This window comes from Chiloscyllium punctatum, chromosome 7 (genome assembly GCF_047496795.1).
Source record: "Chiloscyllium punctatum isolate Juve2018m chromosome 7, sChiPun1.3, whole genome shotgun sequence".
Taxonomy (NCBI): Eukaryota; Metazoa; Chordata; class Chondrichthyes; order Orectolobiformes; family Hemiscylliidae; genus Chiloscyllium; species Chiloscyllium punctatum.
The window spans coordinates 90185233-90292377 of record NC_092745.1 but is presented as its reverse complement, the minus strand read 5'-3'; the positions used below and the strand labels follow the sequence as shown (position 1 = coordinate 90292377).

The following is a 107145-nucleotide window of genomic DNA, read 5'->3' as shown; positions in this document are numbered from 1 at the left end:
TGTAAGGCCACTGAAGGGGAAAGAGTACCAGAAAGAAGTGTTCAGTTGGAGGAAAGTGACTCTGTGTAGTTCGATATTGTATGGCTCAGTGTCAGTCTTAACTTGAGCACGTTTGGGATAGTGACTGTGGAGGGGAAAGTGAGGACTGCAGATGTTGGAGATCAGAGCTGAAAATGTGTTGCTGGAAAGGCGCAGGATACTTTGGAGTAGTTTCGTAAATCTGTTAAAATTCAAATACTATTTAGCTTTTCATTTTAAAGTGTTGGCCAATAGGATTTCCTTCCTTTCCAAAGGTTCACTGCCTATTAGAAACGCTAGGAAATTTTGATAAAACAGATTAACTATATTTTGAAATCAGATTTGAGGTTTAAATCTTCAAAAACAAAAACAACACACTAATTGCCAGAGCCATAATAAAAACTTCAAAACGGTTTTGCAATCTAACCACTCCCCAAAGCAAAACAGTTGTAAAGCACTCTAGAAGGGTGATGATAATCTGTAACTAAACTGTTCTAGTTCTGACATTGTACTTGCAGTTTATTTAAAAAAAACATTTCTTCAGGGGTGAAATGGTTCTATTTTCTCAGAATTGGCGTGCTAAGAGACTCAATACCCAGGGTAAAGAATTGACAAATATCGATGTAATGGCTTCTGTATTCTGACTGGTGTCTTGTTACCGGCCATTTCCAAATAGTGCCGAGAGGGTGGTGCTGGAAAAGCACAGCAGGTCAGGCGGCATCCGAGGAGCAGAAGAGTCGACGTTTCGGGCTTAAGCCCTTCATCAGGAAGGGAGGATTCAGCCTCTCCCTAGTGTATAACTGAAACCTTAAGTCCCAGCAACATCCTTGTAAGTCTTTTCAGTACCATCTCAAGTTTTAAAATATCCTTCCTATAGGATGACCAGAACTGTACACAGTATTGGAAAAGCGGCCTCACCAATGTCCTGTACAACAGTAACATAACATCCTCTCGAATCTGATCTCCAGCATTTGCAGTCCTCACTTTCTTCCATTTCCAAACAGTGCCTGGATACAAGGCCGTTCTGCAATCTCCTTTTCCGCCCGTAGTACCATTGGTTCTCTGGTTCACTTCATTCAACAACCTTATTAAAATGAAGGCTGAACCGTCACAGTTTACCGAAATTAGAGCACTGTCCGTCACTCCTGCACTCCAACGGCTCTGCCAAAAACCACCAACCATCCGCTCAACAAAATCTAGCTCTTTAGGTGTCATCCTGTGTCACTAAATTTCCCCCCCCCCACCAAAAAATTTTTTAGAGAAATCGGGCCATTGTCCTTTGAAGGGAAGTCTGCTGTCAAAGTATTTAACAGGACGCGGAACATTTAAATGCATCAACATTAAGAGGACACGGAAGGAAACAACCGGTTGAGTACTTTTGTTTCAATAAACCAGCGCCTTCAACTTCCAGATCATTAAGTACACGACAGCTAAACTATAATCTGTAAAAATAAACCTGCTCTCATGGATATGTGACTCCTGGATTAGTGGTGCTGGAAGAGCACAGCAGTTCAGACAGGATGCTGTCTGAACTGCTGTGCTCTTCCAGCACCACTAATCCAGAATTTGGTTTCCAGCATCTGCAGTTATTGTTTTTACCTCGATATGTGACTCCTGTCCAACAGTGAGTTTGTGAACAAATAGAAATTGCTGGAAAAGCTCAGCAGGTCTGCCAGAATCTGAGCAGAGAAATCAGAGATAATATTTCGGGTCCAGTGATCCTTCCTCAGAAAGTTAGTGAACATATTTTTAAATCGAACCTGCTCTGGTATGTTACGACACATCTCTGGTGAAAATAGGATATAAACCCGGGCTTTCTAGCTCAAAAGGTAATACTTCCATTACACCACGAAAGCTCTCCACAGGTTGCTGGGTTCTTTGTTGCTCAATTACCGACAGATGACAAAATAACAGTCCATGTTTCTAACAGTCCAGTCAGCCAGACCCAGTCCCTTGTTACATTTATAATACAGCTCAGTGCTGCGTGCTTTCAAAAATTAACACTATCCATTTGTCAGATGCACCTAACCGAACTGTCGCACATGGAGAGTGCGGAACATGTTGGGCAATGTTGCTTTATAACAATTTTAAAACATCTCCCAATTATGAAGCATAAAACAGTTACAATGTCGCACTTTGATTTGACGGTTAGGAGTTATGTAACGTTTTTGTTTCTGCTGTTTGGAGTTTATATTGTCAAGAAAGCTGTGAAAAATCCAAACAGAATGTTTCGTGAAATACTTCCTGTTGAACGCTGAAATGACTATTGATGGTTTTGCAGATCAGCCGCGGCTTCCTCGGGGTCGGAGCCAATCTCTTGCCCTCAGTTTCGATCCGTCTTATATTGAATCATGACATGAGAAATACACGCAGGAACGTGCTGCGGTGTCCCGCCGAGCTTATAAAGTCCGCTAAAGTTTATCTAAGCGACTCCAAGAGTCCTCTCCGCGATTACTTTGGGGTGTGAGTGTTGTCTGCAGTACTCAAAGCGTGAACACCAGTCGATTTTAGTTCGATTGGCACACGAGGGTAGGACATTTGGATATCACGGAAACAGTAAAACCCAGTCACTTTCAGCCAAAATCTGCCTTCAGTTTTAAGCAAGTGAAGTATCAAAGTGGCCAGCAAGCAGGAGGAAATTCTGTGGTTGGAGAGGATACTGCTGCTCGCCACGAATTGGAACAGCCCCAATCCCCCCCAGCATTACCGAAGTTCCGGAATCTGAGCTGAACTCATCGAGAGGGATTCCTGTGCAGAGGTTGAACATCTTTTCCCCTCCTGACCCATTACATTTCGCATACATATCGAATATTTTGTGTTAACGTGACATTATCTGAGCACCCGTGACTCCTAATACAATCTATTTGGCTGTCGGAGTTTGTCTTCTGACTCATTTATCGTATTCATGACATTCAGTGAGCAGTAACTTTGCAAATTAGGCATTGCCCATCCATAGCTGACTTCAGTGTTAGTGAAAATCAATAAGCAATGGGTGAGAGGAATTAGATTTCAGAACTTAAGTTAATTTGGAGAATATTAATTTACCCACACTAGAGGCAATGCTGGTGGTGGGGGTCGGGGACAGCATGGTTAAAATGAACCCCACTCAATCACTGAATCACTCAATCTACCCTGTGTGAGAACCTCTCCAGCTATGTTGAAGGGCTCTTGAAACCTATTATACAGGGGACCTCCCAGCTTCTGTCACAACACTAAAGATTTCTTACAGAAACTTAGCACCCACAGACCAGTCAACCCAGGAACATTCCTTGTCACAATGGACGTCAGCACTCTACACCAGCATCCCCCACAATGATGGCACCACGGCAACAGCCTCAGTACTCAACACCAACAACTGCCAATCTCCGAGTACCATCCTACAACTCATCCATTTTATCCTCGGCTGATTACAAAGGCCCAATAACATCACTTCTTCCTCAGGCAGCTGAGGAAATTTGGCATGATGGTGAGCCATCAAGAGCATTCTGTCTGTATGGCAACTGCACCATTCAAGATCAGAGATGGTTACAAAGAGTGGTGAATTCGGCCCGAACAATCACAGAGGCCAACTTCCCAACTATAGAATCCATCTACGAGGCTCACTATCAAGGAAAGGCCGCCAGCATTCTTAAAGATCCATCCCAATCTGGCAATGTTTTTCTACAACCTCTACCTTCGGGGAGAAGGTACAGCAGCCTGAACACACACAGCAGCAGGTTTTGTAACAGTTTCAAACCTACTGTTGTTAGAATACTGAATGGACTCACAAACTCTTAATATTCACCTGTTTTTGTTTTTGTCGCTGTTTACCTATTATTTACAACCTATGCTACTTAACTGTGATCTGCCTGTATTGCTTGCAAGACAAAGCCTTTTACTGTGCCTTGGTACACGTGACAATAAATTCAATTATTTCATTCATTCATTCACAACATTTTCCCCTTTGCTAACCAGTTTTTCATCCAGACACACAGAACAGCTATGGGGACCAAATTTGCACCCCAATGTGCCAACATTTTTATGCACAGGTTTGAGCAAGACCTCTTTTCTGCACATCACCTCCAACCAATACTATACACCAGATATAGTGACAACATTTTCTTCCTCTGGACCCATAGTGAGGAGTCACTGAAAAGGACAACCACCTGATGAAGGAGCAGTGCTCCAAAAGCTAGTGCTTCCAAATAAACCTTTTGGACTATAACCTGGTGTTGTGCGATTTTTAACTTTGTACATCCTAGCCCAACAGGGTACCTCCAAATCTTGACTGAATTGTTAAGGTGTGAAATGAAGCCATTCAGCCCACACCAGCTCTCTTTGAATTGGTATTATGACTTAATGTCATTCTCCTACCTTTGCCCCATAACCCTGAACACTGTTTCCATTTAAGTAATTGTCTAATGCCAGTTTGAGAACCTTAATTGAACTCACCTCTACCACACTTTCAGGCATTGTGTTCTCGGCCCCATCTATTTGCTGTGTGAAAAAAAATTGCCTCACATTTGCTTCTTTTGCAAATAATCTTTTGTCTATGCCCACTCATTTTTGATCCTTTTATAAGCAGGAACAGTTTCTCCCTATTTACTCCCTCTAGCCTTCAAGTTATTTAAAAAAATTCTGTCAAGTATTTTCTTCGTCTGCTTTCCAAGAAAATACTTCCAACTGATAGTCATGGAGTTTTCAGCATGGTGTGTTGTCTATGTCAGTCATTAAGCACCTGTCTGCTCTCCAGCCCCATTTTCCAGCACTTGTGTGCTATGATGCTTCTAATGGTCATTTAAATACTTAAATATTGTAATGGGATCCCATCTCTACACCCTTTCAGGAAGTGAGTTCCAGAAACGAACCACCCTCTGGGTGAAAATAAGTTTTCGTTGAATCCCCTCTAAAGCTTCTGCCCTTTACCTTTAATCTATGGTAATGAGTCGTCTACTAAGGGGAAAATATTTCTTCATATCTATGCCCCTCATTAAACCAGAGTGTTATGCTTAAACAAGGGAGATCTTAATAGGATGAGGAAGGAGTTGATTAAATTAGACTGGGAACGCAACTTATATGGTGGTACAGTTGAGGAACAGTGGAGAACTTTCAAAGAGATTTTCACAGTAATCAAGGTGAGTATATTCTGGTCAAAAACAAGGATAGCAAAGTTAGGAAGAGCCAGCCTTGGATAATCAATGAAATAAAGGAAGGCATCCAATTAAAAGCTCAGGCTTACAAAGTAGCCAAGAATAGTGGGAAACAGGAAGTTTGTGAAAATGTTAAAAAGCAACAAAGAACCACAAAGCAAGCAATAAAGAAAGGAAAGATAAATTATGAATGCAAACTAGCACAGAATATAAAAATACAGCTAGGAGAAGTTTTTATAAATATATAAAATGGAAAAGGGTGGCTTAAGTGGATGTGGGTCCCTTGCAGGATGAGAAATGGGAATTAATATTGCGTAATGCTGAAACGGCCAAGGCCTTGGATAACTATTTTGTGTCAGTATTCACAGTGGAAGATGTGTCAAAGAATGATGTTAAGGATATAATGGGAGGTGAGGACCTCAGTTCAACTGTTATCACTAAAGGGTATTTAGATTAGATTAGATTACTTACAGTGCGGAAACAGGCCCTTTGGCCCAACAAGTCCACACCGCCCCACCGAAGCGTAACCCACCCATACCCCTACATCTACATCTACCCCTTACCTAACACTACGGGCAATTTAGCATGGCCAATTCACCTGACCTGCACATCTTTGGAGTGTGGGAGGAAACCGGAGCACCCGGAGGAAACCCACGCAGACACGGGGAGAACGTGCAAACTCCACACAGTCAGTCGCCTGAGGCGGGAATTGAACCCAGGTCTCTGGCGCTGTGAGGCAGCAGTGCTAACCACTGTGCCACCGTGCACTTGTGGATCTAAAGGAGATAAGTCCCCGGGTCCTGATGGAATGCATCACAGAGTGCTGAAAGAAATGGCAGAAGTTATAATAGATGCATTAGTGTTTATTTACAAAAATTCACTGGACTCTGGGCAGGTCCTGGCGAACTGAAAGACAGCGAATGTCACACCGCTGTTTAAAAAGGGGTGTAGACAAAAGACAGATAACTATAGGCCAGTTAGCTTAACATCTGTAGTTGGGAAAATACTGGAGGCTATCATTAAAGAAGAAATAGTGAGACATCTGGATGGAAAGGGTTCCATCAGGCAGACACAGCATGGATTCAGGAAGGGAAGATCGTGTTTGACAAACTTACTGGAATTCTTTGAGGATGTAACAAATGCAGCAGATGGAGGGGAACAGGTGGATGTTGTATACTTGGATTTCCAGAAGTCATGCAATAAGGTTCCGCATAAAAGACTCATCTATAAAATAAGAATGTTGAAACTATAAACTGTTATGCTTCAATTGGGAGTCCCCTCTGTTCAAAGCAAAACAACTCCAGTGGATCTAATATCTCTTCATTGTTTAAATGCTCTAACCCAGACAAAATCCTGCTGAATCTATTCTTCACTCTCTCTATATACAATCACATCTTTCCTATGGCATGCACAAAATATTCCAACTGTAGACTAACATCTTACACAGCTACATCATTACATCCCTCATCACCTCTACTAATCAAGGCAAATATTCTACATGCCTTTTTAACCACCTTACCTACCTGTCCTGTTGTCTTCAAGGATATGTGCACATACATACCAAGATCCCTCTGATCCTCTGCACTTCCTATGATTCATCATGTACTCCCTTATCCTGTTAGTTCCTCAAAATGCATCACCTCACACTTTTCAGAATTTGTCATTGTTCTGCCTATCTGATCAGCCTACCTTTATTAGCCTGTGGTCTAAGCTTTCTGCTTCACTCTTTTATACATCACCAGGTTTCATGTTGACTGAACTTTCTGATCAAACCTCTTATATTCACACCAACATCAATAGTGTACATTACAAATAGCAAGAGAGCCAACACTGAACCCTGTAGTATGCCACTGAACACAGCTTCCTTTCATAAAAACAATCTGCAACCATCACCTTTTGTCTCCTATGATTAAGCCAATTTTGGATCCAATTTACAAAATTGTCCTAGCTCTTACCTTGTCAACCAGTCACCCATAAAAGAAATCATCAAAAGTGTGGCAGAAGTATATGTACAACATATCCACTGCACTATTCTCATCCACACATCTGGTCACCTCTTCAAAATATTCAGTCAGACCTGCAGACATGCTCTCTCCTGACAGTCATGCTAATTATCCTTGATTAATCCTTGTCTCTCCAAATTGAGATTAATTCTGTCCCTTAATTCTTTTTCTAATAATTTCAACGGTGCAATTGGACCTGAATGTCATTGTATATGAGTCACTAAAAGTAAGGTGCAGCAGGCAGTGAAAAAGGCAAATGGTATGATTTGAGTACAGGAGCAGGGATGCCTTGCTGCAATTTTAGAGACTACATCCTGAAGTATTGTGTGCAGTTCTGGTCTCCTTATCTAGGAAGGATGTTCTGGCTATGGAGGGTGTGCAACAAAAGTTTACCAGCCTTATTTCTTTGAAATACAGATTCATGATTGAAATGAATAGTTCATTAATTCTTCTGCTTAGGCGTTATTGCAAACTCTCCTAAAGATGCCTTCAGTGACCTAGCATATGTGGGCCTTGATGGCTCCTCAGCTGTTGTATAAATGGTTATATGCAGCTTGAAAGTATCTGTAATATAAATTGAGAACTTTGTACTTTTACAGAGACATGCAGTTTGGTAGTATTTGTGGATTGGCTTCATTGTTAAATTTTTTTTCTATTTGTTTCCTCCTTCTCCACTAATGCACAAAACCAGGAAGTCCCTATAAGGAAATATACATTACTGTCTGATAATGCATGATGCAAAGTGGTGTGTGATGCTTATGGGAATCTAAAATGTGCCAGTGAAGGAGTTTCCAAAGAAAAAATAGAAAATCTGAATCATGTCAATAAAACTGGGAAACAGACAAAATTTTCCATGCTGCAAGAAACTTTAAATGTATAATTCCCACTGAATAGGGGACCCCACAAGAAGCTTATTGAAATAACTTCCCAGAGGCCAGTATCCCATTACCAAGTCACCCTTAACTGACAGGTGTATAGTACTTACCATTGATCCGGTTTCCTCAGAGCCAGCTGTCAGAGTTAGCAGGCTGTCTGGCCTCCCATATATATCTGTCAGCTAGGACTCCCTGATTGGACCAATCCTCCAATCAGAGAACTCATATGCTATGAAGTCCACTTGGCTCACCTTATTCTAATCACTACATCCCAACCTCCCACCCCCCCTCCAAGATTAGGGATGTAGGCCTGATCTTTTCCTCAATGCCTCTCCTGGGGTTTTTTCACACTGGGTCTGGTTCCTCCGACAGCCTCAGAAACAGGTGGCGTGTACTGGTCTTAGCCTGCCTCTTGTACCTGGAGGATCTTGGAAGAAATTATTCAGGCTGAAAAGACATTGAAACTGCAATATCCACCGTGTTCATCTCAGATCCCGAGGTTTCTTTGATGCTGTCAGAGGAGGTGAATTCATGGGTTCCAAAAGCCTTTTGGCTGTTCTGAAGTATTGGATATGTTTTGCTCCTGCCCTGTTTGCAAATTTGCAGCTTTCATGTGGTCCAATTGCGTGCAGTTCTGGTCTCCTTCCTATCGGAAAGATGTTGTGAAACTTGAAAGGGTTCAGAAAAGATTTACAAGGATGTTGCCAGGCTTGGAGGATTTGAGCTATAGGGAGAGGCTGAACAGGATAGGGCTGTTTTCCCTGGAGCGTCGGAGGCTGAGGAATCATCTTATAGAGGTTTACAAAATTATGAGGGGCATGGATAGGATAAATAGAAAAAGTCTTTTCCCTGGGGTCGGGGAGTCCAGAACTAGAAGGCATAGGTTTAGGTTGAGATGGGAAAGATATAAAAGAGACCTAAGGAGCAACCTTTTCATGCAGAGGGTGGTACATGTATGGAATGAGCTGCCAGAGGATGTGGTGGAGGCTGGTACAATTGCAACATTTCAGAGGCATTTGGATGGGTATATGAATAGGAAGGGTTTGGAAGGATATGGGCTGGGTGCTGGCAGGTGGGACTAGATTGGGTATCTGGTTGGCATGGACAGGTTGGACCGAAGGGTCTGTGTCCATGCTGTACATCTCTATGACTCTATGGCTCTATGCGCTTGTTCAGTTCTGCCTCTCCTACCTGAACTTTGTACATCAAAACTGACCTCACATCAACATGCCTCTTACCCATGTAGGGCTACTTCCATGGTGTTGACACCAAACTTCATCCCCTGAAGTAAACAGTCTCTATCGCTTAGAGGAGTCTTGTGTCAGGCATTAGTAATCCTGATGTCATTGCAACCACCACCATCACCACCCCTCCCAGGTCCAGCAAGATCAGATTTAACCTGGTACGGAGTCTTCTCCCTATTGGCAACTCTGCTGGAGTTATCCCTGTAGTTACATGAGGGCTGATCCAATAATCAAATGGTAATCGGGACAGTTTGGTTTCATGTGAAGCTGTAGGCTGTTTCTTTAAGCCTGTCTTCAAAAGTTTGGACTATTCCTCCACCAGACCATTGGCTGATGGATGATATGGAGCTGTCCTCATATGTCAAATACCATTTGACTTTGGGAAGCACTTGAATTCCCTGCTGGGAAATGATGACCCTTTGTCTGTGACCAACATTTCCAAGATCCCGTATATTGCAAACGATGCTTGCAGCTTTTCTACCATCATTCCCATGTTTGATGAATAAATCCTAAACACATCTAACCACTTTGAATGGGCATCACAATGACTAAGAACATTGAGCCCATGAAATGACTTGCATAGTCAAGGTGTAACCAAGGCCGGGTCATTCCCATGAATGTGGTGGATTTGCTAGTGGTTACGTTTGTTCTTGTTAGCACTCGGGGCACAGTCCCACCCATGTGGTTATGTCTGTCTACTCTCTGATATTGTCAGTGGTGACTAGAAGGGTGTCCAGAAAGTTTAAAACCAAAATGGATACTTCCAGTGGCGGCATCACCAGTGGTATATCTGCCAGTGGGAAACAGCTCAAGGCATCTGCATTTGTTACTTGACCACCCGGATGGTGTTTTGATTTGTGACTGAATGCACTTAGAATGAGAGCCACCATCCAATTACATCTGAAGATGTGAGCAGCATGGTCTTGTCCTTTGAGTCGCCCTAGAATACCAAACCGTCTCTCTGTATTGCATTCAGCATTAAACCAAAGTCACATGCCTCTGCCAATCATCTTAACCTTGTCAAAAATCCCAACATGGATTCCCCTGGTTCTCGAACTATCGAGTAAAACTGAGAGTGTCTCAGAATTAGAGCTGGCTTGGTGTCGTAATATTCCTTAACTAAAAACATAAACTTTTGAAAGGTTTTAGTATCTGGTGACTCAGGGAATGTTAGGCTCTAATAACTGAAAAAGCTGTAGGGTTCACAAGCCATCAAGAGCTGTACTCATTGCTTTTCATCTGCCCTAATGTAATTTGTCTGGAAAAGGTAAGACATTTTTTCCACATACTGGGCCCAGTCTTCAATGGTAGAATCAAATGAATTAAGCTTCCTAAATATCAGTATGATACTGGGAATGCTTACTCCAACTCAAAGATGACTGTTACATGCAAATTTCTTCAGGAGCACTTTTTTTCTCTTGCCACCACTGAAATAACTCCACAAAGGCTGGTATCCCATTGCCAAGTTATCCTTTGTTTAAATGTGCAAAGTAATTGACACTGATCCAGCTTCCTCAGAGTCAGCTCGCAGAGTGGACAGAACCTCTGACACTCCTGCTTATATCTGTCAGCCAGGGCTCACTGATTGGACTAGATTAACTGCCCCTATCAGGGAACTCATAGTCTATTAGGTCTACCTGGCTGACCTCATTACAATCACTTACGTTATGACTTATTTATGTAACTTACATCGATGGAAATTATGACTACCGAGAGTGAGAAATTCTGAAGCTTTAAATGATGCACCACAACAACAACTAACAACGGCACTGCGGCCACAATAGAGATAAATGGTCAAAATTCTCAGTGGAATTATCAGATAAGATGATTCCAAATCAAAGAAGCAATGACAAAACATTTAGTTCAGAAACTGGATTCTAAAAGCAGGAGAACTAGAGGTGTCGAGAAAAGAAATTCTAAGCTGTGTACTGGAAAGCAAGAGGCATAACTAATGATACGGAAAAGCAGTAGGGGTGCAATAGAGAAATGGAAATTTCAAAGCGTGAGGGAAGGGTGAAAGACTGGAGGACTTGCAGAAATTTGGAGGGAGAAATCTGTAAAATACGATACTGATTATTTAAAATAAAAACAAAAGATGCTGAACTAACCTTTAGATCTGGTAGCATCTGTGGAAAAGAGAAGCAGAGTTAATGGTTCAAGTCAAATATTGGGTTGAATTATCTGCCACTTCCTCTTTCCCTCTAAACCCACTTTAACTACTCTCTCTTTCTGTACACCCATGTAGCTCTTGCTGTTTTAATTTTTTTTGTCAATTTACATTCATAATCAATTTTCTCTTTCTTTATTAGATTTTTAGTCATCCACTGCTGGATTCTAAAAAAATCAATTCCCATCCTCTGCCCTGCCACAAATTTTCACTACTTTGTATGACTTAGTATTTAATTGAATATTCTCCTTGACAACCTTTGTTAACCATAGGTGGCTTGCTATTTTTAGATTAGATTAGATTCGGCCCAACCAGTCCACACCGACCCTCCGTAGATGAACCCACCCAGACCCATTTCCCTCTGACTTATGCACCTAACACTATGGGCAATTTAGCATTGCCAATTCACCTGGCCTTTGGGAGGAAACTGGAGCACCCGGAGGAAACCCACGCAGACACGGGAGAATATGCAAACTCCATACAGACAGTTGCTCGAGGCTGGAATCGAGCCTGGGACCCTGGCGCTGTGACGCAGCAGTGCTAACCACGGAACCACTGTGCCACCCATCGAGTCCTTCTTTTTGACCAGAATAAATTTTTGCTGATCATTTTGAAATATCAGTTTGAATGTCTGCCATTGCTCATCCACTGTTATGTTCCATTTTCACAGCTCACTTTCGACAACACATTCTCTAAATCTCTGTAATTGCTCTTATTTAAGTTGGAGTCACTGGCTTGAAATTGGAGTTTCTTGCCCTCAGGCTCAATTTCAAATTCGACTATATTGTGATTGTTACTTTAGAGGATACTTTATGAGATAATATATTAATCCTACTTCATGATATAAACAGCCTGTTCTTGGATAGGTCTGCACTCCTTGATGCAGTCTATAAATTCATCTTTTAAGTCACCTTTACCCATCTGATTTGTTCAGTCAATATGCAGATTACAATCATCCATGAGACTTGTACTGTCGTGCCTTTCTTACAAACCTTCATTGTCTCCCAATTTTGTCCTAAAGTGAGGCAACTCTTTGGGGCCGATGGATGACTCCCACCTGTGACCTTTTTCTCTTACCTACATCACTACTCACCACTGCACCAATATTTTCCTTTATTCATAAAGTTACACCACCTTCTTTTCCTTCTTGTCTATTTTTCTGAATGTCAATCTTGGTCCTATTGTAATCATGTGTCTGTAATAGCTATTGAGTCCTATTCATTTTATTTATATTTGTACTGTCAACTCATCGATCTTGTTACAAATGCTATGTGGATTCAGCTTTGACCTTTTACCATTATTATTCTCTCTGGTTCCAATTTCTGCTGCACTTCTTTGCGTATATATTCTTTTCCTTCCATCAGACTTTGATTATTGTTTTCACTTCACTAAGTTGTATCTCTGCTCTCTTGTTCCTTTTTCAATTTTAAAAATTTCCTTCTGTTGATATCCTCATACTATTCCCACCCCCCCATTAATTCATTTGAAGTCCTACCTACAACCCTAGTTATATGATTTGCCAGGACTCTAGTCTCAGCATGGTTCAAATGAAGCCTGTCCCAATGGAACATCTTTCTCTTACCTCAGTATTGGTGCCACTTCCCCATGAATCAGAACCTATTTCACCCATAACAATCTATAATCCTCTCCAACCTTACTTATCTTGGCAAATTTGCACATGGTTCTCAGATAGTAATTGGAGATTGTTACCTTTGTGATACTGCCTCGTTATTTCATTTTGAGCTACTCATACTATCTCAACAGACCTTCCTTTCCTAGAACTAACAATGTCACTGGTACCTATGTGGACCATGAAGACTGGATCTTTCCCCTGCCATTCTGATTTCCTCTTCAGCCAGAAGATGTCTGACTCTGTGTCTTCACTGCAGAGACTAGTATTTATTCCCCCAGAAATGCTATCCCCTTTTATGGTTACATTTCCCTTTACACCCCCACTTGAACGGTGTTCTGGACTATGGTGCTCTGGTGAGATTATTCATTGTTTTTGCAGACTATGCCCTCAGTCCACACTGGCAACAAGAATGTCGTACCTATTGGACAAGGATGCTGGCTGAAGTACCTCCAAGTCTAAATTCTGGATCCCCACACCTGCTTCACTCTCAGTCACACACTCCTGACTTTGATCTTGACCACATGCTGAGTTTGGCATAACAGCCTCCTGAAACAAAGTGTCCAGGTACCTCTCCCTGATAAATTACAGAGTCCACAGCGCAGATTCCAGATTGTCAACTCCGAAGCTGAAATGCTTTAAACAGCTAATGCTGCTGTGGGCGTACCTACCATGGACTGCACCAGCATCTGCCAATGCCCAAATAGTACAGCTGCAAAATATGACCTCCATCACTAATCTATTCAATCAACTTGGATATTAAATAACTTAAAGGTAAATTTGGGTGGCAAGTGGCTCAGTGGTTAGCCCTGCTACCTCACAGTGCCTGGGACCCAAGTATGATTCTAGCCTTGGACAATTATCTGTGTAGAGTTTGCATATTCTGCCTGTGTCTGTGTTGGTTTCATCTGGGTGCTCCGGTTTCCTCCCACAATCCAAAGATATGCAGGTTAGGTGAATTGACCATGTGAAATTGCCCATAGTGTTCAGGGATGTGTAGGTTATGTGCGTTAGTCAGGGGTAAATATAGGGTAATAGGGTAGGGGAATGGGGTCTGGGTGAGTTACTTTTCAGAAGGCCAGTTTGGACATATTGGGCCGAAGGGCCTGTTTCCACACTGTAGGGATTCTATGATTCTCAATTGTACTCTTCAGTTGTAATAACATCTCATGATTTAAGCCAATTGATCAACTGAAAGATATGGAATAAATATCCACCAATCACCTACTAGTTTTCCTGTGATGTCACACTCTAGCATTTTCTAAAAGAAATAAGTTGAAGGAGCTCTCTGCCATCAGTTTTTATCTTCCACCATCACTGCCCTTCTCACATAGGTGTACTTTTTATGAAGCTGATGCCCTGCTCTCTCATGTTGTTTGAGAATCTACTAACTCCACACTTTTTTGTTCTTTATGAAGCTGCTGCCTCTGTTTTCACACCCTTTTTCAAGCTGCTGTCCCTGCACACACTCACATTGCTTCAAGAGCACAGAATCTTCTTTTGTTTTGCTTAGTCCACATCACAATGATACTAACTCATGGCACATATCTCAGAGGCCACCTCATAATGATGCTGACTTACTGCATGTACCTAGCAGTCGACTTCAGTGATGCTGACTCACAGTGATGCTGATTCACTACACATGCCTCCAGTGTCCAAAGAATCCTATTGGCCCATCATATCTAGATGGATAACAACCATTGCTGAAAACTAGAATTGAATTAGGGACTTTAGAACTTCATATTCATGCTCTCCCAACTGGGCTGTTTTGGTTGATGACTTGCTAATATAATGTTATTGAATTCAAAGTCATTATACCAAGGCATCTAAAACTCCCTTACGAGGTGAAGATTAGGAGGGAAGAATTATTAACTTGGAGTGCAAAGTATATGTGACATCCTTGGCCATTGAAAACAGTAGACAAACATGTTAACAGATTAACAATTTTAAATACATTCTGAATAAATCCAAACAATATGCACCGAAATGATATTGCAATTATTCTAATTTGCGATATTTGTGTTTTTGACAAAGTACAATCCTTGACCCTTGACACAACATATATTATGTCATTTCTGCTTTCAAGTTGTTTCAGCTGGAGTTAGAACATCTCAATGAGATATTTTCGACAATTCTTTGAAATGAACTTTCTTCTAACTGATGGGGTGTTTGGCAGGTTTACTTTCTAGCACAAGGAAGTAAGGAAGAGCATGAAAGATTAATCCTGTTCCAACCCTGTGAATGGTTGGATTTATAGTCCCCACCACACCAGCTAAAAGCCAGTGAGGAGCTCCCCAAGTGAAGAATGGTTGCCCTGGTCAATGTGCAATTAATAGATTGAGCACAGAATTTTTAGCCCTAAGGACCAGGATGATCAAATAAATGATTGGCAACTCTGACGTCCCAGTAGCAACAGGCAAGATTGATCATAGCTGGTACCGAAGGCAACACCCAGTGGAGATCATTGTTGGAGGGACAGACCAAGGTAAATTGGAGTTTTTCATCAGGTTCAGATTGGCAGGCTCTTTGTGACAGGGTTCTTGGGCTGGGTTTTAAAGATTTTGAGAAAAGTAAATGGGGAAGTATAATGCGGGAGAGCTGCCATAAATGGGTACAGGGTACCTTCGACCCTTGTTCAATACAGACTCCTGTTGTCATGAGTAAAATAGCACCAGGATGGGATGAAGTCTTTAAGTGGCCATTTTAGGGCCTCAATAGACCCAGGGCAGGTCAAACACCTTACACATCAATTTTCCCCTGTAAATCTTTCAAGAGGCATGGGTAAACAGTGATGGGCCACAGGGCGATATTTACAAACCCTTGCTTGCATTTTGAAGCCCAGTATGAGGAGTGTAAAATATAGCTGTGTGTGTGTATGTGCTAGAAGGAGGAAATTTAATGGTTCCCAGGAGGAATCACGGCACGGCAACTGGTAAAATTAAGGACATTATAGTGGAACCAGCTCTCTTATGCAGTTTCACTACTGTGGGCATTTTACTAAAATTAATTCTGGTTTCTTAACATAAGGAGGCAGGAAGCAAATGTAAACATTAGTGGCCACTTTAAAACAGGCTGTCAACTGCATTGATAATTTGCTTGATGGGAAAGCAATCACATGAATGCAGGGAGCCTCAAGTGGTGGCTTGTGGGGAGGAAAAAAACAATAAACTTGTAAAAACCTGAACTCATCTTTTATTATTTAATATGGAGCTCCAGTTCAGATCAATAGCATCATTTGAGAGTTTGTTGGGTTTTTACACATTTTTCCATTTTTACTCATTACTCATGGAGTGGGGGTAGATTATTTCTTCATTCAAAGAGGAGACTGCAGAAGGAGAACATGCCCACCCCCAGCCCCACCCACCCACCCGTGTCCACAGTGGTTTGGTCAGAGGGGTTTCCATTCAGTAATATCATTTTCAAGTTCTAAAAAAGTCAGTCTACCTTCTCTAGGGTCCAGGGCTCTGGTTAGCATTCCCGATGGCACTGTTGAGCTCCTGGTCCCCTGCAACACCAGTTTCAGGGAGTGGGCAGTCATTCTGCATAGAACAGCGAACACGATGGGGTGTTCATTCAAGAGCTGCTGCTAGTGAAATTGAGAAAGTTCAAAACTGCTGGGCATGTTTGAGACCCCACTTTACACGTAACATGAGATCGCTGACTTGAAAGGTAAAATTCAGCCACAAATTCAGAGTTAAATTCACACATTAGTGCTTTCATATACTGAATCACCACAATACCTTGTACAGTAATATTTTTGATGTCTATATATAAAAATATCCCATGATAGTCACACTAAAAATAAATATTTTCACAAACACAATTATAGCCATCATTTCCTGTTCATTAATTGAAATTTATTGCAGTGAAAAACTTAATTGCAGCACCATCACATATACATTAATGACCATAATGAACAATTGCTCAGTTTTGACTGAAACTAATACAGAAGTGCAACCTTTCATGCAGATGAAATAACAACAATATCTCAACTCTTTATTGTAATAGCCTGTTTAATTACATGGCCTTTGCCAAAATAGTAACTCAAAGTAAGAATTGCTGCTTTCTAAATGAAAAAAAATCCTTTGTTCGTAAACCAAAGTTCAGTTTATGTCAAAATAAATGGTTTGCTCTATTGTGCTAATTTGTGATGGGAAGATCCCGTATATTCAAAGGATAGTGGAGGCTGCCACTTCATTGTGGATCTGGTTGAGATCCCACAAAGGGAATTTTTAACATAACCTCAAGGACCTCTTCTGTTTTTGGACCAGTTGCAAAACTACAATTGATTTGTGGCAAACAATAAACAAATGTCCAGTTTCTATCAGGTAGATCCTGGGTTTCCATGCCAGTTGAGAATAAATCATAGGTTTATAATAAAGTAAGAAAGAGAAACTGTGGGTAAAATATTGTCCAATAATTTTTGTTACAATGAGGCATTTTGTGAAGGATGTTGTGAATTGAATTTTCAATTACCCTTCAGTTGCAATCAATTTTGGGCTGCAAATTGCTGAAAATGCAAATTGATAATAATGCAGGAAAATCAATGAAGCAGAAGAGATCTTGGACAGTTTCTCTTCTTAACTAATAAAATGTAAGGATTGACATGATTATCAAAGTTCTAACATATCAATTTAAGTAACTGGCTCATTGAAACAGGGTTTATCCCAGAGATCCGGGTTCAATTCTAGCGTTCGGCGACTGTCTGTGGGGAATTTGCATATTCTGTCTACGTGGGTTTCCTCCAGGTGCTCCTGTTTCTTCCCACAATCCAAAGATGAGCAAGTTAAGTGAATTGGCCACGCTAAACTGCCCATAGTACTCAGGAATGTGTAACTAGATGCATTAGTCAGGGTAAATGTAGAGGAATAGGATAGGGGAATGGGTCTGTGTGGGTTACTCTTTGGAGGGTTGTTGTGGATTTGTTTGGCCAAATGGCCTGTTTCCACATTGCAGGGATTCTTCTATGAGAATACAGTGAAATTGACAATAATCAAATTCTGTTAACATAAGAATGTAGCTGTGGCAAAGTTGTCAAATGTTCTTACAGGAGAAGGTTGCCCTGGATGAGCCGATGTTCCAGAGTGATAACTCTGGATAGCTGATCCCCTAAGACCATAACACATAGGAGCATAAATTAGGCTCAACTCGAGTTTGCTCCTCCATTCATCATGGCAGATACGTTTTCCAACCCCATTTTCCCGCTTTCTCCCTGTAACCTTTGAAAGAGAGAGAGAAATGTGAAGGCTTGTGCAGGCCAACCAATTGCTGATGAGGTAGACCACACCACAGCACAAATCTACAAGTCACAAAATCTGCACATATTTACGTACAAGTTAAAAGACTATGTATGCTGCAAATACTACCACTAGGTGGCGTACAGATTGCACACATATGAAACACCCCAAGCTATTCTTAAACCACTGAAGTTAAAAATCACACAACACCAAGTTATAGTCCAACAGGTTTATTTGGAAGCACTAGCTTTTGGAGCACTTCACCTGATGAAGGAGCAGCACTCCGAATGCTAGTCTTCCAAATAAACCTGGACTATAACCTGGTGTTGTGGGATTTTTAACCTGGTCCATCTCAGCCTAACACCTTCACATCTAAGCCACTGAAAGCAGCAGCCAGCTTCAAAGAAGTTCGAGAAGTACTTTTAGTTGGAGTGTTATCTTGGTCTGAGGAGGACAGAGATGATCACTCCATTGTTGCTGCCACTTTACACTGGATGCTAAAATCCCTATTGTTCTCTAGACACCTGATGAAGGAGCATCGCTCCGAAAGCTAGTGTGCTTCCAATTAAACCTGTTGGACTATAACCTGGTGTTGTGTGATTTTTAACTTTGTACACCCCAGTCCAACACCGGCATCTCCAAAATCGTTCTCTAGACAGTTTGAATCCTGAGCTGAAAAATGTGTTGCTGGAAAAGCGCAGCAGGTCAGGCAGCATCCAAGGAGCAGGAGAATCGACATTTCGGGCCCGAAACATCGATTCTCCTGCTCCTTGGATGCTGCCTGACCTGCTGCGCTTTTCCAGCAACACATTTTTCAGCTTTGATCTCCAGCACCTGCAGTCCTCACTTTCTCTCAGTTTGAATCCTGAAACTTCAAAGTGGTCACATTTCAATTACATTTTAATTTTGCAGTATTGCCGGAATAAACAATGAACAAAAGAGCCTCCTATACTACCAGGAAAAAAAAGTATTATTTTAATGTTTTATGTGGATTGTGTTATGCAGACATTCAAAGGAAACACAATTTGCAGTTATCAGAGTGGAGTTTCCCATAATCAGCAGTATCTTGTTGCTGTTGCTGTTTTGAATGCTGACTCCTCTTCGCCATCTGGGGAGAGATCCTTTCCTTAGCTGTGGGGCTGTGCCTGGGGAGCTGCTGCTGCATCTAATTCAACCCCACCTCCCAGAAACTGCTGTTTCTCCCTTACCACCACTGTGTCAAAGTTTAAGGCAGGCAGCAGCAGCCTTGGTCCCTGGGTATAAGCAGCCTTGGTCCCTGGTTTGACAAAAGTACTCTCCCTGTGTAGAGATACATATTCCACTTCCACCTGGCCCTAGTCTCGGAGGTGAAATCAGCAGTCCATGCACACATGCGAAGACATCAGTAGGGACATGTGCACATGCACTGGTACTGACGCCAGAATGTAGAGATCTCAGCAGCGCATGGTCAAATATATCCGAACAAGGTGACATCATTGGTCTATGTGCAGGTGACTGCTGTGGCTTCTTGCAGCCAGGTGACATCACAGACTGTGTCTGTGAGTGTGTGGGGTCATTCTGACTTTTGGCGCATGCTTATGTGCCATATTGATATTATGGATAATCATTCTAAAGTGAAGGTGAAGACAATCATAGATGCACTATGTTCCTCAACCAAGGAGCACAATGACCAACCTTTGCTCAGCCGCAAAGAGACTCTGTGAGTACCACTTGGCATGGCAATTCACTGGCTACTGCTTGCAGAAGCTGCTGCTGCACAAAGAGCTTAGAGGTCAATCATTCCTCCTCATCATATGTCTGTTTCCCTCGCTGAACTCAAAAAGGTTGTTGAGATGTTCCAATACTTCACCACTACAGCACAAAAATATGGAAAACAATTTTGACTGTATTGACAATTTGCCAGAGTGCATCACACTTGTCTGAAGACAGGATCTTAAATAGAAAAAGATTATTGAGTACTTTTAGTGTTAATGTCCAATGTTTATCAATGCCTTTTGCTAAAGTCTGTCCACTGAGAGGTGTGAAGAAATTGAAGAGAGAAAATTTTCATGTAATTCCTGTATCAGTTTTTTAACATGATATGTGTTTATAGACAAATCCAGTTACATAGGTACATGACACACTGGAGCAGAAGGAGGCCATTCTGTCCATTGAGTCTATTTGCCAGCATTTGGCCCACATCCCTCTAAATCCTTCCTATTCATATGCCTTTTAAATGTTGTAATTGTACCAGCCTCCATCACTTCCTCTGGCACCTTGTTCCATAGATGCACCATCCTCAGTGTGAAAAAATTGCCCCTTTGATCTCTTTCAAATCTTTCATCTCTCACCTTAAAACTATGCCCTCTAGTTTTGGACACCCCTATGCTGGGGAAAAGACCTTTGCTATTCACCCTATCCATGCCCCTCATGATTTTGTAAACCTCTGTAAGGTCACCTCTCAGCCTCAGCTGAGGGGAAATAGCCCTAGCCTATTAAGCGTCTCCCTGTAGCTCAAATCCCCCAAATCCTGTCCACATCCTGTCCACATCCTTGTAAGTATTTTCTGAACCCTTTCAAATTTCACAACATCTTTCCTACAGCAGAGATCCCTGAATTGTACACAGTATTCCAAAAGTAGCCTAACCAATTTTCTGTGTACCTATAACATAACCTCCCAACTCCGATACTCAATGCACCGACCAATAAAGGCAAGCAAACCAAATGCCTTCTTTACTAGCCTAACTATCTATGACTTCACTTTCAAGGAACTATGAACCTGCACTCAAAGGTCTCTTTGTTCAGCAACACTCTCCAGGACCTTACCATTAAGTGTATACGTCCTGCCCTGATTAGCCTTACCAAAATGGAGCACGTTACATTTATCTAAATTTAACTCCGTCTGCTACTCCTCGGTTCAGTGACTCATTTGATCAAAATCCCATTGTAGTCTGAGGCAACCTTCTTTGCTGTCCATTACACTGCCAATTTTGGTGTCATCTGCAAACTTTCTAATTACAAGTCCTATGTTCATATCCAAACTATTTACATAAATGACAAAAAGCAATAGACCCAGCACTGATTCTTGAGGCACACTGCTAGTCAGGCAGCTAGTCTGAAAAACAAACCTCCACCACCATCCTCTTTTACCTTCAAACCAGCTCTGTATCCAAATGGCTAGTTCACCCTGTATTCCAAGTGATCTAGCCTTGCTAACCAAGGTTAGTGGCAAGTATTCCTAAATTGTGTTCAGGAGAGTTTCCTACAGCAGTATCTGTCCAGTTCAGGAAAAGATGTTTTGTTGGACCTGTTTCTTGTAAATGAAGTGGGCCAACTGGACCAAGTGTTAGTGGGAGAACATATAATAGGAGATATCTTCTCTTCCATCCCTATTTAGTTTAAAGCCCGATCAACGTACCTGGTTCTGTGATTCACCAAGACTCTGGCCCAGCATCATTCAAGTGGAGCCTGTTCAAAAGGAAAAATTCTTTCTTGCCCAGTACTGCTGCCAATTTTACAAGAATTCAAAAACAAAATCAGATCTTGCTGGAAAAACTCAGCAAATCAGGCAGCATCTTGGAGAGATAGCAGAGTTAATGTTTTGGATACAGTGGCCTTTCTTCAGAACTCTGCTTTCTCTCCATAGATGCTGCCTGATTTGCTGAGATTTTCCAGCCATTTTGGGGATCTTGTTTCTATTCTTCAGTTTTTTTTTATTTAGTGTTTTACAAGAATTCAAACCCATTTCACCCACACCAATCTTTGAGCCATTTATCAATCTAATTGATCCTTTATCAATTAGCCCTTGGCTCAGGTAGTAATCCCGAGATGATTACGTTTGTGATTCTGCCTTTTAATTTAGCACCTTGCTACTCATGTTCCGACCATCGAACCTCTTACTTAATTTTACTTATATTATTGGTACTTTCATGGGTCATGTCAACTGGACCTTTCCCCTCTCACACCAAGTTCCTCTGCAGTCCAGGTGAGATGTCCTTAGCCTTGTCACTAGGTTCACAATACAGCCTTTGGGACTCCCAATCTTGGATATCGAGTACAGGGTCTATTCCCCTAACAGAACTGTTCCTGATTATGGCCATATTTCTCTTTTCTCCCCAATTCAATCGGCTCCCTATAACATGGGGCTATGGACAGTTTGCTCATCCTCCCTAAAGATCTCACTCTTGTGCATACAAGGAACAAGAATCTTGAACCTTTTGGACAAGGACAGGGGCTCAGGTTCTTGAATTGCTACCTCCTGCAACTCTCTATCTGCCTTATTCATCTCCTTGACTACTGACCAAAGCAGAGATAGTAGGTCTCAGGCATGTAGAGTGGTAGAATGGCAATTAGAACTGTACACAAGATTGCAAATGTAAATTTACTAAAGTTCAATACAGCTTCAACAGGACTTGCCAATTTTTATACTCGATGCTCCCCCTGATTAAGGCATGCATGCTATATGCCTTTACCAACTTATCCATTTATGTTGCTATTTTCAGAACTGTGGACCTGTATGATGAAATCTCTCTCTATATCAATGCTAAGGTCATTTATTATATACTTCTCTCCTGCATTAGACTTTCCTAAATGCATCACCTCACATTTGTGGATTAAATTTCATCTGCTATTTCTTTGACCAAGTCTCCAGTCTATCTATATCCTGCTTTATGGTCTGGCAATCCTCCTCACGATCCATAGATTCCCCAAACTTGTACCAACCTCAAATATATTAGGCAGCCCACCTACATTCTCCTTCAACTAATTTACATATGTTACAAACAACAAGGATTCCAGTGCTGATCCCTTTGGAACATGACTGGCCATAAATCTCCAGTCAGAAAATCATCCTTCTGCTGATACTGTGTCTTCTCTGACCAAGCCAGGTCTGTATCCATCTTACCAGCTGACCACAGATCCCATATCACATCACCTTCCATATCAGCTTTCTATGTCAACCTTGTTAAGGAAGTCCATGTAGACAATATTCACCGCCCTGTCACCTTCTCAGAAAACTCAAATCAAGTTTGTGAGACACAACCTTACCTACACAAAGCCATGATACCTGTCATTACCAATATGGATAAAACCTTGCCCCTAAGAATCTTCTCCAATAATTTCCCCACCACTGACGTTAGGCTTGTTGGTCTATAATTTCCCAGATTATTTCTGTTGCTCTTCTTAAACAAAGGAACAGCACTGGCTATTCTCCAGTCTTTTGGGACCTCGCCTAAAGGGGATATGAAGATTTTGTATGAGGCCCCACCCTCACCTCCTTTGATATTCTGGGATAGATTCCATCAGGTCCTAGGGGCTTGTCTATCTTAATGCTGTTCAAAACACCCACCCTTTTTTATATTGACATGCCCTATAATATCAGCATATCTCTCTCTAGACTCACCATTCACTATGTCCTTCTACTTTGTGAATACTAAGAACCCCAATCACATCCTCCAGCTTCATGCATTTCCTCCCTTATCATTATATATAATAAATATATAAAAATAAATAACCTGGGATTTTCCTTAATCCTATTTGTCAAGGCTACTTCTTATCTCCTTTTAGCCTTCCTAACATCTGTTTAAATTCTTAGTCATTAGTCTGCCTCAATTTAGTACTTTCACCCGAGGATTACTCTTATCTTCCCTAATCAGTAGCACGACTCCTCTACTTCTTTTATATCCCTCTCTATAATCGCCTGAAACATCGAAATCCTGGAACATTAAGCTGCCAGTCTCGTTCCTCTTGCAACTAAGTCTCTGTAATAGCTACAATGTCATAGTGTCTAGGTAACGCTTCCCATCCCTGGTGCATCACTGTGTCTGAAGCTAGGACTCCAGCTCATTGCTCAAGGAACTTGGGCTCAGAGTCAATCAACACTTAATCCCGAAATGGTCATGATGAACCATAATAGGGTCCACCAGCTTTCACATACTACAGCAACACATTATCCAGCTTTGCACCTTATTTTTATATAATTAGATTTTCAATTGAAAAGAAAATTCACTACAGATATTTAGCTTCTAATCAGTAAACGTTCCTTCTAATTAGATTCTAACCTGAAAACAAGTCCTTTAACAGAGAATACTCACATGCCAATCACTTAATGTGATCACGCTGTCTCCCAGCTCTCAGGCTGTGGTCTGCTCTTGCACCCACTGATCTGTGGAAGTAGTTTAGAAAACAACACACAGCAATACCCCTTTCCCCCTCTTCACCAAACTCCCAACTTTACCAAACCCTGAAGTCTTCACAGCTTGCACTCCATGCTGATTACACCCAAAACCTTGTTTTTATGAGGTTAATGGTGCAGCAGTTATTGGTGATTCACAATTCTAGAAACACAGAAAATAGTAGAAAGAGTTTTTTCTTAATCTCAGTCCTGAATGCCCTATATCCATTGATTGTGATCCCTGGTTCTGGACTTTCATCGGAAACATCCATTTACCCTGTTGAGTCCTGCTAGACTTTCATATGATTCTATGAGATTCCCTCCTCCTCATTCTTCTAAATGCCCTAACCAATCTAGACTCTCTTCGTACATCAGCCTTGACATCCCAGGAATCAATCTGGTAAACCTCTGTTGACATAGTTATAATATTCTTTGGAGGGTAAGAATGAACTGCACACAATACTTTAGTTGTGTATATAAAGACACACCTGTTCCTGTACTTGAATTCTTTTGCTATGAAGACCAACATATCACTTACCTTGTTTACTGCTTGCTGCACCTCCATGCTGATTTTCAGTGACAGATGTACAAGGACACCCAGTCCCTGTTGCACCTCCCACTTTCCAATTTATTGTCATTTAGATTTGGCTTTGTGTTTTTGCTATCAAAGTAGAGAACCTCACATTTAGCCACATTATATTTCATCTGCCATGCATTTGCCCACTCAGTCAACTTATCCAAATCTCTACATTCTGCTCACAGTTGAACCTCTCACCCAACTTTGTGTTGTCTTCAAACTCAGAGATATTATATTTAGCTCCCTCATCAAAGATCATTAATATTGCTTGGGACCCAAGCACTCATCCCTGCAGTATCCCAATAGTCCCTCTTTGTGACATGGAAAAAGACCTGTTTATTCTTACTCTTTGTGTCCTGACTGTCAACCAGTTCTCCATCCATATCCATTTACTAGTCCTAATCTGATGTACTTTAATTTTACATGCTAATCTCTTATGTGGGACCTTTTTAAAAGCCTTCTGAAAATCCAAGTAAACCATACACACAGGCTCCTCTTTATCAACTTTACCAGTCACATTGTCAAAATAAAAATCTGGTTGATTTATCAAGCATGATTTCCCTTTCTTAAATTAATGCTGAATCCATTCATTCCTCATCATTTTCCAAGTGCTCTGTAATTCAATATGGTTTCTTGCATTTTCCCTACTTACGATGTCAAGCCAACTGGTCTATAATTGGCTGTTTTTTCTCTGCCTCCCTTAAGTAGTAGGATTACATTAGCTATCTTCAATTCATAGGAATTGTTCTAGAGTCTATAAAATTATGAATGATGACCACCAATGCATCCAGTATTTCTGGTGCCACTCCCTTAAGTGCACTCTTAGATTATCAAATCCTAGGGATTTATTAGCCTTTAATTCCATCAATTTATCCTAACACTGATTCCCTTCAACTTCTCCCTAATTACCCTTGTAAGCCATTGTCAGGCCACTGTCCCATTTTACTTTTGTGTTCAACAGAAATAAACAATTTGTTGCAGTTGCTATATGTACTCTTTAAATGTTTGCCACCATCATCTATTTAAGTAATGTCCCCCAATTTATCATATAATAATGCAAGCCATATCATTTTTCTCTGCCACAAATTGTGGGAAAAGATTTACTAACCCACGATAGGCCCACAAAAGCAAATTGGCCAAATTGTACCAGGACACCCAGAATTCCCCAGCAGCTCACAAGCGGAGTCAGACAGCATGTAGACAATGGAATACGCTTTAAGCTCCCATCGACATAACAGAGATCTCAAAGCCCTAAGGGCAAATTCATAACCCAGCAATACCAAAGCCACACAAAGAGCAGGTCAGAAAGAGAGGCACCACAGGGACAATGGAAGCACCTCACCACTTCAGAAAAGACTTTACTTCAGAAAAGACTAACATCTCCTGTGAAGATGAATGGAACCATGATACTGTCAGGATGTTGCATTGTGTGAAGGAACAGGGCATTCATCCAATAAACTGTTTTCCAATTAGCATCCTTGCAACTAAATTTTTCCATTTCCAGAAACATTGTAGTTTCCTATTTCTTAATCAGTGTCATTGTGCAGCATTACTATAAAACTGGTCTCATCCTCAGCTCTAGGAGGAGAAATCTGTTCTACCTGTGCAGACTGTCAGTTCTATTTCAGCCTAGTCAATTTCTCCTCCAGCCATATGTTTGCAATAAACTGTCTGTCAATTTCACTTCGAGCTGTGTTTTGTGATCTCTAACCTATTGGGCAAATTTCTCCAACACAAATTGTGGTTTCCTTCTTCATTAATAAATAGTTGTATGGTGAACCCAGTTATATTTGCAACAAATTCAGTGTAACACATTAAAAAAAAGCAGAAAAAAATCAATTTATTTGGAATAAACAGAAAATTGGAAACCAAAGGTAGTGTGAGAGAAAGAACCTACATTGATTCAATGTCTTTGTTGGAGTATTTAGATTCAAGATCCATATCAGAATTAACTACATCACTTTCCATCTTAATAAATGTTCTTATCATATTATGGCCACTCCTTTCCAAGGGGCCTTGTATAGCTAGATTGCCAATTATTTCTTTCTGATTCCACAATACCCTGTCTAGCATAACTTGTTTTCTGATCTGATGGAAATCTTTCAAATTCTAACAGTACTAGACAAGATAAGTGCAGGAAGGATGTTCCTGATGACCAGGGAGTCCAGAGCCAGGGATATGCCTTTTAGAACAGAGATGAGGAGAAATTTCTTCACCCAAAGAGCTAGTAGAATTTTCTGCCACAGAAAGTGGTTGAGGCCAAAACATTGATTTTTTTTCATGAAGGTATTAGATATAGTTCTAAAGGCTAAAGGGAAGAAGTGGAAAAACAGGGTACTGAACTGGATGATCAGTCATGCTCATATAGAATGTGGAGCAGGTTAAAATGGCCAAATTGCCTACCCTTGCTGCTATTTTCTATGCCTCTATGTCATTGGGACATTTCAAAGCATTTCATGGCAAATAAACTTACTTTTGATTCGCAGTTACAATGAAATCCAGCAGTCAATTTGCAAAGAATAGCGACCCATTAACAAAAATGAGAATAATAGTAATTTATTCTGTTATTGGTGGCATTGATTGAACAATAATACGAGTCTGGATATCAGGGGAACAATGAATTGGAAAAAATGGCTTTCCGTTGCGACAATCCCTGTGTATTTCATTAGCTTATCAGCCAGACTATGCCACTTAATGGAATAAAATATTATTACTTACCTTGGATTAAGAAGTGTATATCCTCTCACTGAGCCATGTTGACATTTTGGGGTAAGATAATTAAATACTCCAAAAGAGGAAAGAGCAAGATTGTTGGTGACAAAAAAAGAAATGCAGATTATTTCAGGGGTCAGAATTCTGCCTGCCACCTCAACTCGGCAGTTAGCCTGAATTCTTTTCCTGCCACAGCTAATTCAAATGCAGCTATGGCTACAAAAGAGGTTCCCGTTATAAAAGAGCCTGCAACTGCTGGATATTAAAATCCAGTGATGCTACTAGTAGGACACTCCCTAAAAACATAATTAGAAAGAGGAACCATTGCTAAAATGGGAAGAAGCACTCTGGGGAAAAAACTGAAGCATGCTGTTGCTCCTTCAGGACATAGTAGTAATCCTCTCAGGCCTTACTCTGATCATTGTTTCATTTGGTGAGATGGCCAAAAGTACAGATAGCTGGATTCCCTGCAGGGAGGGGTGGTTCTGCAGTGCATTGAGAGAATAATGGTTTAATGACAAGTATTTGATCTCTTTTCCACCATGATACTACGCCAATTCAGGTGGTATAGCTGAGGAAAAGCTCAGCGATGACAACTCAAATATGTAAGGAATACAAACAGAGAACAAAAGAACATTGTAGAAGACAAATCCACTGGGAAACCAAACAAATGAGAAATGGAAGGGTCAGCCACACGTGAGAAACATTCCTTCCAATGTTTCAACTGTTTGCAATATATTATGTATTACATGGTATAATGTTACCATTATGAACGCATACTATAACATACTGCCAATACTATCAAAGAAATGTACCAATTTGTTATAAATGTGTTAAATACAGAAATTATAAGAGGACAAATGAAAGATAGAGTAAAAGGAAAATGGGAAGCCATGGCAAGCAGTAATAGATTTTATTATTTTCTTTAATATTGTTTTAAATGTTTACTCATGGAGGCAAGGATTAATAATATTGTAATAAAATTAATTCTGGGATTTGAACAGCCATTGTTTTTGTGTTGCACAGCATGAACTTAAAACTTAAAAACAATGCTCAATCGAGAAAACCTAAAATTCCAAGGAGCTGCCAGCAGTTTAAGGGTTAAACCCACTTAGAATGTAAATTGGGGTGTGGACATAATTAACAATCACAAATAAAATTGTGAGAATACAAAATTGTTTTGAAATACATGATTTTTGAGAATTTGAGTTCAATGAAAGTAAGACTTGCATTTTTGGAGCACATTTCTCACCAATGGGACATCCCAAAGTGTTTTAATTCTAATGAAGTACGATTGAAAAGTAGTTGATGCTGTAATATACAAAACATGGCATTCAATTTTCACACAGTAAGATTTCATAAATAGCAGTGTTGATTGTAATTTGATCTGCTTTAGCGATTTTAATTTAAGCATGAACATTGGTCAGGACATCAGAGAGAACTAACTTGTTTTCTTCAAAACAGTAGCATGGAATCTTTTATATCCATTTGAGAAGGCAGATAAGATTTCAGTTTAAAATCTGATCAGAAAGACAGCACTGGTGACAGTGCACACTTTCTGGATTCTGCACAGGAGTACCAGCTCAGATTTTGTGCTCCAGTCTCTGGAAATATTAATATAATTGAACACCTCTAACTCAAAGGGAAGATTAGGACCACTATGCCATGGCCAATTGATGGCATGTCACTAATTATGGAGAAAAAGACATTTTCTCTTTTTTTTAAAAGAGGAATTTCACTGTCCAGCTAAATCTCTGTACTGGGCACTAGCATCATCAATAATGTGCACATACAATCTCAGCTTGTCCATGTTTTGACAAAATAGAAACATTAGTAAGCACTTTTTTTTATATCTTAGAGAAATCTGAAAGTAATAAATTAATTTATATTTTGTCTTCACTGTTATTGATAAAGGCTACGAGTAATACAACCACTCCCTCAATACGACTTAGCTTCAGTGATTCATATTTTGTGACCTACCACTTGTACACTTAGTCCTTGGGTTCATTTTCAGGCTCAGAAAGTCGATAAATAACTGCACCACTTTTGCTATGCCGTGGGAAGACAAGCTTTTGCTTCTTCCCATTAGACTTTTCTCTGTAGTCATCCTCCACAGCATGAACAGGATCACTATCAATTGGCCTCTTTGGAATGAAAACAAAAGTATCACAGTTGTCTTGTAAAGAAATATTATTTAGAGCACAATATGTTGATTCTTCAGCACATGAACAAGAGCTGTCTGATGACTGACTACTTGTGTCATATGCACATTTGAACATTTCACACTGCGGTATGTCTTGGGAAGATGTTTCAGAGCAGCATTCATTTATGAAGTCACTCCGAGTTTGTAAGTCACCTATGTGGATTTTTTCTCCATGGGCTGTGGATTTCAGTTTGTCAATGCTCACTAGGTAATAGTGATTTTTGTCTAGTAAGTCTTCATTTGCCATGGGGCGAGGAGTCTCCCATCCTTTGGTAGCTAAATTGCATTCAGTGGCATTTTCAAAATCATCTCCTTTTAAACTTGAAGGTTTTGTTGCATCAGACTGAGAATATGGTGGTAAATCTTTATTTAGCATGTTATGGCTGTCAGTTGATGGCAAACTGTCATCAAAATTTTTACATTGACAAACACAGTGAACATCAGCTTGACTGTTCTCCAAACTACAGGTTTCAAATACAGATGGAATCTTGTCTTTACTTGGTTCTTCACTTGTACAATCACATCTGGGGGCCTTGGAGGGTTTAGTTTCATCAGCTAAACAAAAAAAAAATCAATTTAGTCGGAAGAAAATGAGGGGTTGCATTGTTTTACTGGAATCAAATGCTTGCAATTTTTGCCAGGAAGAGTCCTATTTTAACTGAGTACATGAATGTTTTTGACTAAAGTAAAGTCATGCTCCTTTTGGGGGTTGGGGGTGGTTTGGCAGACAACCCTCTCGGGAGGGTGCCCATTGCAATAGTGGACTGTTTTAAAGGGCTGGCTTGGTTCTCTGGCACTTCATTCCAGAGATTTTGTTCAACACTATTACCAACTTTGTGCTCATTCATGAACTCATACCTATTCCGGTGAACCCATTTGCCAATTATCTCAACTTAGTGCAAAATCGTCTCAAATCAAGAACCCCCACCAACATCTATCCCTATATCATCTCACCCAATACTGTATTAACCACAGGACAATCTCAGGAACCATACTGATATGAAATAAAGTTCTAATTATGTATTATAGATGTAAACACAAAAGCATACTTCAATACATTTAAATCCTGTTAAGGACATACTTGCTTATAAAAACAATCACTTGTATTCATGACTTCACAGTAAAGGCAGCTAATTCCTTAATAATCTCCTTACATTGTCAATCAATCCGTATATGTACACTTCCTAACCCCATATATTCATAAAGTTCTAAGACCAAGGTTTTGAAACTGCAAGAACAGTTTCTTTCCAACTCTCAACCATAGTAGGTAGATTTCTCAAATTTTAAACGGCCAGAACTGCAGTAACTTGCAGTAACCAAGAGCAGCTACATCTGTTCGAAAAATTCATAACTTGCACACTGGTCATTGTTTCAGAAAAATTGGTCCATTTGAAGTCAGTAGTGATTTCAAATGAACCTGCTAAATTCTAGTTTCCCTCATTTGTGAATAATGTCCCACACCTGAATCACCCCTTCCAACTAGCAAAACTTATGTCTACCAGATATGGAGATGACACTTCTGGAGTTGGGATCTCTCTGATAACTCAATGACTTACTGACATCAGCATGAAACTGGTACACTGAGAACGTGGGTGCAATAATGCAGAATTCTAAGGCAAAGCGTATGCAGTGAAATTGCTTACTGACAGTCATGTTCATTTCTTCTTGAGTTCAGTTAAAATCGGAGGACCATAAACCTACAGGAGGCCCATGGTGCAGGTGATAACTTTATAATGTAGCATCCCATTCTCCTCTCTTGGCTCAATTATTCCTTAATGCACTATGTCCTTCCATGCTTCAAAGAGTTTAATGATTGCTTAAGTTTAGCAATGGTATCTGACTGTGGCAAAGCATTCTAATTATCCACTGTATAAAGGATTTTCTTATAAGCACTTTTCTGACCCTCAGTGATACTTGTAATTGATGATTTCCTCATTTCTCACCCGAACCAAAGGACATTTTCTTTATCTGGTCAGTCTACTCAAACCCTTGGTAATTTTAGAAAAAGCAATTGAATGTCTTCTTAACATTGTTTCCTTTCAAGAAATCAGTACCTGTACATCAAGTCTCTCCTCTTAAGTCTAAGTTAGAAATTCTTAATTTAAGTACAATAAAATTTCAAATCAAAGACTGAGTCCTTACAGAGAGGACTTTACTGGAGTCAGAGAAATTAAAGGGGTGGCATTTATTGAGTATGGAGTAAAATGTAAATTAAATTAAATACGACACTACTCTGAGCACATTTCTTAATTTAGCCTGTCTCATTCAACTTCGGATCCATGCAAGGTCAGGGGCATGACAGATGATCCCAAACGTGTGAGCAACAGGGGTTCTGGAACAGAATTTAATATTATGTACATTTCAATGAGTTTAAGCAGGAGTGAAATATTTGTTTTTATACCAGATTAGTTGAAGGAATTTCAACTTATTGAAATCTTTTAAAATTAATGACAGGACTATTTTTAAAGAGTGTCATTATGCATCGATAATTTTATGTCAAAATGGCTCCTGCGGTTTGCCTATTGTAGATACTAGCCGGGGTGTAGGAAGGAAAAGGAGGTTCGTGTGGTTATAAGTTGGCATATTGGTAATTAGATGAATTGGGTTATAAAAAGAGCTGCTGGTATAAGTGGGAGCAAAAGTCATCATGGACAGTACTGGGGATTATTGGGGTCAACAAAATAACATAGAACAGTACAGTATAGTACAGGCCCTTCCGCACTGGATGTTGTGCCAACCGTTTATCCTATTTTAAGATCAAACATACCCTTCATTGTAGTATCATCTGTGTGCCTACTCAAGAGTCGCTTAAATGTCCCTAACGTATCTGACTCTACTACCACCACTGGCTGTGCATTCCAGGCACCCACCACTCTCTGCATCAAGAACCTACCTCTGACATCTCACCTAAACCTTCCACCTAAGCCTTAAAATTATGCCCCCTTGTGACAGCCATTTCTGCCCTCAGAAAAAGTCTCTGACTATTCACTCCATCTTCACTCTCATCATCTTGTACACCTCTATCAAGTCGCCTCTCACCCTTCCTTGCTCCAATGAGAAAAGCACGAGTTCTCCCAACCTTTCTTGAGAAGATATGCCCTCCAGTCCAGGCAGGTTCCTGGTAAATCTCCTCTGCACCCTCTCTAATGCTTCCACATCCTTCCTAGAGTGAGGTGACCAGAACTGAACACAATATTCTAAGTGAGGTTTAACTAGGGTTCCAGAGAGCTGTAGCATAACCTCACGGCTCTGAAACTCAACTCCCCCTAATGAAAACCAACACATTTACATGCCTTCTGAACAACACTATGAACTTGGGTGGCAACTTTGAGGGATAATATGCACCTGGACCCCAAGATCCCTCTGTTCCTCCACACTGCCAAGAATCCTGCCTTTAACCCTGTATTCTGTATTCAAATTCGACCTTCCAAAATGAATCACTTCACACTTTTCCAGGTTGAACTCCATCTGCCACTTATCAGCCCAGCTCTGTTTTTGGTCAATGTCCTGTTGAAACCTATAACAGCCCACACTATCCATCACTCCACCAACCTTCATGTCATCAGCAAACTTACTATCCCACCCTTCCACTCCCTCATCAAAGTCATTTATAAAAATTACAAAGAGCAGAGGTCCCAGACTGATTGCTACAGAACATCACTGGTCACTGAACTCCAGGCTGAATAGTTTCTATCTACCATCACCCTCTGTCTTCTACGGGCCAGCCAATTCTGCATCCAGACAGCCAAATTTCCTTGTATCTCACAATTCCTAATGTTCTGAATGAGCCCACCATGGGGAACCTTATCAAACACCTTCTTAAAATCCACTTACACCACATCCACTGCTCTACCGTCAATGTGTTTTGTCACATTCTCAAAGAATTCAGAAAGGCTTGCAAGGGCATGACCTGCCCCTCACAAAGCCATGCTCACTATCTCTCAAACTATGGTTTTCCAAGTCATAATAAATCCTGTATCTCAGAATCCTCTCCAATAATTTGCCCACAACAGATGTAAGACTGACTGATCTGTAATTCCCAGAATTATCCCTATGCCCTTTCTTGAACTGGGGAGTAATATTTGCCACCCTCCAATCATCTGGCACTAATCCAGTGGACAGTAAGGATGCAAAGAGCATTGTCAAAGGTGTAGCAATCTCTTCTCTCATTTCCCATAGTAACCTTGAGTATATCCCATCTGGCCCATGGGACTTATCTATCCTTAAAAATTTTCAGCACATCCACCTACTTGACATTGATCTGTTTGAGCATATCAGCCTGTTTCACGCCATACTCATAAATGTCAAGGTCCATCTCAGTAGCGAATACTGAAGCAAAGTATTCATTAAGGACCTCCCCTACCCCCTCCAACTCCAGGCACAAGTTCCCTCCATTATCCCAAATCAGTCCTACACTCACGTGTAGAATGCCTTAGGATTTTCCTTAATCTTACCTGCTAAAGTTTTAAAAGTTTTTTCATGCCTCCTTTTAAATCTCCTTCAGTTTCTTCCTGGCTATGTTGTAATCCTCTAGAGCTCTGTCTGATCCCTGCCTCCTCAACCTTAACCAAACTTCCTTTTAATCTCTTGACTAGATGTTCCACATCCTTTGTCACCCAAAGTTCCTTCACCCTACCATCCCCTTCTTGTCTCAGTGGGACAAACCTATCCAGCAACTGCAGCAAGTGCTCCCTAAACAACCTTCACATTTCTATTGTGCATTTCCCTGAGAACATCTGTTCCCATTTAGGCACTCCAGATCCTGCCTAATAGCATTTTAATTCCTCCTCCAATTAAATACTTTCGCATACTATCTGCTCCTACTGCTTTCCATGATTATAGTTAAGGTCAGGGAGTTGTGATCACTATCACTGAAATGCTCTCCCACCGAGAGATTGAACAGTTGGCCTGGTTCGTTGCCAAGCACCAAATCCAACTTGGCCTCCCTCTAGTCAGCCAGTCTCCATATTGAGTCAGGAATCATTCCTGGACACACTTTACAGAAATTCCTCCATTCAAACTATTTGAACTAAGGAAGTTCCAATCAATATTAGGAAAGTTGAAGTCACCCATGACAACAACCCTGTTGCTTCTGCAACCTTTCCAGCTTCTGCAACCTTTCCAAAATCTGCCTCCCAATCCGCTCCTCTGTGTCTCTGTTGCTATTGGGGTATGTGCAGAAAATTCCCAAGAAACTGACAGCTACTTTCTGGTTTCTGACTTCCACCTATACTGATTCTGTAGACAAATGCTCCTTGATGACCTCCTTTTCTGCAGGTGTGATACTACCCCTGATTAGCAATGGCACTCCCACAGCTCTTATACCTCTCCCCCTTCATTTCTCTTGAAATATCAAAACCCCGGAACATACAACAACCATTCCTGCCCCTGTGATATCCAAGTCTTTGTAATGGCCACAACATCATAGCTTCAAGTACTGCTCCATGCTCTAAGTTCATCGCCCTTATTCCTGACACTTCTTGCGTTAAAATAGACACATTTCAACCCATCAAACTGACTACAAATTTGTCCTATCAACTGTCTACCCCTCCTCACAAACTCTCTGCATGCTGTATCTGGCTGTACACAAGCTACTCCACCCTCTGATCCATAGCGCTGGTTTCCATCCTTCTGCTAAACTAGTTTAAACCTGAAGAGCTCAAGAAAACCTTCCACCCAGGATATTGGTAACCCTCCAATTCAGGTGCAACCTGTCCTTTTCTGTGTAGGTACCATCTTCCCCAGAAGGTATCTCAGTGATCCACATATCTGAAGCCTTCCCTCCTACACCAGCCCTGCAGCCACTTGTTCATCTTGCTCTGTATTCCTAGCCTCATTAGTCCATGGCACCGGTAGCAATCCTGAGATTACTATGCAGCTTGTCCTGTCTTGTAGCTCCCAACCTAACTCCCTATATCCTCTTTTCAGGTCCTCATCCCTTTCCCAAGCTATGTCATTGGTAATGATGGGTACCATGACTTCTGGCTGCTCCCCCTCCCCCTTAAGAATCCTGTAGACTCGATCTAAAACATCCCTGACATACACTGGCATAGATTGGGCATATGGACAGTATTAGGCATACAGTGGAGTGAGGGGTAAGGGTTGGACGAATGTTTCCTGTAATAATCTTCATTTTTAAACATCTAGCACGGTGTCCAAACTTCAAGGCAGCTCTCTACTCATTCCACCACCACATTGGGCATTCACCTTTAGGTTTTCCCAGGTTGCCCACCCTGACCCCCAATCTAGCCCTTGCACTGAAAATGAAAAGTCCAAGCAGTCATATTTTTGCAAAGATCAGTCAACAGAGCTAGGAATTCTACCTGTCTCTGTACACCCAACCAAGAATGAAACCTGGGGCCTGTGTCTTAACGATCAGAAATAGATTACTATACTATAATAAATATTTTGCTTCAGCCACAATCTCGGTGATGGATTGCTGTACCACATACAAATACATCTGTGTTATACATATGAAACATAACATTCCAACTTAAACTTTTTTATTTTCATTTGTTACCAGTCGATAAGGTTGAACATTTAAGGTTATAATCTTGCTTACTAAAAGGGTTCTTTTCTGACAGTCCAATTCCTCTGCCAGATGGGTCTCTAACATGACTGAGATCTGGATCCTCAATATCATATCGTACTGGTTCAACTTGAAACCTAACATTTTTGTCTATTGTTTCCTTCATAGCAGCAGTGTCTTGCTGATCATCCTGCCAAGAAAATTTGATAACTTAAACATTTAAGTGCTAACACATGCATGATTACTTGTCAATTATAAAACATTCATTCCCTAGAGGACTTTCTTCTCTGCTGCTCAGTTACATTTGATTCTACCAGTGCATTAATTTTGAGAAATTCAGTTATTTTCCAGCTAGCTAGAAAAATCAAGAACAATTTAGTGAATCTTGTGGGACCTGTTTTCCAAAATCTTCCATTATATTATTCATGCTGAGCTCATATACAAATCCTCATTAGTATTGCTGCACCTTAGACACTTTCTTGGAGAGCAAAATTGTGCCAGAATGAACAAACTGCAGAATGTGATGCCATTCTTTATGGCAAGAATAATGGCAAGGTCGCATTGAATTAGATAGGAAGGTGTGTGTGCACTGTATTGAAGGTGGGGGCTGTATTGAAGGTCAAGTACATAACAGGATGCTTAATAGATGTTTTCTAAAATTATCAAGAGCTTTGATAAATTGAATGGAGAAAAACAATTTACTTTGCTGGGGGATCTCGGGCCCAATTTTAATTCTGAGCAAATAGAAAGGCTTTGAAGTAGTTAAAGTTAAGCCCTTAGTTAAAACAGCGCAACAATTGAAATTTATTACCATAGATTTGATTAGATTTACTTTTGTGACATGTACCTACGTACAATAAAAGGTTTGTTTTGCATTCCCTACAGGCAGCTCATACCACAAAAAGTGCATTAGAGTAATAGAACAAAGCAAAGAATGCAATGTGACGCTGCAGAGAAGGTGCACAAACAGCAAGATCAACATTAAATTTCAAATTTGAGGTCCACTCAGAAGTCTAACAACAGCAGGGAAAATGATGTTTTTGAATCTGATGATATGTATGTTTATGCTTTTAGATCTTCTTCCCAATGGAAGAGGTTTGAAGAGAATATAACCAGGTGAGAGGGGTTCCTTCCTGAGCCAACAAGGAGAATAGATGGAGTCAACAGATGTAAAGTTGGCTCGTGTGATGGATAAGGCTGTGTTCATGATCTTAGTAGTTTCTTACGGTGCTGGGCAGAGCAATTGCCATACCAAACCTTGATGCATCTGAATAGAATGCTTGCTGTGTTATATCTATAAAATTTGGTGAGTCTCTTTATGGTCATGCCAAATTTCCTTTGCCTCCTGAGGAAGTAGAGGCATTGTTGTGCTTGCTTGACTATCACATCAACATGGATCAGCTCAGGTTGTTTGTATCATCACGCCTGGGAATTTGACTATCTCCAACTTAGCAACATTGCTTCCTGAAGTTAGTGATCAGCTCTTTCATTTTCCTGATGTTGAGGGAGAGATTGTTATCTTTACACCATGCTGCCAAGTACTCTCTCTTATTCTGGTAATCTGTCTCATTATTGTTTGAGATCTGGCCTACATGGAGTAGTTGTAGATGGACTATGACAAAATTTGTCCATATAGTCATGAGTATATAGGGATTGTAGTAAGGGGCTGAGTGTGCAGAGAGAAATTTGGAATGTTTTAGAAAGAGGGTCACTGAAGAATGAAATGTCTTGCTACAGTAAATATTCATGGCAGACATTATTGTTTAATACTGAATAAAAATTTGCAGAGTCACTGAACTATGAGAGACAGTGGGATTACTTTGGTTGGCTTCTGTGTTGTATAAAGTGTCCCAAATAACTACTGTAGACTTGGACTTTTTTTAGTTGTGTGAAATCTGTGGGAAGAAGATCAATTACTTTCAAAGAACACCAATCAAAAGGATTGGTTAGGATTAATTGCTGGGAGTATTTTTTTCCCCTACATCAACTGTTATGTTTTCCCTAACATCCAGGTCACTGCATAATATGAAGGTAATAACTAAGGAAATTCTGTTGAAAGAAATCATACTACCAGGCCAATCTAAATAAACATATAGCAAAAAACAAATTTGACTTCACATTCTGGGAGGAACATTGCTTGTTAGAAGTAATAATATTGTCATAAACTTTTAGCTCACTCTACCTCTTTTAATGGAAGTACATAAATGCTTCTAAAGTACTTGGTCATAAGTCTTAACTTCAAATTAACTATGCAAATAGAAAGAAAAGCAGAATTTAGGAATTGCAATAGCACTTGTAGATCCATTTAATTTCAGCTTTGTTTCACAGAAATTACAACAATTACTGTGCAAAGCAAACATCAAGATAGTGATTACTGTGTAAAGTTACGTACTTACTTCTCTTTGCTTGGAATTAAATCTGTTGCATTAAGTTAAAACTTTACTTTTTTTTTAGAATGGAAAGATGTGCAGGCTTAAGTATGCTGGAGTGGATGCCCATGATTGAAGCACAAGGGTCATGGTGAGGTCACCTTATTTAAATTTCAAGAGCAGTCACAAATGTCACTTAGTGACTGCCAGTGGAGGAAGGAAGCATTTTGATGACCAGCTGCATTGTTATCTGATGAAAATAGATGAAAACTTTGCTGCTACCAACATATTTGGTGTAACCACAACCTGTCCACGGATCATTGAATGTAGAAGGACAAGTGGACAAAGGTAAAAACCACACACCAGGTAAAAGTTCAACAGGTTTATTTGGAAGCACTAACTTTTGGAGTGCTGCTGCACAACCACCTGAAGAAGCCGTGCTCCGAGAGCTAGTGCTTCCTAATAAATTTGTTGGACTATAACCTGGTGTTGTGCGATTTGTAACTTTGTACACCCCAATCCAACACCTGCATTTCCAAATCAGGACAAGTGGAGAGAGCTTAAAAAAGCATATCCAGTGTCTCCTGCTTTATTAACAGGGGCATAGAGTACAACAGCAGGGAGGTGATGTTGAACTTGTATAAGACACTTGTTAGACCTCAGTTGGAGTACTGTCTACAATATAGGAAGGATGTGAATGCATTTGAAAGAGTGCAGAAATTATTTACAAAAATGGTTCGAGGAATGAGAAATTTCAATACTGAGGATAGATTGCAGATGTTGGGACTGTTCTACTTGGAGTAAAATAAACAGAATTGACAGAGGTTTTTTAAAAATCAAGACTGGGCTGGATGGAGTAGATAGGGAGAAACTGCTAACACTCATAAAAGGGGTAAGAATAAGAAGCCATAGATTTAAAGTGATGTGCAAAAGAAGAAAGGATGATGTGGCATATGTTTTTCACTCAGTGTAATTAGAGCATGGAATGCAATACCTGGAAATGTGGTGGAGGCAGGTTAAATTGAGGCAATTAAGAGGGCCTTGGATGATTATTTGGACAGAAGAATTGTGCAAGGTATGGGGAAAAAGCAGGAGATCAGTACTGAATAATAATGCTTTTTCAAAGAGCTGGTGCAAGTATGATGCACCAATTGGCCTTCAACTGAGCTTTAATCTTGTGATTCGTGATAGCTCTGATCTTCTAGATGGCTCAAACTTCATTTCAGGTGTGAGTTCATCCCAATATACAGATTGCTTTGTGTTGGAGTGATCATATGCCGGTTTTATCACTTTTGAAATGACAGGCCAAATTTGGGGGGGGGGTTTCAAGCAAATGTGGGGTTATGGATTGATTTTCCACCACTGCAGCTGTACCTCTGATTGAAACATTGCTACGAATTGCTACAGCTAGACATATTCAGGAGTGTCATTATTTTAGAGCTACACAATTTGAAAAAGATAAGCAGTAGAATCTTGTAGGGGTTGAATAATATGGGCAATAGTGAGATTTGAGGTAGAAACAAGCACAAAATCCAGTGAGGCCTTTTCCTACTTTGGGAGTAACTTATGGCAACTTCTAGACATCGAACAGGTGGGTGTGGTGAGGCTGAGCAGAGCCAATTAAAGGAGATTATTACTTTTTCAACATATTATTAATGGCACAACTTGTCTCATTATCCAGTGTCCTATCTTGACATTGAAAGTCAGAATGGGTACCTGGCAACTTCAATGCAATTCTTGCTACAAAGAACATCTAGTTTAACACTAGGCATCAACGTCTTAGGGAACACTCCACAACATGGCCAGATGCAGTCCACATCCACATACGCTGGGCAATGTTAGCCTCTAATAATACACATGGCACATAACAAATCCTTACAGGCTGCTTCTGCACTTCAATGCTGCACCATGGGACGCACCAGCAACTATTATTGTAATGCTACCACAAGGACTGTGCATGCTCAGGGACATCATACAGCTCACTGACTGGCCCAGGCTGCATTTTTGGGCTGTTTACTTGCTGCCGTAGCACTCACTCACCCTGAGCTTACCAGGATACTCACAAAACCTCTGTCATAATAAGAACATAACAACTAGGAGCAGGAGTAGGCCTTCCGGCCCTTCGAGCCAGTTTCGCCATTCAATAAGATCATGGCTAATCTTTTTGTGGACTCAGATCCACTTACCCATGCTCTCATTGTATCCCTTAATTCCTTTATTGTTAAAAAAAATCTAACTTAGCTTTTAAAACGTTGACTGAACAAGCATCAACTACTTCACTGGGCTAGGAATTCCATAGACTAACAACCTCTGGGTGAAGAAGTTCCTTCTCAATTCAGTCCTAAAGCTGCTCCCTCTAACCTTGAGGCTATGCCCTCTTGTCCTAGCTTCACCTGCCAATGGAAACATCATCTCTACTTCTATCTTATCTATTCCCTTCATAATTTTATATGTTTCTATAAGATTCCCCCTTCATTCTCCTGAATTCCAATGAATATAATCCCAATCTACTCAGTCTCTCCTCAACTCCAGAATCAACCCAGTGAACCTCCTCTGCACCCCTCCAGTGCCAGTACATCCTCAAGTAAGGAGGCCAAAACTGCACACAGTACTCCAGGTGTGGCCTCACCAGCACCTTGTATAGCTGCAACATAACCTCCCTGCTTTTAAACTCAAACCCTTTAGCAATGAAGGACAAAATTCTATTTGCCTTCCAAATTACCTGTTGCACCTGCAGACCAACCTTCTGTCTTGATGGCTTGTCTTTTTGTTCCAGAGATTCCAGGCTTGCCATACCACAGTAGTGTTTAAGCACAGACACAAAAGTAGGTAGTTTGTCATAGTTGTCAGTTCTCGTCAGTCAAGTGAAAGGAGCCTTTGCTCAGAGTTGTCCAGGCTCTGTACTTCAAGAACAACCTCCAATTCCAGCCCACTTGAGGCAGAGACAGTTAAGATGCTCTCCATATAATTTATGAGGAGCTGAATGTTCAGCAGCCCACCACCTGCCTTGACTCTAGCTGTCATAATGTGGGCTGCTTTTGTCCTAGAATGAAAGGAAGAGGCAGGGACTAATATATGAGAGGCCCATTCAAAAGTCTGATAACAGGAAGGATGAAGCTGTTCTTGAATCTGTTTGTAATTGCTATTGGTTTCTTCAATCTGCTAGTCTTGGGGGAAGAGGAGGACCCACCTGTGCATCATACTGTCCACCTGACCATACAGGTTCCTACCCACAAAGCAGCATGCTAAATTTCCCTTGTCTGTCATGTTCAGAGCAGGAACCTTGCAGGAACACTTGGGACTCAGTGCTTGTTTGGTTGCACAACAGCTTTTCAAAAGATGGCACCAGCACCAGCTATGTCAGTCAATTCAGAGATACCCTGCCAATGGCAAGTTATTCCCGGAATAGCATATGACAACAATAATGCAAGAGGGGTGTTATGGGGTGGGATAGGTGCTCAAGTAGGTAAGTGATACGAAGCAAGAAAACTAGCTAGGCCTCCTCATGAAACCTCTTCAAAAATCTTAAATGAAACTGATATTAGCCAAAAATACCATCAGATTCAATGTGAGGTTTGGCATGGAATAAAATGTAACAATATTGGATAGAATGAAAAGCATTTTGCTTTCAGAGTTAACAGCCTTTAAATAATTGTAAAAAATAGACCACTCTAGTTTGAATTACAGAGATGATTCTTTCCCACTAATATTCAAAGGTTAGTGCTTTAAGTAGGGTTAAAACTGTATAGAAACAGGAGGTTATTTAAATTATTAATAAATGGAGATAGAAATTAAAATCTTGCTTGAACAAATTGTGTTCATACAGTAGATTATCAATAATATTTTGGAAACTATGGTTTCAGTGTTGATACTCACTGTTAGTACAGTTCACACACAAGCTAGGATTTTTCACAGGAGTTACACCACTGCTTCAGTGAAGTATGAGCAGGTAAGGACAAAAAAAAAGAACATGGAGTCTAATGCAGCTCTCAATCACTTCCAGAGTTTTCCATTGGAAAGGACAAAAGATCAAAACAATAAGAATAGATCACACAAAATTCTCCTGTCATTTGCATCAATGTGCCAAGATTCTTGGTGTAAAAGTTGGCATTGGGAAAAAAAAGGTTTAAAATTTAAAGAATCATATTATCTAGTGCAATCCCCTGCAGAGTAATTGATAGTTTTGGTCAAGTTGAAATAGTTTAAAATATGCTATTTTTGGCCAGTTCCAACAACGGCCACTGTCCCAAACTATGCTTCAGTGAATTTCTAAGATTTGAAATACCTTGTCCTGAACTGGTCAGCTCTCTGATGGAGAAATTAAGATTGCTGCAAGTTTGAAAATAAAATCAAATACACCTGGAATTGTTGAGGAGACAATTGCAGCAATTGGATAGGTACAAAGCTCATCCGATGAAGTTTATTCTGGGATCACTTTTGATCATAAAATTCCTGATTTAGAAGCTCAAGTGAGGACTTTATCTTTACTGCTACTCCTTCTATATTGCTGCAGATTTCACTTAAGTTCTCAAAACAAATAAAGAACAAAAGAACCAACCTTTTGATAGTGCACATGGTACTAATTTAAAGCCAAGGACAATTTCCTGATGGCATGCTCATGGAGGACCCATGGAACATTTAAGAACAGATTCTGTGAGGTGGAATGTGAAAATCAGGATCATTTTTGGGTCCCAACCATAATTCCTTGGGAAACAGAAATGGGAGAAGTTCAGCAAAGTAAGCAAAATGGACAGAAAGTTGAAGCAGATGATGTCCATTAAAATTACACTCGAGATGGTGTCTGGAATACAGAGAATGGTACTTGCATCTAAAGTGAGTGTACAGGTGCTGGTGCAGGGAATTTCAGGAAGGTGGAAGGAAGTATCAATGTAGAGAGGTGATGACCCAGTAATATTGTCACAAGTCTACTACTCCAGAGACCAGGTAATGCTCTGGGTTCAAATCACACAGTGGCAACTAGTGCTGACATGTGACACCAGATACAGCAATATGATTCACTCTTAAGTGCCCAAGCAAGCCACCCAGTTCAATTAAAGGCAATTTGGGATAGACAATAAATGTTGGTCCAGCCAACAATGCCCACATCCTATCATTAAAAAATGTCCTGGATCAAATGAGGCTCAAGGATTCTTTATTGGATCCAGAGGATGACTTCTGCTCCTACTTGCCATCAAGGAAATAAAGAAGTAAAATAAAACATGTATCTTCCTTTTCCAGTCTTGACTCTTATGTTTCTATTAGTTATAGATGAAAGTTAATAAATAAAGCAATGTAAGCAATGTGTTGAAACTGTGACAACTTTGCCAATAGCATGAATGGACCACATTGCTACATCTTCAGTAAATATTCTGAGACACTTTCAGAGTGTTCCATCAGTAGGAACACTGATTTTGAGCATTCTGACACACAAAAGAAATCCATCTTAGGTAGATGTCACTATAGTGCTATCATAATTTGGAGGGAAGTTTAGGTATAGGAACATGTCATGAGTAGCAAAGCAAGGTAAACAAAAGGTGATATAGAAAAAGGTGCTATGTATATTGGTCCTTTCAAACAGGTACCGTGCACTTGCTGTCTGCGAGGATAAAGAAGCAGGGTATGGTATAGTTAGTTGGAATGCTAAGTACGGCACTGTGAGCAGGAAACCAGCAAAGAGACAGGGAGTGGGGGGCAACAGGAGCAGGGACAGAACAGAAATGTTAGCAAAGGGAATTCGACACTTTGGGAAATAAATAGCATCATTTGCAGTTGTGGATTACTGTTATCAGTACTGGAGAAAGGAAGAGCAGGTGCCTGGTAGAGGGGAGGTTAGGGCATAGTTGTCTGGGAAGACAGAGGTTGGCAGCCATCCAGACTTGGGAATGGCTGTTCATGGGAAGAAGGTAAAATTTTAGTGGCCCCAGGAAAGGTCATGCAAGATAGAATGAGGAAACTGGATGACAGAAAACAGGTTAATCACTACCTGGTGACACAGTCAGGTGCAGGGTGTAAGTGGGGCAGGGATGGGGATAGTTTCTTATGGATAGCAAGCTGATGACAGGGCAGCCCAAGACATAGCTGCAACAGATCAATGAGGCACTGGAGAGGGGGGATCTGGGCATGTGAAGCCAGGGTATGGTCAACACACAACATTCAGCCACACTGATTCACAGAGTTCACAAATGCCATATTCAGAAGAGCTGATGATTTTGAATGCTCCAGCACGTACAGCTACGCAGCCAGAACTGTTGCATTCAGCTCCACAGCTGGATTTGCAGAAGTGCAAAGGCAATTGATTGCTTAATTGATATGGGATGAGAATGCCCTGAGAAGAACCAACAGCTTTCATAGAAGAGATTTAATTCTATTAATCTGCAACTATCTTTTAAGCAAAATCAAATCCAAAAAAAATGTGCTCACTCCACAGGGAGCCCTTCAAGGAGGCACACACCACTACCTTTTTAGTGGGCAACACATACTGGCCCAGCCACATCACTCATGTCCCATGAGTGAATAAAACAAAAATCACTCAAGTGTCACAGCTGTTTACTTCTTTTACACAACTCTAGAGTTGGTTCCTGGGTGACAGATACATCCTCAGTTCATAGTATCTGTGTGGAATCCACATTCAGTACAAATGACAGCATGACAACAATACAACAGACCATGGGATTGCTGAAGATGAGGTTTTGCTGCCTAGACCTCTCCAGCAGAGTGCTGTATAATATGCCCCACTTTCTCAGATCATTGTGGTCTTGTGTCCTCCACAGCTTACTACAGTAAAATGTTAAGGAGTTGTTTCTTGGGAAGATAGAGGTGATGCCTCATACTGACACAGCTTGAAATGCCAGGGTGATGATGCAATTGATCAGACAGGCCTGCAAAACTCTCATTACATTCTGATTTCAGCCTGCACATGTCTCACTCAAGCCATCGCCATCATCACTTTAAGAAATGTCAATGTGGACATGCTACCACATCCAGCACATTCCTTCTACAGCAGGGTCTCCAACCTATGGCTCATGGGCCACACAGCCCAATGAAATGACCTGCCAAGTAAGGATGGCTGGACTTTGAATTCTGCCTCCTGAAACAGCTCGGAGGCATAACCGGACTGGAAGGGGTGAGAGACTGGGCTGTGCCATTCCTGTACTGATGAAAGGCTCAGCTCCAGTGCCACCATGTTGCTACATAAAGTATTTGGAGGTCATTACAAATGTTGCGGCTGTTGGTTGAACTTTGATCTCAGAGTACTCAGTGTCATTGCTCGCTGATACATTACTTTGCTATGAACATTAGCCCAAATTGAAAACACCCTTAATAAGTTCCCAACACATTAGATATTTTCCTAATCAACCTGTGTTATTATACACCTTTGGAACAGGTGGGTCTTGAACCTCAGTCTCCTGGCCAGAATTGGGACACTATCACTGCACTACAGTACCTTGAAAAATGCTTTCAAACCATCTGTTTGAACACATTATGAAACATGCCCATGGCAGGTGAGATGTGAACCTGGACTGTCTGGTCCAAACACTAGAACACTACCATTATATTGTTTATCCATTCCTCAGACATCAGATGCTTCACTAACTTAGTAAGTGTAATACTTTTAAGCAAGGAGAATTTTTTTTTAAAGCCGACATCAAAATACATTGTGAGACACTTTAAGCCCTGAAACAATCAAATTATTTTAAAAAGATGATTGTGACAGGGAAAAACAGAAAATTAATAATACATTAAACAAACAAAACAGACTTCAAAACTGAATAACTTGAAAAAGACTAATGAATATCTTTACAGCTTTTACAACTATATGAACAGTTCCAAATGATCATTGAGACCCTTGCATGCATTTTGAATCAAACTACTCAAATACATAATTACACCACCAGGGTAAGATAAACTTGAACCCAGACTACCTGGTCTAAAGGCCAGACAGTTACCACTATGCCACAGAAGTCCTGCTGTGACCCTTAAGGTTTTGCTTTGGCTTGTGGCCCATCAGTGGCCTCCAAATGAGCACTATAATGTATAGCCATTCTCTATTTTCTCTATAACAATACTTTTACTATTCCAATAATATCCCAACATCCTTCTGAATGCTCCAAATGAACTCATTTCCACTACATTTCTAGGCAGTTCTTTCCAGACCCCAGAAAGGTTTATTTTCATGTTTCACTTGCTTCTTTTGCAAATGACTTTGAACCTGTGCCCTCTCATTCTCAATGCTTTTGTGCTAGAGAACATTTTGTCTCTTATGTATGCTCTACAGATCTCTCAGAGCCCTCCTAGCCTTCTCCACACTAAGGAAAACAATCCCAACTTCAATTTATTTTCATAACTGAAGTTTCTCATCTTGAGAAACAATCTCCTAAGTGTCTTCTGCACGCTTTACAATGAATTCACATCTTCCTGAAGTGTGGCACTCAGAACTGCCCTTAAACTCCAGCTGAGGCCCAACTGTAAGTTCAGCATAACCCTCTGTCTCTTTTACTCTGTGTACCTATTAATAAAGCCTGGGATACTGTATATTTTATTAACTGTTCTCTCCACCTTGGCTGCCACATTTATGACTTAAATACCGACAGACCTGGGTGTCTCCATTCCTGAACACTGTTTAGAGCAGTCTACTGTCTCTCCATGTTCATTCTTTCAAATATACCACCTGTCACTTCTCCACACCGAACTTCATCTGCCACCTATCTTCCCACTTCCACGACCTGTCCTCCTTACAGTTTACAATGCTTCTAAGTTTTGTATGGTCTATAAACTTTGAAACTGTTCTCATGCATGGAGATCAAGATCATTAATATGTATCTAGAAAAGTAAGGATCCCATTTCAATTCCTGGACATCAAACCTTCCTCAAGCTCAAAAAACAATCTACTAACTATTACACTGTGTTAAGCCCTTAATAGTCTCCAGCTTGTTTTAGAGGTCTTATCAATATAACCATACAACATGAATAAAGTGCTCATAGCCATATATCTACATGTAAACTTACAATGTCATAGATTGTACACCCCGCCACACTTGTGTCATTATAAGGCTTTAAGCATAAGTTTTCTATTAATATGCCTTGGGTGTTTAGGTGGAGGCTGCCTCTGTGTGCTCTGTCACATTGCCTGAGATGAACTTGGTAGATGTCCTCTGATTGTCTTAGGCGCCAACATCTTTGATCTCAAGACATCTGCACTGGGGCAGATGTATCCTTCCTGGCCTCACCTACTGGAGCCACTGGGGCCAGTGCAGGGAAAAGGGCCTTGGAGTTTCCAGGGAGGACACTCTGGAGCAAGATTACTGACAGTCCCTCTCACCAAAGGTCCATAACTTCAGAGGAGAAGTGGAATCAGGAGTGAGGTTGAGGTGCCTCTTCCCCACCTCAGTTGGCCAAGTATTGGGCTGGCACAGTTGAGACATGTCTCCCTATGGCAGTTGTCAACTTCTCCATAAAAGTGCATTCATACGCTGGACCTGACAGAATACAAGACTTGATTGGACTCAATCACAATTTACTCAAGATTATGTATAGCCTTTGACATCCCTGTCAGACTTTCTCTTGCCTGCATTTCTTGTGGCTATTCTCAGAGGCTTGTCATCAGCATGAGTCTTGAAATGGGTCTGGTGTCTAGTAGTCCTCAGAATGTCAGGGACCCCTGGCTGGTACATTCTTCATCAATTGCATGAATATATTTGTGATCACCAAATTATGGTCCCGAGCTTAATCATGGATGCATGACCATAAAGGCAACTATGATGTTGGATAGTGCAGGGGAATGATGTAATGATGCTTCCTCTGAGTGTTCCATGCTATCATCCTCAGAGGTTCAATTCTGACTCAAAACAGACTATGGAAGAAATGTTTCCTGACTGCAAGTTCCTGGAATACAGAAGACTGGGAATTAGCTTGACATAATTCCCAATCCCAAATCCTAATGCAGTTTTAAAAATTTGTTCATATCATGTGGTTGTCACTGGCTTAGACAACATGACTCTATCCTTATGTTCCATCTGGGTGCTGAGGCTCAGAATCTAAAATCCTGCCTGGCAGACCTCACACATTTATACTTTTTTAGCCCACTATGAGTGCCACTTTCCTGTGAGTTTATCGTGCCACTTATGCCTGCAACATGCAGGTAGTCATTGACCCTTTTGAGGCATTGCACCCAATTTCACTGGACTGAATGACTGCTCACCTCTGCTCCAATCTAGGTAAAGTGGTCTTCTGCCACTATTGCTGGGAAACAGGGATTCTTGATGGCCTGGAGTAGAACCTGCAGGGAGGTATCACTGAAATGTAGGGTCATTTATTCTATGGACTGAGATACTCCTCAAAAGACAAATGATTTCAGACTAGCATAGGGGTTAGATCAACATTTTACAGCAACAGTTACATTTTCAAAATGTTCACTCATACAACTGGACTGAAGATGCAAGCTAGTTGGGGGCATAGCATGACTTACCCGATCCCTGGACTTTGAATACACAACTGATGTGGCCAGGCAGCCACCTCTGAATGGAAGGCCCACACACTGCCAATTCTGCTAAAAGGATCATTAACACAATTATAAGATTCTGTCTAGTAAGGGCTAAACGGAAACAAGATTTTAAAAAAAGGCACATAATAAGTTCACAGGGAGAGGGTGACAAAAGATTTTGTTCTTTGCCCTAGAGGTTGGTCTCACATACAGTGGTATGACTTTCACCAGGGGTGGAGTATGAAGGCAGGTCTTAATCCATTATAGCTGGATTGGGGATCAAACCCTGTGCAATAATCTGATGATTTAACACAAAAGGATTTGATACTAAAAGAATAAAACAAGAAAAATGGAAAAACATATAAAGGCAGAAAAAAGATCATCACTACACTAATCAAATTTAAGATAAAATGCCTAGATCAGAAGAATTTCAATCACATTATCCAAAAGAAAGTGGAGAGATACTACAAGGACAGCTATATAATATGTAATTAGCAAAAGAAACAATGGCAGACGATGAGTGGACGATGGCAATAGCATTTGTAAAGAGATAAAACAGAAACAGAGAACAGAGAACATCGAACAGTACAGGCCCTTCGCCCCTTGATGTTGTGCTGACCTTTTGTCCTCCTCGAAGATCAGACTAACGTACCTTTCATGCACATATCCAAAAGTCACTTAAATATCCCTAATGTATCTGACTCTACTACCATGGCTGGCAGTGCATTCCACACATTCACCACTCTCTGTGTAAAGAACCTACTTCTGACATCTTCCCTAAACTTTCCACCAACCACCTTAACATTACGCCCCCTTGTGATAGCCATTTCTGCCCTGGGAAAAAAAAAGTCTCTGGCAATCCATTGTATCTATGCCTCTCATCATCTTGAATACCTGTATCAAGTCACCTCTCATCCTTCTTCACTCCTTTAAAAAAAGTCTGAGCTCTCTCAACCTTCCTTTGTAAGAGATGGCCTCCAATCCAGGTAGCATCCTAGTAAATCTCCTCTGCACCCTCTCAAAAGCTTCCACATCCTTCCTAGAATGAGGCAACCAGAACTGAACACAATTTTCCAAGTGTGGTCTAACCAGGGCCCCACAGATGTATAGCATAATCTCGCAGTTTTTAAACTCAATCCCCCTGCTAATGAAAGCTAACACACCATAGGTCTTCTTAACAACCCTATCAACTTGGGTGGCAACTTTGAGGGATCTATGGACATGGACCCCAGATCCTTCTGTTCCTCCACACTGCCAAGAATCCTGCCTTTAACCTGGTCTAGTGCATTCAAAGTCGACCCTCCAAAGTGAATCACTTCACACTTTTCCAGGTTGAACTCCATCTACCTATCAGCCTAGTTTGCATCCTGTCAAAGTCCTGTTGCAACCTACAACAGTCCTCCATACTATCGACAACTCCATCAACCTTCATGTCATCAGCAAACTTACGAACCCGCCCTTCCATTTCCTCACCCAAGTCTTTGATAAAAATGACAAAGAGCAGAGGTGCCAGAGGTGCTACTGAACACCACTGGTCACTGAGCTCTAGGCTGAATACTTTCCAAATACCACCACCTTCTGTCTTCTCTGGGCCAACCAATTCTATATCCAGACAGTCAAATTTCACTTTATCCCATGCCTTCTTACTTTTTGAACGGGGAACCTTCTCAAACGCCTTGCTAAAATCCATTTACACTACATGCACTGCTCTACCTTCAATGTGTTGTGTCACATCCTCAAAAGAATTCAATAAGGTTTGTGAGACATGACATGCTGGCTGTCTCTCATCAAACAATTGTTTTCCAAGTAGTCATATACCCTGTCTCTCAGAATCTTCTCCAATACTTTACCCACCACAGATGTGAGACTGACTGGTCTGCGATTCCCAGGATTATCCCTATTCCCTTAAAATTATGCCCTCTCGTGGTAGTCATTTCCGTCCTGGGAAAAAGTCTCTGGCTATCCACTTTGTCTATGCCTCTCATCATCTTGCAAAGCTCTATCAAGTCACTCTCATCCTTCTTTGCTCCAGTGAGAAAAGCCCTAGCTCCCTCAAATGTTCTTCATCAGACCTGCCCTCCAGTCTAGGCAGCATCCTGGTAAATGTCCTCTGCACCCTCTAAGGCTTCCACATCCTTCTTATAATGATCTGACAAGAACTGAGCACAATATTCCAAGTGTGGTCTAACCAGGGCTTTAGAGAGCTGCAGCATAACCTCATGGGAAATAACAGATCAGTTAGCTTATCATCAACAGGAGGAACAATAATGGAATTGTAAATAAATCTTTTTTAGTTTTTTTTATTTTTCTTTATTCTGGATTATGGATCAAGAAGAAGAGATATTGCATTTTTGAAAACATTACTGAAACTCCATGTGAGTTGTGTTTACACTGTTGTTTCATGCAAGCACTGAGGAAGATGTTTGAGACTCAATAGTACTGTGAGTGAGCACTCAGGACAAGTTTTGGTCAAATACAATTGATTGGTCTTAATTAAAAAAAAAGTTGTGTGGGACGGAGTCATCTGCACGGTAATTGCTCTAATTGGGTCCTGGACAGATGGACAACCTGTGTGCAAACAGTAAGAGGGATAGGAAGCATTCCATAAGAGACAGGATTTCTCTTTCTTTCTGCAATGATATAACCAGGAACTGGAAGACAGCTATGTATTCCATCCTATCACTTGCTTTAAGCTGTTACCTTGAACCATTGAGTACTTAGTGTTCCAACCACTTTGTCTTTAGCAAAGAATTGAAAGGAACTGGAAATAAGAAGATCAGAGATCAAGAGAACTTGGAAGGAGGAAAAGGGATATCTCATCAAATACTGCAGACTGTTGCTATTAAATTGCATTTCCCTAATTTTTTTTCTCCACCCATAACATTCACGTTTATTTGCTTTTTCTGAGCCTGTGTCATTAAGTGGTTAGAATTTCAGTTAGTAGAGTTATACATCGATAGTAATTTTTTTTTGCTTGCCTGTGATTAGAATGGACTTGTAATGAAGAATAGTAATTTATTTTTATGTAGAGAAAGAGGTTTTCTGTTAAACTGAGTTCACCAGGCAGAAAAATTAGGTCCCTGAGCAACTTGATTAAATTTTTAACTTTTATGATGACCCTGGGAGTAGTATGCTCCAGTATCAATGAACTTAAGTGGATTTTGACAGAATTTGTATTCAAATAAAGGAATATAAAAATACCTAAAAGTTGAAAATTTAATAATAACTAGCATGATATTCCAAAATGAAATTCGCCTTGACAAAATTTATTGAACACTTTGAAGAACAGAAATGATAGATAAAGGTAATGTTGCCAGACTACATTTAGATTTTTGAAAGACCTTTGATCAAGTACAAAGAAGACTCACAACTAAAGTCAGAACTCGGAGTCAGGCAACAAGAATCAAAATTGCTTGCAAACTGGCTTAAAAGCAGCAAATGGATAGGAGAGGTTAAATGTTCTTGCTCAGGTGGGCAAAGGTGGGAACTTTAAAGAGTGGTTAGATAAAGTATTTGTTATCATAAAGAGTGGGTGAGACTAGTGCAGGTGCTTTTAAGCAAATATTAAATAGATGAGGGAAAAAAGATCAAAAGGATATGTTGATGGGATGAGATAAAGGCTCAAAGGAGGCTTGGGTGAAGCACAACCATAAACTTGGTAGGCTGAATGTCTTGTTCCTTTGCTGGAAATATTATGTAACTATGTCCTCAGAACTCAACCAGCAAATTCCAAGAGAAGCCCCTGCTTTTTTAATTTCATTTTCTTTGTTCATAACATAAGTACTGTTCATGCCGAAATCATGTGATGAGTTGTTTTCTTTAACCAATGCAGTGCATAGAATCAGAGAAACATCAGCACAGGATGAGGCCATTCAGACCATTATGTCTGTACTGTCTGATTAAACTAACCGTGCATTTTAATCCCACTTATTAGTACCTGGCCATTGCTGTGCAGTTTACAACACCAAGTACAGACCCAGTTTCCTTTCAGTTTAACTGAGGGGTTCCACCTGAGCCATCAAACTGGGTAATAAATTTCAGACATCCACCATGCTTTGGGTGATAAAGGTTTTCCTCATACCACTTCTAATCTATCAATCACATTAGTTACTTTGTCCTTTGATAACTGACCTCTCTTAAGGGAAAATCTGAGCTGGCAACTCGATCCAAGCCCCTCATCATTATTTTGTATACCTAGATCAATTCACCCTTCAGCCTCCTCTTTTCAAAGGAAAACAATCCTGGTTTATCAAATATTTGTCATACCTGTAATTTAAAAGTTCTGACAACAATCTTGTAAATTCCTCTGCATTCTTTAGAGAACAATTCCTATAATCAGCTGAACAGAGCTTTACACAAAACTCTGGATGTGGTCTAACTAGTGTATTATATCGTTGCAGCATTATATCCCTGATCTTTTATGCAAAGGCTCACCCAATGAAATAAAACATTCTATTTACCTCCTAGTTTATCTGTCCTGCCAACATCAGGAAGCTGCGAGCATGCATTCCAATGTTTTGTATCCTCGACCCCTCTCAATACCCTCCTGTTCATTATATTATTCCTTGCTTGGTTTGTCCTCTCCAAATGCATAGTTGTGCATTTCTCTGGATCAAATTCCATTTGCTGCTTTGCTATCACTCAATGAAAACCAACTGATATATTCTGGCAGTTGATTACCAGCTTCACATCAATTACCCAGCCTGTCTGCAAATTTTCCAATTGTATATCTTACATTTGTCCAAACCATTAACACATACCTTAAAGCAGAAGTCCCAAACCAGGTCCTGTGGAACACCACTGTAAAGTACTTTCCATTCACAAAAACATCCATTAACCATTACCCTTTATTTCCTATCAGTGATCCAATTTTGAATCCAAATCACCATTTTCCCCTCTATCCCACTGATATTAATTTTTCTTAACAGTATGTGGGACTTTGTCAAATGTGTTACTAAAATTTATATTGATAACATCTTCTGTGGTAACCACATCAATCCTCCTTGTTACTGCTTCAAAAAAATTCCATTGCATTAGTAAGAGAAGACCTTACACTCACAAAACCATGCCATCCCTGATTAAACTATGTCTCAAAGTAACAGTGGAAAGCTTTCTCTCTCTCTCACAAAATTTGACATTGCCATAAGTTTTATTTTTCTGCTATATCTTACCTTGTATGCAGTTGGATAATCAGGGGACTCTACATTTAACAGTACAATCTTTTTTCATTATGGGGACATGTCTACATCTTGCCTGCAAAATCTTGCTTTTGAATGCCTCCCACCTATTTGCCACTGCTTTTTAAGTAACTATGTGCAGTTTACTTTTTCCAGATCAGATCATCTCTCAGCTATGAAAATTTTACCCTTGCCCAATCAAGAATTTTTACTCCTGTTCTTAAAACAATTATGATCACTATCTTCAAAAGAGTCACTCCCTTGCTTCTTCATCCACCTGCCCTATTTCATTTCTTAAACTTACACCTAGAACTGTTCTCTCTCATGTTGGGCTAGCTACAACCTGGCTAAAAATATTCTCCTGAAGGCAGTTAAGATTTTATGTCTTGTGTGCTATTCACACTGCTGGAAACCTAGTTGATACTTAGGCAATTGCAGTTCCCAAATAGAATGGCTGTAGCATTTTTGGCAGTCAAATTTGCCACATATTGATTCCCCTTACTCTATCTATTTCAGAACCTACAGTACCCATCTTGCAGAGTGGCTGCTCTTTTTTTCTTTCTGAATTCAACAAGTAGGCCTCATTTGACTCTTGATCTAGGATATCTAGGATGTTCGCATTTATGATTGATATTTTAACCAACAATGCTCTTGCTCATCTTATTTTCATTCTCTTCTCTACCTGACCTAAGAACTTTATATCGAGGAATAGTGAGCTGCCATCCTTGCTCCTCTTTAAACCAACTTTCTATTAAACAATGATATCATTCTGCTGGGAGTCTATGCTCTCAACTCATTTTTATTCCTTGATACATGGGGTATAGACACATTCGTATTGCTGTAGAAGTTGCAGGATTTTTACCCAGCCAGAAGAATGGCAATATATTTCCAAGCCCGGATAGAATATGGCTTGGAGGGGAACATGCATCGGACAGATGGTTAGACTCTCTGTTGTTGGACATAGTAATTGTCTGGCACGTATGAGACATAAACATTGCTTGCTCCTTGCTAGTCCAAGCCTGGATGTTGTCTGTTAAAGCTGCCCTTTGCTGAAGCAACATAAAATACCTGAAAGTGATTCTCAGTTGACATAAAATAGCTGAGGAAGCATATGAGCTGAAACAGCAGCTTCCATAGTCTGATGTTTGAAGTTATAGAGTCACAGAGATGTCCAGCATGGAAACAGACCCTTCGGTCCAATCCGTCCATGCCGACCAGTTATGCCAACCCAATCTAGTCCCACCTGCCAGTACCTGGCCCATATCGCTCCAAATCCTTCCTATTCATATAGCCATCCAAATGCCTCTTAAATGTTGCAATTGTACCAGCCTCCACCACATCCTCTGGCAGCTCATTCCATACACATACCACCCTCTGTGTGAAAAAGTTGCCCCTTAGGTCTCTCTTATATCTTTCCCCTCTCACCCTAAACCTATTCCCTCTAGTTCTGGACTCCCCGACCCCAGGGAAAAGACTTTGTCTATTTATCCTATCCATGCCCCTCATAATTTTGTAAACCTCTATAAGGTCACCCCTCAGCCTCCGATGCTCCAGGAAAAACACCCCCAGCCTGTTCAGCCTCTCCCTGTAGCTCAGATCCTCCAACCCTGGCAACATCCTTGTAAATCTTTTCTGAACCCTTTCAAGTTTCACAACATCTTTCCGATAGGAAGGAGACCAGAATTGCACGCAATATTCCAACAGTGGCCTAATCAATGTCCTGTACTGCAGCAACATGACCTCCCAACTCCTGTACTCAATACTCTGACCAATAAAAGAGAGCATACCAAACACCTTCTTCACTATCCTATCTACCTGTGACTCCACTTTCAAGGAGCTATGAACCTGCACTCCAAGGTCTCTTTGATCAGCAACACTCCCTAGGATCTTACCATTAAGTGTATAAGTCCTGCTAAGATTTGCTTTCACAAAATGCAGCACCTCGCATTTATCGGAATTAAACTCCATCTGCCACTTCTCAGCCCATTGGCCCATCTGGTCCAGATCCTGTTGTAATCACAGGTAACCCTCTTTGCTGTCCACTACACCTCCAATTTTGGTGTCATCTGCAAACTTACTAACTGTACCTCTTATGCTCACATCCAAATCATTTATGTAATAACAAGAAGTAGAGGACCAACACCAATCCTTGTGGCACTCCACGAGTCACAGGCGTCCAGTCTGAAAAACAACCCTCCACCACCACCCTCTGTCTTCTACCTTTGAGCCAGTTCTGTATCCAAATGACTAGTTCTCCCTGTATTCCATGAGATCCAACCTTGCTAATCAGTCTTCCATGGGTAACCTTATCGATTGCTAAATTGTAAGCTTGCATGTAGCCTTCATAAAAAGGAGTACATCTAAGCAACAAGACTAAAATAACACACAAAAGGGCCTTTTGAAATATATACACAATAGTCCACTTGAATTATCAGCAGGGGTATACTGAAAAACTGCCACAGGAGCGAAAGCCTGCAATGTGAATGAATAAGCTTTATTGTGAAGGCCAAAAGATAAGTGATAAGAAGGTCTGGTAACATCATGAGATCAGGGATGACCTGAAGCTGTTGTAGACAAATCACACACGACTTAAATGAACCTGACTGGATGTGTAACCAACTAATAATACAAATGGTTTGTAACAGCCAAAAGCATAAAATGTGTTTGTTTCCATTTGTTCAGTGGAGAAGCCCTTGGACTGCCCAGAGGCATTCTCCCCACCGCTGTAAAACAAATTCAGTGGACACCCTCCTTCAACTGACTGAACTGGTCCTCACTCTGAACAACTCCTCTTTCCAATCCTCCTACTTCCTCCAAACCAAAGGAATAGCCATGGGCACCCGCATGGGCCCAGCTATGCCTGCCTCTTCGTCAGATATGTGGAACAGTCCATCTTCCTCCGCTACACTGGCACCACCCCCCACCTTTTCCTCCGCTACACCGATGACTGTATCAGCGCTACCTTGTGCTCCCACGAGGAGGTTGAACAGTTCAACCACTTTACTAACCTGGACTTCCACCCTGACCTCAAATTTACCTGGACCGTCTCAGACTCCTCCCTCCCCTTCCGAGACCTCTCCATTTCTATCTTGGGCGACCGACTCAACACGGACATTTACTATAAACCGACCGACTCCCACAGCCACCTAGATTACACTTCCGCCCACCCTGTCTCCTGTAAAAACGCCATCCCATATTCCCAATTCCTTCGCCTCCGCCGCATCTAATCCCAATACCAAACAACCCAGGTGGCCTCCTTCTTCAAAGACCGCAATTTCCCCTCAGACGTGGTTGACGCTGCTCTCCACTGCATCTCCTCCACTTCCCGCTCCTCCACCCTTGAACCCTGCCCCTCCAATCGCCACTAGGACAGAACCCCACTGGTCCCCACCTACCACCCCACCAACCTCCAGATACATTGTATCATCCTTTGTCATTTCCACCACCACCAAACAGACCCCACCACCAAGGATATATTTCCCTCCCCTCCCCTATCAGCGTTCTGGAAAGACCACTCCCTCGTCAGGTCCACAACCCCCACCCACCCCCCAACCTCCACTCTCAGCACCTTCCTGTGCAATGCAAGAAATGCAAAACTTGCGCCCACACCTCCCCCCTCACATCCCTCCAAGGCCCCAAGGGATCCTTCCATATCCATCACAAATTTACCTGCACCTCCACACACATCATTTACTGCATCCGCTGCACCCAATGTGGCCCCCTCTACATTGGGCAGACAGGCTACCTACTTGTGGAACGTCTCAGAGAACACCTCTGGGACACCCAGACCAATCAAACCAACCACCCCGTGGCTGAACACTTTAACTCCCCCTCCCACTCCGCCATTGCCAGACCATGGCAATACGATGCCTGGAGGAAGAGCGCCTCATCTTCCGCCTAGGAACCCTCCAACCACAGGGGATGAATGCAGATTTCTCCAGCTTTCTCATTTCCCCTCCCCCCACCTTATCTCAGTCCCAACCCTCGGACTCAGCACCGCCTTCTTGACCTGCAATCTTCTTCCCGACCTCTCTGCCCCCACCTCCTCTCAGGCCTATCACTGTCACCTTAACCTCCTTCCACCGATCACATTCTCAATGCCCCTCCCCCAAGTCCCTCCTCCCTACCTTTTATCTTAGCCTGCTTGGCACACCCTCCTCATTCCTGAAGAAGGGCTTATGCCTGAAATGTCGATTCTCCTGCTCCTTGGATGCTGCCTGACGTGCTGGGCTTTTCCAGCAACACATTTTTCTGCATATGAACATGGCATGTTTCAGCATGAGCGTTTGCAAATGGTGCTGAATATTGCTCAATGAATTCTGCACTTATGATCTTAAGAAGAGAGGTAGGATCATTTTGAAACAATTGATGATGGTTGGGCCTCGGATTAACCAACGAAACTGCTGCAGTCATGTCCTTGGACTGATAATGATCAGCCTCCAAAGAAAAAATGACAATCCTCTTCCTTTGATCTCAGTGGAGCTTTATCCCCTATTCCCAATGACCTCACTCTGTCAATTGCTGTCTTGATATCAAAGTCAATCAATCTCACTTCATCTCTGGAGTTCAGCTCTATTGGGCTTGAGGCAGGTATTCCTGTTGGCTATAATTTTAAATTTCACGTTGCAGTCTGACTGCAGTTGAAAAAGGAGTGGTAAGTCTTCTTCAAAAGTATAATTGCCTGGTTATGTAGATAGCATCGCTTTTGATGTTACTTCTCTTCTGAAGCAATTGAGTCAAGTATCTGCAGACAGGCTGATGGCTCCAAACAACTGACAACAATCAAACACTGATAGTTACAAATAAATCTTTCTTCCTTCAAAAAAAAACTGAGAGCAACATCCATGCTTTGTTTTTTTTTTAAACAGTATCATTAAAATCTTGCAAAAATCTCAGAAGGGGAATATGAAAACAGTGTACAACATCGCATGCGAACTAAAGATACCAATTTCAAAATTTTATTTTGGATGCAACTAAACACTACCCTGTTTACATGCCAATTTCCTGCACGTCTGGAACTTCAGTTCTCCTTCATAAGGGATTTAGGAGCAAGAATCAACTCCGAGCAGCTGAGATTTCCACTCAAAACTCTATATTCAGTGTGTTAAAGTAATAATGATCCTCGAAATTGGAGCTTCGAATTGAAATGCTCGGCGAGTTGAATTTAGCTCAAAACACCATCTTGGTAAAGAGTTTTCATGCTGCTCTGAGAACAACCACACTGAAGTTCACTATAGGCTGACTGGCACTTAACATGCCTGTCATTAAACGCATGGATATCTATTAGCCTGTACTTGCCATAATGCTCTGCAAAAAAAAGTTCAGCTGCTCAAGATTAAACAAGTCATTGACATAAGTTTCATGTTCTACTTACAGAGATAATCACCCACTTCCTGCTTACTGATTGCTGGAGCTGTAAAGGTCCCTCTGAAAACACATTGGGAAATCTTCTGGGCCATTTCACCAAGATTTCATTAAAATTCAAGCAATATTGACTCCACAAATTAAGGACTTCACCACGAGTTATGCCACAGTATTGTATTCACCAGGGAAAACAAATGCTTGGTATTGGCATCTTGTTAGAGACCCCACTGGTTTTGATGAGGAATAATAGATTAGAAGAGGACATCAGATTCAGTAGAACAGCATCAATTGATGCAGGAGAGGGGGCCAAGGTGGTGTCCATCACTATCCAATATCTCTTTGATCTTCCCCTCACCAAGTACAGTGCACCCCTTTACTTTTCAACCTCCTTCACTTGGCTCTGCAGTGACAAGACCTAAAATCTGAGCCATTCTTGCCACAGAATACATTCAACTCTACAATACAGCATCTAATTAGTACTCAACTATGCCTGGTTTAGCATCTCCAGCTAAGTTGAAATGTGGTAATAAAGAAATTAGAATCAGAGTGTGAGACTAAACCTAGACTTTCAAAACAGATGTTTCTTATTAACTTTGCAAGTATTTAGCACCTGACATCATCCTTTGTTCAAAAATAACACTCTATAAATCTCACCCTGTTACTGGTGAGTGTCCTTTTTTAGTGTGTAAATTAAAATTACTTGCATCCCGAATCCCATTAAGAGGGCCATTTATTACTTCACACTAAGCAAAACAGGGCCATCTTTATTCCCATAAGATCTTGTTGAAAAATGGCAGTGTAACATATGCTTGTTTCAGCCATGGACAGATTGATGTACTTGCAACAGAGTGCACTTGTATGACAGATACTGTCGATCCCAGTTACAGTGCCTAGTTTGTACCTGCCCTATATTTTCCAATCATTAAGTATGGGGCCATAGGTTGCCTATGCTACTTTATGATACAAGCCACATTGTAACATTTCTTTCAGGGGATTTTAGGGAAGTTCTGGGTATTCCAATAAGGTACACGCTTGGCACTAGGCCAATACCATTTGCTGTTAAAAGTTGGAAGAAAGCAAGCTTCAGCAAATATACAGAGATAAGTAGTAATTTTCAAAAATCTTATTGATGAGATTCACTGCTTTCCTTTTGCCAATGTGGATTTCTAACACATTAAACCATTGCTTCTTTCTTTGGATTGGATACACAGTTGTTCAGAGTAGTTTTAATTTTTCATTTACTCCAAGATACCTCTTCTCAAGATACTTTTTCATTTGGATGTGAGATAATTTCTGCCTTCCATCAATAAAAAAAACCAGATAAAAGGCCTATTTGCAAATGTTATCGTCAACGGGAAATCCAGGTGTCTATGTAAGTACTACCAGCAGAATTATGTCCTTTTCCATGAATTCTAAGCTTTATGCTCCAAATGCATGATGTAAATCATGCTTGGAAAATACATATTACACTTAAATGAAAGGCAGGCTGAAACCCTGAAAAGCATCCTGAGGGTCACTAGTGCAGAATCAACCTAATCAATACATGTGTTTTATAGGATCATCATGAGTGTGGTATTCAGCAGATGAAGTAGCACCTCTGAGTGTGGACACAGTAATTCTATTAGATGGATGCCCAGTTTTCAGCTATAGCTCCAAGCTGAGATACAGAAACTAGGAGCATTAGTAGGCCATTTGGCCCTTCAATTCTGCTCTGCCATTCAATAGGTTGATCCTTTATCTCAGTGCGATGTTCCTGGTTTCCCCGCATTCCACTGATGCTCTTAAAATCTAGAAATTTTCCATCTCTTTCTTGACTAGAATCAGTGGGTTGACCTCAACAGCCTTCTATGGTAGTGACTTCCACAAGTTCACTATTCTTTGAATGAAGAAAAATAGTTCCTCATCTTCGTCCTAAATAGTCTATTCTGTTTCTCGGCATTGTGTCACATTATTCTAGACACCCTAAACCAGCAAAATATCCTCCCTGCGTCTAATCTGTCTAGCCTGGTAAAATTTTATATGTTTCAGTAAGATCCCCTTTTGCATATTCTAAACTGTCAAATACATGCCCAGTCAAACCAATCTCTCCTCACAGCTCATTCTGCCATTCCCAATATCAGCCTAGTGAACCTCTGCTGCACTCCCTCCATGATAGATAGGGAGCCAAAACTGAGTGCAATACTCTGGGTGTGGTCTCACCAAGACCCCGTATAACTCCATCCTTATTTTTGAACTCAAATTCTCTTGCATTGAACACCAATAAATTATTTACCTTCCTAATTGTTTGCTGCACCTGCCTTCTATTTTCATTAACTGTTGTACAAAAGACACCCAGATATTTTTGTATACTTACACTTCCAATATATTGCCATTTAAATAACACTCTTCTTTTCTGCCTTTCACAACTAAGTATACAACTTCACATTTAACCATATTGTTCTGCATATACCATGTGTTTGCCTGCTCAAACTGTCTAAATCACCTAGAAGGCTTTCTTGCCTCCTCCTCAGCAAACTTGGTCACTTTCGCATGATGGTGGACATACTCTGCTGCACTGGCTTGTAGGTTAAACCAGGTGAGGGAAACCTATGAATGTGAATGCAGATGACAGACATACCCATTTCATGGATACATCGTAACATTCGTGGTGCATTAGTCAGATATGTTTTTATGTCAATGGAGAAAACAAAACAAGACTTTTTTGATAAGGTCAAGTGTTTGGTGTGAATACGTCAGAACTTTTAACCCTCCCATCTCCAGATATCTCGAATAGACTGCCATCAGTCTGAGAAATAAAATAGCAGTAAGAGAGGACATCCAGTCCTTTGCATTTACTCCACAGCTCAATATGATCATGGCTGATCATCCAGCTCAATATGCTCCCTATAACCTTTGATCTCATTTGCCCTAAAGAACTATAATTAACTCCTTCTTGAAAATATTCAATGTTTTGATCTCAAATATTTTCTGCTGCAGAGAATTCCACAGGCTCACTACTCTGGGTGGAGATTGCTGCATCTTCTTCCAAAATTGCCTACCCTGTACCCTTAGATTGTAATGCCTGGTTGTGGTCTCCCCAGTCATCGGGGAAATGTTTCTCAAGTTTACCCAGTCTAGTCCAGTAAGGAAATCAACACTCCATTCAAATAATTGGCCTTCCTGATCTTGCTACCAAAGGGGATAACCTCACATTTATCCACATCACACTTCATCTGCCATGCATTTATCCACTCACTCAATTTGTCCAAATCATAATGAAGCATCTCTACATCCTGCTCATAGTTCACCCTGCCTCTCAGCTTTACGTTGTCTGCTAATCTGTCGATATTTCATTTACTTCTTTCAGCCAAATCATTCTTATATATGTGAAATGTTGGGGACCAAGCACCGAGCCCTGCATATTCCCACTAGTCACTGGCTAAAATTCAGTAAATGAGCTGTTAATTCTGACCATTTCTTGTCTGCCAACCATTTTGCTATCTATGTCAGAGCACTGTCCCTAATTTTGTGTGCTTTAACCTAATTAGCGTACAAAGTAGAGTTTACAAGCTAAGTATAATAGGGTTAACATAAACCCTAACTCTATGCTCATCTATTTCTTCACTAGCTGCTCAACTACAGTAACCTTTCTAGAGGTCAAAAACAGTAAACCTCACCTTGCAGAAGTTGGCCAACTAAGGTAACAAAACACATTTTGCCCTCTTCTGGAAAAGCCACTATTTGCATGTTACTGAATTAAATGTCCTGGTCTCAGAACTTATTCAATTTATCTATATAAATTAACAAAAAGTTTCCAAGATTTTAACATACTCCTACAAATTGCACCTGAGCATGATGTAGGACTTGAAAAGAGTTTTGTATAAAGAATTTTCTAAGGTTTATGCAGGTCACGAAGCCTTGTACATAGTGACTTCACAATCAGGTCCACAGGTGCATAAGTGCACTTTACAACTGATAAATTCTGGCAAAGAAAACGACAACTGTATGGCATTTGTAGACCTCATTTTCATTGCGTAATGGTAAAAACTAGGTCCTTAACCAAATTCTGTTTAAAAAAAAAGTCACCTAGGGAGTACTGTCTGTCGATTTTAAAAGAGGCTGTTTGGAACTAAGATATCTGGCATGTTTAGAGATATATTGTTCTCTCGAAAGTTCTCCAGGCATTTTCTGGTACATGTAATTGCAATACGCAAAGTAGTAAGAATAGGTATTCCTTGCCCATTTCCAAACCTTCTGGATACTTTAGATGAATAATTGGTGATAATCTACTAGGTCCAGGCACAGCTGAACTTTGCAGTATAAATCTATCCAAAATGTGTTTAAACATGCTACAGCACAGATCACATCTATTGCAAGAGTTGTGCAGATCATATCTCGGATAGGGTTAGCATTTCCTGAACAAGTGAACTGCATCGCGCACAAAACTTGTGTGTTATTAGTTCATTCTGAGATATCCCAGAATATGTGCCATGATACAATATATTCCACAATATATATTGTATTAATGAATGAGAGATACAGTGGTTGTTTTCAGTCCATTGGCTAATGATTCTCCGAATAGTGTCCTCAATTATCTTGCAGATTAACTTTTGCAAATGATTTTACTGACTAACTTTGATGAGTTGTTTATAAACAGAATGGTCAGTATATGCCTGATTTCCAAATGGAAACCCTCATGCATTGTCTAAATACAAGTCTTAAATTAATGAATGGCTGATCAGAGAATAATCTTTAATTTTCTATGAAATAGGTTTTAGAAAATTACATTTTCGTGAATCCCAATACTTCATAAAAATTTTTGATGTTAAAAAAAATTGCCAAACTTTACTGACTGAAATATAAAACATTATTTTTGTTCTTTCCTGCCAATGTTCATTTGAGAGAAAATGTGTGCATGTGATGGAGTGAGACTTTATCTGAAAGGAAGTAAATGTTCACTTATCTCCAAATCTAAGAGTGACTAAGTGCATAACAATTATACATTAAAGTATGTTGTACTTATAGAGAAATTGCCAAGCTTAGGCCTGTTTACTCAGACTGAGATGCATTTGACATTTACTGTAGCTCCAATTCCTTAAATACTGGAATATTTTGCAGCTTTCACAATGCATTACCTTTCGTATTCCACGTGCAGAGCTGCTTCCTTCCTGGAAACATTTAAAAGCTATAGTTATTGCAATATTCAGCAATTTGAGATTTAAAAAATATGTTTTCTACTCCTGATGCTTACTTAAAAAAATTATCCAGGTTTCTCCTAACTGTGCTTATTCTGACCCATGATTTTACATTGTCCACCCTTGAAACATCTCTGTACCTAACTACAGTTCACACTGTTGGCTCTCAGATTAGCGCCTCATTTTCTTATATATGTCTAAATTAGAAGGTTCCCTGGTTCCATAAAAGTGGAATGTATCCAAGTAACTAAAGGCATTTTACTTGACTTTGCAGCGAAAACTGCAAGATAAAGGATGTTTTTTGAATAGGATTAGATTAGATTAGATTAGGTTCCCTACAGTGTGGAAGCAGGACCCTTTGGCCCAACAAGTCCACACCCTCCTGCTGAAGAGCAACCCACCCAGACCCATTCCCCTACATTTACCCCTGCACCTAACACTACGGGCAATTTAGCATGGCCAATTCACCTAACCTGCACATCTTTGGATTGTGGGAGGAAACCAGAGCCCCTATCGAAAATTAGGAAAACGACAGAATATTTGAAGCGATGTAAAGAACTTGCAGAGATTTTGGAGCAGAATGTAATTCTTGAAATGAAATATAGTTTGATTGCATGCTTTTCTAACAATTCGTAACTAATGCATCTTAAAGTACTCTATCAGTATCATACTTCAGGTAGATTAGTAAAAAGAAAGAGAGAGTCTGACCGAAGATGAATATTGAAATGTATGATGTGAATAAAGCAGAATTGATTAATGTAGTCAGGTATTCTGTTAATATTGGTGATTACATTCATGGCTCATTGAACAGATCTCTATGACCATATTTATTGATAACGTTTGTGCTCAGTGCTTAGCTGTACTTTTCTTACTCACTAATATACTCAAATGAAACCTATTGCAAAGGTCTTGGCATTTCACATTATATTCACCTGAAGAAAGTTCTTGCAAGATTATGAAAAAAACAAGTGCCCTTACATTTTGTTAATTTTACCAATGTACTTAACAGGTAGTTAATGTAATTGTTTCTGTACATTTTCTGTAGGAAATTCAGTATCATCGTAACTGGAATCTGAAGGCTGTGAAGATTTGGACTTAGGACTTTTGGGCAATGCCTTTGAACGTGGCTTTTGATTCCTTGTTGGCTTTTCTGTGGTATCACGCTTCCTAAAATGTTGAAGAAAAAGTTTAAAGTAATAATTTCACAGTTCATGCTTTCTGAGAAATGGCTTTAAAAGATTAAAAGAATTTTTTTTTACCTTCCCCTGAAAAAATGCAAGTAGATAAGGAAACCTATAACAATGAGGAGAAACAGTACTACAATACATCCAGAAGTTAGAAATGAAGATGGAGGAGAATTGGTGTCTGCAGAGAGAAACAAAAATGCTAATTTAGAAATTACTTTCCTTCACCAAAATGCAAAGAATAAGTAATATCAAGAACTCAATATGAACAAAGTAAGCTAAGCTTTTTTTTCCATTACTTGCATCGAAAAAGAAATTACATTGAAAATTTCTAGTGAAATACTTACGAATGAAATGTTGACAGTTCTCTCCAGAATATCCTGAGAAGCAAATACAAACGTATCCTAGAGTACTCTCCGGTTCCATAACACACTTTCCATTGTTCATGCATAGATGATTATTGCAGCCATGTTGGTCGTTGATTGCTAAAAAGATGAATTTCAAAATAAGAATGGAAATCAATTTTACTACAGAGTGATTTTGATTTTCTTCCTTGTTTACTATAGCCCCAAAATAGGATGAGTAAATGAAACTCGAAACTCCAGACTTTGAGTGGCAAATACAGTGCCACTTGAGCAGAGAAGCAAAGATTATGAAAGGACCTATTTCAATTAGATTTCTGTCCTTTTCATGTCCCATTGATAAATTAAGATAAAATGTACACTTGATCCATTGTGACACTGTTTCAAGATATCAAGTATTCCAAGAAAGCTTACGTAACACAGCCATATGTATGTACAATACGTATGTAGTAAAACAGAGAAAAAAAAATCTTTGTTGTGTATTCATAATTGTCCTCATCTAATCAAAAGAGAGAGAGAATAAAAAGTCTAGCCTCATCTTCATCTTCCTTGAATCAAACTTTAAGTAATGTGTGCTTAAAACATCTATTTGGTGGCAAATCTGCAGTAAGCCTGAACTCCAAAGGGGAGGAAAGAGCGACAGCCCTTGACATCAAGGCTACATTTAATGGCATGGAATCAAGAACCCTAGTAAGATTAGAGTCAATGGGAATCAGGAGAAAAAAAAGCTACACTGGTTAGTCATATCTAGTAAAAACAAAAGGAAGTCAGTTGTGGTTGCTGATGATCATTCATCTCCAGAACATTTTCAGTTTCAAGGTAGTTTCAGGGTAGAGTCCTAGGTCCAACCATCATCGGCTGCCTACATGACCATCCAATCAAAGGGAAGTTTCGATGTTTGCTGATGATTGCACAATTTTCAGCACCATTTGCAATTCCTCAGGTACTGAAGCAGTCATGTCCCAATGCAAGAAGACCTAGACGACATCCAGGCTTGGGTTGACAAGTATGACATGAAGGTTACTTGCTACAAGTGCTAAGCAATTACCATCTTCAACAAGAGAAAATCTAACCATTGTCCCTTGACATTCAATGGCATTACTGTAACTGAATTGCCCACTATCAACATCTTAAGTGTTACTGTTAGGCAGAAGTGGGTACTGCAGATGCTGGAGATTAGAGTCAAGATAAGAGTGATGCTGGAAAAGCACAGCAGGTCAGGCAGCATCCGAGGAGCAGGAAAATCAACGTTTTGGGCAAAAGCTCTCCTGATGAAGGGCTTTTGCCTGAAACATCGATTTCCTGCTCCTCAGATGCTGCCTGACCTGCTGTACCTTTCCAGCGCCACTCTAACCTAGATGTTACTACTGAAAAGCAACTCAAGTAAACTAGCCATATAAATACTACGGGTACTAGATGCTGGGAATCCTGCAGCAGTAATTCTATAACTCTCGACTCCCCAAGGGCTGTCCACCACCTCGAAGCCACAAGTCAGAAGTGCGTTGGGATATTCTCTACTTGACTGGATTAATGCGGCTCCAACCATAATCAAGAAGCTTGACACCACCTAGGACAAGGCAGCCAGCTTGATTGTTGCCATACGCTTAAACATGCACTGTCTCCATAACCATCACAAAGTTGTAACAGTACATACCATCTTCAAAATGCACTACCGAAATTCACCAAGACTCCATTGATAGCACCTTCAAAACCCAAAACCATATAGAATGGCAAGGACAGCACAGACGTGTTAATAAAACCTCCTGCAAGTTCCAAACCACTTACCATCTGTACTTGGAAATATATCACTGTTTCCTGTGACTGCACTTCAGAGATTCAAGAAGAGAGCTCACCAGCACCTTCTCAAGGGTGACTAAGAAAGGGCAACAGATGCTGGCCAAGCCAGCAAAGCCTACATCCCCCACATTAGAAAAACAAATCCCTGTATCTGTGCTCAAAATCTGTTCTTGAGTTAATGAAGGCAACTGTGAATTCTCAGTGCTATTCTCTTCCCATAAAAGACTGCATTTCTTGTATATTGTGCTTGACTATCCCTTGAAGAATATGTACCCAGAAAAGCAGCCATCTAGTATCAGTAGAGCAATAGTGCTACAACTTCGCAAATTATTCCCTGCTTGAATTTTGAAACAACTTAAAAGAATTAATGTTAAATAATGATTTGTCTATTTTGTGCAAATGCCTATTCTTTTATATCATTTTTATGTTAATGGATGAAAATATTTCTACACTGCTGTCAAATATTTAGCACTGATGCATTAAAACACAAAATACATCTGGGGCAGGAACTTCCCTGCATATTTTAAAAATATCACTCAATGAGATTTTCCCTTGAACAGTGAACCTATGGATAGATGACAAAGAAACTGCAATTAAGGATGACACGAGGGCTCTCAAAATTCTTGTTCTATTCAGAGGGCTTTCAGCTTGACTATACACACCTGAAGAACATTCGCTTACAAGTCGTCTTTGAGTTGGGTAAGCATTTCTGGCATCATGCTTTTATTTGGGAAGCTTGACTTGATCGATCCAGCCGATGAAGACTGGACCCAGTGTATGGAAAGAATGTGATTTTATTTACAGGCAAATGACATTGGAGTAGATGAAAAGCATTGAGAAATGGTTTTGACTGCTTTCATACCTGCAACATTTTATTAGGGTCTAACTTTGCCAGAGGCACCAGACATTAAAGTCTTCCAAGAGTTGACTGATTTGGTTAAGGAATATTACGACTCCAAACCTAGTCTACTTCTGAGAAGCTATTGGTTTTATTTGTTATTCAAGAACTAGGGAAATCAGTATAAGGATTTTTGAAAAGGTAAGGACAACTGGTAGAGTCAGATGATTTTGGGTTAATCCTGAATAAATGCTAAGACATCGTTTGGTATGTGGGATTAATGACATTACCATGCACCTACTAGCTGAAGCCCAATTGGACTTTGAATAGGCACTACAATTGGCTTTGTCATTAGAAAATGTGGCAAGTGGAACATGGGAGCCACAGGGCATCCCAATGGAAGTGGACACCCTCATCTGTCTGACTGAGCTTGGGGAATACCACTTGAGGGTAGGCAATCACAGAGCCTCATGCAGGGCATATCCTGAGCAGAGGGACCCTAGGTCAGCCCACATCAAAACCCCACACCAAAGCCGAGCCTCAGCCAAATTGCTTAAAAATTCTTCAGGATCTGGGCCAACTAGTCATTACAGTTGCTGTCAGTCTGTGGACTTGAGACAGCAAAGGAGTCCTATAAGGCCTGACTTGAGTAAGAGAACTCATAGGCCGGTATCTAGGGGAGTGCATGCTCTGGGAAGTCCACCAGAGCTAAAATTGCTTGGAAACCTCCAAATCAGAAGCAATTAAAATTAATGACTGGTTAAATGGTCACCCAGTTTTCATGGGAGGTCAATACTGGTGCAGCTGTATCAGTGGATGCAGAATCAGTTTTTAACAAGATTCACTCTGGATTCTAACCCTTATGTTTGCACAAGGCCTTGGTCAGATTGAGAATGTACACCGTATGATGTTGGTTTTGGGGTCTTATAAGAAATAGTTGATGTTTGTCATTGATTGTAGTAAGAGGTTCAAGCTCACGAATTAGTGGAGAAAGATTCACCTTGATTGGTTCAACGTTTTTGATTAGAAAACAGCTGTCTGAGTGAATCCCTAATTAAATACCCACATACTTTTCAGGATTGGATACAGTTGCATTGGTGAGACAGTGCCCAGAATGCCAACAAGGACAAAAATTGCTGTGAGCAGTGCCTCCACATTTGTGGGAATGGATGGGTAAACCCTGGACTCCATTACATGACCAATGCTAAAAATGGTCTCTCAGCATCTCATTCAGGGTTGTGCAAATCAATGTGTGTGTATGATAGCCAGAATGGCTATGCCAGCCACATGCTTTCTCCAAGTGAGAGAGACAGTTTACTTCAGGGGAAGAAGTTTGGTGCAGGAACCAAGGAAATGGCCCTGCATAGGTATGAGGCGAGGTCAGGGCCATGACATACAAAGTTTGCATAGATGAGGCAGTCCTGAACAAGCAAGTGGATCACCTGAAAGCCGCTACCTTGCAAAAGGAGCAGGCGCAAAAGAGCTGGCCCCTCAGAAAAGCCTGTCAGAAACAGTGAGTTCTTCCTATCCGTATTGAGTTGAGGAAACCTCAGAGTCAGATGGATGCAGCCTCGATACCATTACCACGAGAAGAGGAGGAAACTCCCAAGATGCTCTGAACACAAGAGATGGGCAATAGTCCAATCAAGAAACCATATCTGGATTAAAACAGCCTAGAAGAAGCTACCAGAGCAAGACAGGCCTACATCCCTGGATTGGGGAGAGGTGTGTATGTAGTCATTGGATCAGGTGGATCTTATTGAGTATGAGATCCTTTATGAGAACCTGGGCCAATTGGGGAGCCCTGGCTGACAGACATAAACAGGAGATTCTGACTCTGAGCTGGCTGGTCACAGTCAGTGTATTATGCACATGTAAATAAAGGGTGACTTGATGATAGAATACTGACCTTTGTGCAGTTATTTCAGGTCCCCTCCTCAAAGGGCAGCCTGTCTACTGCTAGATTCAGCAAGGCAAATAGGGCTTCTAAACACTGTCCAGATCTGTGTATGTGTCAGTTGCTGGCTAGTAAACTTTACTGTTGCATGGTCACTCAGAAATCCCAGGGCTTAAGAGACCATTAATTGGGACACTTGGCTACCCACTGAATGTAGGCTGGTAGCCACGCTATACCTTCACCCTTAAATCCATCTCATGGAAAATGACTTAGAGACAGAATGGAGTTGAGGAAACAGCAGGCAGACTGATGTGAAATTGTGCATTTGTTGAATTCCATTCCTAACACTAAACACCCAGCCCTTGGATTCTGGACATATGGGAAAATAGGAACTTGGGACTCAAGCTAAGTGCAAAGGAAATCATAACATAGATCATCCAAAGCATGTGTGTAATTTTATCTCAAAAAAGTGACTTCTTGTTTTGGGTGGGATGTTAAATTTTACTTTCCTCCAACATGCCCATTTTCTTTTAATAAAGTTGAAATGAGGGATGGGATGAGGAGAGATAGTCTGGTTGATGATCAGTTCACTCAAGAGTAATGATGGCCATTTAAAGATGGTAATGAGACTCTACCTTATATTAAATCTAGATTTCAAAGTAATTCTGATTCACTGGTTTCTTAAGCCATGGCAGCTAACGGGAAAGCACAGCTTTGTGAAAAACGTGTTTTTATTGCTTGTGGAAAAGATAGTATGAATGCTTCCTCAAAGTCCATGACTCCCCCTTACGTAGGGATTAGTGACCACCCTTCACAATCAAGGTGCATGTTCCCTCCCTTCTCCTTATATCTTCAATGCAACAATAATCAAGTTTCTTTTATGGCAGGCTAGCTTTTGGTTAGGAAATATGCTTGGAAGCAAAATGGCAAAACAGCAGAAAGAAAAAAAACTGGACTTTCTGTTTTGTTCACCAAATATCCTCTCCACTGCTGTCAAAAGCAGCTTTAATGTATCAGGGCTTTTAAGTCATTGATTGTACATCACTGACCACTCACCATCCTAACTTCAAAATAGTGGCACTAAAGAAGAAGGAATAAAAGTCAAAATTCTGGAATTCCTTCTTGAATGGCATTGTAGGTATATCTATGGCAGGTGGATTGTATCAGTTCAAGGCAGCAGCTCACCAAAACCTTCTCAAGGGCAACTAGGGATGGGCCACAAATGCTGGCCATGCACTGAAGTACACATCCCATGAGTGATTTTAAGTGTTGTGCCTCTGAAGAAGCAAGGAATTAACTTTCCCCCGGAATTAAAGTCCTCAAGGTTGCACCTACCAAGAGTTTCCAGCCTATCCAGATGCTGTGGCTGTTGCTAGTACCATAGCCACTTGAAATTTCAGATCGAGGAGGGACATAATGATGGGTGGGTGATGGTAGGAGGGGTGTTGTAAGGAGCTCAGAGAACGGGGTGGTGGGTGTCAGGATTGAGATATGGGGATGGTTTTTCAGCACCCACCAATCAATTATCTGTACTGAGATCAGAAACTAAGTATTGCTCAATAATTGAATTACCCTACAGCTAAAGTAGAGGTTAGGCAGCTTGGACAAAAAGAACAAGATAAAGAACATTGTCACCCTTGCCATCGACAGGAAGAATTTCATAGTAATCAGTGGTGAGAGTTCAGAATTGGGACTTCAGAATTTGTTTACATGCCATTCTTGTAAATTACATTGCTCAGGCACTCACAGCTTGCTTTACATAACCATACCTTAAACATGAACCTTTTATATTTTATTTGTTCCTTTGTATGAAGACTCATGGTTTAAAATTTAGCTCAGTTGGTAGTGAAAGGTAAGGAATATGGGCTCAGGTCACACAATAGGTAACTATTTTCTCTTTAAATATTTTCAAATTACTGTTTTGCTTATAAATAGTACTTTACCAGACAATGTGTCCTAAAATGAATATTACATAATCAACTCACATCTGTGTCCATTGGATGTTGGGAATTTCACTTACTGAACCGTGCTAATTATTCATAATCACAGTTTATTGAATTTTCAGAAGCCTGTTCTCCAGAGAAGGCAGTTGATAAGTAGACTAGATACAAGAATTAGTATTTGAGCAATAACAGGCTGAAGAATGGCTAACTTGAACCATCTTATTACAAGCAACTGGCACTGACAAAGTGTACATAAACATTTGAAAAGTGCTCCCTTTGGTATTGTGGCTTAATAAACACAACCAAAGATAATTGTGCAAATAGAGATCTTCCTTACAGCAGGCCATTATATTACATTGCTAGGAGAATCCCTTAATTTACCTTAATGGGTAAATAACTACTTTCTTAAAAGTTCTTGAAACCAATATAAAGCAAGCAAAATGTCCACTTTTAATGTTGCTTTATAATCGTCATTATACAACACTGACTTATGCAGCTGGATAGTAAAGGGTACGTGCATACAGCTTTGAGACTGGGTGGCTCATTAAAACTGCATTCAAGTAGCTTCGAAATCGATGTTTCGGGCAAACGCCCTTCATCAGGAATAAAGCCTGATGAAGGGCTTTTGCCCGAAACATCGATTTCGAAGCTACTTGGATGCTGCCTGAACTGCTGTGCTCTGCCAGCACCACTAATCCAGAATCTGGTTTCCAGCATCTGCAGTCATTGTTTTTACCTGGCTCATTAAAACTGGCAGCTTATCATTTACTACATGATGAAGTATCGGGAGATATGGACAATCTGCTTAAAACATTGGATCAGGAATTGGGACTAGAAATCTCTATAGAAACGTGGAATGACATTTGGGAAAACGCTAGAAGAATCACCATCTGTAACAGAACTCAGGCTATCCAGCTGAAGATACTTCATAGGGCCCATATAGCACCGGATCGATTGGCAAAATTTAAAGGTAGGGGCATCTCCAATGTGTCCCAAATGTAAAATAGAGGTGGGTACTCTTGTACATTGTCTATGGACCTGTCATAAGATCCATAGATACTGGACTAAAGTAGCAAGTGCCCTGACAGAAATTTTAGGAACGGAAATTAAAGTGGACCCTGTATCTCTCCTTTTGGGCTTTTTGAACCTTCCCTCCCTGGATATGCATGGGAAGAGACTATTTTCTATTCTCTCTTTCTGTGCAAGGAAAAATATTTTGGTAAACTGGGTGGCTGAGGGCCCCCCTGGACTTTCAAATTGGCACAGATTAATTATGGAATGTATTCCCTTTGACTTCCTTACAAATAAGGTGCACCGAAAGACCGAATTATTTTATAAAACATGGCAGCCCTTCTTGAATTATATGAATACAGATATTTCAGCTATCCTAACAAGGGCTTTTATTTAATTGAGATTACGAACCTGGCTGGTCCGGGGCCCCTTGGGAGAAGAATCCCGCACGAATACGGGTTTTGTTACATTTGATGTACATTTGATGTAAACTTGTACAAATGTTAAATTTCTAATAAAAATATCACAAAAAAACTGGTAGTTTATCAGGAAAGCAGCTTTACCCTGCTGTCTTCCACACTGTTATGTGTTAGTCTGTGAGCAAGCAACCACTTAGAAAAGTTAGATTGAGCCATTATGACATAATGAGCAATTAGAATGACATGAATTTTCAACTTGAACTTCAGATCCAAGGGTTTCTTGCACTCTCTGAAAATAACCAGTGAAACAAGGCAAGGATGCAGTAGCAATTGAGAATGCTGAAACCATAAGCGAAAAAAAATCACAAATGTTTAATATGCTCAGCTCATTTCTTGTGGGAAAGTGTTTGTTTGGAATGACTTAAGGAGCTAAACCATATAGATTCCTTCAACATTTTGAAGATGTCACCCACACCTCAGTAGCTTGGAGGTCTGACTATCAGATTAGCGGTCAAAAAGTGTAGTGCTGGAATAGCACAGCCTGTCAGGCAGCATGCGAAGAGCAGGAGGAATGGACATTTTGAGCATAAGCTCTTCAGGAATGTTCAAATTCCTGATGAAGAAATTATCCTTGTAACGTTGACTCTCCTGCTCCTCAGATGCTGTCTGACCTGCTGTGCTTTTCCAGCACTATACTTTTTGACTCTGATCTCCAGCATCTGCAGTCCTCACTTTCTCCTATCAGATTAGCATGTGTACTAATGAAATGTTTTTAAAGTGTCTTTGGAAGGCCTGTATTTATTGCCCATTCCTAATCACTTTAAAAGCTTTTAAAAGGTACTGTTGCTTTGATAGTCTTAAGTGACTGCAAGCAGCTTCAGCTGAGAATACCAATAACCTGTTATACATAGACTTGTAGCTGCACAGGGGAGAGAAAGAGAGAGAGAGAGAGAGAAGGGATTAGAAGATAGATACAATGCACAGGCAGCCATCTGGCATTTGGTTTACATGGCAGTGGATAAAGTTTCTCCAATGTTGAAACACTCATCTCTTAGCAGGCTCAGAGTTGTTTCAAGTGCTAGCCTGCTGAAACAAGTCCCACTATCAGCTGGACCCAGGCAGCTACTTTGATGCTTTCAATCTGCAGCAGTTTACCTTCTGAAACATTTTAAGATCTGAAACTAGTTTAACTGGCTGAAATCTTGGACACCAGGGATACCCTTTTAAAATGTGATTGACAACATTACTCAGAAATCCAAGAGATGTGTCCCTTTCTCAAGCATGTCATTGACGTGTCAGATGTGCTGCAGATGCCTGGACATGTCTAGAGGTGCTCTTCAGAACGTAGCAGTCTCCAGAAATGGTCATAACAGTACTGAATAATGAGATCTGCAGGAGAACCAAGCTGCAAAATGTAGAGCTTCAGGCAATTCAAAGGAGAATGATGTAGAAGATGACAAGGAGGCGATGGAAGAAAATGAAATAAATGAGGAGGGGGAGGAAATCCAGGCAATGCGCCACCAACAATACACATGGCTTTCCAGGATGGCCAAATTATTGCAAGGTTCACGAAGTTCCAATACTGGATCCACCTAAGAACCATATACAAAGGCTACTTTACCTCCCAAACAACATAGTATGTCTTTCATATGCTCCCATTTTCTTTAGAATCAATTCATACCTCTCCATTTATCAACAAGCAACCAAAAATATCTTTCCAACCAAAGTGAAAATTCATTCTTTGTGGCAAAACGCAAATCACATCAACTTTGCTAGAATGATCCTCACCGTGAGGCCAAGTGAGTTTTCTTGCAATGCTTACCAAACTTGTCACATTAACTGACTGATATTCCTGCCACTGGCACCATATTTTAAAAGGCCATCGTGCACCTGAACAAGTGCTGTCAGTCTGAAGCAGCCCTGCACGGTCCCTGATATTTGCTTCAGACATGGTAGGCAGAGGCAACTCAGCATCCTGCCTTGCAAACATCTGCTGGATGGAGCCGTATACATGGTAGAATTTCTTCTTCCACAGGGCAAATGGTGGAGAGCAGACCACTCCAACCTGGTCTGAGATTGCCACCCATACTGAAACAATCTTTGCCATCTGGAAGAGTGTCCAACTCTGTTGGAAGAAGGTCAACACATTTTTCCACTCACTAGTGCAAATGACACAATTTTTCTGACATCTCATTTTCTCTCTCTCTCTACACTACTACTACTACTACTATGTACATTTCTCACCATGGTAGTTATGGACTAGTATGGCACGAATGTCCATTTCATGCCTCTAAATGTGACATCACAATGGATGAGTGAAGGGAAAGAAATTTCTTAGAACCAAATTCAGATCGAAATATCTTTCCCTACTCAAGTCAGATTATTCTACAATAAAATTGGCATTCATGTGTTTGCGGCAGACATAAGTGATGGTTTTGAAATAGTTGCTTGCACTTTTAGGTGTTAACATCACACCTTGCAAACTCTCAGTATCCTACCTGCAGGATCAAATCCTCGATACTCAAGTGGTTCAATATTAACAGTCTTAATAAATTTTCTTGTGCCATCAAGTTTTTGTAGAATGACTTCAATATAGTTATAAGGAGTTCCAGGCATATTGCACCATAGTTTATCCCTATGAATTAGGAAAAATAATGCTAATTATAGTTACATTCTTTCCTTTGTGTTCCAACTTTATTACACTCCCCTTGAAGGCTTAACGTCCACCCTCCTTATCTCTAAGCAGTATGAAAGAAATTAGAGCAATTAAAACTAAATCCCATAATACACAAAGTCCCATATAACTATCAATTATACAAAATATATACAATTTTTCAACAGACTTGCAAACATGAGGAAATTTGTTCTCTCTTCATTATCAAATGTGAAATTGCATAGAGTACAGATTATTCACCCCATTGTATGATGGTTATATTTCTCAAGTTGTCTCCTATTCCAAAGACCTTACCTCAGCCTTGCAGCATCTCTTTGCTCGGTGTACATCTAACTTCATTCTTGAAAGCCTCTAAACAACTTAGTTCAACAACTTCCTATTTGCAACCAGTTCTACATTCTCACCACACTCTGGTTAATTTTGTACTAGGTTTATTTATAACTTTAGTATACTTACATCCTGCAATTTTGGTTTCAGCACACAACTGGAGGCATTTGCACATGCATTATATCTAATACATTCAGAATTGTAAGCAACTCCAACACATCTCTGCTAATTCTCTCTTTTTTAATAGAATCAGTCCCAACTTGCTCAATTTCTCCCAATAGCTGTTTTTTCTCAGTTTTTGTACCATTCTTGAAAATAGATTTTGCACTTGATCCTGTGTTTTGATATTATTTTAATAGTATGAGCCAGACCTGTGTGAGGTATGCAAGTGCAATGTAAATAGTGCCTGACTTAAATTTAAAGATATCTTCAGTACTTTTGAATAACCCTGGTGATCTGTTGCTTTCTAAGGCCGTGATGCTGCTTTTAATGATCTGTTCACCTACATTTCCAGAACCATATACTAGTTAGTTTGCTAATGTATGCAGTTTCCAGCCTTTCCTACATCATCTCACATTTATCAAGGTTAAAGTTCATTTTGCTACTTCATTGCTTAAGTCACCAAGTTTTATAATGCTTTCTTCGGAGAATGCAGCATCCTCCCTCGGGGTTTGCAATACCCTCAGTATTATCTGCCATCTTTATCGCTTATTTCACTATCCAAATCATGTAATTTAAATTACAACCAGTAGTGATCTCAACATTGATCTGCTTGGAACATTGCATTCTACTTTCATCAAATGTACCCTTTGCCCCAGTCTCAATTTTCTTTACTGTCTGCATTTGGCTAACACCAAAGAGCATGTGCATTAGCAGTGATATCTCTCAAATAAAGTTGAACAAAGAGTGACAAATACCAATTAATGACAAAATTTTAATGAAACAGCATATTGGTTAAGAGAAATAATGTGTTAAACATGTAGAACTTCTCTTAATTTTTCAAAAATTTGCTTGATATTGCATGCACCAATGAATTGAGAGTGAACATGCATAGTCACCAATCGTCAGAAAACATTCTTCTTCATTTTAAACAACATACCATTTACTTCGCTTTTTATCTTCCGATTCCATATGCCCTAACTATTGTCATAAACCTACAATGATACCTTTATAATGCCTTTTTCAAAAGCCAAGCACATGATGATATCTACTGCATAGGTCTTATCCATCTTCTGTTTCCCTTTCAAAAAGTCCTCTGTTTGGTGAAGCATGACTGAACCTTTTAAAGTTCACTAAATTACATTTTCAATCTCAAAATACTTTTATCACTTTTAGTAAGATTCCAGTACCTTTCCAATCAACAAAATTAAAACAAATTTGATCTATAGCTCCAGGGTTTTCAGAGAATCCCTGCAGTGTAGAAACAGGCCCTTCGGCCCAACAAGTCCACACCGACCCTCTGAAGAGTAACCCAACTAGACCCATTCCCCTACTACTCCACATTTACCTCAGACTAATGCGAAAACCTACACATGCTTGAAAACAATGGGCAACCTAGCATGGCCAATTCGTCTCACCTGCTTGATTGTGGGAGGAAACCAGAGCACCCAGAGGAAACTCATACAAACACGGAGAGAACGTATAAACTCCACACAGATAGTCGCCAAGACCAGAATCGAACCCAGGTCCCTGGTGCCTTGAGGCAACAGTGATAACAATTGAGCCACCGTGCCATCCCTATTTTATTCTCTTTTTATAGATATGAACAACATTAGCTGTTTATCCCCCTTCTGTGCAACTTTTGTACATATAAACTGGTGCACCTATAATTTCTGTAGTATCCTGGAGCATGCATTCGGTTTTGGTTTCACTAGTTTTTCCAATAATTTTCTTCCATTATGCTCTAGCTCTATAAATATAGTTTCTAAATTTACTATCTAGAAAAGGGTCTAATTTGTTAGATTACTTAATAAAAGCTAAAGAAAGCAGTTATTCAATATACATACCATTCCGTTGACATTACCTGCAAGTTAATCTTTCTTATCCTTTAGTGGCCATATACCAACTTTAAAGTTTCTTTTAAAATTATGTATTAATCTGAATTGCTGAACAAAACCATGATGTGACACAGCCTATTTTCTGCTTTTATGTTGTGAGATTTGCATAACTGTCAGTCGATTAAATTTCTTGTATATTTTGGGCATCCAGTTATCATGCATGATGTAATGCATTATCTTTTGCAAGTTATACCATTTTGCTAGGAGATGGCAAAGCTGAATCATTGGAACCCAGTTTGATGGCCTTCAACACTTTGAAGAGTGCGAACTGTATTTGAAGGAAAACTGCTCATAAAAGTTACATTAAATTAACTTTTAATAGGAAAGGATAGAAGAAGAATCAATTAAATATTTTCTAAAACGGAAAAATGTGATCCATCAGTAGCAAGGCCAGACATATTGCTTCCAAAACTTGGGATTTTCTCCAGAGATCTCTTTGGCTTGCTACACCTCTCCTTACCTGGTGTGGCCTTTTTACAACTATAGCAATGCAGATGACCTAGCTGTCCCCTGAAATGGCCTGCAACCACTTGCTTGGATCAATGCATGACAAAGTGGAAGAGGAATGAAACTAAGCTAACCACCTAGCATCGAATGCAAATCCTCCTTACAATATCTGGGGACTTGTAATAAAATTGGGCAGGCTGTCCCACAGATTAATCATACAAAAGCCTGACATTGTCTCTAAGGTATGATTTTGAGTATATGACTATATCCCAGGCACCACTATCATCATCCATGGGTATGTCTTAACTCACCAGGAAGAAGCAATTACCAGAAGTGACAGCACAGTGTATTCAGTTGGGAAGGGGATGTGAACTTCGAACTCCAAGAAATATCATTGCATGAGGACAAACACGGGCAAGGAAACACAAGCTGGCTGAGTCCTGAAAGACACACCTACCAGAATGGGTCTGCATGCTGAGGGAACCAAAAAACAAAACCTATTTGACCATACCCTCACCAATCTACCCTATATGCATGCATTATCGATAACAGCATAGGTAGGAGTGATTACCAAATAGTCCTTGTGGAGACCAAATCCCAACTTCCTGTTGAGGATATGCTCCATCGTGTTATGTGGCAACAAGCATGTCTCGAACAGATCTAGTGACTCAAACTGGAGTATTAATGAAGTTCTGTGAGATTCATCAAGTCAGGGGATCAACATTATTTGAATGCAGTATGCACAATAGCAAGCCAGGAGCAGCACCAGGCAAACCAACCTGGTGAAGCTGCAAAAGATTATTTGCATGCCAAACAGTAGAAAGGCAGGTAGGGGTAAGGGATCCTACAACCAGAGGATCAAATCTAATCTCTGCAGTCATGTATTAAACAGTCATAGATTCTAGGAGACAATCAAGTGTTTTGAGTATATTCTTGATAGAAAGCAAGTGGCTGAGCAAATATCATGGGTGCTGGAGGAGATGACTGGAGTGATTTTATTTAACTGAATTTCTCCATGTTTTCTGACTGTTCTGTCAATTTACCTACCCTGAGTTAAAAGTGCTTTCAGCTCTGATTTCTATTTTTATGCTTTCCAAGCTCTCTCTCGACTCTTCTATTTCAGTTATTCAGAAAGCCAATAACTCACAGTCAGTGGGGATAAGACCACAGAATTTCAAACAATGAATTGTCTCCTCATCTGATATTCAAAAGACTTCAAAGACTGGGTCAGAAGAAGGGTTTGTAGGTGATATCTATTGGGCACGAATGCTTATAAGTTGGGGCAGAAGAACAGCTTGCTCACTCAGATGTAAAGGATACATACTAGCTTTGTCAGAAAATTCATGAGGTAATCTTTGATGCACTGGGCAGCTTGTCAGAAATACTGCAGTATTGTGAGCAATTTTGGGCCCCATACCTCAGGAAGGGTGTACTGGCTCTGAAGTGGGTCCAGAAGAGGTTCACTAGAATGATCCCAGGAATGAAAGGCTTAACATAGGAGGAACATTTGAGGACTTGGGCCTATACTTGATGAAATTTAAAGGATGAAGGGGGATCGAATTGAAACTTACAGAATACTGAATGGCCTGGACAGACTGGACATCAGGAAGATGTTTCTATTGATAGGAGAGACTAGGACAGCCTGAGAATAAAGGAGAGACCTTTCAGAATGGAGATAAGGAGAAACTTCAGCCAGAGAGTGGTAAATCTACGGAATTCATTGACAAAGAAAGCTGTGGAAGCCAAGTCATTGAGGATATTTAAGACAGAGATGGATAGGCTTTTGATTGTCAAGGGGATCAAGAGTTACAGGGTGAGAGCAGGAGAATGGGGTTGAGAAACTTATCAGTCATGACTGATGGTGGAGCAGACTCAATGGGCCACATGGCCTCATATCTGCTGTATGTCTTATAATGCTGCAAAACAAAACATGTTCTAAGCAAATCCTTGAAACAACCTGGCAAACATTGTCACGTGGTTAGCTCCATAAGCACCATGCTTTCACAGAATCAAGAGAGGGGATAGATTAAATTATTTACAGTACGGAAACAGGCCCTTCAGCCCAACAAGTCCACACCGACCCTCTGAAGAGTAACCCACCCAGACCCATTCCCCCTGACTAATGCACCTTACACTATGGGCAATTTAGCATGGGCAATTCACCTGACCTTCACATCTTTGGACTGTGGGAGGAAACCCAAGCAGACACGGGGAGAATGTGCAAACTCCACACAGACAGTCGCCCGAGCTGGGAGTTGAACCTGGGTCCCTGGCACTGTGAGGCAGCAGTGCCAAACACTGAACCACCGTGCCACTCACCAAACCAAAAATAAATGAGAATTGGAGGGAGCTTGTCCACTGATTAGAAAGTCATACCTAGCACAAAGCAAGATGCTTATGGTTATTAAATCTCAACCAGCTCAGCTCCAGGACACATTGCAAACATTTTTCCAGAATAATGTCTTCATGCTAACTATCTTAGCTGCTTCATCAGAGACCTTCCTTCCAAAATTGGATGAGAAGTCATAAGGTTTGCCTTTCATTGCATAATGTTCAGTACAATTTGTAATCGTTCAGATACTGAAGCAGTCCATGCCCAAATACAGCAAGATATGGACAATATCCAAGCTTGTGTTGACAAATGCCAAGTAACATTTGTGTCACAAGTGCCAGCCAATGATCATTTCCAACAACAGATCATCTAAACATCTTCACTTGTCATTCAATGGTATCACCATCACTAAATCTCCCCAGAATCAAGATCCCACGGGTGACCATTAATCGGAAACTAAACTGGACCAACTATATAAATACCATGCATACAAGAGCAGGTCAGAGGCACAGAATACTGCAGTGAGTAACAGAACTCCTTGGTTTGGGGGATGAGAAGGGAAGGATATCAATTGAAAGAGCTCACTGGATTGCAGTATGAAAGCCAGGTGCAGATCAGTGCCCTGTCCTGGTGAGGTTCCATCATTATAAAGACAAACAGAGGGTCATGGAAGCCTCCAGAGCCCAGGGGAGGGACCCGAGGGCTTTGATATGTGACACCTTCAGGATCATGTTTTTTCAAGACTTCTCTGTGGCAGTGGTCTGGAAAAGGCAGTCCTACAATGGCGTCAAGAGGAGATTGAGAGCGCTTGGGATCCAGTATTCTCTAGGATATCCAGCGGTGCCCCGGATCAATCATAATGGATCCAAACATTTGCTCGACTCACCAGATAAAGCAAAGAACTTTGTGGACACGTTGACTCAAGTGAAATGGCCGAACAGGCGTAGAGGACAGAGCTGTTCTGGTTTGTTCTTGAAAAGGGACTTGGTTGAGTCTCCTTTCTGGGAATATATTGTGTGAAATGATGTCTAGGATGGATAGAGTGGTTATCTTTAATCTCTAAGTTATGTTAAGGAAGGGGTGGCATTTATTTTTGGTTGACTTGTCTATAGTACTAACCTTGCTCTTGGTGTTTTTCTGTCCTCCACTGGGTGGTTGATGTATGTGGTGTGACCCTAGCTGGTAGGATTTGAAAGGGCAGTTGGAATGATTATAAGTAAAAACAATGACTGCAGATGCTGGAAACCAGAGTCTAGATTAGAGTGGTGCTGGAAAAGCACAGCAGTTCAGGCAGCATCCAAGGAGCAGTAAAATCGACGTTTCGGGCAAAAGCCCTTCATCAGGAATACAGCTGTAGGTTTTGGGTTTTGTGGATTCTTTTGCGTTAAAGCTCGGCAATCTGTAGTTCAGGTTCTTCCTCCCTGGAGTCTAAATGGTGCTATAGAGGCTTATGGCGAAGGTTGTGTTTAAGTGGTGCACCTGGAATATTAAGGGGAGTCTTAGCGAGTTTTGAGAAGATTGGTAGCTCAGGTTGAGATTCTGGATGTAGGTTTGCTCACTGAGCTGGAAGGTTCATTTCTAGATGGTTTTGTCACCCTACTCGGTAACATCTTCAGTAGGCCTCAGGCAAAACACTGTACATGATTCCTGATTTCTATTTATATGTTTGGGTTAGAACAAAACTATACCTGCAGAAGAAACTAGACAAACTTACACAAAGTAACAACACTGACAACACAGAAGCTTGGATAAAAAAAATTATCTGACCCACCCTTAACATACACTTAAAAAGCTATCTTAGTAAAAGGATTAAATTACAACTGCCAGGATGTGGACAAGAAAGATTTCTTAGAAGTATTAGAAACAACACTAAAAGACAACCAACGCACAGAAGAAACCCAGCAAGCCATCAGACAGGTAGTCGCACCAACATTAAGCAGAAAAAAGGAAGGAAACACACTCAATACACAAGAAAGGAAAGCAGTGGAAAGATTAAAAGAAGATAAAAACATTGTTATCCTACCTGCAGACAAAGGACACTTGACAGTCATTCCAAATCAAAGAGACTACATTGAAAAAGCAAATGCACTACTTGTAGATACCAACACTTACCAACAAGTGGCGATAGACCCAACCCCACTACTAGAGAACCGAATCACAGCCTTACTCATTCAAAGAAACCCAAACATATAAATTGAAAGCAGGAATCATGTACAGTGCTTCGCCTGAGGCCCACTGTAGATTTACCCAGTAGGGTGACAAAACATCTGGAAATGAACCTTCCAGCTCAACAAGCAAACCTACATCCATTAACCTGTCAAGAGGAAGGTACTTTCCAGCCTTAAAAAGGGAGAGGGTGGATGTTGCCTTATTACAAGAAACACATGTGGATGATGCAGAGCATTTGAAGCTGCAACAGAATGGGCATGACCGGGTTTATTTTTCATCTTTCAATACGAGGTGTAGAGGGGTGGCTATTTTAGTTAGAAAGAATCTCCTATTTAAGTTATTAGAGTGTAGTAAAGACACACACAGGAGATTTGCAATCCTTAAAGCTTTGATACATGGGGAGGAATATGGGATTTTAAATGTTTACTTCCCCCGGCCCATCAACTTAAATTCTTGACAGACGCACTTTATTGAGGTGAAAATGTGTTGCTGGAAAAGCACAGTAGGCCAGGCAGCATCCAAGGAGCAGGAGAATCGACGTTTCAGGCATGAGCCCTTCTTCAGACGCACTTTATTCACCTTACACCTTAACATATTGTCGTAGGAGGTGATTTCAGTTGTCAAGTCAACCCTACGGTAGACAGATTGTCCAAAGGCCCGCCAATATCTTCTTTGCAAACTAAACAATTAAGGATTTGTGCGCTGAATTGGGGTTGGTAGATGTTTGGAGGCACCTTTACCCTACAGGCAGGGACTTCACGTTCTTTCCGAACTCACATAAATGCCATACCAGGATTGAACTTTTTCTGATACCCATACCACATCTGCGCTTGGTGGCGTCATGTACAATTGGCAATATCACTATTTCTGATCCCACCCCAGTATATTTAATCGGTAAGATTAAGGATACTGTGGTATGCTCAAGTGCATTGGTGACTGGACCCCTTCATCCTCAAGGAGAGCAAGTTTATTGAATTCTTTTCGACTGAGTTCAGGCCCATCCTGAAGTCCACCCATTCTTTGGGAAACAGCTAATGCCCATGCTTGGGAATTCGTTGCTCCTATTCAGCCAGTAATAAGCAGCAGATGGGTGAGCAGCAATACTTGCTTGAGACATGTCTGAAAGTAACTGAAAAGGCATACTTTGGCAAGCCCTTGCTGGTTAAACTGCGCTTCGGTCCACGCTGAACTCCATGCTCACACCTACAGCCAAGAGGGAGCTTACATTTGTAAGTCAGAAGTTGTTTGAGCATGGGGGTAAGCCAGGCAAGTACCTAGGGTACCTTGCTAGGAAAAGGACTCTCCTGCCACAAGCCATTAATTTAATCAGAGAACACTGGAAATTTAACCTAAAAGGAATAATGCAGCATTTAGGAAATTTTACTCTAAAAACTATACCAATCTGAAAGCTGAGAGCGTGGGCAGGTTAGGGCGGAGTCTTTTTTAAAAAGAATTTGGACCTTCCAGGAGTGACCCCTGAACAAGAGTCTCCTCAAGACCTGTTGTCAGTGCAAGAGGTGCAGGAGGCAGTGAGGCAGCCCCAGAATGAAAAGGCACTGGGTGCTGACGGGCTCCCCAGTGAATTCTATAAGGAATTTATAAATATGTTGTCAGGGCCAAAGCTTAGTATGTTTAATGACTCACATAGACGTGGCCTCCTCCCACCATCTCTAAGAGGTGGGCATCTTTCTCACTCATTCTTAAAAGAGGGAAGGTCCCAGAGGACTGTGCTTCCTATTGGCCTATTTCACTCCTGAATATCGACTTTACAATCCAGTCTAGCATTAGGGCTAGAAACTATACTGCCCTCCATTATTAAGGAGGACAGATGGGCTTCATAAAAGGTCGCAGATCAACGGATAACGTCAGGAGATTACTTAGTATGATCCAAGTATGTCAACATTGATTGGTACAGGGATTGGTGATCTCCTTAGATACAGAAAAGGCATTTGACAGGTTCGAGTGGCCATATCTTTTTCATACTTTAAAGCGGTTTGGCCTGGATGAGACCTTCATCAGGCAGGTGGAGATTTTGTGTAGTGATCCTCTTGCCACGGTCCTCACCAACTGTGTACGGTCAAGTCATTTTAATATTTGTAGGGACAGTCAACAGGGCTGTCCCTTGTCACCACTGCTTTTCGCATTGGTGATCAAATCGCTGGTGGAGGCAATATGTAGGGATCCCAATATAACTGCTCCAGAAGTGGGGATGAAGTCAAATAAGATTGCATTGTATGCAGATAATGCTCTTGTCTTCTGATCAAACCCAACAGTCTCACTACCAATTTTACTCTAAAAACTATACCAATCTGAAAGCTGAGAGCGTGGGCAGGTTAGGGCGGAGTCTTTTTTAAAAAGAATTTGGACCTTCCAGGAGTGACCCCTGAACAAGAGTCTCCTCAAGACCTGTTGTCAGTGCAAGAGGTGCAGGAGGCAGTGAGGCAGCCCCAGAATGAAAAGGCACTGGGTGCTGACGGGCTCCCCAGTGAATTCTATAAGGAATTTATAAATATGTTGTCAGGGCCAAAGCTTAGTATGTTTAATGACTCACATAGACGTGGCCTCCTCCCACCATCTCTAAGACACAATGCATCAATTTATTTGGTGACTTCGAGTTATAACATCAATTTTGCAAAATCAGAGGCGATGCCCATGTGTGGTCTCCTGAAAGTGCATGGTCCTGAGGGCGGATCTCGATTCCCCTTTAGATCGTCGCAGGAGGGCTCTCTCTACTTTGGTATATTTATTACTCCTGTTTTTGATCGGCTATTTAAAGCCAACTTTGCCCATTTATTCGACAGAATCAATCAGGACCTTCATAGATGGGAGTTGCTTCTGATCTTTAGGTTAGGTTGAATTTCCCTCATTAAAATTAACATTCTACCCTGCCTGTTGTATCCTATGCAAATACTTCCTCTATTTCTTACTAAGTAAATATTTAGAAGAGTGAATGGCTGGTTCAAATTCTTTTATCTGGTTTGCAATCAACCCCAATTAAATTGACTGAATTGCATTTACCTTCCAGACTGGGAGGATGGGCCTCCCAGATATCAAAAATGATCAATTAAGCTTGTTGGTGTCTTACGTAATTGATTGGGCCCATGGTGGCCGCCATGCTGTGGTACCGGTTGGTCTCTTTGGTCCTTCCTCCTGGTTTTGTCGCCAACATCCAGAGAACGCTGGTTCACTTCTTCTGGGACAAAAACACACTGTCGCTGCACAGGTCCTGAGTCTTCCTATTGAGGAGGGCAGTCAGTCGCTGATGTGCGTTTGCACCCAGATAGCGACTTTCTGCCTTCAAACCTTGCAGCGATACCTTTACGTTGAGCCTCCTCCTAGGTGGTTCGCCCTCGCGACATATTCTTTTCTGCCTGGTGCGTAACCTCACTACGACACGCAGTTACTGTTCGTTGACCGTGATGGTTTGGAGATCACCCTCAGGACACTGCTTGTCTTTTACCAGGAACTGATCACTGTTTGTAACATGGTCGAATCGCGTCGCGCCTACCCTCCGGCTGGAGTAGCAGCTGTCGTCATGGAGCTATTGCTCAGGAATCCGCACCTCCGTACTCGCAGGTTTGAGTGGCTGTCGGAGGGGAGGGCTGTGGCGGCGAGCGTGACCAGGGTCGGGGACGTGCTGGGTGCCGGGGGCCTGGGCTGGACGCTGCCGCAGGACATAGCGAGCAGGGCAGCGGGAGACGTCCGGTACGTGGCCACCACCATCCGATGCCTTAAAACGGTGATGCTCGGATCAGACGTAGTGCACCAGCTGGAGGATGCTCAGGTGTGCGGTGGGATCCCATCCGCGTTCACCCCTGCCCGGATGGAATTTCACATTGGCCCCAAGGTCCTGTACTTCCCGCGGGAACCTGTGCCCCACAACCTGAGCCGCCTCCGGAATTTTAATTTTGTCCCTTTTCAGGACATAAAAAGGTGGGCCCTGTATCAACTGCTGCTGCACACCGTCCACCTCTTCTCCCTCATCCACCATCTGGACACGCCTTGGCGTGCCCATTTGCCACCGGGAAGTGGGGATCCTCAGTGGAGGGCTCTCTACGCGGGAGTCCTCCCCCTTTCTCTCAGGGATCTGGGGTGGAGGGTGCTGCACGCAGCGGTGCCCTGCAACCGCAGATTGCGGTGGTTCATGGACTCCCAGCCCAACTGCTTGTTCTGTGGCGCTGTGGAGTCCGTGGACCATGTATATATTGGGTGTGGGCGTTTGCACTCCCTTTTTAATTTTCTCAAAAACCACCTCCTCTGCTTTTGGTTGCACTTCAGTCCCACACTCTTGATCTTTGGGCACCCGGTACGGAGGAGGGAGGGCAGGTCTGAAGACCTCCTCGTGGGTCTGCTCCTGGGCCTGGCCAAACTGGCCATAAACAGGTCCAGGCAGCAGGCCGTGGAGGGGTCGTTAGGGCCGACTGCCTGCCCCTCTTCCGCCCAGGTGTCTCTGGAGAAGGAGCACACAGTGTCCACCGACACCCTGGAGTTCTTCAGGGAGAGGTGGGCACCGCAGGGAGTAGAGTGCATTATTTCACCTTCCGACTATTTTAATTTAATCCCAGCCCTCCCCTTCACTGTTTTATCACACAGCATTGCCCTTTGATGTGAAGGGCACTGCTTGTCACAGGCCACTCGGGTGTTTCCTTTCTTCCTGGTGGTGGAAACTGAATAAAGGTTCGTGCACCTTGTGTCTTTCACTGTGTCTCACGCCTGCACACACACAACATGGGAGCGGGGGAATAAATAAGCACTACCGCAGTTAGGCGGTAGTGTGGGGGTTAAAAAGAAAAGAATATTAAAAAAAAAATTTTTAAATAAAAAGGAGTGTCAGAGGTTCTGTCCACTCAGAGCTGGCTCTGAGAAAATAAAATTGATGTCTTACGTAATTGATTGGGCCCGTGGTGGCCGCCATGCTGTGACACCGGTTGGTCTCTTTGGCCCCTCCTCTTGGTTTTGTTGCTGACATCCAGAGAACGCTGGTTCACTTCTTCTGGGACAAAAAGACACACTGTCGCTGCGCAGGTCCTGAGTCTTCCTATTGAGGAGGGCAGTCAGTCGCTGATGTGAGTTTGCACCCAGGTGGCGACTTTCCGCCTTCAGACCTTGCAGCGATACCTTTACATTGAGCATCCTCCTCGGTGCTGCGCCCTCGCGACATCTTTTTTTCTGCTTGGTGCATAACCTCATTACGACACGCAGTTACTGTTCATCGACCGTGATGGTTTGGATGTCACCTTCAGGACACTGCCCGTCTTTTACCAGGAACTGATCACTGTCTGGAACATGGTTGAATCACGTGATGCCTATCCTCTGGCAGGAGTAGCGGCTGTCGTCAAGGAGCCGTTGCTCAAGAATCTGCACCACTCTACTCGTGGGTTCAATGACTGTTGGAGCAGTGGGCTGTGGTGGCGAGGGTGACCAGGGTCGGAGACGTGCTGGGCGCCAGCGGCCTGGGCTGGGCGCTGCCGCAGGATATAGGCGAGCAGGGCAGTGGGTAACTTCCGGTTTGTGGCCACTACCATTCGACGCCTCAAAATGGCGGTGTTTGGACCCAACATAGTGCACTGTTGGCGGATGCTCAGGAATCCAGTCTGTGCTTACCCCTGCCCGGACTGAATTTCATATTGGCCCCAAGGTCCCGTACTTCCCGTGGAAGCCTGTGGCTCACAACCTGAGCCACCTCCAGAGTTTTAGTTTTGCCCCTTTTCGGGACATAAAAAGGTGGGCCCTGTATCAACTGCTGCTGCACACTGTCCACCTCCTTTCCCTCATCCACCGCCTGGACATGCCTTGGCATGCCCATTTGCCACCGGGTGGTGGAGATTCCCAGTGGAGGGCTCTCTATGCAGGGGTCCTCCCCCTTTCTCTCAGGGATCTGGGGTGGAGGGTGTTGCATGCGGCGGTCCCCTGCAACTGCAGATTGCGGTGGTTCACGGACTCCCAGCTCAACTGCTTGTTCTGTGGAGTCTGTGGACCATGTATATATTGGGTGTGGGCGCTTGAACTCCCTTTTTGATTTTCTAAAAAAAAACCTTCTCCTCTGTTTTTGGTTGCACTGCAGTACCACACTCCTGATCTTTGGGCACCCAGTACGGAAGGGGGAGTGCAGGTTTGAACACCCCCTCGTGGGTCTGCTCCTGGGCCTGGCCAAGCTGGTCATAAATAGGTGCAGGCAGTGGACCGTGGAGGGGGTCATTAGGGCTGACAGCCTGCCCCTCTTCTGCGATTATGTTAGAGCCCAGTTTCTCTGGAGCAAGAGCACACTGTGTCCACCAATTCCCTTGAGCTGTTCAGGGAGAGGTGGGCACCGCAGGGAGTGGAGTGTATTATTTCCCCGTCCAACTCTATGTTGATTTAAGCCATACCCTCCCCTTCACTGTTTGACCATGCAGCATTGCCCTTGATGTGAAGGGCACTGCTTGTCACTGGCCACTTGGGTGTTTCTTATATTCTTGGTGGTGGAAAGTGAATAAAGATTTGTACACTATGTCCCACACCTGCAAACACACAACATGGGTGCTGGGGAAAAATAAGCACTACCACAGCTAGGCAGTAGTGGGGAAAAAAGTTAACAGAAAAAAAATAAACTGGGGATTAAAAAAAAAATTGATCAGGCTGGGGGAGGGGGGTGGTTACTTCACTGACTTTGATTGTACATAGAAGCATCTCATGCAAGATGCCCCCTAATTAGTCTGATGTTCTTAGGCAAAATGAGGGCATTTAATGAATATTGCCATAGTCCAATAGTCATTAATATTGTCAAGGCGTGAAGGGCATGCATCAGGGTGATTTATTTGAAGGGGACTTATTGATGTCTTTTGACCAGTTAGCTAAGAAATATGAATTGCCCAGTAGGGACCTCTTTCATTTCTTTCAAATTTGAAATTTCAGACAAAAACAGATCACACCTGATTCTTATAGCTCCAACAAGGAGAAGAGGGTGTTGAATGCTCAGGGTACAGTATCTGTCAGTAACGCTGATCATCTATTGTGAGAAGGTCCTTTGGACGAGACCGAACTGCTCTGTAAGGCATGGGAGAGGGAGCTGAATGTTGAGATCTCTTCTGAAGTATGGGAGGATATCTGGGAAAATTCAAGAAGGATCTTGATTTGCAATAGGACCCACACCTTGCAATTGAAAATTCTCCAGAGTGTCCATATGGCCCCATTTTGCCTCGCTAAATTTAAAGTGGGAGCATCAATGTGTCCTAAATGTAAAGTGAGTGTGGGCACGCTTACATCATTGTTTTTGGTCCTGCCACAGACTGCGGGCATGCTGGAGCACTGTGGTAGGCGAAATAGAGAAGGCCGTGGTGACGGAAGTGGAGATGGACCTGGTAGCTCATCTTCTGGGCTTTGTTAATTCACTTTCATTAGATGCATACAAAAAAGAAGGCTTTTCAGTATCCTCACTTCTTGTGCAAGAAAGAACATTCTGTTAGGGTGGGTGTCGGAAAATCCCCCAAGGCTGGGGGCTAGTGTAAGCTACTCATGGAGCACATCCCCTTGGACTTTCTTCAGAGTTTGGTGCACCACAAAACTGAGAATTTCTGTAAGATGGGGCGGCCCTTTTTGGACTACCTGGGTACAGATCTGTCTGCCATACTAGTAAGGGCCTTAATCTTGCCATGGCAATTCTATGTCATGAATCTGGTATCCAGAGAGGAGGAACTATGAACATATGAATATGTATAAACATATGAATATGTATAAACATATGTGCTCAGTGATCGAAAGCTATTGCTTTGTTTCGCTGAGCTGTGTTATAGTTATGTTTATGGTTATTATTTTAAATATTTTCCTTTTCTTGCTTAGTTTTGAGTTATGATTGATTTATTATGTAATTAGTGGGCTTGTTTTTTTCACATTTGTTTGAATTATTTGGCTTTGTTGTAATGTTTAAAAGAAAAAAAAGATTATTTTTAATAAAAATATATTTTAAATAAACATGGCCACAGCTACCAAGCCTTCACTATGGAGGGTAAAGCTACAATTAGGTTAGTTATATAAAGTTGTTTCCACAGGATAGAAATAGGGGAGAGGGATGGCTGATGCACTTTCAATGCACTGGATGAAATTTATACTGCTACAAATGCACTACAGACAAAATTCCCCAAGGCTTTCTTCATCATGGAAGGCGACTTCAATCAGCCCAAGCTGAAGAAGATGCTACTGAAACACCACCAATATGACTCCTGCTCCACCAAGGGGCCAAACATCCTTGACCATTAATACACAACCATCAAAAGATGCTTACTGCTCCATACCCCATCATCACTTTGGAAAAATCACATCACAATGTTGTGTTCCTCCCCCCAGTTTACATGTAGAAATTGAATCATAGAATCCCTACAGTGTGGAAACAGGCCCTTCAGTCCAACAAGTCCACACCGAGCCTCCAAAGAGTAACCCATCTTCTAAACCCATTCCCTACTACTCTACATTTCTCCCTGACTAATGCACCTAACCTATACATCCCTGAACACTATAGATCCATTCCCCTACCCTATATTTACCCCTGACTAATGCACCTAACACTATGGGCAATTTAGCATGGCCAATTCACTCAACCCGCACACCTTTCAATTGTGGGAGGAAACCGGAGCACCCAGAGGAAACCCACACAGACACAGGGAGAATGTACATAGTCCACACAGACAGTCGCTGGAATCGAACCCAGGTCCCTGGCGCTGTGGCAGCAGTGCTAACCACTGAGTCATTGAGCCGCCCCAGGTGGACCCAGCACAGAAAGTAGTACAATGCTGGTCTGAGGCAGCTGAAGAGTTTCTCTGGGACTGCTTGGAATTAGTGGACTGCACCATATTCAATACTTCAGCAGACAACATAGGGAGTACGTCACTTCCATCACAGACTTCATTCACAAATGCATGAAGGTCTGAGTGACAAAGAAGTCAATCCAAATGTTTTCCAACCAGAAACCCTGAATGGACTGGGAAATCCATTGCCCACTAAAGACTGGTGTGTGGCATTCAAGTCGGATGACCCATACCTGTACAGGAAATCCAGATATGACCTCTGCAAAGGCATTAAAAGGTGCAAAGAGGCAGTACCAGACCAAGTTAGAGACCCAAACTAATCACATGGACACTTACAGCCTGTGGTAAGGCCTACATTACATAACAGAATACAAAATGAAGGATGGAAAAATAGCAGGAAAAAATACATCCCTCCCTGATGTGCTCACTGCTTTTTAAGCTTGGTTCGAGCAGAATACCAGTGGAATAGTGTCACTTGTTCCGACTGTCCCAGATGCTTAACATGAGGAATGTTTGAGGACTCTGGGACTATACTCTATGAAGTTTAGAAGGTTAAGGGGGGATCTAATTGAAACATACAGAATACTGAACAACCTGGACAAAGCGGACATTGGGAAGATGTTTTTATTGGTGGGAGAGACTAGGATCTGAGAGTATAGCCTTAGAATAAAAGGAAGATTATTTAGAACTGAGAGAAGGAGTAACTTGGCCAGTCAGAGAGTGGTGAATCTATGGAATTCATTGCCACAGAAGGCTGTGGAGGCCAGGTCATACATTTAAAACACATAGATAGATTCTTGATTGTCAAGGGGTTCAAGGGTCAAGTAGAGAAAGCAGGAGAATGGGGTTGAGAAACCTATCAGCCATGATTGAATGGCGGAGCAGACTCGATGGGTTGAATGGCCTAATTTCTGCTCCCATGTCTGATGGCCACCGCTGCAGACATCAGATTGGCCTTCTTGAGAGTGAATCTGAGGAAAGTGACCGGTCCAGATGGAGTTCCTAGCTGTGCACCCAGATCCTGTGTGGACCAGCTGGTGGGGGTATTTGCTGACATCTTTAACCTCTTGTTGCTAAAATCTGAAGTCCCCACCTGCTTCAAGAAGATCACTGTCATCCCAATACCAAAGAAAACACATGCAATGTGCCTCAATGAGGCTCTGACCTCCATAATTAGGAAGTGTTTCCAGAGATTAGACATGATTCACATCAACTCTAGCCACCCAGCCTACCTCAGTCTCTTGCAATTTGCATACCAGCACAACAGGTCCACATTAGGCACTATTTCCCTAGTTCTACTTACTATCCAGATGCTCCAGGGATGAATGGATACCTACATCAGGCTTCTACTTCTTGACTATAGCTCCGCCTTCAACGTTGTAATCCCAATAAAACAAATCTCCAAACTCCAAGACCTAGGTCTCAGATCTGCCTTCTGCAACTGGATCCTCAGCTCCCTGGCTCACCAACCGCAATCAGTGAAGACAGAAAACAGCACCTCCTCCAGGATTATCCTCAATACTGGCGCCCCGCAAGGATACGTACTAAACCCTTTACTGTACACCATGTATATTCACAACTGTGGCCAAATTGCATCCATACGCCATCTACAGATTCACTGACATCACCATCGTTGTAGGAAGAATACCAAATAATGATGAGTCAGAAACAGGAAGGCAATAGGTGCTTGGTGTTGTGGTGCAAACGTCTCCCTCAATGTCAGCAAAATTGAAGAACTGATCATTGACTTAAGGAACGAAAGAGGAGGACATGCCCCTATCTACATCAATGAAGCTGAGGTGGAAAGGGTTGAAAGCATTAAATTCCTAGCAGTGATGATAACCAACAATCTGTCCTGGTCCTCTCACGTAGATATGATGGTCAAGAAGGCACAATAATGCCTCTTCTTCCTCAGGAGGCTTAGGAAATTCAGCACGTCACTAAGCACCTTTCCTAACTTTTACAGATGCACCGTTGAAAGCATTCTATCTGGGTGCATAACCACTTGGAATGGCAACTGCTCTGTCCAGGAAGAAACTACAAAAATGTTAGGAACACAGCCCAGACCATCACGCAAGCCAACCTCCCATCCGTGGACTCGATCTACACTTCTCTTTGCCACAGAAAGGCAGCCAACTGCATCAAAGACTCCTCCTACCTACAGTCTTCTAACCTCTTCCATCAGGCAGAAGATACAGAAGCTTCAACACGTACGAACAGGTTCAAGAACAGTTTCTTTCACATTGTTAACAGACTGCTGAATGCTCCTCTCCTTGTATGCCGAGTCCTGATCCATATGTTCTTGTAGGTTTTGATCAACCTGTATTGCATGCAAAACAAAACATTTCACTGTACTTGGGTACGTATGACAAAGACGAATGTCAGATGACATTCAAATATAGGTACCCACTTTTGTTCCATATTCCTCACCATTTTTGTTTCAAGCATCTATTAAATCTCAGATTTAAACATAAAAATTGACCCAGTAGCACGATCATTCTATCTCAGCACAAGTTTTTCCTCACTTAAAATTTGTTAGCTCTGGCTCCAGTTTTAAGTAATGTCACCAGCTAGGCCCTCACAAAAAATATCTCTACATAGGTAAAGACATTTGCAGCACAGAAGACAACTCAGTCAATCATGCCTCTGTCAAGCATCTATTAGAGCGCAACTCATCATAAAGTTCTGCTTTCTTGCCATGGCACTGCACACAGCTAGTGTCTTAGGAAAATGCACAGGTATCTTCAACTATGGCTGTAAATGATGTCTGATCTCACAGACATCATGCATGGATGGGTTTCCATGTGTGAATTACTCATGTCCTCAGAATGCTTTAAGATAAATGATCATGGCAATTTCCAAGACAGTAAACACTTATTTGAGAGACTTAATGCTGTTGCTTGCAAAGTTGATGGTCATTGAAATCCTTTGTTGATGAAGGAGATGGCATTGATGCAAAGCGTATATGACCATTTTGAAATCAACAAATGATTGTATTTTGTTAATCCTGACATTCTGTAAAATTATAATGGCCTGGCATCTTACTATCAGTTGTCCATGAAGATGTTAATTACAAATTTGGCCTGGCAAACGATGCACCTGTTGCTTGTTTGCTCAGCAGACTGGCAGTTCTTTTCTCGAATCCCATGATAATTTTTCCTCCATTGTAAATGATAGAAATAAATTGGAAATATGTGTTGCATTTGAATTGTTGGGGACTAGCCATAAAGTGAACCAAACTATTTTTACATCAATGGATTGGACTAATGAGTGGTGCAAATAATATACGAAGTAATTTTAACTTGCATCCAATGCAACCTCAGCAGATTACAGGGCTGCTTCTACAAAGTCAAATCTTGCTGGGAAGTGCAACACTACAATGGAACAAAAGTATGTTAACAAACATGTACTACTTGGCTTATTGCGTAGTTTCCAGGATAACTTCACTTCAATACTTTTCTTCTTTTCAAGGTTGACTAGTACAGCAATAAGTCATACACAGTCAAACAAGGTAGCTAACCATGGTACAAATGCCATCAACTCTCAGACTCATGCCTTCAAATCTCCTTCAAGTGATATAAAGGATTGCAGACTCACGATGTCTAAAGCACCAGGAGGGGGAAAGCACCGGAATTCAATATCAAATCTGTTACCCTCACAGCTATAGACCAATGGCATAGGAATTCGAATGACCTCACCAAGCACATACTAAACTAGTCTTTTGCTTTCTTGTCCAGCCTAAATACTAGCATAACTTAAAAAAAAAGAAGTTTTGGATAAAGTGGCTTAAAAATGATTGCAACAGTACACCTCATTGTTAATGTAAGGAACATTACTGGAGGATTGGCTGACAGGCAGAAGACAAAGCGGGGATCAATTTTTTTTCAGGATGGCAGCCAGTAACTCATGATGTTCCACAGGGGTCTGTGTTGGGACCTGATGAAGGAGCAGTGCTTCGAAAGCTAGTGCTTCCAAATAAGCGTGTTGGACTATAACCTGTTGTATTATGATTTTTAACTGGGACCACAACTGTTCCTGTTATACATAAACAATCTAGACAAAGGAACGGAGGGCATTGTTGCTAAGATTGTAGATGACACAATGATAGGTGGAGGGAAAGGTCATGTTGAGGACACAGAGAGGCTGTAGAGGGACTTGCACAGACTAAGATAGTAAGCAAGGAAGTGGGAGATTGAATACAACGTGGCAAAGTGAGAGGTTATTCATCTTGTTAAGAAGAATAGAGGCACAGACTATTTTCCAAATGGGAAAAGCTTCAGAAATCTAAAGCATAAAAGGACTTGGGAGTCTTAGTTCAGGATTCTCTTAAGGTTCACATGCAGGTTCAGCTGGCAGTTAGGAAGGTAAACGCAGTGTTAGCATTCATTTCAGCACAGCTAGAATGAAAGAACAGAGATGTATTAAGGATCTGGAGATTAAAGTCAAGAGTGTGGTGCTGGAAAAGCACAGCAGGTTAGGCAGCTTCCTATAAGGGTCTGGTCAGACTGTATTTGGAATATTGTGAGCAGTTTTGGAAGGATGTGCTGGCATTGTAAAGGAGTCCAGAGGTGGTTTAGAAGAATGATCCCAGGAATAAAGGGTTTGTCACATGAATAGCATTCAGGGTTTGTACTCGATGGAGTCTAGAAGCATGATGGGGAGTCCAGTTGAAACTTACAGAATAAGGAGAGACCTGGACAGAGTGAACATGGAGAAGATTTGTAAGAGACACTAGGACCCAACAGCACAAGCTAAAAGTGAAGGGATGATCCTTTAGAACCAAGATGGAGGAGGAATGTCTTCAGTCAGAGTATGGTGAATCTGTGGAACTCCTTGCTACAGAGAACTGTGGAGGCCAAGCCATTGAGTGAATTTAAGACAGATAGATCGGTTCTTATTGGTAAGAGGATCAAGGGTGACAGGGAGAAGGCAGAAGAATGGGTTAAGAAACATATTAGCCGTGATCGAGTGGCAGAACAAAATGATGGACTGAATGGCCTAATTCTGCTTTTTTGTCTTATGGTCTTATCTGAATGCAGATAATTGCAGTACTCTTTTTCATAAAGTGCGAGTTCCAAAAGAATAAAGTCCTCCTTGGTAGCAATATAAAATATTATCACACATCATAAAATTTCAAAAAGGAAATTACAGGTTATAACTATGCTTAAAATATAGCTTGAAACACAATGAAGAGCTTTTCCTGATCTATCTAGGCAGAAAATCAAACCTTTAATAATCCAAAAGTCATCTTGATCACCAATCATACGGTGGCATGTATCTCGTTGTAGTATTCTTCAGCTACAGTTGAAGATCATTCTGAATGGAATAATTACGTATTGGTACCTAGAAGCAGTTAATTTATATGATTTTCATCCTGGAAGCTCGGGAAGTGTGATTACATTGTGAAAGCTTTGAGCACCTAATTATGATAGATTCATATTGCAAAGCAACAGGTCATTCATGCATCATTTAAATGTCAGTTTTTGAAAGAGTTATCCAATCCATTACACACCAGCTCCTCTTCCATAGCCTTGTAAATACATCCCTTTGAAAAAGTGATCCAATTTCTTTTTGAAGATTACAACTAAAATTTCTTCTAACCCTCTCAAACAGTGAATGTTGCACAAAAACAATTTTTAGTACACAGTGCTTCTTCTTATCCTCCTTCTGATGTTTTGACAATTATCTGAATTCTGTGTCCTCAGGTTATTGACTCACCTATCAACAGAAACAATTTCTCCTTATTTACTTTCTCAAAACCTTTGCATTTTCAGCAACTCAATTAAATCCTTCCTCAACTTCTCGAAGAAGCTGGAGTGCATAATAAAAGATTAAATAGCAGAGCACTTGGAAGTCAGTGTCAGGATTGGATATAGTCAGCAAGAATTTTCAAAAGGGATATCATATTTGACAAATCTATTGGAAGTTTTAAGAGGATGTAACTAGTTCAATTGATAAAGGAAAGCCAGGTACTAATTGTATAATAAAGTGGTTTACTTGGACTTTCAGATTTTTGATAACGTCCCACGCAAGAGATTTAACTGGGGCTGCATACAGCAGGGTGCTGATAACCCTGTCTGCTATTTCCAGGGCTAACGGTCAGCGACTATGTAAGGCAATTTTGGGCTATCCGCTGTGGCAGTGGCGAACAGCATATGACAAGTTGGGGTGGAAACCAGATGTGAGAGATACCAAAGGGGCATGGTAGGTAATTAACAGAGTGAATTTGGTTAGATATGGTAAGAATCTACTGAATCCTGTGGGGTTAAACCCTCCAACAACTTAGAATTAGCCCAAAAAAATGTGCAACCCTAAATTTCCATTAACGTTTTCCTTCCACAGATCAAAAGAAACATGCTCTCCATTAATGAATGCAAGTATTTGGCAGTTCCAAAATATCAAGAAAAACTTCATAAAATTCATGCATATCATGATAAGTATTGTGCAAATGAACTATCAATATTAAACTTTCATAATTGACTTTAATTGATTAACAAAGCAGGTTGTCAAAAGGATATTACTGACCTAAAATGATCACCTAACAAGCCTGGAAAACCTATATGGAATATATGAAACTGATTTCCTTGGAATTATCATTTTAATCATGAAACACTGAAACTTTGAGGTGTAAAGAAATTTGTATCGCTTGCTTTACTCACGTATGCATGATCATTGAACAAACCGAGAGATGAAAACTTGCCTACAACAATGCAGCTTGGAATGAAACAAAGAGACAGACACCAGAATTTGAGAAGCAATGGTTATCCACACTGCAGCCTTTGAACAAAGTGGACAGAAGGAAGCAACACAACAATCTCACTTGCACAAACCAGCATCACAAAAAATGAATTGGAAAAATTCTTGGACACCGAATTCAAGAACTGCAAACTCTGCAAATGTAAAAGAATAGGACCAATGGTTAAGCCGATTCTTGCTATCTAAAGGACCTTTACATCTGCAATTGTTTTTGCTGACTGTACTACACACCATTCCCCTATTTCTTTCTAAGCTTATTACTGATACAATGTGTATATTTGTTGAAGTGCCTTATTTCCGATGGGTAGTAAGAAAGAAAGCTACTGTTTCTTTCACTTAAGAAAACTTTGGAATTGGCTCATTCATTTTTGAACTGGTTAATCAAGTTTAATTGAAGTGTGCTAGCAATGTGCCAAAAGAGAAAAAGAAAAAAAGACTATTGTAACTGAACAAAAAAGGTTTAAAAAAACTGGAGATGTGATCTCATCCTGCCTGGTTGTAACAGTCTTAGATTAGATTAGATTAGATTACTTACAGTGTGGAAACAGGCCCTTCGGCCCAACAAGTCCACACCGCCCCGCCGAAGCGTAACCCATCCATACCCCTACATCTATATCTACCCCTTACCTAACACTATGGGCAATTTAGCATGGCCAATTCACCTAACCTGCACATCTTTGGAGTGTGGGAGGAAACCGGAGCACCCGGAGTAAACCCACGCAGACACGGGGAGAACGTGCAAACTCCACACAGTCAGTCGCCTGAGGCGGGAAATGAACCCGGGTCTCTGGCGCTGTGAGGCAGCAGTGCTAACCACTGTGCCACCGTGCCGCCCACTAGAACGTTCCAACGAGAATGTTTTCAATCACCCTGACAGGTGTTGGACAATTTAATGCAAATTAATACCCAATTCAGGCTTCTGTACTATTAAGAATATAAAAAAGTTAGAAAAACGGAACAGGTCAGGTAGCCTTTGTGGAGAGAAACAGTTAACCTTGCAGGATGGGATGAATGCCAGGGGAGATTAAAGAACAACTGGTGACGCAATAGTCAAATTGCAGGGTAGTAGGTATAGTGAAGAGACAGAGGCCTGCTGAGTTCTTGCTCTTATTTCACATTTCCAACATCTGCAGTACTCTGCTTTTGTTTCTTCAGTATCAGTTTCATGTTTACAAATTCATTTTGTTTCTTTCAAGTTGACAATTAAATATGATTTCCATTCTATGACATCAACATAACTTCAAAGATGAAAATGCATGGCTCTCATTCAATGTGGCACTCTGTATTATTATTTTACTTTGGAAAATCTCTTCTTCCCCTCCTGTGAACTTACTTGCATTGTTCAATGTCTTCTATATGTGCCTTTTCCTTATGTTCATGCTGCACAGCCTTCCAGTCAATTTTGTAGTTACTCTTCACTTTGCTAGCAAACGTAACTGCAAGCACTACTCCAGTGGGTGTGTCAAAAGACACGACTTTGAACATGGCTGCACCTCCATTTTCAAACAAATCTGGAAAACAACAGCATAATGAAACAAAAATGCATTTTACCATTCCAATAGTAAACATAAGGATTTTTATGTTTCAGGTCCGTTTAGACAAATTACAGATTTTAAACAAATCTTTCTATCTATTCTCAAATCTGAACAAAAGTAGATTGATTCAATTTTTCTTTTAATAAAAAATGACTGGGGTGTATCTCCACCACTTTCTTAGTTTGTAGACTCTGACTTTGTAAGCACAACAATAGCACTCGGCTCAAGCTAAACTAAGAATGGGGTCTTTTTCACAGTTTATTAGTTGGGGGGGGGGTACTTTGCAACACAGATTCACTCACAAACATGGAAAATTAGAATTGAAAAGTCAACAATTACTACTTATGTACATAACTATTTGTATCACCCAAAGCCAGGTGAGATGCCGGAAGACTGGAGGTTGGCTAACGTGGTACTATTATTTAAGAAAGGTGGTAAGGAAAAGCCAGGGAATTATAGACTGGTAAACCTGACAACAGTGGTGGGCAAATTGTTGGAGGAAATCCTGAGGGACAGGATTCACATGTATTTGGAAAGGCAAGGATTGATTAGGGATAGTCAACATGGCTTTGCGCTTGGGAAATAGTGTCTCATTAACTTGATTGAGTTTTTTGAAGAAGTAACAAAGAGGATTGATGAGGGAAGACTGGTGCACGTGATCTATATGGACCTGAGTAAGGCTTTCGACAAGGTTCCACATGGTAGACTGTTAGCAAGGTTAAATCACATGGAATACAGGGATAACTAGTCATTTGGACACAGAACTGGCTTGAAGGTAGAAGACAGAGCGCGGTGCTGGGGGGTTGCTTTTCAGACTGGAGGCCTGTGACCAGTGGTATGCCACAGGAATTGTTGCTAGGTCCATTGCTTTTTGTCCTTTATATAAATGATTTGGATGTCAAAATAGGAGGTACGGTTATTAGGTTTGCAGATGACACCAAAATTGGAGGTGTAGTGGACAGCAAAGAACGTTACCCCGATTACAATGGGATCTTGATCAGATGGGCCAATGGGCTGAGGAGTGGCAGAGGGAGTATAATTTAGATAAATGTGAGGTGCTGTATTTTGGAAAGGCAAATCAGGGAAGGACTTATACACTTAGTGGTAAGGTCTTGGGCAGTGTTGCTGAACGAAGAGTCCTTGGAGTGCACGTTCATAGTTTCTTGAAAGTAGAGTTTCAGTTCAACAGAATAGTGAAGACGGCATTTGGTATGCTTGTCTTTATTGGCCAGTGTATTGAGTATAGGAGCTGCGAGGTCATGTTGTGGCAGTACAGGACATTGGTTAGACAACTTTTAGAATACTGCATTCAATGCAGTCTCCCTGCTACAGAAAGGATGTTGTGAACTTGAAAGCATTCAGAAAAGAATGACAAGTATGTTGCCAGGGTTGGAGGGTTTGAGCTACAGGGGAGGCTGGAAAGGCAGAGGCTATTTTCCCTGGAGTGTCAGAGGCTGAGGGGTGACCTTATTGAGGTTTATAAAATCATGATGACATGGATAGGTTGAATAGCCAAGATCTTTTCCCTGGGTTGGGGGAATCCAAAACCAAAGAGTACAGGTTTAAGGTGAAAGGGGAAAGATTTAAAAGGGACCTCAGTGGCAACGTTTTCATGCAGAGGGTAGTACATGTATGGAATGTGCTGCCAGAGGAAGTGGTGGAGACTGGTATAATTACAGCATTTAAAAGGCATCTGGATACCTATGTGAATAGGAAGTTTTTAGTAGGTTATGGGACAAATGCTGGAAAATGGGACTAGATTAATTTAAGATATCTGGTTGGCATGGATCAGTCAGACCGAAGGGTCTGTTTCTATGCTGTACAGCTCTATGACTCTATAGCTAAGGAATAACAGTTTATTAATATCCTTCCTTTTAAGATGGAGTCCTAAGGACCAAGACAGGAATTAGCAGTATGGAATTCCTTTGTGGGGATAGTTGGCCATAGTTGGGCAAATATAGACTGGTTCTTCTCTTAAAAAGAGATTTGAAAGTCTTCTGAGGAAGTTTTGCTTAAATATAACTTCTGCTTTGATTAAAGAAAGTTTTACTTGGAGAGATCATAACTAAGTGATTGGCTGCTTTGTCCAGACCAGAGGCCTTTGTCACCCATAGTTGGGATATTAATATTGTCAGTCGATGCTGCATGAAACAATGCTGAGCCTTTAACTAACTATAATTTCTAAATGCAGTTTAAAAAAATCAGTACTGTGGGAGTAATTTACCAAGCCATCAAGATAAAGGTTTGTACTACAAATAGCTATTGCAGATGATCTACAGGTTAAGTGGAAAGTCTTCAATACATCTTGTCAAATGGCTATAGCTTGCAATTCTATTGTGTAGGGGTTTTACTTGCAGACAAGCATCTATACGAAATTATAACACCATAATTACTATCCCAGACCGATCAGGAGGTACATGGTGGTGATTGTCTGATATTGATTTAAGAAGTTTCTGGAAGGTTCTAGCTATGTTCTGAGATAATCAGGTATCATATTACCACCACTGGGAAATTTGGATTTTTGAAATAGTGGCAGTTAGATTTGATTTCAGGTTTAAGAAGAAAACATTTTTCTCATAAAAACAAGGTCAGAAAGTAATTTGTAACAGTGACCTAAATATATCGGTAGTGTTAATTGATGAAATGCTTACATTAGGAGAAAGTGAGGACTGCAGATACTGGAAATCAGAGTCAAGAGTGTGGTACTGGAAGAGCAGAGCAGATCAGGCAGCATCCAAGGAACAATAGAATCGATGTTTCAGGCATAAGCACTTCATCAGGAATGTTTATATTGTTGAGTTTACGACAAATAGAAAAAATAGATCAGAAGCCATTAATTAGTTTGACTTCAGTTCAAAGGGATCAGGACTTCATTTAAAGAGAACAGCCATTCTGTTGAAGGGTTTTAGTTTATAAAGTCATCAAGTTGCAAGATCTTACATACAGTTTTTACATTGTCTGAACTGTTGAGAGGTTTGGGCCACTAGAACTGAAAGGCAAGTGACAACACTCCCTCTCTAGTTCAAGAAGAACTGCTAAGTGCCAGATAAGAAATTGGTGTTTCTCTAGGATTGAGTACCTGTAATGGACATTGCTGGGAAATAGGTTGAAACTTTGTTTTGTGGATTATGTTAAAATCATTCTAAACTATCAAGATATGGAGGTTTTTGATTTTTGTGTAATAAACTGATGTTCTTGTATCAAAAACGTTGGCAACCTCATGTAAATATGCTCGCCATGGTTACCAAATTCAAAAGCTGATCTACCAAGACACTTTCACCCGGAGGTTTGCTTTTAGTCCTGTGTCAGCTGGATCATAGCACCAGTCACAATTAAGGCAAGCATTTTTGTTGGGCTGTTTCAATATATTTTTTAAATGGTCACTAAATAGTAAATACATTTACTCAATTGTGTACATAATCATATTGCAGAAAAAGTACAAATTAGTGAATAGGAAAAAAACACTTTGGTCATCGTGCCCACTCATTCCAGAGATCAAGCATCATTTAACTCATTATGGATTACCCGAATTCTGAAGGAAAAATCTTCTGTACTGATTTCTAAAGAGTACCAAGCTAAAAACTTTATACAGCATTCATCATATTTACTTATCCTCACTATCCAATAACCTCTTCAGAGGATATTTTCTGTCCAAGGAGTATTAGAATCATTGTGTCAAGAAATGGGTGATGCTACCATATTTATCCCAATTACCTCACTTCCATTCTGATTAAATTTGCCATTTAAATGCAAGCGGTTGCTGAATTCTGATTGCATTCAAATTCATAACTGCGTCTTCCCATGTCTTCTCTATTCAACCAAGCTAATCCAGATCTGTGTAAATAGGGTCAGTATTGCATGAGAAAGCAAAAAGAGTTCTGTTGGAAATAGAGTAGCAATAGTATCCAAAATGTTTTCTTGAAATCTGAAATTAAAACAGGAAGAAAATACTGGAAATAAGCAGCAGCCAATGTTTGTAGAGAGGGGTGTTGGTTTAATAGACAAAATTTAATGCTGTCCCCAAAGCAAGCTTGGAAGCAAGGCATTTAAATCAGGTTAGGGGTTGCAGGTTGGAGACATTCAATAGGATCAGAAAAACACGAAGGGAGCTCAAAGCTATTTACCCTCCCCCCCCCCCCCCCCCACCCCACCTCCTGCTTCTGAAGTAGATATTCTGGCACCACTGTGGCAACATCTCATGCAAGAGAAACAACAAGAACAAATCTCTCAAAAGACACAGGACCATCACATAGTCCTAGCACCAAATCCCGTGGAACCAGCCTCAAAAGAACCCCTTATCCTCACTTAATGTTTTCTGCCCATTAACCAATTCTCTATCCATGCCAAAATACTACCTGCAACATCATGAATCACATGATAATACAAACTTAGATCTTTGATCCATGCAGTGTGTCTTGACTGAATTCATTGCAATGGGAATCACTTTAAGACAAGGATCATGCAGTGAAGAGTGCAGGAGGACATACTTGGAGCAGTCCCAAACACACTTAAAAATGGGGTGTCAACTTGGTGATGCTACAACATAGGACTACTTGTATGCCAAACAGTGGAAGCAGCATGCTATAGACAGGACTAAACAATCCCTCAAGCGAACTAAATTTGTAGTCCGACCATCCCTATCCAGTCAAAATTAGGAGGGTCTGGCTTCCAAATATCCACATCCTCAGACAGGAGGTAGCCTCTCACATCAGTGCAAAAGATAAGCATGATGCATTTGCATTGGTCTACAGCTAGAAATGCCAAGCAGATGAGGCTTCCAGAATTACAGATGCCAGCAAACAACCAATTTGATTCACTTCTTGTTATATTAAGAAATTGCTGAAGATGGTGGACATTGAAAAGGCTTGACAACTTTGCTGCAATAGCATTTAAGACTTCTGTTCTCGTACTAGCCATGTTTCCTCCCACAGTCCAAAGATGTGCAGGTCAGGTGAATTGGCCATGCTAAATTGCCCGTAGTGTTAGGTCAGGGGTAAATGTAGGGGTGTGGGTGGGTTGCGCTTCGGCGGGGCGGTGTGGACTTGTTGGGCCGAAGGGCCTGTTTCCACACTGTAAGTAATCTAAAATTACAGCTGCCACGTGTCATCTATCTGACAATGTGGAAAATTTGTCCTGTGCTCAAACAGCAGGACAAATCCAACGCACACTATTATAGCCCTCTCAATTTAAGCTTGATCATCAATAAAAGGTGATTGATGGGATTATTAGTAGTGCTATCAAGCAGCACTAGCAAAGAATAACCTGTTTACTGTTGCTCAATTTGAGCTGTGCCATGGGCTACTCAGCTCCTGACCTCAAATGTAGCGTTGCCCCAAAGATGGGCACAAGAGCTGGATCCCATGGGTGACATCAAGGTAGCATTTAAATGTGATACCAATGAGGCCAAGCAAAACATGAGTCAACTGGAATAAGTGGGGAAGCTCTCTGCAGATAGGAGTCATATTTTGACCAAGGAAAAATGGTTGTGATGGTCTGAGTCCAATTACCTAAGCCCAAGGACATCACTGCAGGAGTTCCTCAGGATAGTGTTCTCGCCCCAGCCATCGTAAGTTGCTTC

At 41.1% G+C, this 107145-nt stretch overlaps 1 protein-coding gene across 1 annotated transcript; it reads right to left on the bottom strand.

The window, feature by feature from the left end:
• Positions 1 to 29320: 29320 nt before the first annotated feature.
• On the bottom strand, positions 29321 to 89686 carry LOC140479499 (uncharacterized). Its single transcript, XM_072573329.1, has 6 exons — positions 89382 to 89686; positions 76989 to 77125; positions 66571 to 66708; positions 66299 to 66404; positions 66106 to 66206; positions 29321 to 30501 (listed from the first exon to the last, which is right to left on the bottom strand). Exons 1-6 carry the CDS (start codon positions 89684 to 89686, stop codon positions 29735 to 29737), a joined length of 1554 nt encoding a protein of 517 aa, XP_072429430.1. The 3' UTR covers positions 29321 to 29734.
• Positions 89687 to 107145: the final 17459 nt, after the last annotated feature.

Bases quoted from the DNA above. Each gene is read 5' to 3' on its own strand.
- LOC140479499 (XM_072573329.1), bottom strand. From the start codon at position 89,686: ATGAGGTTATGCACCAAGCAGAAAAAAAGATGTCGCGAGGGCGCAGCA. The intron at 66,709-76,988 runs GTAGGATACTGA...TCATCTTTTTAG, and splicing joins TCGAGGATTTGATCCTGCAG to CAATCAACGACCAACATGGC. The intron at 66,207-66,298 runs GTAAAAAAAAAT...TCAACATTTTAG, and splicing joins TTGCATTTTTTCAGGGGAAG to GAAGCGTGATACCACAGAAA.